Here is a 141,711-nt window from a genome sequence, read left to right as displayed (position 1 = left end):
GTAGTCTCCTGGCTACGCCAAGTGGACCCTGGAATGGCCAGGTGAGTTTGGCCATTACAGTTGCCTGCCTCTCACACACTAGAGGGGGGAGCCTGGATGCTGGGCACCTGCTAAGCTAATAAATCCCAAACACATTAGACTATGAGAGATTATTATTATTATTATTTTTACTAGAACATGAACCAACATTTCTAGAGAATACTGCTATAGAGTGAGGCGACCCTCACTCTCTAGAGGAAATCAGGATGACTAACTTCCTGTGAGGGTTTGTTCTATGTAGCCTGGGCTAGTCTTGAACTTGTCACCTTCTTGCCTCTGTCTCCTGAGTGCCCTGGGTTTTGCAGTTTTTGACCTTTCTGACTCCCTGAGGAAGCTTCCAGGAGGCAGGGTCGGGCACAGACAAGTCAATGTGAACCTCACTGAAACGCACACTGTATGGAGTGAGTGCTTTGGATGCTGGGATTAGGACACAAATGATTTTATCTTTATTTAAAAACCAGGCATCCCATGGGGGTGGGAAGAGCGTACGGATGCCGATGTCCTGCACGTATGAGAGTTTCTACTTCCTCTCCCTCATCCTGGGTTTGGTATCCCCCACCCTACTCCGCATCCCCTATATAACCGAAAATGATTGTAAAATAAATTTTTATGGGAATTTTTAAAACTATCCAAGAAGACTTTTGGAGCATTGTAAAGTCCCATACCTGAAACGCACAGCAGGCTGAATATTTCAGTTTTCATAATGATGTTGTCAATCAATTTTTTTCTTGTCTCCTAGTAAGTCTTTTTTTTAAAACTCTGTACCTATGTAACGAAGAGTTGCTTTTTAAGATATCCAAAGGGCTGTGAGCAACCCCGTGGTGTCTACAAAGTAGCACAGTGAAGAATTGTTAAGGTTTGTGTTTTGTGTCCTCATTTAACTCACCTCTCTGGCCTTGTACTTCCCGGTCCTTCCTTTCCCTCATGAAACGACCCTTCCTGACTGATGCCCCCCTGAAGTCAGCTGATGTTCTTATCATAGTCCACCCATGATGAAAACAGGCAAATTCCTCATTTGCTCGGACGGCCAGAGGCTTTACTCTGAGTTACCTAATTCTGTAACCACCTGCTGATTGCTGTTTCTTGTGGCGCTAGGGACACTTGGATTAGAAGCTTCACCTGTGAATGTAACTAAGTAAGCTCTTGCCTTGCTCCTCTCCACGGCAGTTTCTGATGAATCTCTGGAGATCCACCCCTGGGGCCTAAGCCTGCCTTCTGGTGTTTTTCACAGCTGGCCTAAGGAGGGCGCTGTGGTGAGGTTGCACTGTCTGAACAGAATTGTTTCTCTGCCACTTCTGATGGGCTAGCCTCCTACTTCCAAATGTACTGTATTTGTTTACGGACTGTAGGTGGATGCGTAGTGCAAAGGCTCGGCGTAATAAACACAACCTCTCAAACCTGTGCTGTGGAGCTGAGTTTTCTTTTCCTTTCATATGTTTACATAAATTATCATTTTATGTTGGGGTATGCTGTGTGAAGTTGGGTCTCTGTTCTTACCTAAGGCATTCTTTGATTGGCTTTAATAAAAAAAAAATCGGGTGGCCAATTAGCTGGGCAGGAAGTGGGAAGTGGGACTTCCTGGGAGTGAGAAAGGAACTCTGGGAAGAAGGAGGCATGAAAGGACACATGTGACTGTGGTAGCCACGTGGCTGTTGTGTTAACTTAGATGAGTTGAGAGTCTGCCCAGCTTAGGCCTAAAGCTTTGAAATAATAAAAGGTCTCTGTGTGGTTATTTGGAGAAAATTAGATAAGGAATAATTGCTGTCATATTACAGCATTATTAATAAAAACAATTTAAAGTATTTTACACTACAACTTTATTATATTTTATGTGTATGGATGTGTTTGGCCCACATGTACACTGTGAGTGTGCCTGGTGCCCACAGAGGCTAGAAGAGGGCACTGGATTCCTTGGAACTGGTGTTATGGGTGCTTTCAAACCTAGGTCTTCTGGAAGAACAGTCAGTACCAAGCCATCTCTCTGACCGCTCTTTGGTTTTATGAGTTAAGATTTCATGTAACTCAGGCTAGTCTCAGACTTGCTACATAGTTGCAGGTGGCTTCCACCTCCTGTCCTCTATGGTGAGCACCAACCATGCCCAGCTCTCTTTGTTTTCTTCTTTCTCTTCCTTCTTTTCAGTGTGTTTATAATGAGGGGGAGGTAAGGGGGGGACGGGACATGGGCCACAGTGAATATGGAGCTCAGAGGCGGACCTGTAGCAATAGTTTTTTTCCTTCCCCTGTGAGCTCTAAAGAGTGAACGCAGATTGTCAGGACTGTATAGCAAGTATACACTTTAATCCACTGAGCCCTCTCCATAGCCCCGTTTTCCTTCCTCTCTCCCCAACCCTCCTCATATAAAGCCTATGTAGATCAGGCTAGCCTCAAACAGAAATATGTTCCCTCTGGTTCCTGAACACTCAAGTTGGATACTTGGTTATTTACTTATTTTTAATCCATTTAGGTCAGCCTTTCTTTTAAAAAGCTGAATCGTGTTGCATGTCTAAAACTTAAAGACACTTTTTTAAAGAGAAATATTTCAGCCAAGCCTGACGGCTGATTCCTATAACCCCCAAACTCAGGAGGCTGAGGAAGTCAGCCTGGGAGTTCTCCTTCCACCATGTGTGTTAGGAATCAAACTGAAGTCTCTCACCCAATTTAATAATAAATCTTTTTTAAAAAATGGGGCATGTCTAAGGGATTTCTAGACTGGGTTAAGGGAGGAAGACTGACCCTGAGTGGGCAGCAGCACCATTCCATGGCTGGGGTTTGGACTGAGGATGTCATGTGACCAGCTGCCTGCCACCAAGCCTCCCCTGCCTTGCTGGACTGCATCCCTTGGACTAGGAGCTGAACATAAACCCTTACTCCCCAAACTTGCTTTTCATGGAGTCGGTCAGAAAGGTAACCGCTTCAGGGAGTTGAGTGCGCAGGAGAAAGGCGCTTTGCAAGGAACGAAGACAATGCGTGGCCAGGCTTGCAAGGGCAGAGTCCAGACGGCCAGGAAAGAAGGAGGGACATAGTATGAGGGGAGATGGGGACCAGGACCCTGTTCCTAGTCTCTTTTGACTTCAGCAAGGTCATACCCATCTCCTTCCCAGAACTAATCAGCAGATCTCACCTCTCCTCCAGCGGGTAGGCGGAGTCTCTTTCTGCTTATTTTGCCTGCACGTGTCCTGGCCTCCCAGATGGAGTGGGTCTCTCAGAACAGAGGCTCGGCCTGTCCCTCACTGTGTCCTTTGTATCCACCCAAAGATGACAACCAAAGGCAGGCTGTGCCAGCCCAGAAAGAGCCACAAAGACAGTGAGACAGCGGGTCTCTGTCACAGCCCCAGTTCTTCACTCTTCCCCAATCTGTGTATGAGACTTTACAGAGTCTCTCCCAGTCATGCAGATCGACACCCGGCCCTGTGACTTGCTCAGCCAATACGGTATGACAGTGACGCTGGCAGGAATGAACAGTAACTGCCTTGTGTTTATGGGGCTGGCTCTCCCACCCATCCCACCCTACTAAGGACTCATGAAGCCCAGGCTGGCCTCAAACTCAACTTCTGATCCTCTTGCCTCTACGTCTCAAGTGTTGAGATTATAGGAGTTGACCCCACGCCTAGTTTATGTGCTGCCGGGTGCAACCTAGGGCTTTGTGCCTGCCAAGGAAGCTCTCTAGGAACCGAGCTACAACCCCACCCTGTCCTTCACTCTCTTTAATGTGTCATTTCTAGGAAACAAAACATGGCTCATACTTTAAGGGTTTTTTTTTTTTTTTTTGTTCTTTTTTTTTTTCGGAGCTGGGGACCGAACCCAGGGCCTTGTGCTTCCTAGGCAAGCGCTCTACCACTGAGCTAAATCCCCAGCCCCACTTTAAGGGTTTTTAATGCATATGATAGTCTGCCTATGTATGTGACAGTCCTGGGCATTGAAACCATGACCTTGTGTGTTCCAGGTAAACGGTCTATCAACTGATCTATGTCCTCAGCCCGAGCTCAGTTTTTTCTGTTATCTAAATTTCCATTGTACCAATAAACTCCAATAATTCACTACACCGTTGCTGAGATTTAAATTGTCTATTGTCTTGCACTGATACACAAACACACACACACACACACACACACACACATACACACTCACACGCGCACACGTGCACAAAATCATTTCTATGCCTGCCTGCCTCCCACGTCCATGGGCAAAACTTCTCTCAACTTCAAATTTACCAAAAAACTGACAAAAACAAACACCCCTCCCCCACACACACAAAGCTTTCTTTAGTCCGCTGTGCGGTCCTAAGCTGTGAGAACTGTCCCTTCTGGGCCTGGCTGTCACCTTGCATTCTCCAGTTCTGTAGCCTTTTGTCAGCCCAGGCTGACCTCAAATTCATGATCTGTGGGGAGCTGAGGAAGCCCTGAATAGGTCCTCCTGAGTGAATGTATGCTATTGAAAGGAGCTAGCTACGTCCAGGACCCCAGCCTCATGGGAAAAGAGCAAAGCCTTCCTTCCCTTCTGGTCCACGTGTGGATGTTGATGGTGTGTGTAGAAAATGTCTACCATAGTTGTCTAACTGATGTTTACAGCCCACACCGCTCCCCTACAGAGATCGCTGCAACTGAGTTTAGTTAAGCCTGTCTCCCTGTTCAACGGTATATAATACATAATGCTACTCCCTTGTTTATCTGTGTGTGATAACCTGATTCCTTATCCAGACATATGCAATGACCTCGACTCTGTCCAATTCTATATAATAAACACGCTGAGCTGGGATACAGAGGTTTCCTATCACAGAGCACAGTTCAGACCATTCCCAGATATTTGTGTCCTTCTAACTGCCTGTCTTTTCTTCATTCCTTTGCTGCCCAGTCAAGACTGTCCCTGGGACCAAGCTGGGTGTGTCAAGGATTCCCCTGCCTCAGTCTCCATAAATGCCGGTGTTACAGGCAAGCACGACAACACCTAGAAAGACGTTTCCACCCCAATGATCAAAAAACTTTGAGGTACATTCTACTGCCCAGGCCCTGGTCCAACCAGTCCCCAGAACTACAGAAGTCAACCCAAGACCCTGCCTGCTATGCTGACGTTTCCCATCTGGGTCTAAAACACGCAGTCACCAATGCTCACACCTGCTCCAGAATGGCTACTGATCTCTTAGACATCTCTGACTCAGTCCACTCGGAAGACCTGGTTTTTCACACCAGTTCTCGCACACACTGCTCCATACAGAAGTCACCTAGGAGGTGAACAGGGCCAATGGTCAATGCCTTAGTCTTTTCTGTTGCTATGATAAAATACCCTGACAAAAGCAATTTAAGGAGGACAGGATTTATTTACGTTAATAGTTCCAAGTTACAGTCCAGTACAGCAGAGACATGACAGTGGCAGAAACCGGAGAGAACTGTTACATCCACAGTCAAGAGCAGAGAGCACAGTTCAGAACCTCTGCCCAGAGAATGGGCCACCCTCAGTGGGCAGCACATCTGGCCTCAATTAGCACAACTAAAATAATCTACAGACACGCCTACAGGCCAGCCGCATCAATTCTTCACTGCAACTCTCTTCTTAGTGATTCTAGATTGTGACAAGTTGGCAATTAAAACTAAATACCATGCTGGGGTCACACTTTCAATCCCAGCACCCAGGAGGCAGAGACAGGTAAATCTCTGTGAGTTTGAGGCCAGCCTGTCCACAGAGCTCCAGGATAGCCAGGCTGTTACATAGAAAAACCTTGTCTCAAAAAACAAACAAAAAGAATATTCAGTCTCTGTGTTCATCTACTGGCTCTGGAATTTGTTTATCGAGGCTTAACTATCCAAGCAGGGAAAGCAGGGTGTGGTGTATTCCTGTGATCACAGCATTCGGGAAACTGAGGCAGAGGGATCACTGCAAATTTGAGGGCAGCCTAGGCTACGTAGCTAGGCAGTCTCAAAAATAAATAAATAAATAAACCCAAGCTGAGGACGTAGCTCATTTGGTAAGGTACTTGCTTGGCATGCCCAGAGACCCGGATTTAATCCTCAGAACCACATACCACAGGCACAGTCGAGTACGCCTAATCCCATCAAGAGGGACAGAAATTCAAGGTCAAGGTAAGGTCACATGACCGGAGTTTAATTCCCAGGACCCACCTAGTCGAAGTTGTCCTCTGACCTCCATAGACTTGCACACGATGTAGAAATAAAAGCTCCTCTGCGGTGTAGAGCAAGCTCAGGGCCAGCCTGGGCTGTGACCCTATCTCAAAACATGAAATAAAAGACCTGATTAAAGCCTCCTGGAGGAGTCACGTGTCCTTTAATAAAGAGCCAGAGATGATGGTACTTTTCTACCTTCCGACCCTGACCTCTGCTGGTGAATGGGTGCTTGAGATTCTGTTGACAAAGATGGCTGTGTTTCCAAGAAAATACAGCTGGGGCCTTGGATAAGCAGCTTGTGAAGATATGCTAGGATGTTTGCTTTTTGTTTTGGGGGTTCTGTTGTTGTTGTTGTTTTATTTTCAGTAGCTAGCTCACATACGTGCTCTGTGAGGTATGACTACTACATTTAGCAGTGTTTACCCAGAACGACTTCCCTGGCTCCTGCCAATAGATCACACACAATAGGTACAAACGTCTTAGGTAGACACCCCATTTTCTCTCTTTAAACAACCCCCAGACCGATCTTATCTCCACTACGGGAAGGATTCCAGCCACCCGCTGTCTGTCAAACTATTTCCCGGCCTTCCCATCGCTGCCAGACTTGTCTTTAGGGGTGGGAGTGGGCTGGGGTATGTGCGCCACACACTGAGCAGTGCGGTCCTCTTCCTGGGGGAACCAGTGAGTTTCTCAGGCTCACTCTCAGAACAGTGGGCGCCAGCTCTGTGCAGGAATGTGGACGACCCTAAAGCAGCCTTACCAGCAGATCTGTACCCAGAGTGGCGGTGGCTGCCCCATGGCTGTGTCAAGGAGCCCCTTCTCCTAATCTCTCCCAGCCTAGATCCCTTAGTCCCTCCTGAGACCCTGAGGCCATGCGCGATGAGGACAGAATTTCATACAACCAGTTGGGAATTGTGTCTGAATCCTCTAGCGAGAGTCCCATGACCCTCTCTGTCACTTCTGTACATGAGCGATGTGGGAGCAGGGGCCAGAAGTGGAGGGGTAAATGGGGCCGGAGTCCACAACCATACCCGGGATTCGGACTCTGGAGACCAGCATCAGGGTGCACAGCAAACTTTATTGTTTATTTACATGAGCTTAAATATAGCTTTTTAGCCAGTGAGGGTATGTTTATTATTCAAGGGCAAATCAGGGTGCAACCTGTGTTGTTTAGCAGCATCTGACTCGAGGGTCCACGAACCTATTCAGGAGCCTGTAGGGGAGGGGCCAATCCCCCGTGGAAATTTCCGTGCAGACAAGGGAAACAGCCATCGCTCTGGCCTTGGGTCCTTTGTGTTGTCTCACCCGTATGCAGGGAGCACGTCAGAGCCACTGTACACAGTGGATCAAGATTCTTCTTCAAGGAGTCGCAGGAGCCCTGTAGTGCCTCACTCTCTGTCCCACTTCCACGTCCACCAGGGTTAGCTCGGGATTCCCCACCGAGAGAAGGCAAATGCAGTTAACCCAGCTGTGATGATCATGTCTCAATGTCCTTGAGACATTACAGCAGTAGCTACCATAACTGCCTCACAGACAGGTGGATCACTGGGAGTTGAGGTCAACCTGGTCTAAAGAGGGTGATCCTGGCCAGCCAAGGCTACATAGAAAGCTCATTGGTTAAAAGCACTGGCTGCTCTTCCAGAGGACCTGAGTTCAATTCCCAGTACCCATTTGATGGTTCACTACTGTCTTGACTGAAATTCCAAGGAATCCAACACCCTCTTCAGGCTTCTGTGGGCACTGCATGCAAATGCTACATGCACGACATACATTGAGACAAAACACACATGAAATAATTTAGGAGTTAAAAAGTAACAAGTAAGGGAGCTGGAGAGATGGCTCAGTGGTTAAGAGTACTGGCTGCCCTTCCAGAGGTCCTGAGTTCAATTCCCAGCAACCACATGGTGGCTCACAACCATCTGTAATGGGATCTGATGCCCTCTCCTGGTGTGTCTGAAGATAGTGTACTCATATACATTAGGTAAATAAGGTTTTTTTTTAAAAGTAAATAAAATAAATTGGAAGGAGACGTTTTTGGTTTTTGCATACTGGTCCTTACTGGCTCAAGCCACGCTCTCTGCTGTGGTGTTCCAAGACACCTCTATAGCTGAGCTGTGTCCCCCTGACTTGGAGAACCAGTGACCACTAAGAATCAAAGGTGCAGAGGTCACTGAAATCCAGACCAGGGAGGGTGTTCTCAGGTGTCTGATAACCTCTCGGGTTCCTGTCAGCAGCACCTGGTGACTGGGCTGCCCACTTGATCTAGATCTCTCTTCTGGGGTTAAGGAGCCCAGCTTTATTTCCCAGACACCAAGTGTTAGTTCTCCTGTGTTTGTGGCACCTGCTGACTCCTCAATCTGAGGTCTGTTCTCCTCACTTCAAGCGGGTTCTCTGCAATCCAAGATAGGCCACTCCACGTAAGGGGGAAGACCCTCGGTTGCCTGGCAGCTCATGACCCTCTCCAGGGGCTGAGCTCTGACCAGTGGTGGCCAGCCAGGTCTCTCATTGGGAGGCATCGCACTCAACTGTGTGTACCTGTGTCCGTGCATATGCCTGTCTGTGTGCCTGAGGGGGCAGAGGTTAGCATCAGTGTCTTCTTCTACCTCTCTGTACCTTATTTTTCATGTAATTATTATTGTTTATTATTATTATTACTGATGATGATGATGGTGGTGATGGTGATGATGATGGTGATGATGATGGTGATGATGATGGTGATGATGATTACTGCATTGTGATGTGTTTGTGTGTGACTGAACGATGTTTAGGAGCCATTCTCTCCTTCCATGTTGGGCTGTCAGGGTTGTGTGGCATCTGCTCTTACCTGCTGAGCCATCTCCCAGGTCTTAGTTTTTAGGATCTGGCTTCTCACTGAACCTGGCGCTCACTGATGACTAGACTGGCTGGCCAGTGAGACCTGACTCTCTCTGCTAGCAATGTAGGTACAACAACCACAATGGTCTCTACACACGTGCTGGGGCTCTGACCGCAGGCCCTCATGCTTGCTCAGAAAGGACTTTACCCTGCCCCTGCTTTTAACTATTGCTGAAGGCTTGCCCGAGCCCCGGGTGTAGCTTAGTTGGTGAAGTGTACCCAGCATGCGTGAAGTCCTGGTTCCATCCCCAACGCTGCATAAACCCAGGTGTCATGGAGTGATCTCAACAGCTGAGAGGGACAGGCTACAGGAGATCCCGTCTCAAAACAAACGAACAAATAATAAACACTTTTGCGTGACGTGCTGGCCCTCTGTCTTCCGATCACATTCCAGGCCTGGACCGCGTGTGCTTGCTCATGCCTCGTACAAATGACAGACTGCGACCTCTGCCGCGGGTCCTTGCCTGCTCCTCTACCCTCCCTTTGAAACCAGGCCATTCTTCCAAATTAAAACTCTAATAATTCGGTTCCCCTGCCTGATGTCCCCGCCTCCTGGAGGTGGGAGTCCACACACCACGCACCAGGCCTGCGAGGGTTCCATAGAAGCCTTCCTTCTGCAACAAGCTCGCTTCCGGTTTAGAACAGCTGAAGTCTGCATGTTGCTGAGTGGGCTCAGCGGACGGACCGGATATGATTGGTTTTCTTCATCCGCAGCATACATGGCGCTAAAGAGTTTGTTCTTGGAGGTTTTGACGGTTCTGAGAGCTGACCGCCACGACGAGGGTTTCTACCACAGTACTTTCTTAGACAACAGACTCCGTGTGTGTGTGTGTGTGGTGGTGGGGGGCTTTTATCTTTAGTTCTAGGTTTCTGTGTCAGCCTGTCCGTCTCTCTGTCTGTCTTTCCCGTCTCTCCCATCTGCTATGCCTGCCCTTCTTACTCCTTCTTTTAAAAGCGACAACAGAAGCTTTTAAATTTGACATAGCCCAGGCTGGCCTTGAAATCTCTATATACCCAAGGATGCTGGGATTACAGGGCAAGATACCATATCCAGCTTAAAGGGGGCGTGAGGGTGCTCACATACCTGTGCGCACACACAGTTTTGATATAGTTATTTTCATTTTATGTGTATGTGTTTGCCATTGAACTTAGAGCCTCTGGAAGAGTAGCCAGTGCTTTTAATAACTGCTGATCCATCTCTCCAGTCTGATATATCTATATATAATGGGTTTTTTTTGAGCAGGGTTTCTCTGTGTAGCTCTGGCTGTCCTGAAACTTGCCCCATAGACCAGCTTGGCCTCAAACTCCCAATGAGCCCCCTGCCCCTGCCTCCTGACTGCTGCAATTAAAGACTTAAAGCTATTTTTAGGTTTATTTGTTTTATTGTTTGTGTATAAGCATTTTGCCTGTGTGTGTGCCTAGTGCTGGAGGAGGTCGCAAAGGCTGTCAATCCCTGGAACTGAAATTATAAATGGTCGAAAACCACCAGATTCCGTTACAGATGGTTGTGAACCGCCATGTGGTTGCTGGGATTTGAACTCAGGACCTCTGGAAGAGCAGTCAGTGCTCTTAACTGCAGAGCCATCTCTCCAGCCCCTATAGGTATTTTTAATTGGTCTATTTTTATGTGCATGGGTGTTTTGCTTACATCTATGTCTGTGTACCATGTGCCCAGTACTCATGTAGTCCTGAAGAGGTCACTGGATCCGCTGGAACTGGAGTTACAGACAGTTACGAGCCACCACATGGGTGCTGGGAATCAGTCTGGCTCTTCTGGAAGAACAGCCAGCGCTCCTATTCTCTGAGCCATCTCTCCAGCCCCTGCTTTTCTTTGGTTTTGGTGGGCTGGTTGCTTGGTTTTGTTGGTTTTTGTTTGTTTCTTTGGTTGTTTGGTTTTTAAGATTATATCTCACTCTGTAAACCTGTCTGGCCTAGAACTTATATACCCCAGGCTGGTCTCAAATTCTCCTGCCCCAGCTTTTTCAGTCCTGGAATTAAAGGTGTATGCTACCATGCCTAGTCCAAAAATATTTTCAAAACATGTAATTGTTAAAATATTGTAACTGGGGCTGGAGAGATGGCTCAGTGGTTAAAATCACTGACTGCTCTTCCAGAGGTCCTGAGTTCAAATCCCAGCAACCACAGGATGGCTCACAACCATCTGTAATGGGATCTGATCCCCTCTTCTGGTGTGCCTGAAGACAGCTGCAGTGTTCTCATACATTATAAATAAATAAATCTTTAAAAACCTGCTGTACATTGCTGGCAGGACATAAATGCCATGTAGCCACCATGGAAAATGTTTATCGATCCTCAAACAAAAATAAGGACACCAGGGAGGGGGCTGGCCTTAAAGGGGATGGGGAGAGTAGAACACCATGTGTAAGTAGAGCGTGGTGGTGAGGGGAGGCGAGGCTGGAGGAAAGGCAAGCAGGGATGGGGAATGGCGACAAAGAGGAGCTGGGAAGAGAATCAGCCAAAAGTGAAGGTGCACTAAAGGTTGACTGAAACCCACCACTCTGTGACGTAAGTGAGGAATATCTAATCTGGCCTGGCTTGGAGGTGCATGCCTTCAACCTTTAATCCCTGGCCATGGAAGGCAGCAACAGGCAGCCAGAGAGACCCTGCCTCAAACAAACAAACAAACAAACAAACAAACAGTATCTGTGTGTTTGTGTGTGTGCTATACATATGTGCATATAAATTTTTATATATATAAATATAAATATATATATATTACAATCTGTGTACACTTTTTTAGAGGCATTAAAGAGAGGAGCCCCGCATGGGAGGATAATGCTGTCCCCAGAAGGCATGGTGCCCTATCAGTTGTTGAAGGGAGGCACCAGAGGTCCCCCAAAATAATACAGACCATTGCCATTGCTCTCAGGTGCCTCCCCGAACCAGGTGGTAAGGCCCTGTTGCTTAAGACACCACACACACTTTGGGTGCAAGGCAGAGAGAAATCAAGGGGCATCTGTCTTGGATAGTACATCCCTGATGGTTGGCGTTCGTAGCACCAAAGATGCTATGTAGGCCACTGGGGGATGAAAAGTTATCAGAGGGTCTTACACTCTGATGTAAGACTCTGTGTGCTACAAAAGGGAGCTGTCAGGTGAGATGTGCCTACAGGTGCAATAGTGCCATGGCTGTGACAGAGGCAACTAGCTGTTTTCTTTTCTTCTGTTTGTTTATTTATTTACTGTTTTGACACAAGGTTTCTCTGTATAGCTCTGGCTGTCTTGGAACATGCTAGATACAGCAGACTAGCCATGAATTCAGAGGTTTGCCTGTCCCTGCCTCTTAAATTCTGGAATTAAAAACATCTCCCATGCCAGGCTTCTTCCTTTTATTATTTTTTTTTTGAGACAGGGTTTCTCTATGTAGTCCTGGTTGTCCTGGAACTCACTTTATAGACCAGGCTGGCCTCAAATTCATAGAGATCCACCTGCCTCAGCCTCCCGAGTGCAGGGAATAAAGGTGTGTGGCACCATACCCAGCTACTTTTTATTTTTATTAATGGAGATTTTGTTTTTTGTATGTCTGAGTGGTTTATGAATGTGTATCTTCGCATCACGTGCATGTAGTACCTGTGTAGGTCAAAAGAGAACAATGTGTCCCCTTGAACTGAATTACAGACTGTAGTGAGTGCCCATGTGGGTGTTAGGAATTGAACCTGGGTCCTCTAGAAGAGTGTCAGGCTCTGAATAGACATCTCTCTATCCCCTTTTTTCTTTAAAAATAAAATAAAATAAATAAATAGTAGTTATGGAGTCTAGCCATGGGGACACACAGCTTTAATCCCAGCACCCAAGAGGCAGAGGCAGAGGCAGATGGATCTCTGTGAGTTTGAGGTCAGCCTGATCTACACAGTTCTCAGGATGCGCAGGCAGGAAAAACAGGAGTTCCAGGTCATCCTTAGTTACTTAGATGCAAACTCAGGGCAAGTTTGAATACAGCCTGGGCTAGAAGAGACCACGTCTTAAGAACGGAACAAGATAAATACATAAATAAAAACAGGATGTGAATTAGGAAGTCTAGAATGTAAGCGGTGTAGGACAGCGGTCTGCAAACCATCTTGGCTCTCTGTTCAGTTATTACTTCACCTTTTTCTCCCTCAGTCTCTGCTCCGCCTACCCCTAGCCTGGGACACATTGTAACTTGTCAGCAGAGCCTAAGCTCCGCCCCCCTCCCCGGCTTTCTCACAATGGTCCAATCAGCCGGAAGAGGAGCGGGCACCCCACGAGCGTGGGGGGGCCGGGGAGGAGGGGGCCGGGGAGGAGGGGGGGGCGGGGAAGGGGGGGTTTGTGCCAAGTGGCAGCTCTCACTCATATCTGTGCACACATCTGGTTCACCTAGCAGGTTTCTCTTTTTAAAGTGCTCACGGCTGGGTCTCTCCACCACAGTCTCTGGTTTAGGGTTTGGGGATGCGCAGGACTTTTACTTTCCAGACAACTTGCCGTCTTCCCACTCACAGGCAAAGTCACCTGCTGCTTGCTGCCTGTGACGCCCTGGGAATGGCCAGCAGGTGTGGGCAGCCAGCTTGCTCAGGGAGTATCAGTTACCAGGCAGAGAAAGAAAAACAGGCTTTTCTTGTTCTTGGTTTTGAGTGTGCACTGTTGTTTGTCTTTTCCACAAACCTCAAAGAATCTGCGAGTTAGAAGAAGAGACCTTGGCAAGGACCTGGCGTGCCGCATTCATCAGCAAATGTGAAGGAGACAGACCATTCACCGGCTTGGCCTCAAGGTCCTGTAGTGCTCAAGGGAAATTCATTCCTTCAGACAATAGGGGGCTGGTTACCCTACAGAAACACTCTCTGTCTCTGTCTCACTGTCTCTCTCTCCTCTCTCATAGACACATACACATACACACACACACACACCACATACCACATACACACACACACACAAAACCATACTCTCACACAAACACCACATACACTAACACACATAACACATACACTCACATATACCACACATACACCACACACACATCACACCACATACACTCACACATATAACATACACACTCATATTCTCACATACACCATACACACACCATACACAGATACCACACCACACACACACACCCCACTCACACACTCACATATACATACCACACACACACTACACACTACACACTACACACACACCCCACACTCTCTTCCCCTCCCTGACCTAAGTTCTTCCACCCGACCAGAGACTTTGCAGCTATGGGTATGCATACTCTGGAGAATTCTCGTGAATGAAGTCAGACAGCACCTGTACATGCGTGTGGAGGACAGAGCAGGCATGGGGTGTCCCGCTGGATCGTATCCCTCTCCACCTAATTCCTTTGAGACAGAAGTCTGTCTTACGGAATATTCTCTGAACCTGGGGTTGGGATGGCAGAGAGCAAGCCCCAGGGGTCCTATGTCACCCCTCCCTCCAGTACCGGGGTTTAGAGATGTGCAGCCTTGCCCAGCCTTACATGGCTACCAAGCTATCCCCCTTCCCTCTTTGTTTTCTTTTGAGACAGGTTCTCTCTACAGCCCTAGCTAGGTAGATATGTAGACCAAGCTGGCCTCAAACTCAGAGATCCAGCAGCCTCTGCCTCCCAAGTGCTGAATTAAAGCCATGTGCCACCATGCCTAGATTATTGTTTCATTCGATTGGGTCAACCTCCCTCCCCCTCTTCATCTCTTTTTCTGTTTCCCTTTCCATACCTCTCCCCATCGGTTCTCACTGCAGTACAGAATTTCCTTAAATATAAACTCACCCTATGAAATTTAGAGAACTGTTTAATGTATGAACATAGGCAAGATTTAAAGTGTGTTTTCATGATGTGTCCGGATTATTACCTGCCTTTAATCCACTGCTACTGGCTGCTCCCAGTGGTCCCCTAGCACCAGGCACTAGGCACATAGGTTATTCCTGAGCCCTCTTTTGTGTAGGATGCCTGCAATCGTTTTTCTTCTCCATGTGTTCTCAAGGGTCTGGAGAGCTTCTCTGAGGCACACGTGTAGTGGGGAGTGTTGTGCTGACAGACACGCATTTGATGTCCCTCAGCATTTTCTTCTCTCCTCACCACCTCCTGTTTTGCCATCTTCTTTTTTTTTTGGTTCTTTTTTTTGGAGCTGGGGACCGAACCCAGGGCCTTGCGCTTCCTAGGCAAGCGCTCTACCACTGAGCTAAATCCCCAACCCTGCCATCTTCTTTTTAATGATAGAAACAAACAAATGAACAATCAAAGCACCTCCCATGTCTAGCTGCATCTCAAACTTGCCCTTGGCCTCTGTGGCTGTTTGAATAGCAACGGCCCTCATAGGTTCACATGTTTGAATGTGTATGTTTGAGAGTGGCACTACTTGAGAAGGATTAGGAGGTGTGGCCTTGTTGGAATGGGTGTGGCCTTGTTGGAGTGGGTGTGTCTCTGTGGAGTTACGGGCTTTGAGGTTTCAAAAGCCCAAGTCAGGGCCAGTATCATCTTTCCCTTTCTGGGGCCACTGGATCAGGATGTAACTCTCAGCTACTGTTCCAAGGACATGTGAGACACCACACTCCCGCCATGATGATTGTGGACTAAACTAAAGCAATCCCCAATTAAATTTAAATTATATATATATATATAAAAGTCAGGGTCCCATCGAGCCTTGCACATCAGAACTGGGTCTCTAAGGACACCTTCATTGAAGACAATTTTGTTCAAGGTCCATGAGGTGATTATAACTTTCATAAAAGAAATGATCTGTGACCTCTCAGCGATCTCCTTAGCCATAGCAGTGTTACTTTGCAGGACAGCAGACAATTCCGGCCACCAGAACACTGTTATGGGGTAGTCTAGGGGGCCATCCATCTCCAATGTTCTTCAAGATGGCGTTGTATCTGGAGTAGCATCCAGCCAGGATCAGCACCATTTTCCCACGCTTTGAGAACCTGCCCATTTGTCAGTAACCAGCAGACACACAGCAGAAACCCTCTCAGTATTTCCAGAGCAAATTTCTGTGAGCTTGAAGCCAACCTGGTCCACAAAGAAAGTTCCAGGACAGTCAGGACGTTATACAGAAAAGCCCTATCTTGGGATGGATGGATGGATGGATGGATGGATAGATAGATAGATAGATAGATAGATAGATAGATAGACAGACAGACAGACAGACAGACAGACAGACAGACAGACAGACAGAACATCAAGATGCATATTTGGATTCAGAATTTTACCTGGCTAACCCACTTGCTACAAACACATTGGGCAGGATGTACAGGTCAGCGAGGGTGCACAGGAATGCATAATGCTTGTTGTGATGTGTGTAACTCACACACAGTTACAGAAGCACACTCCTCAGACTCACAGTACCAGCAAGAACCAGTCTGTTCCATTCCACTCTGTTCTGCTCCATTCTGTCCTATTGCCATGGTATCTGGTTTATTCAGAGCTGAGGATGAAACCTACAGCTTTGTACATTTTGGGCAAGCACTCTACCATCTGAAGTACACGCCTGCCCAGCAAGAACCTTTGTTTGTTTGTTTGTTTGTTTGTTTGTTTGTTTGTTTGTTTCACCGGATGCTGTCCCACCCCTAAAGCACAGGCCTCTGCTGTGTTTCTGAGCTCTGTCCTGTTAGCTGCTGTCTGGAACCGGAAGTTTCCCTTGTTGAGAAGAGATTTCTGACTCCCTTCAGGCCCAAGGAGGAGTTTTGTGTCTGTGGTAGACAGCCCCATTGTCTGTTGCTATCTGATCACAGTAGGATTTGTTTTCCTGTTACCTGACTCTTTCAACAAAGGACATAAAAATAGAAATTCCTGACTATCCTAGGCTGTGAAGCTACCAGCAAAATGATTTATGTCTTTGATGACCTTGAACAAATTTGTTCTCACAGACTTTTTTTTTTTAAACATGACTAAAATTAAGTTGTGTGTTCAAAGGACCTGATTTCCCTTCCTCAAGGGGGAGAGCTCATACCTTGTGGTAGTTCAGGCAGTCTTCCTTACAAAGGATCTGGGTGGGTGTGCACAGATTGTTGTAAGAGGGGTGTGTGTGTGTGTGTATACATGTGTGAGCATGTGTGATTATGTATTAATATAACTGTAGCCAGACTAGTCCTACTGAATGTCAAGAACTGCTCGAAAAAGCCAGAGATTTATTTGGACAATAGCAAAATTTTTATGAGGTGTGGCGGTACATACCTACAACCCTAGAACTTAGGAAGAAGAAGCACATAGGTCCTTAGGGTTCACTGACCAGACAGCTTAGCCTCTGTGGTGAGTTCCACTATGAGAAAACCCATCATAATAAAGGGGATAGTGTCTGAGGAATAGCAGTCAAGGCTATCTCCAGCCTCCACACATGTATATGTTCCTTCATGCATACATACACTGTACACACACACACACACACACACACACACACGAGGAATCACTACATATCTATTGCACTTATAAACTTTTCTTTTTTCTTTTTTTCGGAGCTGGGGACCGAACCCAGGGACTTGCGCTTGCTAGGCAAGCGCTCTACCACTGAGTTAAATCCCCAACCCCATAAACTTTTTTTTAAAAAAAGTTGGACATGGCATGAGGGTTTTAATGTCGTGCTAAGGAAGACAGAGACAGGTGGGTCCCTGGGGCTCAAGCTCCAAGCAAAAGGAGAGACCTTATTTCGAAATGAGCAGAACAGCTCCTGAGGAGCTGGGCTAAGAAGATGGGTTGGCAGATAAGCATTTGACACTCAAGCATGAAGATCTGAGCTCAGTACCGGGGCTGGACACATATGGTAGAAAGAGAGAACTGACTCCTACAAGTTGGCCTCTCAACTATGCATTATGTTGTAGTACATAGCCCACTACACACACACACACACACACGCGAACACACACACACACACACACCCCATACATATGCAGAGTATACATATATGTGTGTATAAAGTATATATACTGTAATACTATATATATATACACACTATACATTCTATACATACTGTATACATGTTATATACAGCATATATTCCATATATACAGTATAATACTGTGTGTGCATATATACTGTGTGTATATATACTGTATATATGTGCATACACACACACACACACACAGTGAGTGTATGTGTTTGTGTTACATGTTTATGTAGGCAGGGCTGGGTACTTGTGAATCCAGAACATTGAACTCAGGTTACAACACCTGTCAGCTAGCACCGTTTCTCACTGAGCCACTTAGATCCCCTTCCCTCTGCTTTTTTTTTTTTAAAGACGGAGTTAAATATAGCTTGAGCTGGCCTTGAGCATACTGCGCAACTGAGGGTGTGAGGAGGGACTTGAACTTCTAATCCTCCTGCCTCCAGCTTCCATTTGCTGGTCCTGCAAGAACGCACCATGGTACCTACTTTTTCCAGCCTTTCTGAAATATGCAGTTCAGGGCTGAAGAGATGGCTCAGTAGTTAAGAGCCTGACCGCTCTTCTAGAGGACCTGGGTTCAATTCCCAGCATCTCCATGTCAACTCACAACCATGTAATTCCACTTCCAGGGGATCTGATCGTCTTCTGACCCCCACAGGCCCCAGACCGGCATCTGGTACCCCCAGGTGCACGCGGATAATGTGCCCGTGCGCATAAAGGAAATAAACTGTAAAAAGGAACGGACGGTCCGCACTGTTTTCTACACGTCAGCCACTGTGCAACAGCACAAGTTCTTGCTCATACCTCACTGACACGCCTCTTGTCCCTGCAGCCTCACTGGCCACCCAAACCTTCAGTCACCACTGTCTACCTGAATGCAGGTCTACCCAGCAGAGGGCTGGCAGGCTGGGAGTGGGCGGGTCCTGGGATGATTAAGGAAGGTGACAGACAGCTTGAGCTAAATGTGAGGGAAGACCTTAAGGTAGCCTGAGGACAGGTCACCAGAAGGGACAGAACCATGCTTCTTGGTCCAGTGCCCAGAAGGGCACACAGGGGTGAGAGGAAGGTAAGGCACTCCTCATGGGAATAGCTGTGTGGAGACGGCAGACAATGGCCCTTGTAAGTCAGGAAACGGTCTCCCATAAAGTGTTCCTGCAAACTTGATGGGGATTAGTATACCTAGCTTGACTGGTGACTTTTATGTTGCCTAAGATATTCTTTGAGGGCTTTCTCACATACAGAAAAATATTAGATTTCTTTAAAAGTGGGCGTACCACAGGAGAAAATAAAAGTAGCAAGGAGTGTCTAAGCTGTGCGTGCTAATGCGTACTGTAAGTACTGGGAAGCACTCAGGAAGCTGAGGCAGGAGGATTGAGAGTTCAAAGACAGCCAGGACTACATAGAAGAGCTTGTCAAAAACAAACAAACAAACAAAAACAGAGTTTAGGAAACTATTTCAGGCAGGTGAGATGACTTGTGGGTAAAGGCGCTTGCTACCAAACCAATCCTGACATCCTAGGTTCTGCTCCTAGGGCCAAAATGGTAGAAGGTCTGTGTCAACTGAATGAATTACTGTTTAAAACAAGCTTGGCTTTCTTCTCTTTCCTTCTTTCTTTCTCTCTCTCTTTCTTTCTTTCTTTTTTAAGATTCATTTATTATGTATAAGTACACTGTCTCTGTCTTCAGACACACCAGAAGAGGGCATCAGATCCCATTACAGATGGTTGTGAGCCACCATGTGGTTGCTGGGATTTGAACTCAGGACCTCTGGAAGAGCAGTCAGTGCTCTTAACCACTGAGCCATTTCTCCAGCCCTTACTGGTTTTTTTTTTTATTTTTAGATTTTATGTGCATGAGTATTTTGCCGGCACACACATATGCATGTATATACATGTATGTATGTATATATGTATGTATGTATGTATGTATGTATGTATGCATGTATATATGTATACAAGTCATGTTCATGCCTAGTGATCATGGGGGTCAGAAGAGGTCATCAGATCTCCTGGGACTGCAGTTACGGGCAGTTTTAAGCCTCTATACACGCACTGGGATCTGAACTCAGGTCCTCTGCAAGAACAGCAAGGGCTTTTAACTGCTGAGCCATCTCTCCAGCCTCTGTGATTTTGTTTCATTTTCTAACATTTTGTGTGTGTGTGTGTGTGTGTGTGTGTGTGTGTATGTGTGTGTATGTGTCCGTGTGTGTGTGTGTGTATGTGTCTGTGTGTGTGTGTCCGTGTGTGTGTGTAGGTATGTGTCCATGTGCGTGTGTGTATGTGTCTGTGTGTGTGTCCATGTGTGTGTGTCTGTGTGTGTGTGTATGTATGTGTCCGTGTGTGTGTGTATGTGTCTATGTGTGTGTCCATGTGTGTGTGTCCGTGTGTGTGTGTATGTATGTGTCTGTGTGTGTGTCCGTGTGTGTGTGTATGTGTCTGTGTGTGTGTCCATGTGTGTATGTCTGTGTGTGTGTATGTGTATGTGTGTGTATGTGTCTGTGTGTGTGTATGTGTGTGTGTGTATGTGTGTGTGTGTTTCTAAGTCACACGTGTAAAAGTCAGAAGACAACTAAAAGGAGCCCTCTCTCCCGTGGGCCTCAGGGATCCAACTCAGAATTAGCAGCATGCGTCTTTACCGTCTGAGCCATCTTGCAAGGCTGATTGTTTTAAATCCCATTTCTTGCAGCTTATGCTGACCAGGGCAAGGATGGCTACAACTGTCATCTGCTCTAGACAATGGAGGGTCTTGAATACATACATGATCTGCGAACCTTCATTTTGTTCAGGTGCTCTCAAGTGGTTTTAAGGTGAGTGCTGCCGTTTGAAACCAGAAAGCAGTGTTGGACGGAGTTGTTCTAAGAAGCAAACAAGGCTGGTAGCAGCCATTGAGCACCGTCTAGCTGGCCACTGAATGCCTTCCCAGAGCAGACTCCACAGAGAAACGGATCCTAGTTACCGCTAAACCTGCTGGGCTTTTTTCTTAATACAAATCCCTACCACTTCCACCTCTCCTGGCTAGCTGTATCGTCCAGTCAGATCTACAAAGTAGAAAAAGATCTTCCTTCCTCAGGGAGCAGGTGGGCAGCTCCTTTAGCAGGCAGCAGCTGAGTATAGGAAGAGCAGGCTGGCCTCTGGAGCATGCTGCCATGACAGCCTGTGAGAATGCCAGGCTCCTTCCTAAGGCAGAGAGCAGCATTCTTGCCAGCTCCCTGGACTCTCCTCACTCTGCTCAGTTCTCAGTTCTACCCCGAAGCTCTTCTCTATTTCACACTTCTTTGTTTTGAAGGTGTATGTTCATGTGTGTGCGGGTGCACATGACTACACCTGTATATGTGGAAGCCAGAGGTCAACTTGAGCGCTGTCCCACTTCTTTTTAGAGACAAGGTTTCTCACTGGCCCGGAACGCCTCAAGCCCGCGAGCGCACCGACCAGAAGGCTCTAGGGATCTATTGAACCGTGACTTCCCAGTACTTGGATTCCAGGACACCTGGGTGTTTCTGGGGATGGAACCTGGGTCTTTGTGCTTACAAAGCAAGCATGGTATCCACTGAGCTGCCTCCTCACTCCCAACCTCTTTAAAATCTCATCTCAGAAGCAATTTTCTAGCCTTTGGTTTCCAGCTCACAGGATGTGGAGCAGGGATGAAGGCTGCCCGTGTCTCCTAACCCTGCCCAAACTGCAGAGCCAGGAACATTCTAAGGAATGGCTGTGCTTTGAGCTCCATGTTGCATACACTCTCTAGTGTTTGCTCCCTCTCTTTGAAGCTGAGGAAGGGGTTTCCCTTCCATCTCTCATCTGTCATTTGCTATCTACTCACACTGGCAGTCACTGTATTAATCAGGGTTCTCTCGGGGAACAGGGCTGATGGAATCAATCTGATGCTGTAAAATTATATTTAAAAAATGCTGTCTTTCACTCCACTCTAGGTCCAGCACCACAGTGCCCCAAGACATCTGGTAGATATTTCATCTCAGTCAGCAAAGCCTCTCACCTGCTTTGCTCCATCCCATACCACACTGCCGATGGCTTCTCTCTGAGCCTGGCAGCAATCTCTCTACCCATCTAGTTCCCAAGGCAGGTCGCCACCATGCCAGACATATACATCCCAATTCCGTGGCGGCCTAGCGTCTCCAGCCACCACATACTCTCTTGAACATAAATCGCCACATGAAAGAACAAACAACACAACAACCTCTGATCCTATTGATAAGATATAATTGCCCACTTAGACATACAAAGCCCTGTATACATCCATCCCTTAAGAATATTCATAACAACCTGTAAATGTGCAGGGAGGAATCTTAACATCTGCCTCCATGTTCTCTCCGCTGCCTCTCCCCCTTGCTCCAGTCTCCTCCTCCTCTAAAACTTTTCTCCTGCCCGCCCTTCCTTCTCGTCCAATGACAGGCCTCGTTCTATCTTGTACCTGCCTTCACCTGCATAATGACAACCTCCCATATCAATCTGTATATAAACAAAAGGAGACTTATTAGAATGGCTTACAGGCTATGGTCCAATCAATCCTGTCTACCAATGGACGCTCACAGTCGTTAATAAGGAGAAAGGCAGTTGGCTGACATCCTCAGGCCCTGGCACATTACACTAATGCACAAGACTGACCCCAGTTTCAAAAACTATGCAGTGACAGTCGCCATATCTAATTAAGTCTGATCAACACTTTGAAAGGCCAAGTATATCTGGGCATATTGGCAAACACTTTGATACTAGCACTTGGGAGGCAGAAACAGGCAGATTTCCATGAGTTTCAGCCAGCCTGATCTACTGTGATGAGTTACAGTCAGTGAGGGCTACATAGTCAGATCTTGTCTCAATAGATAGATAGATAGATAGATAGATAGATAGATAGATAGATAGATAGATAGACAGACTGCTCAGCATCTATTTACCCTCTGTCTTAGTCAAGAACCATGACCACAGCGACTGTTAGAAAAGAAAGCATGGGCTGGAGAGATGGCTCAGTGGTTAAGAGCACTGACTGCTCTTCCAGAGGTCCTGAGTTCAATTCCCAGCAACCACATGGTGGTTCACAACCATCTGTAATGGGATCTTTGCACCCTCTTCTGCCGTACAGGCATATATGCAGTACAGAACATTGTACATAATAAATCAATCTTTTAAAAAAAAGAAAACATTTAATTGGGGGGGGCTTGCTAATAGTTTCAGAGGTTTAGTCTATGCCTTAGTCAGGGTTTCTATTCCTGCACAAAACATCATGACCAAGATGCACTTGGGGAGGAAAGGGTTTATTCATCTCACACTTCCACATGGCTGTTCCTCACCAAAGAACAGCCTCAAGCAGGTCAGGAAGTAGAGGCTGATGCAGAGGCCATGGAGGGATGTTACTTACTGGTTTGCTTCCCCTGGCTTGCTCAGCTTGCTCTCTTATAGAACCCAGGACCATCAGCCCAGGGATGGCACCACCCATAAGGGGTTGGGCCCTCCCAACTTGATCACTAGTTGAGAGGCATTTCCTCAAGGGAGGCTCCTTTCTCTGTGATAATTCCAGCTTGTGTCAAGTTGACACACAACACCAGCCAGTACAATCTATTATCAACATGGCAGCAGGCAAAGTGCTGGAGAAGTAGCAAAGAACCACATCTGGTCCACAAGGAGAAAGAGGAAAACTTATCCTACCATGGGCTTTTGGTACCTCAAAGCCTTCTTCCTCCAACAAGGCCACACCCACTCCAACAAGGCCACACCTCCTAATCCTTCTAATCCTTTCAAACAGTTCCATTTCCTAGAGACTAACCATTCAAACATATGAACCTATAGGGGCCATTCTTATTCAAACACCACAGCCTCTAAAGGACTGCTCTGAGTTGCCACAGGGAACTTCTCCCTTTGTTTTGACCATGAGGATTGGATGGAACAGATCTCATCCTACTTGATTTATACGGCCATCTTGGCCTCTTGACTGATGTGGTCAGAGGATCATAAGACCGTCAGAGTGACCGGAAGATGTTTCCTGGGTTCTAGGGTTGCCACACGTGGGCAGAGTCCAGCACGGCTGGTGTGATGACATGAATATGGCTTGAGAAAACACCCATCGTCATCCAGGGTGACATCACTCTCTCTATTCTTGTTACATAAACCTGCAGAGTCTGTTTATTGTTTTTCCTCTTCCTCCTCCTCTCCCTTCTCCTCTCCTTTCCTCTTCTTCCCCTTCCCCCTTCCCTTCTACCTCCTCTTCCTCCTCCTCCTCTTCTTTTTGAGATAGGGTTTCTTGTAGCCCAGTTTCTCAAACTCATTATGAAACCGAGGATGGCTGTTAATTCTCGATCCTTCTATTTCTACCTGCCAAGTGCTGGGATTACAGGCAGATACCACGATGCCTGGCTTAGCGATGTCGGGGCTCAAACTCATGCGTGCTTCATAAGCACTTTACCAACTGAACTATGTAGCCAGCATCCGATGTTTCTCTTATTCCGCTTTAGGAATATTTTATTTTCTGTAAATAAAAGAAGCTCACTGTACGGTTACTGCCGCCCATTAGCCTCATGCCCCTGGGTAGGTACCAAGAAGCTAAAGGCTCATTGGTCTAGGGATGAGTCTGACTTGGGAGCTTTTGCTTAATTCCATCTAGGAAGAAAGCCCGCGTTCTGATGAGACACCCGTCTCTCACGTCCCTTTTCCTGTAGAATGGTTCTGCCCGCCATTGGGGGGATCTTCTTCCCCCGGTTAATCTAACCTGGAAACTCACGCACAGAGACTTGTCTCCTTGGTGATTCTAGATCCTGTCAAGTGATAACCAACCCTGACCACCGAAATGCACATGGTGGCACACTGCTTAATCCTAGACAGGAAGATGAGAAATTTCAGGCCAGCCTCAGCTACACAGCAAGGCAGAAGCCAACATGGCCTATAGGAGACCCTCGACTAAACAAACAACAAACAAGGCCTAATCAAGCACTGCAAACTGGGTGCCCAGGACTATCCTTGACCCCTGGATGAAGTTCAGAAAATGTTTCTTGAATACAATGTCTCAAAAAAAATCTTAAAGATGCTGTACGTGTGTGCAGTGTGGGATGCATGCTCCCACACAGAGACCAGAGAAGGCATCAGGGGTCCTGGTCTGTCACTCTGCAGCATTCTCTGGAGACTAGGTCTCTCACTGAACCTGGAGCTGGGCAGGTGGCCTGCACGCCCAGACAGTGCTCCTGCCCCCGCAGCTCCCCGCAGAGTGTTACAGGAGTGCACATGACCACACTCTTATTTGAGCCCTAGACTCTGAGCCTCTGGTCCTCACGCTTACATAGCGGGCACCCTTACTTATGGAGCCAACTCTCCCACCCCTCTTAATGAGTTTTGACTTTGCAAAGGTTTTGATACATGTCTCCGGTAACAGGATACTATAAAGATATACTGTGATTATGTTTCCCAAGCCCCAAAGCCCACTCTTAATAACTAGAAAAGTGTTTTTTGGGAATAGACACACTGTGATATTTATTTGCCTTGACTTTGCTACCTGTAACAAGAGAGAAGGGCAAGATGTTAAAGTGAAGATAATCCCCACGTAAATTAGAACACGGTATTTTCAGGAAAGGATGTAAATACGGCCCTGAAGGCAGACTTTCATGTTTCTGCCAGAATACTGGCACATGCACTCTTTTGATGGCTAAAGCTGCTATTGACTCCCATCGGAAGCCATGTTCTGAGACAGATGATGAACTTAAACCATACTCTGAAGAAAATCTTTTCAGTCTTATTACCACTAAGTGCATATGTGAATTGCACATCAAGGCTATGGATGCCGTTAGCTACCCTAAAGTCTAAGTCTACTAATTTAAACTGGGAAGGCACCGCACACAAACCAGCACAGGGCTTATCAAGGACTTCGCCTTAACATCTACTCAGGCTTTTGATGTGGTGTCAGGCGGGTACATGATTAGCTCATGGGCTGTGGAGCTAGGCTGCTTGATAAAGTGCTTGTCATCCAAGCGTAAGGTCCTGAGGTCGATCCCCAGGACCTAGGTGAAACGGCTGGGTGCGGTGGCACGTGTTTGTCACCCCGGAGCTAGGAAGGCAAAGACAGGTGGACCTCTGGGGCTGTACCAATAGCCAGCCTTGCTTACTCAGTGACTTCCAGGCCAGAGAGACAGCCTGTCTTAAGAAACAAGACAATGGTTCCTGAAGAATGACTGGGGCCATCCTTTGCTCTCTACACCATGTACACAGGTGCATACTCACATCCGTGTACACCCCCACATACTCAGTGTCCATAGATCCTTCTCTTGTCCTTTATAGAGTACTTTCACTTATAAATATTTATTTATTTATATTTATTATATATAAGTACACTGTAGCTGTCTTCAGACACACCAGAAAAGGGCGTCAGATCCCATTACAGATGGTTGTGAGCTACCATGTGGTTACTGGGATTTGAACTCGGGACCTCTAGAAGAGCAGTCAGTGCTCTTAACCACTGAGCCATCTCTCCAGCCCCCGTACTTTCACTTGTAAACAAAGAATTCTTAGTCATAATCATGTTTGTAGCAGGATTTCTACAAACGACACACTGCTCTAAAAGGACGTGACACTGCCCAGCGGTGGGGGTGCACACCTTTAATCTCAGCCCTTGGGAGGCAGAGGCAGGTGGATGTCTGTGAGTCCTAGGCCAGCCTGGACTACAGAGCTAGTTTCAGGACAGCCAGGGCTACACAGAGAAACCCTGTCTTGAAAATCAAACAAAGCAAAGCAAAATAAAACAGGCAAACGGAGAAAAAGAACCGAAAGCTTCAGCTTCCTGGTTCGGTTCACAGGACTCAGTTCATCAATGCAGCTGTGGGGTTCAGGGGCCCCAGACTTCACGGGGCTTTTTATAACTTCTTTTGAGACCATCATCATTTTAAAATTGAAAGTCTAAAAGAAGCTGGTGAGAAGTCCCAGGAGGAGAAGGCGCTTGCTGCCAATTGCTGACAATCTGGATTCTATCCCTGGGACCCGCATGGCAGAAGGAGAGAACGAACCCGGAAAGTTGTCCTTTGACTTACACACCGTGGGATACGTGTGCATTCACACAGACACAATGAATGGACAAACCCAATAAAAATTAAAAACAGAAAACGTAGGGGAATAAATCTTGTTGGGATTGTCTCTTGTGTACTGTGTGGAGACATCAGTTGTCAATAAAAACTGATGGCATCCATCGGGGGAGAGAGGGGAACTCTGGGAAAGAGTCAAGTGTGAGAAGATTCTCCCCAGACTTGGAGGAAGTCTGATGTATGAAACTGAGGAGAGGTAACTACCCACGTGGTTGACACAGAACAGTACAAATGGGTTAATATAAGTTATGAGCTAGTCAGGGAACAAGCCTAGCTTAACGACTGCTTCACTGCTGTGAACAGATACCTTGTCTTATGGGGACAGCATTTAATCGGGGCTGGCTTACAGGGTCAGAGGTTCAGTCCATTATCATCAAGGCGGGAGCATGGCAGCATCCAGGCAGGCATGGTGCAGGAGGAGCTGAGAGTTCTACATCTTCAGCTGATGGCTGCTAGCAGAATACTGGCTTCCACGTAACTAGGATGAGGGTCATATAGCCCACACCCACAGTGACACACCTACTCCAACAGGACCACACCTTCTAATAATGCCACTCCTGCACAGCTAGTGCTGCAGATCAAACCCAAGGCTCTGTGCATGCCTGGCAAGCACCCTACTGAGCTATGCATGCCCCGGCCATAAAGGGAATACAAAAGAGAAGAAGTTTGACGGTTTGAACACTTTTTGCTTGTTTTGGTTTGAGGCAGGGTCTCACACAGTCAAGGAAACCCTTGAATTTCAGGCTCTTCTTGCGTTGTTTACTTATAGGATGCCGTGTAACAGTTTTACCGGCTTCTATGTGTTTGAGGGCAAACGTGTTCATAGCAACATTTCCTTAAACTGTTCCAAGATGCCTATTATACAAGGAAATATTCCAGAATGTTCTTTGCTGTCGGTGAGGAGCCTTATTCTGTTGTCAGCAGATCTAAGATTTCTTTTTTTTTTTTCTTTTTTTCAGAACTGGGGACCGAACCCAGGGCCTTGCGCTTGCTAGGCAAGTGCTCTACCGCTGAGCTAAATCCCCAACCCCCTAAGATTTCTTATTTGGGAATAATTCCAGCGTGGGAATAAGTTTATAAATCCAAACCTGTTTCTACAACCATGCTCCATAGACGTGAGTGGCACCATATCAGAATGAACTATACCGCCGCCATCCGTTTTATCCCAAGGGTTTGAGGCTTTTTCATAAAAATCAGTTACCCTAATTCCACAAAGCATCACGGTTAAGTTTTAAAGATCAAGTTCATCATGCGCACGGCATATGTAATTCCCATTTCCAGCATGCGGAATCACTGTAAGACTAGGGAATCTTAGGTCTGAAGCCCCAGCTCTGTTCAGGAAAACGAGGCCAGGTCCTTGCAGACTCTGAGACACTCCTGGGCTTTGGGTCAGAACCACTTGCTCTCTGTTTTCCTGCTTACAGTAAACCTATCACTCTGCCATGCTGAGGGTGTCAGTGAAAGTCACATGCATGTATGTGTTCTAGCCCACATTCGACCCAGTTACTACCCAGCCAGTAGCTCAAAAACACTGCTGTGGCTAGCATGATATTAAGACCAGCCCTATGCAGTGAGGTGCAGGCCTGCAGTTCCAGATGAAGGGGAATCCCTGAAAGTTCGGTGTCAGCCTGGGTTACACGTGTACTCCAGACTATGTAGGGCTCTATACAGAAGCCCTGGGCTTATCCAACACATCTCAGTGGGAAGCAGTGCCATTCAGTGGTTGGCTGTGTGTGGACAAGAGGACATGGTGATGATGATGGAGAAGGAGGAGGAGGAGGAGGAGAAAGAAAGAAAGAAAGAGAGAAAGAAAGAAAGAGAGAAAGAAAGAAGAGGAAAAATAAGAGGAAGAAGAAGAGGAGGAGGAGAAAGAAAGAAAGAAAGAAAGAAAGAAAGAAAGAAAGAAAGAAAGAAAGAGATTCACAGGACTCCGTTCCCCGGGAAACAACCCACTCAGGAGGGTGACACGTAGCACCTGTGTGATTTACATAATAATTAGGCGCCCACATAATTTATCCCCAAGGCAGGAGAACTCAGACTCAGAAAGGTCTTTGTTTATTATTGACACCTCGACTACACACAGACTCAGAGCACGCCTGCCTCCAACCTGAGCTTACAGGATGTGTTACAGGGACAAACAGGGAGAGACTGGCTGAGAAATAAAGTAGCTGAAGTGAAAAGTAATTAGTTCAGATCCCTCGTGTTAAAGGCCGCACTTAAATATCTCATCCAGGGCTCATCAAGTTGGCCAAACCTGGGACCTGGATTTGATCTCCAGAACCCACTTGGTAAAGGAGAGAACTGAGTCTTACAAGTCATCCTCTGACCTCTGAAGGGGACACAAACACACACACACACACACACACACACACACACTCACACATACACACACACTCACACATACACATACAAACACTCTCACACATACACATACACATACACACATGCAAACACACACACTCACACATACACACATGCAAACACACACACACTCACACATACAGACACACACACTCACACACTCACAAACACACACACTCACACATACACACACAAACACACACACACTCACACATACACACACAAACACACACACTCACACATACACACACACAGCAACTACATTTGTAACAGGTAAAGAACAGTTGTTAAAATGACCACTACATAAAAACTCTTTGGGGGCGGGGGTTGGAGCCTCCTTAAGTACTCACGTTGACCTCAAATGGAACCCCCTGCCTCCATCTCTCAAGTGCTGGATTCCAGGCATGCCCCGCCAGGTCTGGCTTACTGAAAGGACAAGGCTGTCCAGCACAACCTCTGAAGCTTGTATTAGCACTAGGGGACACGAAGAAGGTTCAAGATAATTTGTTCTTGGAGCAAGTGTGTTAGAGATGTATTCACTTAATACCAAAAGTTAATAAGCCAGCTCTAATGGGTAATTATTGAAAAACTTCAGTCCGAATCTCTTTCTTAACCCACTGCCATTTCTAAGACTGTTAAAAACTTAATCTCCACATAGCAGATAATTATGCTTGTCTGGCCGAGGGGATAAAATAATCTTTACAGATAGTTTCCCCCCTGAAGATCCCCGTGACTGGTAAACCTAATTCTCCCCTCTCCCTGACAATAAATACCATAAAGACATGGGGAAGCACACCTTGCTGTAGCATACAACGCCAAGCCACTTTGTTCTTAGATATTTCCAGGCCAAAAAGCAAGGATTTTTCTAGAAGAACCTGCGGAATGGTTTCTATAAAAACCTTTTCTTCTCCACCTTTTGAGATAGCGTCCCTCTACATAGCCCTGACTGTCCTGGAACTCACTCTGTAGACCAGGTTGGCCTCAAACTCAGGTCTGCCTTCCTCTCTGCCTCTGAAGCACTGGGATTAAAGGTGTGCATCATCACAAGCCAACTCAAGCAGGACGTGTTTCTAACCCCCGAGTCCTATCTCTCTAGATCTTAAAAAAATTAAGCGTTCTAAAATTAAGTGTATCTGGGTGTATGTTTGTGTTCGAGCATACAAGCTACATTATTCAGAGGGACAGGAGAGAGGACAACTTGCAGAAATGGATTCTTGGGTCCCAGAGTTCAAACTCAGGTAGTTGGACTTAGCAGCAAGTAACTTTACCCATGACTGATCTTCAGGGGCCCTCTCAAAACCCCTCAAAACGCCATATCATAGAATAGCATAATTCAAGTTTAAAACAGTATAACGTGTATTCACCAACAGGATGATAAAATCATAGTCATACTGATAGGGAGAGCCAGGAACTATATAACACGACATGATCCCAGTTCTGCTTAAAATATATACATTGATGTATATGCAACGTGTTAATATAAAATGTCTGGAGACTAACCATCTGGTGGGGTGAGCAAACACTGGGTTAGCGCACTCAGGGATCTGGACGGACACTGTGCCACATGGCTGCCCCGCCTTTGCTCTGTACAGCCTGAGTTTCGTCAGGGAAAACCTGTCTGGGTGAGCCCAGATACTCCGAAGCCACAGTCACTCATATCTGAAGTTGTGCGAGATACCGTCATCTTATGGAGGCTTGCCTAGAAGGAGCGACCAGAGTGTCTGCACCTGGCCTTTACATTGTGACTGTCCCCCAAAAACTTGTGAAGGGTTTGGTCCTCAGCTCTGTGTTCATGGATGGTAACGGAAACATTTAAGAGGTTGACCTAAAGCCAGGTGCGGTAGTGTATGCTTACGTTATAGGACACTATTCCTGGGGAGACCTGAACAAATGTCTACTCACCGCAGACGAGTGGCAGACTAAAATAAGGGTACCACCAAAGTCCAACTTAGTGGACTAGGGACCTTTCTTGGAGTTCCTTAGAGAAGTATGGGTGAGGAGTTACAGGAGCAGAAATGATTCAAAGACAGCTGTTCCACCACAGCCCACCTCAGCATGGGTGACGATTTATGAAATCTGGAATACAGGAGCTTTCTGTACAATCTACAGGCAGCTCAACAGGGTGAAGACTGGCTCTTTCAGGCAGCTTGTCTGGTTTGAGTCTCCTCTAGACAGCTTATTTTCTCAGCAGTACCTACCTTTTATATATGCTTGGCGAATCCTAGCGCATCTGCTCAGTTTCAGGGACTTCCGAAGCTACTGACTTGTTTATTTCCTCAGTTTAAAGGAGCTTCCCTACCAGATAAAATGTCTTATCTCCAGCTTCTTCCCAAGGTAGAATGTTTTATCCCTCAGAAAATTGCTACCCAACAGTTTATAAGTCCAGCACTTGAGCAGCTGGGTGGTGTAAACCTTTCATGCCAGCACTTGGAAGACAGAAGCCGATAGATTTTTGTGAGTTAGAGGCCGGCTTGGTCTACATAGCCATTTACAGGAGAGCCAGGGATACACAAAGGTCCCTAGTCCACTAAGTTGGACTTCTGTGGTACCTTTATTTTAGTCTGCCACTGGTTCCCTGTCTGCAACGAGTAGACATTTGTTCTTGTTTCCAGAGAGGGGGGAGTGGGAGGAAGGAAGGAAGGAATGAAAAGGTATTGGGAAGGGGAAGGGAGGAGAGGAGAGGAGAGGAGAGGAGAGGAGAGGAGAGGAGAGGAGAGGAGAGGGAAAAAGTAGAACTCAGTCCCTGCTGTCACATCTTCAAAAGATGACTGGGGACACCAGCTCATTGTCTTTGTGCTTCCCAGCCACAATGACATGGGCAATTTTGCTCACCACCCACTCCCACAGAGGCTGTCTCACCCAGCCCTAAAGCAATGAGACCAAGCAGGCAGGGACTGACACCATGAGCCGAAGTACGCCTTTCCTCCTATTAGAGAGATTTCTTCTGGTATGCAGTCACGGTGATGGGGAGCTCACACAGCCTTGCTGTAGTTTGAGTTCTTCAGTCGGTCTAACCTGCTCCATAGCAGCATGGAGCTTCAGGCTGGAGCACTGAAGCAGGGAATGCAGGAGGTGTCCCACCTTTCCGGATAGCCGGGGTGGGGAGTGGGTGTCTCAGAGAATACATGACCATCAGAGACATGCGCAAGTTTATCCCTGAGCAGTGCCTCCGTAGACGTGCCATTTCATAGTGAATGATCTAAAAACAATGTGTAACTTGGCACACATAAGTCCTCTCTACCTCAGAGATGGGTGGCCTCACGGGTGACAACCGGACAGGTTCTCCCATCCCGCTCCCCCCCCGCCCTCCCACAGCTGAGGAAACTAAGGCAGATCAGGTGCTCCTGTAGTTTGCTCTAAGTCATATCAATAGCACTTCAGCCCTGAGCTTTCTCTAGCAGCCAAACCTGGGCTGACACAGAGACCAGTCAGACCACTTTGAAAACTGCTTCTCCCAAAATTGACATTTGATTTCCTTGGATTTAAATGTTTGGGATCCTGTGCATGTTTGATGGTAAAGTGTTACCAGAACCCCATAGGAGTGCAGACAGCACCGGGGAACATGATTATGTCTGCCCTCCCTCCTGGGGCAGGGGCCTGTACCTGTAGACACAGGTCATTCACTGCTGGAACTTGGACTGAGATGCTGGGACACTGGACTCAGTAAGAAGAGTCATCCAGCGTGGCCACCACCTTTGGATTTTGTTTGGCCCCCCAAAGGCCTGTGTGTTCAAAGCTAGCCCTCAGCTCTGCGCTACTGAAAGGTAATTAAAAAACAAAAAACAAAACATAAGAGACGGCACGAAAGAAGGCAGCTTTACTCACCTCAGATCATTCCGTGCTTTAAAGGGAATCCGTAAAGATTCCCTCAGCATTACCTGTTACCCTCTCCCCCTCCGCACTTTGATATTATCACTCCTCCACAAGGAGCTGAATTAGGATCTACAACTGGGGAGTGAGTCAGGTGTTTGCCTCACGAGCCTGAGGCCCTGAGTTCAAATCCCCAGACTCCACCTAAAGCCAGGGGTAGCCCTCCTCAACTGCAGTCCCACCTCTGCTGTAGTAAGAAGAGGGGCAGAGACGGACGGAAGAAGCCACCAAAGCTGGCCCGTGCGGCAGCAAGCAAGGCAGAAGGTGAGGGCTGATACCAAGGCTGTCCTCTGATCTCCCTGTGTGCATCCCGGCACACACAAACCCACGACCAAATCCCGACCCACGAACGCTCGCGCACAAAGATGTAAAAAGGAAGAGTTGAGATCTAGGACCAAGGACACAGCTCGGGGTTAGGGCACTGACACAGTATGTCCCCTAGTACTGCCACAGCCAGAAAGAGACTCCAGTTCCTTTCGACTCTGGCCTGACCTGATGACTCCTGTCACGTGACTTCCCAAGTTCACACAGAAAACGCTAATCTGCTTCTGCTTAGCAGTCTTAGGACGCTCCCTCTGTGGTAAGCCAGCCACTATGTATGAGCCCAGTTCCCCTGGGGGTTCCAATGGCCCAGCCAACAGTCCTAGCACAGACAGCCTTCCAGCCACCCCCACCAAGGCACCGGATGAGGGTGCCAGCCCCCTGGATCCTTCAGACCAGTCCATCTCCTGACTGAGCAACCTCAGCCCACACCCCAAGGATCAGATGAACCGCTTGGCTAAGTCCTGCTCGAGCTCCTGACCCACAAAGTCTGACACAACAGAGCTCGTTTTCAGTCACTGCATGTTGCCTAGCTTGCTGTGCGGCGTCTGTAATGTGACACACACCCGTGCGTCCCCTGATCCTAATGACAATTGTTCTTATTTCTGGGTCAGAAAACTCACCCGGCTCGGCCCAGGTGACAGCAGGCCATAGAACAGCTCTCTGCTCTTTCTCCTGACATGTGCTGCTCCTGTAGCAGAGGAAGAAACCAGGATGAAGAAGCAGAAAGCTAGGGCAGAGCCTGCCTCCCGTGTCCTGCTATCCCCATAAAGCCGCTTCCAGGATTTCTCCCCTTCTAGAGACAGACTCACGGAACACAGGCTGGCTTGAACCGACTACTGCAGCCTTAGATTTGCATCCTCCTGCCTCTACCTCCTGACCTCTGGGAAAACGAGAGTGAGTCATCACTGTCCGTTTGTGGAAGGGAGAAGACAGAGCCCAGGGCTTTGTGCACACTGGCAACCATCCCACCAGCTGAGTTACATGCCCAGCCCCAAGGTTTTTGATTATTGCTCTTCATTGGTTGGTGGTTTGATTTTGTTTTGTTTCTGAGGCAGAGTCTTTTTTTTTTTTAAAGTTACTTACTCATTTAGTTTTTATTTTTAAGATTTATTATGTATAGAGTTCTGCCTGCGTGTACACTAGTACACCAGAAGAGGGCGTCAGATCTCATTACAGTTGGTTGTGAGCCACCATGTGGCTGCTGGGACTTGAACTCAGGACCTTTGGAAGAGCAGCCAGTGCTCTTAACCACTGAGCCATCTCTCCAGCTTCTCGGAGACAGAGTCTAAACTCTGTAATTTTGTCTAGGCTGGAACTTACTACATAGACCAGGTTGGCCTCAAATTCACAGAGCTTGCCCTCCCTCTGTCTCTCTGTCTCTATGGAGGAAGGTCTTTGCTGTCCTCTGATTTTTCAGCAAACTCTGACTCCAGTTATTCCCAGTGGTTTTTATCTACTGTGCCCATTGCACACTGAATACTGTGCTGAATGCAGAGGCAAACACATACAAAATCCCTCCCACACCCAAGGATCAATAGAACCTGATCGTACCCAGGAGCAGGTGTCAAGATATAAAGGGAATAGGGAAGAAAGGTCCACAGGCATCGAGGATGGTGGGACAGGGAGACTTGGACATGTCCTCTCTGCACAGATCTGGGAGGGGACTCTATAGCTCTCTGACTCTAGTTCTGAGAGACAAATTCTGGTCAAGCATCTCTGCAAAGGCAAGGGCCCCAAAGAGAGTGTCTCGGGGTTGGAGAGGAAGCTGTGTGGCTTGGGAAGGGACTGAGGGAAAGGGACCAGAAGTTACTGAGCCCAGAGCCATAAGCTCTTCCCCTTGGTAAACGCACTGACCTTCCCCTCAGATCAAAGCTTACACGTGCATGATGACGTTCTCTGCATGATGGATCACCAGGTCTCCAGAACCCAAGCTGGGTAACACGCCTGCTTAACAAGGCCAGTATCAAAACCAGAAAAACAGTCTGGGCTGCTGCTCATTGGTCGATGGCTTGCCTGGCATGCACAAGGCCTGGGTTTGGTCCCCTGAACCACATAAACCAGATGTAGTGACACACCTGTGAGCCTGCCACTCTAGGGGTAGAGACGAGAGGAACGTGAGTTCAAGGGCTTTCCCTACACTTAGTGACTCTGAGGTTAGCCTGGGCTACATGAGACCCTGTGTGGATAAAACCCATTCAAAATAGAAGCTAGGAGGACTTGGTCAATTGGAGAGATGCTGGCACAAACCTCTCTTCGGAACTAGTTGCTATCGTGAAAGGAAATTCTTGTTAAGAACCTGTGTGTATCAAGGCTGATGGACTGATCAGTGTTCCATGAATGCCAAGTTTGGGATGTTACAGGGTCTGGCGACCTGATCGTGATTTCTCTTAGGCGATCACTAGCCTCCTCCCCCAGCCAAAGGACCTTTCCTTGCCTGTGCATGTGTCAGATCCAACATCTTGCTAAACAAATTAAGGCCATTGGAATGTACTACCCAAGCCCTCTTCTCCACCAGCAGAAGGGCCGCGAATGCTATCAGACAGCATCCGAGACCATCTGCCTCATGTCCCCTGCTTCCCTGATGTACCCGCCATGGTATCTTCAAATCGAATTAATTTATGACTTTCTTTGTTAGCAACTTTAGTAGCAACTAAAACTCTGTGAAACTCCTTTGGGGTAACCTGGTTCTGTTTTCCTGGGCCTTGGTTGCTCATATTTGGCTCCTGGATAAGCTCTCGTTTATTCTCTTTGAGATGAGAACAGTGGTTTTGGTTTGTTTTTGATGGTCACTGGTTAGAGCACTCATACACCCACTCACCCACTTGTGCCCATGTACTGCGGGCCAACTCTGTGTAAAGAAAGCCCCGTACTAGTGGTCCCCAGGGGAATGGAGGTCTCTGTCCTTAAGCACTCAGTGTTTAAACAGATCGCTACCACAGCGTAGTGACTCTGCTTTAAGCCCAGCACTTGGGAGGCAGAGGTAGGCAGATCTCTAAATTGGAGGCTGATCTGGTCTGTAGAATGAGTTCCATGACAGCCAGGGCTTCGTGGAGAGAGAGAGAGAGAGAGAGAGAGAGAGAGAGAGAGAGAGAGAGAGAGAGAGAGAGAGAGAGAGAGAGAGAGAGAACCAAATCCTAGTAAGATAATTTCAAAACTAAAGCATTGTGCCCATTTTAATGGTAGTATAAGGGATTTCAGGACTGTGTGTGGAGGTGTGTGTGTGTGTGTGTGTGTGTGTGTGTGTTGCACATGTGTGTACATGTATGGAGGCCAGAGATGTCAGGCTTCCTTTTTCAGCAGTCTCACTAAGACAGGTCTCTCACTGAACCCAGACCCTGGCCTTTCTTCCCCCAGGCCCTCCTGTCTTCAGTCACTACAGTACTGGGGTGCAGATGTCCAGACTATACCTGTGTTCTCATGGGTGACAGGGATCTGAACTCAGGTCCTTGTGCTTGCAAGCACGCACTCACACATACCCAGCCCAAGACTAACTTTTTTTTTTTTTTTGGTTCTTTTTTTCGGAGCTGGGGACCGAGCCCAGGGCCTTGCGCTTCCTAGGTAAGCGCTCTACCACTGAGCTAAATCCCCAGTCCCCCAAGACTAACTTTTATTAGGTAGGACTCACTGAGAACTGGGCTTCTATTGGGTCTGACAGCATGAGTAAGTTTTGCAAAGACCAGGGCGGAAGGGTGATCCAGGCGGCAGGTCCACAAGCATCAAGGCATCAACAAAGGAAAATGTATCAATTTAGCCTAAAACTTTTCCTTTGGCAAAAACACATGTCACTAACATTGAGGTGGGCCTCCATTCCTATCATCCAACATGGTGAGGATGTGCTTACTGCCTCGACCCCATCTGGACCCAGGTGTGGAGAAAAGACAGGTTCATCCTCCCATGGAGGCCCTCCTCAGTGGACGTTCACCTCGATGTGCACCAAACCATCTCTCTACCACCTCTGCAGGAGAGGCTGTGGATCAGAGCTGCTGAGAGTGTGAAGGAGACAGCAAGTCCTGGCTCTGGTCTGTCTCCTCTCCAAGACAGCACCACAGCTCCCCAGCCCCCCATGGCTGGGAACTGCCTGCCTCAGGCCAGAATTAGGAGATGGGATTCTTTCCCTGGAAAAGGAAAAGGAAAAGGAAAAAGAAAAGGAAAAGGAAAAGGAAAAAGAAAAGGAAAAGGAAAAGGAAAAAGAAAAGGAAAAGGAAAAGGAGGGAGTTGGGGAGGCAACTGAAAAGCCAGGCCCCATGTGAAGACAGACATGGGGCAGAGTGTTGAGCTTTTTCCTAGAAAGCTAATTTTGAAGCACTTCCTCCCCGGGCAAGGTCTGTCTATCCCAAAAGGACACTGTCTCACAGTAGCCTTCAATTGTTTCCTCGGATGCTATTCAGGGAGAGAATGGGAGTCCAGCCTCAGGATTGCTACACAGCTGGAGAGTGCCCTGAAGCTTAGTCACTCAGAAGGTGGGGTGAAGTATAACTAAGCAGCCTAGAAGTGGAGCCTTAAACAAAATCGAGAACCCCTGTGGGCTGAGACATCCAATCAATAGCAAATGGGCACCAAGGCCAGAACCACAAACCCTGGAGATTTTTTTCTTTCATCTGCCTGGAAGAGTGGTCGGGAAGAGAGAAAGTGCGTCCCCTTCTCTAGGAGCAGGGCTCTGAAGGGACTCAGAAAGAGGCATAGTTATTCCTGTAAAGAGTCCCGAAGATTCTTTAGGTTGTAATTTTGCCAGGAGCTATTTACCTTCCTTAAACATAAATCAAACTGTACAATAGTGTAATTGCTTTCTCGGAATTCACTAGCTACTAGAACTGAGATTTTCAGTATTGACTCTCCCGGTTTAGGAGAAAGGGTTGGGAGGTGGGAAATGGAGGCACTGGGTGGGAATTATGGAGAGACAGCCCTTCATGCCAGGGCGTTCAAATGCTTCTACCACATTCTATTGCAGTCTCCTTGGGAGCTCCTCAAAGGCCCACTCTCCCGATTACACCCAAGAAAGCTCATCTCTGAAAGTGGGAGCTGCCTGCTTACTGCAGAAAAGGCTCTCCTAATAAGACTTTTTTTAAAAAAAGATTTTACTTTATTTACTTTATTTGTATGAGACAGTGTAGCTGTCTTCAGACACACCAGAAGAGGGCATCGGATCCCATTATGGATGGTTGTGAGCCACCATGTGGTTGCTGGGAATTGAACCCAGGACCTTTGGAAGAGCAGTCAGTGCTCTTAACCGCTGAGCCATCTCTCCAGCCCAAGAGTATTTTTTTTTTAATTTTTACTTTATGTGTTTTGCCTGTGTGTACTTCTGTGTGCTGACGTCAGATCCCCTAGAACTAGAGTCAGCAGCACTTGTGAGGTGCCATGGGGGTGCTGAGAATTGAACCCGGATCCTGAGACAGGGTTTCTCCGTGTAGCTCTGGCTGTCCTGGAACTCCCTCTGTAGGCCAGGCTGGCCTCGAACTCAGAGATCAAACTTCCTCTGCCTCCCCAGTGCTAGGACTAAAGGTGTGTACCACTTCTGTCTGGCACAGTAATTTAAAAAACAACAACAACAACAACAATAAGAAAAACCTTCATGGGCTGGAGAGATGGCTCAGCAGTTAAAGGCTAGGCTCACAACCAAAAATATAAGAAAAACCTTCATGATAGCTCAGTTGGTAAAGCATTTGCCTTGCAAGCATGAGGATCCAAGTTTGACTTCTAGACATGGTGTCCAGAGCCTATAATCCCTGTGCCAGGGAACTCCATGGGGTTTACTGGGCTGTACTGGCCAGACAGCCCAGTCTACATGGTGAGCTCTAGGCTGGTGAGAGCAGACAAGGTAAATGGTGCCTGAGGAAAAACAGATAAGGTTGTTCTCTGGCCTCCACATGCACACACATGTGCACACACACACACATACATGTACGTGCACACACATGTACATGCACACCCAAACACAAGTGAATATTTCCAGATATCTATAATGAGATCAAAGTCCTTTTCACTATTTTTTATTATATGTGCATGAGTGTTTTGCCTGGCTGTATATATATATGTGTGTCCTGGCTGCAATAGACCAGGCTAGCCTTGATCTCACAGAGCCCTGCCTGCCTGAGCGCTGGGATTAAAAGACACAAGTCACCGGGCCAAGATAAACTGAATAAAACTTTTTCTTTTTTTCGGAGCTGGGGACCGAACCCAGGGCCTTGCGCTTGCTAGGCAAGCGCTCTACCGCTGAGCTAAATCCCCAACCCCTGAATAAAACTTTTAAAATAACAAGTTTGTGGTACTGACTTGGACTTGGGGAGCTCTGAAGCTCCTCAGGCGATGCTCACCTGCAGGTAGGGTTGAGGACTGTGGTCCTAAGACATCTGTTCTTGCCGTCTCTCTCCCCCAGCTCACGGAGCAGTGGCCATTGCTGTTACACAAGGGACAGGCAGGGGACCAATGCCGAACCACTGGGCACTCTCTCAGGAAGCTGCAGCCTAAGATGCAAGTTCTAGCTCAGTCTAGCTGTCTTCGTCAACCCAGGAAAACAGGTAGCAAAATCCTGTTGGCTACCATGTCCCCCAGAGACCAGAGAGAAAGCTGGACTCCTCTGGGAAGAGAAGACTGGGGTGCTCCAGTCTCCCCCCGTGAGGTTATGAGTGATCGGCTGAAGAGAACTCGGTGTTTGTCTCTAGATGGGGACCTACTTACAGGCTGGGGTCCTCGTGTGACTGTCACCTGCAATGTGGAATGTCTACAGACCTTTAAAAGGCCAACCCAGGAGCTAGAGACATAGCTCACTTAGAGACCCTGGGTTTGCTCCCCGGACCCCACACAAACGAGGTATCATGGTACACACTGTGATCCCAGCACTCGTGAGGTAGAGAGAGAAGGATTGGGAGTTCAAGGTCATCGCCAGCTACATAAGGAGTTCTGAGTCAAGCTGATGGGGGGGGGGGGGGCGACCTCTAAAAGCCAGCACACGCAAAGCATTCCGAGTCCCCAAGAACTCACAGCCTTCCCCGTAAAATTCCTCATAAAATTCATGTAAAGAGAAGGATTGGGTTTTGTTTTTGTTTTCCAAGTTTGAAGACGGCCACGGACTGGTTCCTCTTGCAGAGGAATCTGCAGCCTTGAGCTTCTGCAACTTCTTGGTGGAGCCTTTGGGAGCATGGGAACCTAATTACTTCTTTTCTTGTCTATGAGATGGAATGAGGAGTACCAAGCTAGCCAGATTGCTCAGGACAGCAACTAATAAAAGGGCTGTGAGTCATGACACAGATGTTGTAGAAATACCTCTCGTGAATGAATCACCCCTCATAGGAGGCATCACTGCAGAACTGTGAAAGAGAGGCCTCAGGAAAAGTGTTGAAATCCAGTCCGTCCACCTAGACAGTGACGAAATCTTAGGCGAATGAGGGAACCACTCTGCACCTCCGATTCCTCACTGCAGATGTGGTTGACCACACCCACTTGCAGAATTTCTCCGAGGGTCAGGTAAAACAATGCATAGAGATGTTTCCTTTCCCACCAATCCTATTTCAGCACTCAGGAAACAGAGGCAGGAGGATCAGAAACTTGAGGTCACCCTCTACAGCATGGTAAATTGGAAGCTGCCTGGGCTACATGAGACCCTGACTTAAAGAACACAAAACAAGGACCAGGAGAAAACTAGGCCTTTGCTGCATTCAGGAAATAAGGTAACTCAAAAGATCCTCTCTGATTAGCCTCATACAATAGACCCATGCTCCTTGTGTTCTGGAGCGAAGCCACCTCTAGAGATGGAGATAAATAAAAATCAGTCACATGTGAAGCTCGGCCTCAATAAATATCCAGCAAAGCATCCAGAGACTGCACATCCCTGCTGCTTAGCAGAAGGCACTGTTGCTCTGCACCCCAGCTTTTCCCCACATCTTGCTGAACCACCTGCCAATCCCAGTGGCACAGTCTGCACCGTCCCACCTTTTCCCCAGAGACAAGACACTAGCATAACCATAGCCTAGCTATGATCAAGGGGGTACCCTGCTCTGTGTCTGCCCCCTGACTGTGCTGGGGAATCTAACTGGTTCCTCTGATTACACATAGTCCAGGTCAAAGAAAGGGATGAACTCGAGCTGACTGTCACCTAGTAATTAACCTAATGCTATCATTTCAGCTCAGGCAACCAGGGCAGGGCCTCACAAGTCAGGTCCGAGCCTCTCCCCACCTCCCAAAGCAGCCATAAGGAGATCAGGGACTGAAGGGACAGTTGGTTGCCTTTAAGCAAAAGGAGGTTTTTAAAAGATGGGGGAGTTGGGGAGATGGCTTAGTCATTAAAGTACTGAGCCCTGTGCTCTAATGCCCAGGCTCAGGTAAAAAGCCAGATGTGGTAGCATGTACCTGTTCTCCCAAGATGGGACAGGTGGATCCTTGGGAGCTCACTGGCTAGGACCGGCTTAAGCTGAGCAAACTGAGACCCTGTCTCAAACAGAAGGCAGAAAGCATCTGAGGGGTAACACCCAAAGTTGTCCCTGTACCACACACACACACACACACACACACACACACACACACACACACGAGGAGGAGGGAGGAGGAAGGGAAGGAGGACTCTTGGCTTCACAAGCACGCAGGCAACAGGAACTGTAGAACGACCCTGTAACGCAGTTTACCTGCTACTTGCCAGGAACTCTTCAAAAACGCATACATGTACCTTCATATACCTCTGGTGTTTTGTTTGTTTCTTGCTGAATAATGACCCTAGCCACCTCTACATTCCGGGGTCTCATCGCCTCTTTGCAAACAGTTCATTGTCTACAAACATCTGAATATCTGTTGGTGCCCAAGGTGCAGCGCTCTCCAATAAATTCTTCCCAAAGTAGAAGTCCTTGGTAAGCAAAAGGCCACTCTGGAAATTGCTTGTTTTGGAAGTTCCTTTGGCCAGAGCCTTCAGGCGAGGCACTTGACGGATATAACTGCTGCTTCTAATTTCCTGTCCAACGTTTGGTGTGCTTCCGACTGCACTGTAGACACATCTCAGCCCTTCCTTGGGTGTGGCCAGCATTGCGAGGGCAGATCCTGCTCACCCGGCATTGGGAGGGCAGCACTGCTCACCCAGCACCTCAGACAGGAATTCAAACGTGGGCGCCTAATGAACGCTAATGAGCAGAAGGTGTTGGCATCAGGACTGCCAGTTGAGCTTTGTTCCAAGCCCTTCCTCCTGGCAGAACTTAAGACTTGGCAGTGCCACTAACAGGGCTTTCCAGACTGGTCCACTGGCATTCAGCAAGGTAGGCCCTAGCAACAAGCGCGTGGTATTTTAAGCAGCTGCGGCCTCCAGCTTTATTCAGTGGGGCTTATGGTTTTGTTCTGTGGCCCTTCGGGTGCAGTCTTCGGAGATCCTGTTTGGGTCTGTGCTGCTTCCTACACCTTCAGTTCTGCAAACTTGAACTTCCGGCTGCATTCTGGGGAACTTCCGGCCGCATCCCCTCGTACGCCCCGCCCTGCTCTAGGAAGCTTCTCGTGCACCTTTTACCAAGTTAACTGGCCTGTTTCTAGAAACCAGGGTCTTTCTCACTTGGACCTTATTGGGAGACATGGGTCTGTTTGTATCTGACCTGACTCCTTGTCAATACGCTTCCATTTTTATCTGGTAACCTGGCACGAGGACGTTCTAAGCCTCTGGGGTGGAAGAAACTAGCCACTTACTGGACATGTATATATTAAGTCTGTGTATATCTTGTTTCATTTTCTGCTAGCTCGTGTAAATAGCTGTAAGTTGCGAGTGTAAAGAACAAGAGAGACGTAACGCATGTTTACCCCCTAAAAAGATTATAACCCGTGGCTACGCCATGTGTTGTATGCCGAGTCTTTGTGTGTAGCCTAGGATGGCCTTCTGTCCTCCTGCCTCTGCTCCCTCCTAAATGACAGGATTACAGATATATGACATCATGACCAGGGCTAGGTATTGAACCTAGGCCTTCCACACGATAGGCCAGCGCTCCATCTTTGAATCTCATCCCAAATCCCCTTCCTTATCTCTAAAGTGAAATGTTCATCCATGGGATGTTTATTGAAGAGGAGGAGCGGGGAGGAAGGACTCTTTGAAATCCACAGAGGAGGCATTGCCCTCTAGCTGTATCAGCAAAAACACTACTAGAGCTTCCTGTCTGCCCGGCTCTGTCTCTTCTATAATTTCCTCATCTAGTCCGTCATTCTTTGCTTAGTTGAATCTGAACAGCCCTTGAAAGCAGTGTAAATATTTGCTCCCGGAAGAAACTGGGCCCTAGCTCAGTCTGGTCTTGCTACCCTCCTCCTGGACAAAGTTGTCCCTGGACCATTTGTAGCCTAGTGGGTACCATCTATCCTAGTGGGTCCCATCCATCCTTGCTCAATCTCTAGCCCATTGGAAGCCACTCATTCCTGTTGCATCCCACTCTTGATCCCACTCCTTCAGGGAAGAGACTGTGTCTTACTTTCCAAACTGTGTATTCTAGTAGCAAATGCCACACCTTATATAAATACATTTTGAGACTCTGAATGCAGATAAGGACACTAGGGAAAACTAGGCATGGTAGCCACAGCTTTAATCTTAGCCCTCAGGAGGCAGAGGCAGGTGGATCTTTCTGAGATCAAGACAAGTCTCGTCTACATAAGGAGTTCTAGGCTAGCCAAGGCTACATAGTGAGACCCTGGTTTTGGTTGGTCTGTTTGTTTGTTTTCTTAAACAAAGCAAAAACGAAAAACGAACAAACTTCGAGTTCATCTTCTTGTGACCAAGACCTTGATGAGATTTTAATAGTTTGTTTGTTTGTTTGTTTATGTTTCTTTGTTTGTTTTGTTGTGCCAGGGATTGAACCCAGGGCCTTAAGCTATATTTACAACCTCGGGAGAAATTTGAAACTATATTTCTATTTTTAACCAACACATAGTAATATAAATAATTGTTTATTGCAGTGTGACCAGCACATATCCCCTTGACTGTTGTTACTTCTTTGATTGGAAACCCCCCCCCCCAAAAAAATCCTCTCCCCTCGCTCCTTGAATATATTCAGTTATATGTAGTCTGTCACAGCTCGCATGCTCAGGCACATCAGTCATTGTCCCTCCTAGCACAGCTACCTCCTCTCCACCCCTCCCTTACTCCTTTCTCCGGCTCTGGTAGCAACTGTTACTTTCTCAACTTGCCTGAGACCCACTGTTTAGCTCCTGCATTAAGTGAGACAATGTAGCTTTTGTCTTTCTGTATCTGACTCATTTCGTGAACCTCTAGCACCGCAGTGTGACTGCGAATGATAGAATGTCTCTTCCCCTTCTGTGGAACCATTCCGCTGTGTACGTAGAGCATCTTCCAGTTATCTGGTATCGGCAGTTAGATTGTTTTAGCTCTTAGCTGTTGTGAATGGTGCAGCAATAAGCATTGGGGTACAGATGTTTCTCTGACACACTGGCTCCGTTTCTTTTGCAGATATGACGTGTGTGTGTGTGTGTGTGTGTGTGTGTGTGTGTGTGTGCATATGAATATGCATGTGGAGGCCATAAAATCAACTTTGGATATTGTTCCCTATGTGCCATCCCCAACTCCCTTTCTTTTTCTTTTTTTTTTTTTTTTAGGGGCTGGGGACCGAACCCAGGGCCTTTCGCTTGCTAGGCAAGCGCTCTACCACTGAGCTAAATCCCCAACCCCGCCCAACTCCCTTTCTTAAAGACATTTATTTTTCGGGTTGCAGAGATGGCTCAGCAGTTAAGAGCACCGGCTGCTCTTCCAGAGGACCCAGGTTCAATTCCCGGAACCCACATGGCGGCTCACAACTGTAACTCCGGTTCCAGAGTATCTAACACCCTCATTCAGACGTACGAAACACCAATGCACATGAGATACAAATAAAACCAAATCATTAAAAGGGGCATTTGTTTTGTTTATGTGCATGTACGCTTGCCTGCATACATTTGTGAGCATAACCTAAATTTGAGAGTCGGTGAAGGACAGAAGGGGGAATTGGACCCACTGAGACTAGATGTACAGGTGGTTGTGAGCCTTCATGTGGGTGCTGAGAATCAAACCTGCGTCCTCTGCCAGAGCAGAAGAGCATTGTGTTCTTTTACCCACAGAGCCATCTTTCCAGCCCCAATCCACCCCAGCTCGGATCGCTGTGCATAAAACGGTGAGAAAGGTTCTCTCACCATCTGGGAACTCACCAGGTAGGCTAGACCAGTTGGCTAGCAAGCTTGAGCGTCTGCCTCTACCTCTCCAACTCTGAGACTACAAGTGCGTGCCACCACTCTCTAACATAATTAAACCCAGTACGCATTTGGATGGGAACGCCGCAGTAGAGAGTCATATTCTGTTTAGTGCATTATATCGAGAGGCACACAATGTCCCCTGAGTTTCATGGGCTTCTCTCCTGCAAAGTTATGAAATTCAAGGAGGAGCACTAGCATTTTCTGGCAGAGTCTTTGAGATGTTGTAAATGGTCTTTTAAAAATCCTACTTAAATCCATGAATCCTAACATCGACTGATGTTTCTTGCTTGAACTAGGAAGTTTAATTTAAAAGTAATGGAATAATAAAAAGATATAAATGATAGGTGGCCCTATGGAGACAACCTTATAAATGAGACTATGCCCTGGTCTTTTATTAGATAGCAGGCAGAAGCCACAAATTATCCACTGAATGGTTTAAATGACTCTTGACTTCTAGGCCGTCTGAACCCATGAGAGAGCTGAGTCTTATTTGCTTATTGGATAATATGGCCCTGCAGCCAGAACTTCACTCTGCATCCCCTGAGAGGAAATCTCCTGGGATCTCTTGGCACTTGGTTGCTCTTGACCAGCTCACCTGGCACTTGTGCCAGTGAGGATAGCTGAACACTGCTGTGATAGCTTGTCTTTTAGTTTTAGTTTTAAAATTTTTTATTTTTTAAATAGCTTTGTTTTGATTTTTAATTATGTATGTATAGGGGCTGTGATAGCTAGTCTTTTGTTTTAATTTTAGATAGATTTGTTTTAATTTTTAATTATGTATGTTGTAGGGGGCATTTGGTGCGTTGGAGGCCAGAAGCATCAACCCCACCTGGATCTGGAGTTACTGGTCATTTGTGAGCCATCCGATATGGATGTTGGCAGCCAAACTTGAGAGTTCTTTACAAGAGCAGCAAGCACTGTCTAAACACTAAGCTATCTCTCCAGCCAAAAATGAAGTTTTGTTTTGTTTGAGACAGGGACTCACTGTGTAGTTTGGGCTAGCCTGAAACTTACTGTGTAGCTATGGCAACCAGGCTACTCTGAGACTCTTTTTTTTTTTTTTTTTTTTTGGTTCTTTTTTTCGGAGCTGGGGACCAAACCCAGGGCCTTGCGCTTCCTAGGCAAGTGCTCTACCACTGAGCTAAATCCCCAACCCCTACTCTGAGACTCTTATGGGTCTGCCTGCCTCTGTTTCCTGAGTGGGACTGAGAATGTGAACCCCCCACACTTGACCATTTTAACTTTGTATTCATATTTGGGGTGGGGCTGTCCCAGAGCATGTGTTTAGAGGTCAGAGGACATCCCAAGGGTGTCAGTTCTTCCTTCTGCTACATGGGTCCCAACCTTGGTGGCAGATACCTTAACCCAGCAAGCGTCCCATCTTCCTGCTTTCTTCTTTAGTTTTGTATTCTTACAGATCTCAACTCTAAGCACTGTTCAACACAAAGTCCTCAGGGAAGCATTTCTTAAGTTCCTAGGAAAATGTAGTTGGTGGGAAATCTATCTGAGCCGGACTGGAGCTATTTATCATCTTTGTCTCAGTAGGTTAGGAAGTGGTCATTAGGAGACAGCCATAACTCTGTGGGACTCCTTCCATGCAAAGATGATGTTTGGTTTCCTGTTCAGATCTGGCTGGCCTTTGCCATTAGAGTATGTGTCTGTGTGTTTTGTTTTGTTTTGTTTTGAAGATGCTGCATATCTTGAGGGTCTATGCCTGAGGTCCCTGCTTGTGATAGTTTACCTTCAGGTTAACTTTATTGGATTTGAATCACCTAGGAGACACACTTCTGGGTGTGTCTGAGGAATAGTTTACTGGGAGGTTTAACGAAACTGAGAAGACTCTCTGTGAACATGGGTGGCACAGAAACACTGACACTTGGACAGAATGAGATGGAGAAAGTCAACTGAGCAACACACACACACACACACACACACACACACACACACACACACACACACTCCTCTCTCTGCTTCCTGCCTGTGGATACAGTGTGGCCAGCTGTGTCCCGCTCCTCACACTCCTGCCAACAGACCTCTCCTGCTATGGCTACTGTATCCTTCTCAAACTATGAACCCCAGTGAGCCCTCCCTTCTTTAAGCTTTGTCAGATACTTGAAGCAACAAGAAAAGTAACTAATGTATCGCTTTTGCCCCTCTTAGTGGCCAGCAGCTACAGAGCCCACCATGCTGCAATGGAGTCCAGCTTCATGGAAAAGCCAGCCCAGTGAGTGTAGCGTCTATGGGAGGGACACCTTTCCAATTACCCAGCCCAGCCAGTTCCCAGATGAGAGTGTGCCTCCAACTCCACAGGAACTGAAGACCTGCCTGCCAGGTCTAGCTGCAATTCATAGCCAACAGTTTCCTGGGCAAATAAAATGGGGATTTGAAGCTGCTGGTGTTCAGAATCAGTTATTCTGTGATAGATAATCCCAATACATACATACACTACAGAAAATTAGTCCCTGTGATTGGGACCTTGCACAGGGTCATCCGCTGTATGTGCATCTGTTGGAGCTGGGGAGATGGTTGGTAGAGAAGAGAACTTGCTGCAGGACCTGAGTTCATATAAAAAGCCGGTCTGGCCGCAAACTTGTCTTTAACTCCAGCACCATCAGAGGTGGATACAGGAGGATTACTGGGTTTGCTGGATTCCGGCCTACCTCCAGGATCAGTGGGAGACCCTGTCTCGAGGGAATAACACAGTGACAGAACACAACAGTGAATGTACTCCTCTGGCCTCATACACGTGCACTCACTCCCACAAACTCGCCCCCTACACACACATATGCACACACATTCATCCGCACACACACACACACACACACACACACACACACACACACATACAAAGAAAATGGCATATATACTTATTTTACTTGTTTTTAAAAAAGGTTTATTTGTTTTATGTATTTGAGCACACTGTAGCTATCTTCAGACACACCAGAAGAGGGCACCGGATCCCATTACAGATGGTTGTGAGCCACCTTGTGGTTGCTGGGAATTGAACTCAGGACCTCTGAAGCACAGTCAGTGCTCTTAACCACTGAGTCATCTCTCCAGCCCTTTCTTTTACTTTTTTAAAGATTTCTTGTACATTTCTGTGTCTTTGTGAGCGTACATGAAGTGCAGGTCCCTGAGGAATCCAGAAGAGGGCGCTGCATCCTCTGGACCTAGAGCTGCAGTTGGTTATCAGCTGCTCGACAAGGGTGCTGGGAACCCAACTCCCGTCTTCTGTCAGAACAGTCTTGTGTTTGTGCCTGGGCCAACTCTCCAGCCCCTTAGTCTACCTTCCAAAAATAAAGAAGAACCAGAATTCTGAAAGCCATCCTGCCCCACGGGTCTCAGAGAGTGTCCTTTGTATTATGAATAGAGTTGCTGAGACCACGTTTTCAGTATTGGGTGTGTGGTGTGCCTGCTGCCTCAGGTTCCTCCAGATGCCTGCGTCTCTCCCCAAGCCCCACTAGCAATTTCTCTGAGCACTCGGTTTTTGGAGGTTCATCCCCATTCAGCCTCCTGGTTCTGTCCTCAGTAGTTTGGTCTTCTGTGGAGTCTAAAAGTTGAATTCCCCGGGGCTGGGGATTTAGCTCAGTGGTAGAGCGCTTACCTAGGAAGCGCAAGGCCCTGGGTTCGGTCCCCAGCTCCGAAAAAAAGAACCAAAAAACAAAAACAAACAAAAAAAAAAAAACCAAAAAAAAAGGCTGGAGAGATGGCTCAGTGGTTAAGAGCACCGACTGTTCTTCCTGAGGTCCTGAGTTCAAATCCCAGCAACCACATGGTGGCTCACAACCATCTGTAATGAGATTCGATGCCCTCTTCTGGTGTGTCTGAAGACAGCTACAGTGTACTCATATACAATAAATAAATCTTTAAAAAAAAAAAAAAGTTGAATTCCCGAGGCTGGAGAGGTGGCTCAGTGGTTAAGAGCACTAGCTACTCTTCCAGAGGATGTGAGTTCAATTCCCAGCACCCACATGACAGTCCACAAGGTCTGTAACCCCAGTTCCAGGGGGGATCTGACACTACCGTGCACATGAAATACAAACAAATAAATAAGTGAAGGCATGGTGGTCCAAGCCTTTAATCCCAGCTCTACTTGATTCATATGGTGGCAAGTAGGTGGTGCCTTGTGGAAAAATTTTATTTCATTGGGAATGGGAAGGGAGAGCGAGTCTCACTATGTAGCCCAGCCTGGTGTCAACCACTCTGTGGAGCCCAAAATGACCTCGAACTTTATTTTGAGATAGGGTTTCTGTATCCAGGCTGAGCTCCCTATGTAGCACAGACTATTGTTTGAGACAGGGACTCACCCTATAACTTTAAGCTAGCTTTGAACGCTATCCTCCTGCCTCAGCTCCCCCACTAATGAGATTATAGGTATGAGCCATCACACTGAAATTATTGGCATATCCTTGAAACGCTTTACCCCAGAGTTTTCCTAGGGATGCTCCAGGTTTAAACTCTTCCCGCCCCCACCCCTCAAGACAGGGTTTCTCTGTGTATCTCTGGCTGTCCTGGCACTCACTCTGTAGATCAGGCTGGCCTTGAACTCAGAGATCTGCCTGCCTCTGCCTCTTGAAGGCACCACTACCATCTTCCATAACTAACTCCTATTAGCTTGCTGATTGTGCTTTCTTTTTGGATCCACCTACAGGATGCACCTTCTGACAACTTTTAAAATCTGATATGCCTTCGCTTTGAGTCAAAACTCAGCTGGTGGGCTCAGATTAATTGTCTATTGTCACTCTTCACAAAACAGGAAGGGGGACAGGCGCAGGGAAGCAGATCCTATTGGCCAGATGTCCATCGTCCATTAAAGTCTGTCTTGAAACACGGGTGATACCACTGAGGTCCAGTAGAGCAGACCCAGTAACTTCATGCTAATTACACAAGTACCCAGGGTTCAGTGCAGCCCTCACCTGACTGGCACACAGCTGCCCAATGAGATGTCTATCCATTCCTCCTTGACCCCAAGAAACACAGCTGGCTTGTCATAAACATCACTTTGCACAGACGGTTCCTTTCAAGTTTGAAATAAGTTTTCCTCCCCGCTCCAAACCTAATGAGATCCGTCATAATGATACATCTTGACCAGGAACCCCGAACATCTCCCCACCTTCCCTTCCTCTTCCGTGCTCCAGTTAATCCTCGCCAAAGCTGTGGAGAGTCCCTGGAGACGTCTCGCTCTCATTCCCGGGCGATTAAGTTGGTTCCTCAAATTGTTTCCAACAGGAGAGGCAGGAAACAGAGCCTGGCTTTGGTGGCAGCTGCAGCGGAGTGGGTGAGGGCTGTCCGAGTGGCCTCTCATCGATCCCCGGTCTAGGTCTGGTTAGGTCACAATTCTAGCCTCCCTCCCCCATCCGCCTGGTTGTCTGAGTCCGGGAGCCGCCACGTCCCTGGAGGCCTGGGTTTCCTTAAGAGGCCCTGTTGTTGCCAGTCCGGCCAGGTGGGAGGAAGCTGGTCCAAGTCTGGTGGCCCTAGGTGGGCGGAGCCTGATTGCGGCCGGAGCTTGGAGAAGTGCGACCAGGAGGTGCCGCTCACCCTTAGCGACCCGGAGAGCTCTCAGTCCGCGGGAGACAGGTGCTGTGGCCGCGCGGCGGCGCCCCCGAGGGGAGGTCCCCGAGTGCCCGCCCTCACCCGCCCTGTCTACGCCCCTCCCCTTTTCCCCTCCCCCGCTGTCCGCAGCCACGGGTCGCCAGCGATCCCGCTCCCGGGTCCTGGAGCAAACCCGGAGTGCGCGCGTCGACGTGTGGGGACACTCGCTGACCTGACCCTGGGGAATCACCCGGGTTTGCCCGCTTCCCATCAGCCGCGATTCTCTGGCCTGCGACCCTGAGCCCAGGGAACTCATTTTGTGGGGGTAGGGTCCCCGGGGACCCGGGCCAGCTCCCGGCGCGACCATGGAAGAGCAGCAGCGCGCGCGCTCGCACACGGTCACTACCACTTCCAGCTCCTTCGCGGAGAACTTCTCTACCACCAGCAGCAGCTTCGCTTACGACCGAGAGTTCCTCCGCACCCCGCCAGGGCTCCTGATCATAGCTGAGATCGTAAGTGTCGGGCCCGCCCGGGCCGGGCTGGGCCGGGTGGAGGGAAGCAGGTGGACTCGGCTAGCTCGCGCGCCTCCAGCTCCGCCCACCGAGCTGGCTCCGGTCTTCCCGCGGGCTCCGGGAACACTCTTGAGCTCAGCTTCGACTTCTTTGTAAAGTGTAAAACTCACATCCAGGTTCTTTCACCTGAGGCTATCTTGGGGACCGGGGTCGTGACCCTCAGGATGTCTGTTGTGGGAGGCATCCCAGCTTTTGCTGTTTTCGTTCGACGGTGATGACCTTTCCTGATACTTTGGTGGGCATTTATTGATCATGGGTGTCCAGAATACCTAGGGCCTACCTCACCTGATCTCCACGTGCATGGGCCCCTAAAAACAAAGCTTTTCTCAAACTGACCCTTCCAAAGTGCTGGGCTGGAACCCAGAGCTTCACGCGCCAGTCGGATGCTCGACCTCTGAGCCGCACCCCCAGTTCTTAACGTTTTCCTGAGTTATAAAGGAGAGAACTTTTTCATAATTGTCTTCCTGTAGTCAAATTGAGATGAATCAAGAACATTTCCCTGAATAAATCTGAGAATCTCGGACTCCTTGAGATCTTGAGAACCGCTGTACTGGACCCGAGTACATCCTGGTGGGGGCTGGGCACGTGCCTCGGAGGGAGGCTGGGCTTGTACATGCTGTTCCTGGGAAGCCGGGCCTTCCGCCTGGAGTTCTGTTGACTACTTGTGGCGGCCACGATCTATTGTCTTCGCCCTCTGCCAGGGTGTCAGTCCTGAAGAGGCTTCTGAGTTTGTGTGGTCCCTGAAGCGCTCTCCTGTGAAGGTAGTTGCAAGTAAGCTTATTTTACACGCGAGGAAACTGAGGTTCAGAGAGGGGAAGGAAGTTTATAGTGTTGGTGGAGCTGAGATTCAAACCCACGCCTACCTTTTTCTTGCTTTCTACTCTTATCTGCTAAGGAGTGTCGACTCCCATAGTCTAATAGGAGTCCCCCTTCTGTTGTATCTCGGACCCAAGGAAGCTTTTGTAAAACTCAAATCCAGCCCAAATGAAAGCTAGAGGGGCAGGGGGCGGGGAGGGGGTCGTGGTGTACAGTGACTGAGGCGTACATGAACCCTCTGAGAAACCTTCAGCAGTCCCTGTGTGGATGACAGGAGCTTGCTGGAGCGTGCGCAGATGCACCCCAGACCCACCCAATCAGCTTCCACAGAAAGTTGGGAAAGTGTTGGCTTAGCTCATCTCCAAAGTGGTTAGCCCAGGCAGCCCTGAGGGTATCTGCAGCCCTATACAGACACAGAGCAAGGCCTGACCTGGAGTAAAGAGCTCTACAAATATTTGCTCTATGAGTGAGGGAGTTGGCAAGCTCTCCTGCTCCAGCAAAGCAAATAGACGCTCAAGAGACTGAGCTGGGGCTTCTGCGGGGTGGCTCAGACCACCACCACTTTGCGTGCTCTCTGTGACGCACTTTCAGAAAACATGAAAGCAATAGAACTGTAAAGGACCCTTCATCTACCGTTCATGGGTTGTCATGGGTCTATAGGCTGCGGAGAGCTAGCTCCTTAGTACGGTTTTGGGTTTTGGTGTATGTGTGGGCATGCGTGGCTATGTTCATCCTGGTGTGGTGGATTCCTGAGAGAGACCTGCGAATGTCTTCATATTTCCCTTCTTTGGGAGGGGGTGTGGCCCGTGGAGGTCAGAGGACAATGGCAGTCTATTCACTCCTTCTGCCAGGTTATCCCTGGGATTCGAAGCACGTTGTCAGAATAGGTGGCAAGCATTTTTATCCATGGAGCTGTCTTACCAGCCTTCCACCTTAGTTTTTGCGATATAATCTCTCACTGAACCTGAGCGTTTAGTTGAGCCTCTGAGATCCACTTGTCTCAAACCCCGAACCCCGGCATTATAGACATGTACCAACACAGATTTCTACATGAGTGTTGGGAATCAAACATAGGAGTCAAATCATCCCTGAGCTGGCAGTGGTGGCACACGCCTTTAACCCCAGCACTTGGGAGGCAGAGGCAGGTGGATCTCTGTGAGTTCAAGGCCTGTCTAGTTCACAGAGTGAGTTCTAGGATAGGCAGAGCTACACGGAAAAACCCTGTCTCAAAAAATACCAAAGTAAGTAAGTAAATAAATAGCCAAATCATGTTTCCGGCAGGAAAATGCAAATTTCTCTCTCTGTCTCTATACCTGATGGTAGCCGTGTTTAGATCTCTTGGAGATTTCTTATTTTATTCTGTTTATCTGGCAGGCATGGGTGTGGAAATCAGAGGTCAGTATGAGGGGGATCAGTTCTCAGTGCAACGTTGGTCCCTGGGATTGAAGGGTCTTCCCCATCAGTACCTCACTGCTGAGCCACCTCGCTGTCTCTGAATAAGTTGTTCGTGGTACTGCTTCTTGTTTGTTTGTTTGTTGCTGATCTTAGAAACTGTGCTCTGAAAAGGATGAAGCCTTGGTGTCTTAGACCATGATGGTTTGAGTAAGACGTCCCCTGTTGTCTCAGATATTTGAAAATTTGATTCCCAACTTGGAGTCTTAGAAGGTGTAGCCTTGCTGCAGGATGCACCTGAGGTGAGTTTTAGCCTGGGGCCATTCCCAATGCCCGTTTTCTGTTTCTGCTTGAGGTTGAAGATGTGAGACCTCAAACTTCCTGCCTCTGTCACCATACCTTAGCTCTGCCATTATGGGGCCTAACCAAATCAACTCTTCTATAAGTTGCCATGGTCATGTGCTTTATCACAGCAAGAGAAAAACAATACATGCACCACTGAAGTTCAGCCCTGCCTGTTTTCCATGATAGCCATCAGGTGGCTTGGGCTAGACCAGTACCAGTTGACCTATGACTTGGCAAACACCTCACGACTGACTGACCCATAGGGTAACTTAGATGTAAGTAGAGGTCAGGAGTTCAAGGTCATCCTTGGTTATATAAGTTCCAGGGTAGCCTGTGCTGAATGAGAACCTTTCTCAAAAGAAAAGGTTAATTCCAACTCATCTCCCCATCCCATTAGAATGTTCTTTTTCTGTATAACCGTCATAGTGACAAGGCTTTGTGTGAAGATCTTTTCTTCCTGTACACGGAGTACCTGGTATGTTCTCTCAAATAAGGAAAATATAATTTTAAAAATTGGTTTATTGTTCTAGTCCTTCCACTTCATAACATTTTTTAAAGATATTTGTTTGTTTTATGTATATGAGTACATTGTCACTGTGTTCAGACACAGCAGAAGAGGCATCAGATTACAGATGACTGTGAGCCACCATGTGGTTGCTAGGATTTGAACTCAGGACCTCTGGAAGAGCAGCCAGTGCTCTTAACCACTTAGACATCTCTCCAGTCTGTCTTTCCATTTAAAAAATAAAAATAAAAAACCTCCTCTTATACTTTATCCTCATTATGTGTGGTCTGCTGTTTACACTTTTTTTAAAGTTTACTTATTGATGTGTGTGTGCATGTGTGTGGGAGGGTGGGTGGGTATATGTGCATGTGTGTGTGAATGAAGAGGCCTAGTGTGTCCTCTGTCACTTTCCCTATTTCTTTGAGGCAGGGTCTCTCCCCGAATCTAGGGGCTTGCATTTTCTCAGCTAGGCTAGAAGCCAGTGGCCCTCCTGCCTCCATGCCCTCCTGACCTGGGTTACAGGTATGTGTGCAGGGGCATTGCCAGCTTGTTACATGGTAGCCCTGGAATCCAAACTCCCAGTCCTCTTCACTGCTCAGCAAGAGCACTGAGCCATCCCTCCAGCCCTAATTTGCATGGCTGCTTTGGTGGTTTGAATATGCATGACCTGGGTAGCAGCACTATTATGAGGCGTGGCCTTGTTGGAGGAAGTGTGTAATGTGGGGTGTGGGCTTTGAGACCCTTCCTGGAAGACACTCTGCTCCTTGGCTTCCTTTGAATGAAGATATAGAACTCTCAGCTCCTCCTGCACCAGGCCTGCCTGGACGCTGCCATGCTCCTGCCTTGATGATAAAGGACTGAACCTCTGAACCTGTAAGCCAGCCCCAATTAAATGTCCTTATAAGAGTTGCCTTAGTCATGGTTTCTGTTCATGGCAGTAGAGCTATAACTAAGACAGATGCTGTGTCAGTTTTGCAGGATTTCCAGTGTTTCCTCACCCCTGCACTGGACGGTGAACATGCTTCTGGGTCTGGCTAACAGGACGAGGCACAGTAGTTGATCTCCCCGTTATCTATCCAGCTGGCTAAAGAGCATAGATTTATGTTATTTGCGAACATTCTGAGGGCACCTCCCCTCAGAGCTCTGCTGCTTCACGTTGTCATCGGTGGCGCGTGCCATTTGTGTGCAAGCAAGGAGGACCGTGCGAATTCAAAGTGCTGAGGATCACCTGAAATGATATGCCATGTGAGGGACTGAATTCAGATTCCCCAGAACCCATGACAAGCCAGACTCGGTAGGGTGTGTCTGTGACGTTGACACTCCTGCAGTGGGACAAGAGGAGGAGGCTCTCCAGAAACTCTCAGGCTGGCTCGCCCGTAGTATATGTAGCTTCAAACAACAAAGAAACCTGCCTCAAACAAACTGAATACAAGGTGCTAACCTGTGCACACGCACACTCAGGAACATGCTGACATACATCACACGCTGTAACACCTCTCCCTTCCTCTTTCTGCCCATGCATGCTTTTGATTGTGCCCCCCCTGCCGTGTGTGTGTGTGTGTGTGTGTGTGTGTGTGTGTGTGTGTGTGCGCGCGCGCGCGCGCGCAGTGGCTAGAAGAGGGCATTGGGTCCCTTGGGTCTGGTGTTTCACATACCCGTGAACCACCTGACATGGGTACCGAATTCCAGTCCCGAACAGTGAGCATCCTTAACCTCTGAACCATCTCTCTAGCCCCACATGCTTTATCCTGAGATACTTACTTGTTCACAAGTTAGCATCTGGATGGAGATGCGGCTGTTTTTTTAATATCATGAAGTATGGTGATTGTCTGCAGATGGAGGACCCTGGGTGTGTTTCTGACTCTGCCATCCCATTCCTTAAGACATACCTACTTCCCTTCGTTACAAAAAATGACTTCTGTTTGAACCTTTAAAAAATGAAATAATTGGCTGCCGGGGTCAGGGTCAGTGCCTGTAGCTCAACCTACTAGCACTCGAGGTTGTGCCATGGTAACTATGTCGAAACCAAATTATAGGGGTTTCTTTTGCAGTTTTGTTACAAGCTAGTAACAGCCCAGTGCGTGACCTGTGTGAATGGGAGGATGCCGCAATCTTGTAACTATCACCAGCACTTGAAACAGAATCAAGGAGATTGCAACAATGTCAGTCTCGGTTAATTGAATCCTTCCTGGTATTGGTGCCTTTCAAATGAAGTGGCATCCATGCAATGGTGTTAAGTCCCCTTTTATTTACTTAACCGCACGAGCAAAGTTAGCCTCGGCCACACGGATTGGGTGGACTGAAGGCTGGCATCTAAATCACCATCTTGTCAGCCCTTTGCAAAAGAGGGAGGGGTCATTTCCCTTTCACAGAGGTCTTTAGAGGAAAAAACTAAAAGAGGCCAGCCAGTGAGGAAAAAGAAGCTTTCAAGAGATGAACTGTCCACCCCCACCTCCACCCCGCCCCCCCACCTCCGCCAACACACACAGACACACGCAGGTGTGGTGCCCTTCTGCATCTAAAGTGGGGAGCGTAGTGAAGTGGTAATTGTCGTAATGCAGGGGATTCTACTGCTTGGCTAATGCCCCATGCAGGCTGGGGATTGCCAATGCCTTGAAATTAGTGGGACAATTCCAGCACAAAGAATCGCTGGGGCCCTACTGTTCTATGGTGAGCCATTATCTGCGTTTTGGGGTACACTGTCCTGGAATTTCATGAGTTATACCCTACTTATCCATAATTTTTAAAAAACATGAACAACTCTTTCTTACTGTGGCTATGGTGGAGAGTGGATTGTCCGCTGAACACAATCTAATCACCTAGGAACAAGCCGCTGGCTGTATCTTCCGAGGGACTTTTTGATTGGGTTAATTGTGATAGGAAAGCTCACCCCAAGTGGACTGGGATCCTCGACTGAATTAAAAGGAAAACACAATTGAATTTGCTCATCATCCTTGTGCAGGGACCATGCTAATCTTCGCTGTATCTGCCCAATTTTACTCTTTGTGCTCCCGAAGCAAGCACATACCCTGTTTCTTGCTGACACCGAATACCTTTTCCCATAGGTGGTTATCCCCATTTGTTTAAAGATTATTTCATTGTTAGTTGTGTGTCACCTGTGTCTGTGAACAGGATTGCACACATGGGCCCAGGTGTCCTCACTAGTCAGAGGCATCAGTTCTCCTGGAGCTGGAGTTCCAGGTAGTTGTGAGCCACCCGCAGTGGGTGCTGGGAACTGAACTCTGGTCCTTGGCAACAGCAGCAGGCGCTCTTAACCACTGAACCAGCTCCCCAACCTTCTGTGTATATTTTAAAAATTATATACTTTCATAATTTTATATGATGTACTTTGATCATATTTGCTCCCCAACCAACCCCTTTCTTTTTTTCTGTTTCTTTTCTTCATTCACTTATTTCTTATTCCTCCCACCTTTTTTTTTTTTTGGTCTGATTTTGTGAGACAGGGTCTCATCATGTAGCCCTGGCTACACCGAAACTTACTATGTAGACCAGGCTAACCTAGAAATAGAAGAGACCCACCTATGTGTGTCTGCCTTGGGAGTTTTGAGACTAAAGGAGTGCACCACCATGTGTGACGCCCTTACTCAAGGCATTAAAGCATTTTTATTATATGAATTTTAAAAATTCCACCTTTTAAAATATCCTTTATTACATGAATGTACATAATGCATAAGTATTATATATCGTATTCTCCCTGACCAATTTGCTTTTGTCTTTTAAAAAATATTTATTTTGTTATTTTCTGTGGCAGGTGTTTTGCCGGCATGCCTGTTTGGGCACCACAAGTATGTCTGCTGCCTGAGGAAGCCAAAAGGGAGCGTTAGGTGCAGTTAGAGTCAGCTGTGAGCTGCCATGTGGGTACAAGTGCCGTTACCCACTGAACCAACTCTCGGGGCCCCTTAATGGCCACACCATACCCCAGAAGCATACAGACTACAACGGTCACATGTGTGTTTGTTTTCTTCCTCGAAGACATCTTAGCAAACATCCTTTAAGCTAAATGAATCTCTCTGGCCTGGTGGTTATGGCACACGCCTTTAATCCCAGCATTTCTCAGGCAGAGGCAAGCAGATCTCTTGAGCTTGAGGCCAGCCTGGTCTGTAGAGCAAGTTCTAGGACAGCCAGGGTACACAGAGAAACCCTGTCTTGGAAAAAACAAAACAAAACAAAAAAGAAAAAGCAAACAAAAAAAGAATCTGTCTCTAGATCATTTTACTCTTAGCCTAGTTAGAATTAATTTTAAAGGATGAGGGACTGGCAGTGTGTGCCCTTTGTAAGGGGTGCCTGTGTGAGCATGGGGAAGGGGTTATTGAGCTAGGGCAACTGAGCATGGGCTACACCATTAAGGAAAAGGACACCCAACCCCAGCCACTATTAACTACCTATGGCTCCTTAAGGAGGGGTGGAGCCTTTTGAGCTGTAGTGGAATAGTTTTGGGCATTCGTTAAGCAAGTAGGCACGGCTGCTGTGGGGTTGTAGGAATAACAGCCATGTCACATTCAGGACACAGCGTTTCGAAGCTCTCTTCCCTGTCCTGTGGCCCTTCCCCCTCTCCACAGTTTCTTGTGCCTTGGAAACAGTGTTGCTGATGTCCCACTCAGGGCTGAAGTACAGTAGCAAATCCATTTAGCAAAGTAACAATAGTAGGCTCACCCCCACGGACTATGTCCACCCTAGGCATGATTTTGTGACCAAGTTTATAGTGCCAGGCACAGATTCCTGGTTTTATTGAGATATGACTCTTTTGTAAAGTTGACCTTTTGTAAGGTGTACAATTCAGAGGATCATAGATGATTATAGGTTTGGAAAAACTATCCCCATTAGCTAATTAGAACTTTACCTCATTAAAGAGACTGCACCTGCGAGCAGTCACTCCCCATTCTCCCCATTCGTCTGTTTAAGGGGAAATTGCTAACCTACTTTCCATCTCTGTGGATTTGCCTGCTCTGCGTGTTACACGCAAATGGAGTTCTCCCCATGTTCCTTACTCCTCGATGGCTGTCACTTAGCACCATGCTTCCAAGAATCATTCATGCGGTCCATGAAATGCTTGTTGCACAAGCATGAGAGTCTGGGTTCAGATCGCCAGCACCCACATAAAAAGCTGGGTGAGGTGGCGTGTACCTGGAACCCAAGAGCTATCGGGGAGAGACAAGGGGATCACTAGGCTTACTGACCCATTGATGAGCTCCAGGTCTAATGAGAGAGAGACCCTGTCTCAAAAAAAAACAGGGTGTAACACAGTAGAGGAAGACATCTGAAGTCAACCTCCGACTTCTCCATGTATACATGGCACACGCATGCACAACACATACACACACACACACACACACACACAGGACTCCAATTGAAATCAAAAGATATATTCATGCTGCATAGTGTGTATTTTACTAGTTTTGTAGTCAAGCGCTATTCCGTCTCCTCGTATACAAGGTTTTGTTTATCCATTCACCAGCTGCCAGAGTTGCTTCTGTATTTTGACCATTATGAATAAAGCTACTGTGAACCTTACTGGACCAACTTCTTCAAAAGACATGTTCTTTTTGATTCTTTTAGCTAAAGGAATGGAATCACATAAGGTGACTCAGCTTAATGTCTTGAGACTTTAATAGACTGTTCCCAAAGCAGGCGGATTACTGGGTATCCCGTGAAGGACGTGGGAGTTTCATTTCTCACCAAGATGTACTTTGAGTCTAGCAACCCTGTTGGGTATGAAGTGATTTACCATTGTGAGTTTGGCTCGCTTTGCCTTGGTGACCAAAAACACTGAACAATTTTCCTCTGTGTGTGTGTGTGTGTGTGTGTGTGTGTGTGTGTGTTTTGAGAAATGTCTATTTAAATCCTTTGCTGTTTGGAAAAATGATTTGCTTGTGTGCATATGAGTGTGCATGTGTGGCTGTGCATGTTGCTGTAGGGAGTGGACAAGTCACGACTGTGTGGACAGAGGCTACAGGACAAGTTTTTTTTTTTTTTTTTTTTTTTTGGTTCTTTTTTTCGGAGCTGGGGACCGAACCCAGGGCCTTGCGCTTCCTAGGTAAGCACTCTACCACTGAGCTAAATCCCCAGCCCCCAGGACAAGTTTTAATGTTCACCGTCCACCTTGTTTTGAGACAGGGTCTCCCTTTGGTCAGGACCTTGCACAACAAGCTAGCGTGGCTGACCACTGACCACTGGGAATCCTCCTGTCTCTGCCTTCCCAGCTCTGGAATTGCAAGCAAGTATTACCAATGGAGGCTTTTATCCCCCTCCTAAATCTAAGTCCTTCAAGCGCTTTACTGACTATTTCCCCGGGCCTGGTTTACTTTTATCTTTTCTCTCATACCCTGTGGTAAATTCCTTAACAGATCCACGCCTTGAAAACATTTTCTCCTTGGCTGAAGTGTGTGTGTTTTGTTTTTGTTTTTGTTTTCTTTTTTTCTTTTTTTCTTTTTTTTCGGAGCTGGGGACGGACGGACGGAACCCAGGGCCTTGCGCTTCCTAGGCAAGCGCTCTACCACTGAGCTAAATCCCCAACCCCGAGGTGGTTTGTTTTTCTCTCACTTTTCTCGATAACAGTTTCTGATGCACACAGGGTATTCCATGAAGTTTTGTTTTATTCTTACAGGATTATTCCTTTTTCTCTTATGTGTAAGAGTGTTTGCCTGCCTGTATGTGTGTGCACTGTGTATACCTGCAGAGGCCAGAAGAGGGTGTCCGATCCCTTGGAACTGGAAATACGGGTGGTTTGAGTGGGTACTGGGTGCTGAATCTGGGTCTCCTGAAAGAGCGGCCAGTGCTGTCCCTGGCAGCCATATCTCCAGGGCGCAGTTGTTCCTTTTGTTGTATGTGTATTTTGTCATTTCCAGGAAAGCCTAATTAAGTCACAGATGTCCACTCCTGTGTATATACCTCCCCGCCCGTTAGTTTTATACTTTTAGATCTTAAATTTACGTATGCGATTAGTTTTTTTTTTAAATATATAATATGAGGTAAAGATTTCACTTTGTTTTTTTACCTACAGCTGTCCCGTTGTCCCAACAACACTTGTGGACAAGTTGTCTCCCTCAGCCTAGATTCTGTATCTCTCATATGACTTGTGCTTAGTGGCGGGGAGTGTATATTTGTCTGCTCGTTTGTCACACACAGTGCCTCTTTTGTCCCAGGATGGCCTCAACTCACTATGTGGCCAAGGATGACCCAACTCCTGAGTGCTGGGATTCCAGGCATGTACACTCAGGTCACATGGTGCTGTGGCTAGAACCCCACATGCTAGGCAAGCAGCCTACCAACTGAGCTACACCTCCAGCCCTTCTTCGTGGTTTTGTTTGTTTGTTTAATAATTTATTTTATTTTATGTGCATTCATGCGAGGGTGTCGGATCTTCTGGAACTGGAGTTACAGACAGTTGTAAGCTGCCACGTGGGTGCTGGGAATTGAACCCTGGTCCTTTGGAAGATCAGCGGGTGTTCTTAACAACTGAGCCATCCTCTCTGGCCCCACCCCTCTTCTTTGTTTTTGAAGCCTCCCAATGTAGTGCAGGCCTCAGTTGTCCATCTTCCTCCCTCAACCTCCCAAGTGCTACTATGTAGCGCCTCCACACCTAGCAGGGTCCGGACATCAAAGAATCTTAAAGGTTAAAAGCTACACTGGGCGCCCAGCAATTGCTGTGCACTCAGGAGGCGGAGGCAGGTGGATCTCTCCAAGTCTGGTCTATAGAGTGAGTTCCAGGGCTACACGGAGAAACCCTGTCTCAAACAAACACCCAAAACAGCAGCAACAAAAACAAAATAAATAAATACATAAATAAGCAAGCAGGCCTAGAGTAAGAAACCGAGAGACCTGTGTGTTTTACCATGCTCAGTCTATTTAGACTTTGTAAACGATTAATAGGATGATTTAGCTACGGTCATGAATGGTGCAGCTTTGAAGCCACAGTGGAAAGATGACGTCAACTTCCATTACTAGAAGGCTTGAGTCAAAGAAAGCCTGAAAAGTCACCGGCTGACTGATTTTTTTTTCCCAGAGGTCTGAGCTTATGATCTGTGTCAAGAAACAGGCTAATCTCCAACCTTGTTCCTTATCTCATCTGCACTTTCCTTCCCATATCCCAGCTCTAATTATAAGAGGTTCCACCTTACGGGTGTGTGTGGTGGGGGTCGGTAAGTCAGAGGAAAAAGAGAGCTGTGTTTATTTAAAAGTCTATCTTGTTTCCAGAGACAGTTATAGGCGGCACAAATGTCTTTACATTGAAGCTGTAAATGCTACACCACTAAATTCCTGAGATCTCTGTGGAGAATAAATCTTGATTGGAAACACGAGCTTTGAGCAGCCTCGAAGGGGCCCCCAAAGGCAGACGCGTCAGAGGCAGCTCCTGGGTGGCCATCAGTGAAACCACAGCCGGGAGGGGGAAATGTTGGTCTTATCAGCTCTTGACTCCAGGTTTGCCTCCGGTCTGTGAAGCCATCCATGTCTTCTGTCTCACAAGGTGAAGCGTTCCCTTAAGAGTTAGAGATGTTGGTGGATGTCTAGGCTAGCTATACCGAATGGTCTCCTGGGTTTCGTGGCTCAGAGAGCTTGCTGTGCAAACATCAAGATCAGAGTTCAAATCCTCAGTGTCTATATAAGGAGCTGGCTTCTGGAACCCTAAGCTGTAGGTAGGGTTAAGGGGGAGAGGAAAGACAGGAAGCTTGCTGGCCACCAGCCTAGCTCCATGGTCAGTGAGAGACCCTGTCTTGGAGAATAAGGCAGAGTAGCGAAGCAGGACACTTGGACTCCTCTGGCCTTAGTGGCCATCCCTGAATGCATGTGTGTACAGATAGCATACGTGTGCCCCCTCCCAGGAACTTAGATCCAAAGGCTTTAAGTCTGATAAGACTTTCCAGTGGTTTCTTTTTTTTTTTTTTTTTTTTTCCTTCCTATTCCACATCATGAGCTAATTTCCCACTGCCTAGGAAGCTAATGCTGGATTTTTTTTTTTAAACTCTATTATGTGATTACATTGAACTCAAAGGCGGGAGACCAGGGCTAGGTTAAATGGTATTGTAAGGCTGAGTGACACAAATGGTGTCCGGGAAATGGCTCAGGTGGGAGGTACCATGTGTGTTCTCTTTGTTCCCCATTTCCAAAAGCACTGGGGCTTGGTCGCCAGGGGTAATTTTCTGGACTCGTGCAAGTGAGGAGTAGGGTAGTATCTTTTCCTGGGCTCTCAGAGCAAGGTTCCTTGAACCCTCCCAATCTTGGGTAGCATAGACTGGCCTTAAACAACTCATGTTCCCTTCCCTACCTCCCAAGTTCTGGACTTATACAATCTCTGACTCCTCCTTTTGCCTGTTTAACAACTGGCATGCCGTCAAGCATTAAGACCCATATACATTATGTGTGTGTTTGTATGTCTGTATGTCCGTATGTCTGTCTATGTGGGCCTGCGGGATGGCTCAGCAGGGAAAGGCACTTGCTGCCTGTCTTGGGGTTACTGGTGCTGTGATATAAACACCATGACCCAAGCAGCTTGGGGAGGAAAGGGTTCATTTGGTTTAAGAGCCCACATCACTGTTCATTATTGAAAGAAGTCAGGACAGGAACTCAACCAGGGCAGGAACCTTGAGGGGCTGATGCAGAGGCCATGGGGCAGTGCTGCTTACTGTCTTGCTTCACTTGGCTTGCTCAGTCTGCCTGTCAGCCCAGTGATGGCTCCGCCCACAGTGGGCGGGACCCTCCACCCATCAATCACTAATTAAGAAAATGTCCTACAGACTTGCCTACAGCCTATGTTACAGAGGCGTTTTCCTAACTGAGGATCCTCCTCTCAAATAACTATGGCTTGTGTCAAGATGATATAAAATTGACAAGCACACTGCCCGAGTCTGTTTGACCTGCTCACCTGACTCCTAGACAAAATGCAGCCCCCAGAATTGTAACTGGGATGTTATCTCAAGTTGTATGAACCCACTAACTCACAGAGGGTGTGGGCTTCAAATCCTGATCTACGAGAACCTTCCCTAAGGTTCTAGACTTCTAGAATATTCCAAATTATGGCCCCTCCCCCTCTCTCTCTCTCTCTCTCTCTCTCTCTCTCTCTCTCTCGTAAAAACAATCAAACAAGGGTCTCATTGTGTACCCCTGGCAACTCAAAATGTGGACCAGGTTGGCTTTGAACTCACAGCTCCTCCTGCCTCTGCCTCCCAAGTGCCATCATGGCCAGCTAAATGCAGCTTTATGGACTTATAGATCTGCTGAGGGACCTCAGAGATCCCTCCTCTCTAAGACCAGAGTCCCTTCCCCTCGATAAATGTGAAGTATTTCCTCTTGCATTGGTTATCAGAGCCACCTCCTCCCCTCTTATCCCACCCCCCCCAACAAGTGACCCCTGTCACTAAAGGAGAGATATCTTACCTGAGATCTTATCTCTGTTGGCCCTGAAAAAAGCCTTTATTACCTAACACATTTCTGTTTAATCCCCTTTCTTACCTCGGGGAAGCGTTTTCCTCCCTCTGTGCCCAGAAGTTGAGCAAAGTCACAGCCTACAGAGCTGTTTTCCCCCTCAGTGCTTCATGCCTCAGTCCCCTCCACTGTTTCAGTTTTCTGAAAATCTCTTCCTCATTCTTGGGAGATAACGACTCAGGTCACACAACTCTAAATGGACAGTTTACCGGTAGTGCGTGGAAGGTGTCTTTCTTCTGTCTCCGGGTTTTGTGGCTGACAGCCACGTTGGTGATTAGTTGCAAACCAGAATTTCTTTCTGGTTTAATGCCTTCGCTTTTCTTTTTTTCTTTTTCTTTTCCTTCGTCTTTGCAAACAACAGCAGCCTCGCTACAATGTGTCAAACGGGATTGTTTATTTACTCTTTGATTTGGAGTATTGTTCTGTCTATTGAAAAGACTCAGGCCCTGTTTCTCTTGAGTGTTTCTTTTTGGTCTGAGGTGTTTGTCTGACAGGGTGTCTTGGCAAGTCCAAGCTGACCTGGAGCTAAGTGTGTTGCCAATGGTGATGTTTTTTTTTTCTTTTTTTTCGGAGCTGGGGACTGAACCCAGGGCCTTGCGATTGCTAGGCAAGTGCTCTACCACTGAGCTAAATCCCCAACCCCTCCAATGGTGATTTTGAACTCCTGACTTTCCTGTCTCAGCCTCTTAACTGCTGGGATTGCAGGTATGTGTTGCCGAGCCCAGTTCTAGACAGGTTCTCTGGGCACACTGGGCATGATTTCGTTCCTGTTTACCTCATCTCCTCCTGAAGCCAGCTACTTACCAGGTCCATGTCATCATCTGACCCCCCACACACCCACACCCCACACACACACACCTACCCCTCCACCCTCCCCCTTCCTTCTTCCTTCTTAAATTTCAAAGCCCTTTATGGAGATCAGATAATTTTACCTAAGTGGTACAGGGACTGTTTTACTCAGGGTTTGTATTCCTGCACAGACATCATGACCAAGAAGCAAGCTGAGGAGGAAAGGGTTTATTCAGCTCACACTTCCACTTTGCTGTTCATCACCAAAGGAAGCCAGAACTGGAACTCAAGCAGGTCAGGAAGCAGGAGCTGAGGCAGAGGCCATGGAGGGATGTTACTTACTGGCTCGCTTCCCCTGGCTTGCTCAGCTTGCTCTCTTATAGAACCCAGACCACCAGCCCAGGGATGGCACCACCCACAATGGGCTGGGTCCTCCCCCCTTGATCAGTAGTTGAGAAAATGCCTTACAGCTGGGTCTCGTGGAGACATTTTCTCAACGAAGGCTCCTTTCTCCTTTCCAGCTTGTGTTAAGTTGACACACGAAACCAACCAGTACAGAGACCTTGCTGTCTCAATCTCAGCCACATCCCCAAGCCTCCTGCACGCCTCTGTTAGTTCCAATGACCCTGTGCTTTCTTTGTTGCCTTCTGCCTTCTCACAGCTCTTGCCCAGTTTTAATACATTCGAGTTTTATATTTGTGTGTGTGTGTGTGTGTGTGTGCGCGCGCCACACATATTTGGGTGCCCATGGAGGCCAGAAGACTGTCAAATCTTTGAAGCTGAAGTTGCGGGCAGTTGCGAACTGTCTGATGTGGGTGCCGGGAACTGCTCTTGCCCTAGAAGAGCCGAAAAATGCTGTAAATGGCGGAGCCACCTCCCCATTCCTTCAGGTCAGTTTCTGGTACCTGATACACCTCACCATTCCCACACAGTGAGCTCTGGAGGTCGAGTCTCCCATGTCCTCTCTCTCTCCCTCTCATTTGTAGGAGCTGCTGGTCTGGGTGAACTAATTTAGGGCAGCTCCCGGGAAGAACTTCCTTAAGGAACTGCAGGCGAGCTTTTCCACCTGCTGGCATTAGTTATTTATTTATTTACTCACTGAATAGGTAGCTAGCATTTCCATGGTGCCGCTTTCCAGCCCTGTGGTTAAGAGAGAATTGTTTAATCTTGAAAAGAAAGCAAGGGTGTGCTGGAGAAGTAGCCGAGTTGGCAAGAGTGCTTCCCAAGCCTGTGCAGAGCACCCATTCCTTAGACTACCATAGCCTATCGGAGTGGTGCAGCTCGGAGGCAGAGGCAGAGGGCCTCAAAGTTCAAGGTCATCCTTTGCTACATAAAAACATTCCTTCAGAATAATAATAACAATATAATAACAATATTGCGAGCTGGGGGAGGAGGTAGAAAGGCGCAGAATTCACTCTGCTGACAATTCTGGTAGCTGCCTTTTGAGGGTGATCAGAATGGGCAGATAGATACTGTGTCCTCTGTCCCAAGCACAGGACTCTGCTTCCCTTGAGTTCATTGCCACTGTGTAAAAAACCAGCTATCAAAAGGTTTAGATTTCCCTTGGAAAACTGAACAGACGCACAATGCTGAGCCTGTAGTGATAATCTTAGACACAGGAGGGACGTGCCCTCTGCACTTTTAACAGATAGTTGGGCAAGCATCGTGTGTCGAAACAGAGGCCGGGTAAGTGGCCTAGAACAGGCCGAAACCTGTTTTTCTCTTTTGACAGTCAAATCGCTGTGGCAGATGGATGGCCACTATGTCAGACCCAGGGCTTCGTGGGTGCCACCAGCGACAGCTTGACTTTTCCTCTCTTCCCTCTGTAGGCACCCCAGCTGGCACAGCACTTTGCACCTAGCACACTAGTGATCAGTACCGTGTGCTGAGTACTTGCTGGAAGGCACAAACTTCCTGACACCGTCGCCGACATTCTTTTTAACTCTCCACCGTGAGGTAGTTAAGGACGGTGGAAATTTGGCTACACTGGCTTAAATAAGATCAAAAAGGAGGCTGAGTTGCCTCAAAAGTTACTCGAGGCTGTGTTCATTGTGGCGGGGGTTCAGCATGAGGTGCGGAGTTTATCTAGGAAGGCTGGATCTCTTTTTTTTTTTTTTTTTTTTTTTGTGGTTCTTTTTTTCGGAGCTGGGGACCGAACCCAGGGCCTTGCGCTTCCTAGGTAAGCGCTCTACCACTGAGCTAAATCCCCAGCCGCGAAGGCTGGATCTCTTTAGAAAGTTACCTTTGTGGTGCAGATGCCATCTCAATACCTGTATAGTTAGAACTTGAGGGTTTGTTTGTTTGTGACAGAGACTCACTGTCTATCACTGACTGGAACTAACTCTGTGATCTAGACTGACCTCAAACTTACAACAGACTGCCTCTACCTCCCCAGTGCTGGGAATAAAGGCACACCCCATCACACCTGGCAGATGAGTTTATTTTTTCTTGGTGCTAACCAAGCACAGAAGGAAGTCCTGACCAACCTGGTTTGGTCACGTGGCTGTTTCTTCTGTTGGAGGTGGAAGACTCCCTACACCTGGGTCATCTGTTCATGGTTGTGTGGTAAACTATGTTCTCTGGAGAGAAGGAGAAACACACAAAGACCTGTGGCAACTCCTGGAGACAGGCTCCTCCGGTCTCACAGAGACCACTGTGAGGCTTAAAGAAAAGAGCTTGTGAACTTGGTGACAACCAGAAGAAGCAAGAGGGGTCTAAATCCCTGCTTTATGACCCCCAGGTGGAGTCAAGTCTTGACTCAGTGGCTTCAGCTGTTTCTGGGGGGAGGGGTTCATCATCCTGCCACCCCGACCTTTGTAAGGGGAAAGCCCTTGCTCCTGCATTTACCAGTCAGATTCTAGCGATTTCCTGCAACCTTGTCATAGCAAGACCCTGAGTTCCAGTTTGACTCTAAGCTCTGTTTTCCCTGGAACTATTCTGGTGGCCACCCTTGAAAATAGTGCCCTTAGGGGCTGGAGAGATGGGTCAGCTGCTAAGAGCACATGTTGCCCCAGGTTACATCCTAGAACCCACATGGCGCCTCACAACCATCTGTAACTCCAGTTCCAGAGGATCAAATGCCCTCTTCTGGCCTTCAAGGGCACTAGGCACACAAGTAGTGCACACATATATTGTGCAGGCAAAAAATACCTATACGCCTTAACTCTGTGTGCATGCATGCATGTGTGCATGTGTGCATGTATGCACATGCTCGAATGTGAGTGTGTTCCCTCTAAACTGGCTAGGTATGGTATTGAATAGCGTCTCATAACAGAGGGGAGAGAGGCGAGAGGGGCTGACATAGAAATCTAGAATGGGGGGCTGGGGATTTAGCTCAGTGGTAGAGCACTTACCTAGGAAGCACAAGGCCCTGGGTTCGGTCCCCAGCTCCGAAAAAAAGAACCAAAAAAAAAAAAAAAAAAAAAAAAGAAATCTAGAATGGTCAGATGAAACCAAAAGATGAAATGTTTTTCTCTCTGTCTCCATCCCTCTTCTCCTCCTTTCTCCCCTGCCCCCCCTCTTTCACACACACACACACACACACACACACACTCTCTCTCTCAAACATACCAGTTTGAGAATCAAGGTATCAGGGAGAGTGAACTGCATAACAAATACATACATATATCATACATACAACATACATACACACACACATAACAGTAGGGAACTGTGTGCCCCTCTGGATTTTTAACTGTTTCCTTTTGCTATCTCTACTCATTGGTTTGTTTGAGATAGGCTCTTCCTGTGTAGCCCAGGCTGCCCTCTATCTTGGAAACTTCTTGCCTCACCAGGAAATTGGGACCACAAGTGCACACACCGTCTGTGACTCTTACCCGTTCCTGGCCAGGAAGTATCGTTAGCTTGAGGTGGCTTCCGTGTCTCTTCTTTGTGAAACCTCGCTTACAAAGCGCAGCCCCAGCGTGTAGAACATTGTGTTTACATGTCTCCATTCTACAGGACCTGGAGGTAAAAATATTTGGTTGAATGAGTTCTCCGTGCCAAAAAGGAAAAGGCCTGTCAATTGTTTGAGGGGAAAGTTTTGTTTTTTTCCTGTCTCTATTTTGGGAGCTCTCTGGTGTCTGGGCTGTTAGAGCCGAAAGATTCCACAGTGTCTTGAGCTTGGTTTTCAAGAAAGCTAGTGATAGGTGTAGGCTTAGCCTTCTTTCTCTTTTCTTTTTTTCTCTTTCTTTTTTTGGGACAAGATCACACTGTGTCCCAGTCTGTCCTGAAACTCACTAAATAGAACAGGCTCACTTCTGACTCACAGAATCTACCTGCCTCTGCCTTCTAAGTGCTGGTCCGTGCCACCATGACTGGACCAGATGCAAATCTATGTGGCTTTTTCTTGCGAGGGAACAGTCGAAGCTGACCAGGGAGACATGCCCTCAGAGGGCGCAGCTAATCTGGTCTGACTCTTTGCCCTCTGACCCAATGGAAGAACAAACACAGATCTCGTGGGGGAGGAGAGGGAATGGTCCTTGAATCTTGCTCCCAGCGAAGCGTTGATTATATACTGGAGGTGGCTGGATTTTAGGTTGTGTACTAAAGGTAAAATGCAAGGGACTTGCTTTATACATGAAGATCTGGTGCACACAGAAATAGTAAATATACAAGTGTATGTGGTCATTTGGGCTGTAATCTCAGCACTTGGTGAGCTGAGGCAGGGGGGTTGAGAGACTGAAGCCAGCAATAACAACAATGACAACAACAACAATAATAATACATAATAATAAGTATATGCATGAATGGTGAGACCCACTTAAGCTCTGGGGATGGCTTAAGACTGTGCCCATACCTGTTCTCTGGCTTGGACCTAAAGTACCAGTTACATAAGACACTGCGTTAGGAGCTGGGTGATGGGCATAGAAGATCTCTCTCTGTACTATTTTTTGCAACTTTTTATAAGTCTATAATTAATTTTGGGGACTGGAGGAGATGGCTTAGTGGTTAAGGGCATGGATCTCTTGCAGAGGATCTGAGTTCAGTTCTGCACACCCATGAGAGGTGGTTTCGAAAGCACCTCTGACTCCAGAAGATCCGACCTACGACCTCCTCAGACACCCACACTCACGCACACCCAGACCCCGGCCCTCGTACACACAGCTAAAACTAAAATAAAAGGGGAGGCTTTCATAAGGCCGGGCACAGGGTGAGCTGCAGAGCCAGTGCCAGTCCCACGTCATCGCTGCCGAATGGTGACTTTTTTCAATGTCTCAGTACTTACCGTGACGGCAGCCGTGTGCAGACACACATCAGGTCCTGGCATGGAGTGTTTTGGGAAATACATTATGACAGGGTTTTCATCATGTCAAGAACTTCACAGATGATGCCACAGAAACCTAGATAGCATATGTGTCTATGGTGCTGCCTGATGCACCCAGGCTTGTGAGGTTGCCAAGTTCAAGGAAAACCATCCAATCAGGAGATGGGACAGAAACTAAGATATTTGATAGTTGCCAGCATAACACACAGCATTTTTTTGTTGTTTTGTTTTGTTTTAGTGTTATCATTTGTGTGGGCAGAGACCAGAAGATGACCGGTGTGTGGGCTCTTCTTCTGCACCGTTGGCTCACTTCTGCACCGTGGCTTGAAAAACAGCTATCACGGTGTGAGTCGGTTACTTACGAAAAATTGTAAAAAGTCAACGTGTAAACATTTTAAATCTCTCAAATTAAAAACGAGTCAGGCATGGTGGCAAACACACACACCTTTAATCCCAACATGTGAGAGGCAGAGGCAGGAAAATCAGGAACCCAAGGTCCTCTTCAGGTCCTGTCCAGTTTGAAACCAGCCAGTGCTACCCAGTGAGACCTTGTGTCAAAAATGAACAGATGAACACAATCCCGTTTGACAACAACGAAGACAGATGGCAGCTTGATGTGCCCTAAGGGCCACCAGTGGTTCATTGCAGCGGGCTGCACCGTTTGGCACAAGTTTGTTCTCCACACTACTGGTCACAGGTGCACTCCGGAAGCCAGGCACTCTGGTCCCCCTTGGTCCTCAGGTTTCTTTTGCGTACTTTCAGTTACATGCAGTCAACCATGGTCAGCGTAGTTCGGGACGTTCTGAGAGGTATTTGAATATCTTTTCTTAGAGTCTACCACTCTAGGTGTTTGGTTTTATTACCGGTTAGTGCAATGATTTGAATGTCAAATCTTCCTCCCTAGGCTCAAGTGTTTAAGCACATGGTCCCCAGTTGTGGGCAGTGTTTTGGGAGGTCGTGGACTCTTGCAGAGGTGAGTCTTAGCTGGCTAAAGTAGGTCAGTGGTGTGAGGTGGGCTTGAAGGATAGCCTGGCCTACTTCCGTTTAGTTTTATGCTTCTTACCCACCCAGTGATGTGCCAAGATGCTGCCCCTCGCACCCAGGCCAAAACTGCAGCCACAGACTCAACTCTATCATAAAACTGTGAGCTGTGGTAACTCCTCCCCATGAGTTGGTCTTGTCAGGCCTCTGGCCACAGAGACTTTCATAACTAACATCGTTACTGTTAATCTCTAACTGACACAATCTGTGAATTACGTCCCTTGTTGATCCATGGTTCTAGTAGATTACTATGGGGCAGGAACATATCATGAATAAGGAAGACTGTTGATCCCAGGTAGACACTGTCAGTTCTACCACACATGGATGGGCACACTGGCTTTCTCACTGGGCTGGGAAGAAGCCACCCCTGAGGGCTAAGTAAACCATGTGGGATTTTTCTTTTAAGGCCAATTTTTAATATTATAATTTTTATCAGTGTGTGTGTGTGTGTGTGTGTGTGTGTGTGTGTGTGTGTGTGTGTGTGTGTATGTGTGTAGGAGAGAGTCAGGGGACAACTTAGGATCTCAGGGATCATCCCCCAGGTATCTTTACCTACTGAGTTTGCCCCCACCCCCACCTCCATGCCTGGATTTACTGTACAAAGCCTTGCGGCTCAGGCATTGTGTCTGGTGGAGACTGTCGCTGTTGAGCCTATCAGCAACTTGATTGATTTGATTGGATGGAGAAGCTCCTGGGGGACAGAGTGTTTGGGAGGGTGTTTCCAGAGAGGATTAGCTAAGGAGGAGGGCCTACCTAGAGTGTACACAGCAGCAGCCAGGGCTCAGGTCCAGCTGGAGCAAAGGACAGGAGGGAGCTGACAAGCTTGTGCACTCTCTTGGCTTCCAGGCTCCTGTGTTACATGCCTGCTCCTCACACTCTCCATCATGGCTGAGGGAAACTTTGGAAGGCTGAGCCTAGCAAACCTTCCTTCTTTTACATTGTTTCCCTTTTCACCACAGGAATGCCTGACTAACATAAGGCTTAACAAAATAGTCTCAGCCCTGGAGTCCTTGCTGTAGAAGGTTCCCCAGATAAAACCTGTGGAATGCAGAGACCAGGTAGAATCAAGCTCTAGAGCTATGAGTCTGGCAGGACTCTTGGCCCTGGAAATGCCTAGCTTCCAACTAGAAGTGGAGTATTATGCAGCAGGGACACATTACTAATGCCCTCTGCTTTGTTGTGTGGTAGCAGGTACGGGCTACATTCCCTAAGTCATTAGTACCAACCCTCACACCTTAGGAGGTTGCTTTGAGGCGCAAGATAAAACTAGGTATAAAATTTGTATGAGCATGTCGATATGCACGTGTGTGTACATGAACACTAATTCAGCCTATGGTTAAATTAAAACATCGGGATCCTGGAAATAAGAAACTGGTAGAATACACATATTATCTCAGTGTCAACAAGATGAATAGAACTGAAATAAATCAAAATGCATACTGCTTTCCACTTCCCCAACCTTATGGACAGGAGCAGTCAAAGCCACAGTAAAGAGATGACTCAGGTAAGAGCATGCACTGCTCTTGCAGAGGATCCAGGTTTGGTTCCGAGCACCCATGTGGGGTAGCTCACAATTACCAGGAACTACAGTTCCATGGGCAGCGAGACCCACAGGCATCTGCATGAACACACACATACAACTAAAAATAACAAAAATAAATATTTTTTTTTTAAAAAATTGCAGGAGGGGCTGGGGATTTAGCTCAGTGGTAGAGCGCTTACCTAGGAAGCACAAGGCCCTGGGTTCGGTCCCCAGCTCCGAAAAAAAGAACCAAAAAAAAAAAAAAAAAAACCAAAAAAAAAAAAAAATTGCAGGAGAGATGTTGGTACCAGCTCTGGTTGTTTGTGGAGAAGATGTGGAGACCGTATGGAATGCTGGGGAGATGGTTCCGCTGGTAAAGTGCTTCCCGTGAAAGCACGGAGACCTGAGCCCAGTACCCCCAGAATTCACCTAAACAAGCGTAGCGCAGTATCGCATGTCTGTGGTCCCACCAGTGAGGAGAGGGAAGGAAGGTACACAGGGGTCCCTAGACAGCCAGTGTGACTAAATCAGGATGCTTCACATTCAGTGAGAGACCTTGTCTCAAATACATAAGGTAGAAACATACTTAAACTGACACCTGCCATTGGCCCTGGCTTCCACACACACATGCACGCAACAGCGCCTGCACACACATACACACACACACAACTTGCCTGGAGACTCCTGGTAAGATTATAGATATGACCACTGGGAACCCGAGAATCATGGTTTCCCAGCTGACCCCTATCCAAAGTGGGATTTTATGCTTAACATTTGACATACAATGAATTCATTCACAATGATTCATCTACGGCTTTAAAAGAAATAATAAAATCTTAGTTCATGTGATATATACTATTTTCTTGGCGTATTTTATTGTGGGCCATAAAACAAAGGTTCCAGAAGATTGAATCACTTGACAGATGGCACATAGCTAGACTGGAGTCTAACCCCAGGTCATCTGAGTGTGCATTCCATGGTCCCCGTGTCCAGGACTCTGCAAACACGTGACCAGTGCTTGCTCCTGAGCTTACAACAGAATGAAGGAACTGACATTCATTCATGAGGGGAACTAAATGCAAACGCAGCCGGCATTTCTTAGGACACCTTAGATACCAGTGGTTTATCAAATTTGAATCAAATACTGAAATACAAATTGGCCCTGGTTCGGGATGTCTGGTCATTTTCAGGATGAAGAAAGCAAGATTCCGAGGCTCAGTGGTGATCGGAAGGTTAAGCCAGGAATGAGAAAGGCTTTAAAGTCTCTTACAGCAGCAATCATGAGATCACCCAGGGAGCATACATGACTGCAGGAGCATCGGTGAATGAGCCAGAGGCTGCAGCCTCCATATTCTAACCAGGGACCGCCTGGCGTGACCATGAGAAACCATGGCCCCAGGCAGTAGTTCTGTTTTTCATTATTCAGAGAAACACTAAATCTAAAGTTTGAACTCACAAATGTACTAAAACATCTTAACCTATTAAAATTTTCTTAGAAGACTATGTGTGCTCAACGCTGCGTGTACCATTGGACCCCAAGGTTGAGGATGAGTTCCCTCTTCTACTTGAGAGCCGTGAAGGAAAACCGACAGATTTCCCCCAGATGAGCAGCGAGTGGGAGGTTTCAGAGAGCCACAGGATTGAAAACACCCTCCTGAAAAGAGATTTAAGCTAAACCGTACGTAGAGGGACTAAAAAGCATCTCGGCACTGTCAGGAGGCTGTCCTGCGGGTCCCAACCACCTGTACCCTCTTGAGCCAAGATGCCCTCTTGGCTTCCACAGGGTCTTAGTTACTTTCTAGTGTGAAAAGACACTAATGTACGGAAGAAAACATTTCTTGGAGCTCTAGGAGTTAGAGTCTGTGGCCATCATGGCCATCATGGCAGGGAGCGGGTCAGCAGGCAGTCAGGCATGGTGCTGGAGCAGTAGATGAGAGCTTACATCTGACCACATCAGGAAGCAGAGAGAGGAGACACTGGGAGTGGCTTTGGCACTTGAAACCCCAAAGCCCGCCCCTAGTGACACATTTCCTCCAATAAGGCCACACCTCCCAATCCTTCCAAAGCAGTTCCACCAACTGCAGACCAAGCATGCTCATATATAAGCCTATGGGGACCATTCTTACAAGCTACCACACATGGCCACTGGCACAAATACACACCCACCCGTTAAAAAAATAAATCATGAGCCAGTTCCATTTCTGTACATAAGTAATAAGCAATTTCAAAATATAAATTTAGAAATCTACAGTATCCATGACGTTTATGAAACAAGACTGTGAAACGTCATTGAAATACAACATTCTAAATGAGGAGGAGGATGAATGCTGGGCCCGGATGGAGATTGCTGATAAGTCAGTTCCAATTCTGCAAAATGGCTCAGTATGTCACAGTGCTTGCCGACAAGTCTGATGATCTGAGTTCTATCCCCAAAACTATGACGTGGAAAGACAGGACAGAACCTTAGCTAGTCGCCCTCTGGACCTCCATAGGAGTAATGTCACACCCCATCCAACTAACTATCTAGCTAACTAACTAACCAACTAACCAACTAACCAAAACTATGCAAGAACAGATGTCTATTCTCTGTCAGGGAAAACCACTCAAAATAATTACAGTCCAGCTGGATGGTGGTGGCACGCACCTTTAATCACTCAGAAAACAAAACATGATGCATGTGTGTGTGTGTGTGTGTGTGTGTGTGTGTGTGTGTGTGTAGGATAGGTTGCTTTTGGTAGGTTAAATGTGAAGACCACAATGGATGACTTCAGTGCTGGAAGGCAAGCATTCAGAACCAACACACCTTGCTGGTGTTTCCCACTCAATGGTCCACGCTTGCTTTTCCAGAGATTAACAACAAATTTCTTATATTAGTTTAATGCAGTAAGCAAATTCTGGAAGTCTGAATTTGCCTGCAGCCTGCCATTTTTTTTCAGAGCAGACACCTGTGTTTGTAGTCACCTTGGTGGTGAATTGTAGTGCTTTGTCACGGGCTCGTGACATTGGGACAAAGACTGATTATCTAAGAACCCAGCTAGGCCACAGGTAGGTCAATGCCACAGACCAGAAAGGCCTGGCCGCAGCTGTGCTAGCAGTGGGAGAATGGCATGAGCCGGGTCACTGTTCCAGGAGTTGTCAGATGACATGGGTATTGTTTGGATAAACCTAAAAGAATCTGCCTGGCTGTTGTCAGCACCATCTTTGAGCTGTAAATAACGGTTTTGAGGGCTGGAGAGATGGCTCAGCAGTTAAGAGCACTGACTGCTCTTCCAGAGGTCCTGAGTTCAATTCCCAGCAACCACATGGTGGCTCACGACCATCTGTAATGAGATCTGGTGCCCTCTTCTGGCCTGTAGTCACATATGCAGGCAGAATGCTGTACATAAAATAGATAAATAAATCTTTAAAAAAAAATAATAACGGTTTTGAGTCATAAAAATAAGTAAAGTTGTTGATTTGTATTTCATTGGTTTATGGTTGAGTGTTTAGTTTGGAATTTTGATGAGATTTTTTTTTCTTTCACAAGCAATGTCCACTTAGCTGTATGTATGTGTGTGTTTGTGTGTGTGTGTGTGTGTGTGTGTTTGAGTGAGTGTGTGTGTGTGTGTCTGTGTGAGTGTGTATGTTTGAATGTATGTGTGTTTGAATGCCTGTGTGTGCCTGTGTGTTACTATATTTGTATTTGTGATTGTGTGTTCGTGTGTGTGATTGTGTATTTGTGTGTGTGAGCATGTGTTTGTGTGTGTTTAAATGTCTGTGCCTGTGAGTGTGTGTGTGTGAGTATGCATGTGTGTGAGTGTGTGTGTGTGTGTGTGTGTGTGTGTTCAGAGGTTGACACAGGGACATCTTCGTTGCTTTTCTGCCTTTCCCCAGGATTTCTGGTCTGACAGTTTCATACATTTAGTGAGTGGAGTTTGGTCATTTTTCACCCCCCTTTTCTTCCCTCTCACCCTCCTTCTCCCACTGTCACCCCTCTTCTCAGCTTTATTTTTATCTTCCTTTTGTGCATGGCCAACTGACTTACCTCATTTCTTGAGCTAGGGTCTCTTTGCTGAACAGGGAGTTTGCCATTTTGTTTCAGGGGGCTGGTCAGGGAGTTCCATTGCCAGCCATGGTCCACCTGTCTCTGCACCCTGATGCTGGGGTGCAGGCGCCTGATGCTGTACCCAACTTTTTTTTTTTTGGTTCTTTTTCGGAGCTGGGGACCGAACCCAGGACCTTGCGCTTCCTAGGTAAGCGCTCTACCACTGAGCTAAATCCTCAGCCCCTGTACCCAACGTTTTTATGTAGGTGCCAGTGATCCAACCCAGGTTCCTGTGCTCATAGAACAAGCACTTTGCCCACTGGGCCACTTTCCTGGTCCCCTACTTTTAGCCTATAACTCCCGATGCTCCAAAACTCAGCCCTACTGTGGGTTGCTTTACGAATTGTTTTGAATCAAATGTGGTGTCATATGCCTTCAACCCCAATACTCCAGAGACAGAGGCAGGGGAGTATCTGAATCTGAGGCCAGCCTTGTCTATATATCAAGTTCCAGGTCAGCCAGGACTACATTGAGAGAACCTAATTTTAAAAAATGCAAAAGAGTTGTTTTGACTTTAACTAGTCCCATGAGGTAATCGTGATTGAGCAGTAATGAAACTGGCTGTCAAGGTTTGTGCTTGATTCTAGCTCTTGGTACATGTCCATATGTGTGCAGATCAGAGAAGGGAGCTGAGAAACATGGGCTCCTGAAGTTTACTAGAGACCCTTGCCTATTTTCCACATTACCACTGTGGTGTGTGTGTGTGTGTGTGTGTGTGTGTGTGTGTGTGTGTGTGTCTTTTCCAAATTAAACTCGGTTTTCAAATAGGCCTTGACCAGTTAATGTATCACACATCAAATGACCAGAGTATGATAAAAACACTTGATAACCACTCCCCACTTCTGTTAACCCTGTGTTGTACACATGGTGTGAAAAAGGCTTGTTGATCCTTCTATACGCTGGGCTGGATAAACTCCGGAGGGGGCTTTCTTATATACATGGTGGGGTACCCAACAGTATTCCTAGGCTCTACCTATCAGATATCAGTAGCACACCCCCAACTTGAGTCATGACAGTAAGAGGCATGTCCAGGCATTGCCAAAGGCCCCAGTGGGGGCAAAGTCACCACCAGTTGAGAAATCCTTTATGCAAATAGAAACACATATGGCCTTTAGGTTTCATTTTCAACCTTTCCTATAATGGAAAAGCGGCGGCCTATACACACGTCCTTTTCACTTATATCATATGCAGAGGATATATATATATGTATATATTTCACAAACTAATATATGAAAATGACGTGTCAGAACATATGTTTTATGTGGTTGGGTCTTCTGCTCTCTCTGGACCACGTACCCTTCTGTGCTTCAGAGAACATACAGCAAATCCCCCCATCTGACTTCTCCAGCAGTCCGTCACACTGGCCAGTTTGACTTCCCTGAGTTATGCTGGTAACTCAGCCCTTCTAAGAGTAGACTCGTCTCTCTGACCCAGTGGTGCCTCAGTAGTGAGCATGAACACTGCCAGATTACAGATGGGTAGTCAGTGCGTGAATGAGTCACGCATACCTGCTGTGGTGATTTAGATCTTGGGTTTTTTGTTTGTTTGTTTAAATTTTATTTATTGGGCTGGAGAGATGGCTCAGAGGTTAAGAGCACTGTCTCCTCTTCCAGAGGTCCTGAGTTCAATTTCCAGCAACCACATGGTGGCTCACAACCATCTGTAATGAGATCTGGTGCCCTCTTCTGGCTTGCAGGCAGACATGCAGGTGCATCGCTGTAAACATAATAAGTACATCTTTAAAAAATGTTTTGTTTATCTTATGGTTTTCTGTGTATGGGTGTTTACCTACAGGTATGTCTGATGGCCACAGAGGTAGAAGAGAACATTGTGTCTCCTGGGACTGGAGTTGTTAGATGGTTACGAGCTGTCATGTGGGTGTTTGAAATCAAATCCAGCTCCTTTGCAAGAGCAACAAAGTATTCTTAGCTGCTAAGTCAACTCTCCAGCCCCTGCAATTTAGATTTCGAGTGTCCCGCATAGAACCATGGGATAACCACATAGCCCTCATATTGGCTCCTTTAGGGATGGTCAAACCTTTAGGAACTGGAGCCTGAAGGAAGTCTTTAAGTCATTGGTGGCCCAGTGGATTGTAGAACCCTGCCCCCTCTTCCTCTCTCTTTTGACTTCCAGCTATAAGGCCAGTGGTTTTCTTCTTGTGTGTACATCTGTCCTGATGCCTCTCCTCCCCATAATCCCATGATCTCAGGTAATTAGTTGTTACAGTACAGAAAGCTGGCTAACAAACACATCGGGTTTCTCCACTGGGACAAAATAATCTGGGACCCATTTTCCTGTCTTGGGTTTGGGCTTCTCTTTTCCAGTCCTAGGACAGTCTTCACTTCTGGTCAAAACTTGCCTGTCAGCCTCAAAGGCTGTTTGTGTGCTGACCTCTGGGATTCTCTGGTGCCTTGGAAATGGTGCCTGTATAAATGTTGGTATTCTTCCCTGAGCCAGAGGGATCAGGGGTGGGGTACCCTGCCCATGTTACTCAGATTTTGTTGGGAAGGGCAACCACAAACAAAGCCAGCTCAGGTAGGTCAGAGGATGACAATGTTTAGCCTGGCCAACAGAGGGCGCCAGAGCCATCCTCCCCAATCTCCATACTGTAATACTTTAATAAGTGGTCCTAAACACAGCCTTCCCTCCCAGCTCCTGTGTTTGTGCCTCTTCTGGAAGATTTATGAGCAAATCACTGAACAGGGAATACAAATCTTCCTAAGACAGATGAAGACAGATGATCCTTAGAAAGCTGACCCCAGATTTAAAGGAAAATCAAGCAAATCCCCTCATTTTATGCACATCCACGTGCATGCCTCTCTCTCTTTCTCCCCCCTCTCCCTCTCCCCCCTCTCTCTTTCTGTGTCTGTGTGTGTGTGTGTGTGTGTGTGTGTCTGTGTCTGTGTGTGTGTGTGTGTCTGTGTGTGTGTGTGTGTGTCCATTCATGGAGGCCAGACAGGGTGATAAGTCTCCCGCCACACCACTGTCCCCTTTATTCCTCTGAGCCTCCTCCTGTTTCTGTCCCCCTTCCCCAGCCCCACTCAGTGCTGAAGTTAGCAGAACACCCACAGCCATGGCTGGCCTTTTCTCTGAGTGCTCTGGATTTGAACCTAGTTACCACCCTTCCCCCTGAGCCTGGGTCTCCCCAGCCCCCATCCTTACTCTTTTCAGCAGGCCATTCTCATCACTGAATCAGCTTCTGTGACCGTGTAGACACAGTGAGAGCCTCCCACAGAGGGTGCATAGTGAGCATCAGCCCCTTTCACTTCTGGTGTGAGCATTCCGGAGCACAAACTTTGAAGAGGAAAAATAAAATAGCATTTCTTCTGCTGTTCCCTCGCCTTCTCAGAGGACTTGATTACTAGCTTGTGGTAGTTGATGGGGTGGAGGGGTCCTTACAACTCAGAGGCACTTGGCAGTTAAAAATGAAAGCTCGTATGTGAGATGATACAGTTTGTGTTGGGGAAGGATTTGGAAAATGCCTTGGAAATTAATTTACAGACTCAGTATGATGGTGCGCACATCCATAACTCTGGCATTTGGAAGGCAGAGACAAGAGAATCAGGAGTTCAAGGCTGACACCATCTACTTAGAGCCTCAGAGTGAGACTCATTTTAAAAAATCAAGCAGGGGTTGGGGATTTAGCTCAGTGGTAGAGCGCTTGCCTAGCAAGCGCAAGGCCCTGGGTTCGGTCCCCAGCTCTGAAAAAAAAAAAATCAGGCGAACTGACTGACAAGAAACTCCAGGGCAGAGGTGATTCAGGAGACCAGTCTCCCCCAGCAGGCTTCGAGGTCATTCACAGCTCAAACAGTTCTGTAACCTAACTGACATGGTTGTATAAGGATCTAAGGATCTAAGGTAGAGATGCTGGGATGGGAAAGAAAACAGTTAAGAGCACTGGCTACCCGTCCAGAGGACCCTGGTTCAGTTCCCAGCACCCACCTGGCAGCTCACAACTGTCTGTACCGGCAGTTGCAGGGCCGCATGGATGAGGTGCACAGACACACATGCAGATAAGACCTCCACATGTATAAAACAAGATTAACCCTTTTAAAATTACAAACAACGCATATTAAAAACACACGTGTGGCTGGAGAGATGGCTCAGTGGTTAAGAGCTCCGACTGCTCTTCCAGAGGTCCTGAGTTCAATTCCCAGCAACCACATGGTGGCTCACAACCATCTGTAATGGGATCCGATGCCCTCTTCTGGGTGTGTCTGAAGACAGCGACAGTGTACTCACATACATATAATAAATAAATCTAAAAATAAAAAAAAGGTAACTTTTTTCCTGAAGTATTTTCAGTCTTTAAAAAAATTTTTTTGAAGCCAGGCAGTGGTGGCGCATGCCTTTACTCTCAGGAGGCAGAGGCATGCAGATTTATAAGTTTGAGGTCAGCCTGGTCAACAAAGATATTTCCAGGACAGCCAGGGCTACATGGAGAAACTATCTCAAAAAAAATTTATTTTTCTTTTAGTGGTCCCTTTATAAGGAGACCTTATCTAAATATGCCCTTCCATTCAACTTCTGTTAATTAAATTAAATAAGACCTAGCCACGTGTAGGCACTCGGGGAGCTAAGGCAAGAGAAGTAAGAGCTGATGTCAACCTGGGCCTCATATCAGCATAGTGGCTCATGCTTTAATCCCAGCACTATGTAGACCAGGCTGGCCTCGAACTTGCAGACCCTCCTGCCGTCTGGTTTGGCATGGCTGGTAGTCATAGCTTTCTGGGGAGTGGAGACCTCTCCTGGGTCTCAATATTCTCTTGAGAGCATTAGTGCTAACAAGTTGCAAATTTTTATTTGATATGTGCTTAGGGATCATTTAGCCAATGCATAAACGCTTTGAGATCTGCAGTGCAGCCAGACTTTGAGATCAGCGCCTCTTATAGTAACGAAGTTGACCAGTGTCGCTTGGGCCCACCTGTTTCTGTTGTGTTCCTGGGTCAGGTTTCCAAGTACAACATAGCTAAGGGTTTAGTCTCAGACTTGAGACAGAAAGTAGCTTTTGGGTCTTATTCTTAGCTCCCGGAGGTGATACATTTCTGAACCCCCTGGTGTGGTTAGCTTTCCACAGCAGTATTCTGTATTTGGTTGTTCGCTCTCCCTCAACTTCAGTTTTGGTTGGCTGTGTTTCGGCTTTGCAGTGCACCAGTGAGTAAGCCCACTGCCACGGAGCAATGCTCCCAGGTCACCAACTTTAATTTTGAAAATCTAAGCAACCTTTGAGAAAATGGAAAGAATAATACAAAGTCCTTTATGTAATCGTTTTGTTGGAGACAGAGACTCCCTACATGCCCCAGGCTGACCTGGAACCTGCCTGATTGGTCTGGCCTGGTTACCTTCTCTGTCTCCTGAATGCTGGGGTCAACAGCATGCTACTCCATATCTGGCCTTCTTTTACATTTACAAGTTACGTGTTCTCTACCCCTTTGTGTGAGTATGTAGGTTATTTTAAAATTTTATGAATTATTTTATGCTTGTGTGTGTGTGTGTGTGTGTGTGTGTGTGTGTGTGTGTGTGTGTGTGTGTAGCCTAGGCATTGCTTTGGAAGTTGGCAGACAACATGAAGTCAGTTCTCTCCTATCATGTAAATCTCCAGGGTCAAACTCGGCTCACCAGACTTAGCCCACTGAGCCATCTCACTGACCCTTGCTTCCTTTTTCGTTTAATAATAGAGAGTTGCAGGCACATAGACCTTCTTCCCTAAGTAGCTTGGTATACATCTTCCAAGAACCAGGGACCTCTGTGAGGCGATCACAACGCTGCCTTCAGCTCACCGAGGGAGCTAGCATGACTCAGGTACCCACGGTGCAGCTTGGATTGCCCTTCACATTTTCCTTCTCGGCCTTCTGTCTGAGGCTGAATCAACTCCAATGTACTGTGTCTTGAATCATCTCGATCGCTTCAGGCAAAAGACTTTTCCAAGTAGAGATAACTCAAGATATTTTCAGAGAGACTATGGTGAGGCATATGCTATTCACCTTAGCAAAACTATAGCATGTCCTACACAGTGTGTCTGGGGGGGGGGGGGTCACATTACATGGCGTGTGATAACAGATTGTTCCAAACTAATATCGCAACCTCAGTCACATAGAGCCTTGTGACAAGGACTTGTGAAAGTCCATGGGATTTTAAGCGATCACATGGCGTGTGTTCATATGTGTGTGTGTGTGTGTGTGTGTGTGTGTGTGTGCGTGCGTGCGTGCGCGCGCGCGCACGTGGAGGCCAGAGGACAACCTTATCAAGTACTGTTCTCCTGGAGCCATTCACCTCATTTTTTCCACCAAACCCCACCACATCCGAATACTTATGTGGGTGCTGGGGATCAAACTCGGGCCTTTGGAGAGGCAAGCACTGTGCCTAACGAGCTCCACTGCACGCCTGAGCGACTTTTCTTTACAGCTTCTTTGCCGAGGACCCAGAATCCACAGATGATCTTCTAGGCTTCCTGTTGTTCTCTGGGTGGAGGAGGGCTGGGGAGAGAAACATAAAGGAAACAATGTGTCAGATCTCTGCAGACCCTCGCTGTTGCTTCTTGACAGGTTTGCAAGGAATGGGTGAGGAATACTCCTGGTTGCTAGACCGTTTGACTCACTATAGGAACAAAGGAAGCGGGTTTGCCTCTGTCTTTCTATACAAAGCCTCCAAAGCAAATATTTGTCTGGAGTCAGAAGCCAGTTTCAATTGCTGAAGGGCTACGTGGGGTTATTATTACCGTGCCTGGTGTTTGCCCAGTGGTGCACATGGGATAGGGAGGAAGGATTCCTCTGGCTTGGTTACATGTTGGATTTCATTCTGCAGTTAATAGTACAGACCAGGGGGACTCAGAGTCCGTGGCTGGCTAGATAAAGTCTCTACAGAGTAACGTCAGCAGCTCATACCATTGACTCAAGGAGACACACTGAAACTTGGTAAATAACAGGCTTCCAGGAAGCTTATGAGGAAAAGAAAATCGTTGTGCTGGCACATGAAAATTGAAGTGACTCATATGTTTAATCTTCCCCCACAAAGCAAAGTATCAATACATTGGTTTTGGGCTAGTGGATAAAAAGTACCATGCCCCAGGAGGATAAATGTTGACCATCTAAATCCCCTGTAACTGCTGGCGGGAGAGGAGGTGGAGGAGGAGGGGGAGGGGGAAGGAGATTACATAACTGCAAATGTGTTTATTTCAAGTGTATTTAATATTTCCACAAAGCTGTCTTTGAAGGGTAGCTTTGCGTAGCACAATTTTTTTATTTTGGTTCTCTATATCTATCTGTGTGTGTGTATGTATGTATGTATGTATGTATGTATCTATCTATCTATCTATCTATCTATCTATCTACCATCCATCTATCTATCCATCTATCTGAGATAGGGCCTCACTATGTAACTCTGGCCAGCTTGAAATGCAAACAGATCTGACTGCTAAAGGTGAGCACTGCAATGCTTTGTTCTAACGATTATTTTATTTTTATTTTGTGTGTATATGTGAGTGCCTGCATGTATGCATGTGTGCCCTGTACATGTGGTACCCAGGGGGGATAGAAGATGTTGGATCTCTTGAAACTGAGGTTAGAGACGTCGTGAACAGCCCAAAGTGCGCGCTGGGAAGCTAACTCAGGTCCTCTACAAGAGTGATGCCCACTCTTAACTACTGAATCATTCTTTTTTCTTTTTTTCTTTCTTTTTTTCGGAGCTGGGGACCGAACCCAGGGCTTTGCGCTTGCTAGGCAAGTGCTCTACCGCTGAGCTAAATCCCCAACCCCCTCATTCTTTCAAATAAAGAATCTGGAGGGGTTGGAGAGATGGCTCAGAGGTTAAGAGTGCCAACTGTACTTCTTGGGGTCCCAGCAACCACCTGATGACACAACCATCTATAGTGAGCTCTGGTGCCCTCTTCTGGCGTGCAGGCATATATGCAGGCAAAACACAAATAAGTCTTAAAAAAAAAAAAAAAGATGTGGGGGATTGGGGTAGAGCTCATTTGGTAGAGTAGTTGCCTAGTATGCACAGAGCCGTGGGTTAGATCCCCAGCATGGCCGTGTGCCCCTGTAATTCAATCCCAGTACCTTGGAAGCAGAGGCAGGAGGATCTAAATTTAAAGGCTATCTTTGGCTACACATTGATACTCAGACTAGCCTGAGATAACTGAGACTCAGAAAACAAGATGTTGGTGCCCCTTCTGGCCCTCAAAAGAAGTCAGCCATGACAGACATTGAATGCAGGATTGAAGCAAAGTGATCAGCTAGCTCCTGTGGCTTTGCCCCGTGAAACGTCTGGCTATAGTAAAATATCCCGACAGAAAGCGAATCCTGAAGGGCCTTCGGGCTTCAGTTTTGGAGCCCAGGGCTCCATGCGTGCTAGGTGGGCACTGTACCCACTGATCGCCTGTATTTAATGTTTTGCTTGTGTGTATATCTATTGGGCACCATATGCATGCCTCATGCCCATGTCAGAGGAGGGATGTTGTGATGGAGTTACAGAGTTACAGATGGTTGTGAACCTCAGGGCGAATGCTAGGAATCTAATCCTGGAAGAGCAACCGCCGAGCCATCTCTCAAGCCCCTTCATTTTACTTTCTAATTTGAGACAGAGTCTCACCGACTCACTGGAACTGGCCTTGAATTTACTTTGTGGCCCAGATAAGCCCCAAGCATGAGATTCCCCTGTTTCGCCTCCTGAGTAACTGGGGTTGCAGGCCAGCACTCCCAAACCCAGCCAGACCCTGTTTACTCTCTTGAGAATCAAGATGATGATAAAGAAATGTAAACAGTGGAGCTTATCTGTGAGCAAGTCGGTAAGTTAACAGTAGCAGCTCCACCATTTAATGACAGGCACAGAGCGACGTAAATAAACGACTAAGCCTCAAACCATACTGCCAGGTGTCAGATGCTATGATGAGTTAGAGGAGGCAGAGCCAAGAGCACACATACGAAGTCAGGACTGGTCCATGGGTTACTGTGGAGAGCATCGGGGCCTGCTGACAAGCCCACTTGCCTGTTTTAGTACAGCCTACAAGCTAGCAATGGCTTTTATGGGCCCGGGGATGGAGCCCCGTTGGTAGAATGCTTGCCTAGCATGAGTGAAGCCCCAGATTCTCTCACCCAGCAGTGTGCAAACCAGATGTGGAGGTGCATGCCTGAAATCCCAGCACCAGGCAGGAAGAGGGACAGAATCAGAGCTCAAGGTCGTCATTAGCAAGAGAGCATCAAGATAGTGAGCGGAAGGCAAGCGTGAGACACGTCACGCATGACCACAGGGGCCGGCACGCACGTGCACACATCGAATAGCTCTCAATGTTTAAATGTGTTTAGGGAATGAGATCTATTTTAGGAAACTCTTAAGTTTCCTTGAAACAACCTGATATCCTCTGGGAAATTGTAAAAAGACAGGTGGTAGCTGCTTCCTCCGAGCTTGGAAGGTGGTCAGAAGCATGCAGGAATCAGACCCTGAACTACCCAGATGGGAGCAGAGAAAACTCAATGGGATGCTTTCTCAGAAGGCTGAGGTGAAAGGATCGATGACAGTCTAGGCGACATAGTCTGTCTAGAAGAAGTAAATGAAAGCAGTCATAGATGATGGTTGATAATCCAAAATAAAGTGTGTGTATGTGTCTGTGTGTATGTGTGTCTGTGTGTGTGTGTCTGTGTGTTTGTGTGAGTGTGAGTGAGTGTGTGAGAGTGTGTGTGTATGTGTGTGTTTGTGTATGTGTGTGTGTAAGTGAGTGTGTGTGAGTGTGTGTATGTGTGTGAGTGTGTGTTTTTGTGAGTGTGTGTATAAGTGTGTGAGTGTGTGTAAGTGAGTGTGTGTGGTGTGAGTGTGTGTGTGTGTGTGTGTGTGTGAGTGTGTGTACTCCATAACACTTGTGGATACCAGGGGACAATCTCAAGTATCATTCCTTGCCTGTCTTTATCCATAACAAGGTCTCTCTTGTTCACCACTTGGTATACCAAGCCAGCTGACCTGTGAGCTTTGGAAGACCCTCCTCTTGACCTCCCTCCTTTTACACAAGCTTGGGGGATTCGAACTGAGTTCATCGGGCTTGTGTGATAAGCACTTTACCAAAAGAACTATCTCCTCGAGACTTCAAGTTGCTTCCTGTCAGGTAATCACTCACATCAACCAGGAACATAGAATACTTGTCACTTCTGTCCCCCAAGGAGAACCTGAATACAGACAAGGGGGCTTAGCCATGCATGGTAGCATTTGGCAGGACCGTTTCCAGTAGCTGGAGAAGGGATCGCCAACAGAAACCAGGAGAGAAACGATGGCCCATCAGGAATGCTCCAAAGAAGTCAGAAGGATATAAGGGGGCTTTCCGTGTCCTGAGAAAGGGTATCCATACTGGGCTGGTGAGATGGGGCAGCAGGAAAGACCACTGCCACTGAGCCTGACAACCTCCCACCCCTCCACTCCTCTTCTCTTTCCTCCCACTTCCTCAGAGGACGTCGCTGTGCTTTCCCTCTTGAACGGTGAAGTGTCTCCACTCCCTTCATCTTTCTCGCCCCAAAGCCCGAGTCTGTTAACTGAAAAGTCAAGTGACTTTGTCCTGTGAATTTGTAGCTAACGATTTTATCTCTCGCTTCCAAGATCCATGTTATATTTAAAAGGCTAATGAGGTTAAAAAAAAAAAAAAAAGGCAATGAATTAGCTCGTTTTGCCATCGAGTGCTGCTGTGAAGGGGGCCTGTCAGATCTGTCAAAACAGCTCTTGTTTGGTTGTCCGCAGACACCAGGGTACTTAGCATAAAAAGCACCGGAGGGTTATGACCAGTAAAAATTAACCTTGAGAGCAAGTCCTTGTAGGGCTTATAGGAGAGGGAACACCAGAAAAGCTTCTACCCTATGAGACGGGAAGGGAGGGAGTGGATCCTGGAAGCTTGCTTACCAGCCAACCAAGCTAAATGGTCAGATTCAGAGAGAGACCCTGACTCAAAGGAATAAGTTGAAGAGGGGTGGAGAAAAAACCCCAGTTGGCCTGTACATTGTGTGCACGTATGTGTACACCTAGGTGTGCACAAAAATGAATCAACATGGCTAAACCACAACATGCCTAAACCTTGGTGACAAAGATCCAAATACAAAAGGCCACACATTGCCTGGTTCTGTTTATATGAAATGTTGTAATTACATTGTATTGGTGTTTCAGATTACTGAAAAGCTGGCCCAGGGAAGTGCTGTTGCCCCACCACCCTGTTTTAGACTCAATCGTGTTTGTCTTTAATGTGTCTACCAAGGTCTGGAGAGATGCCCTTCTCCCAACTCTGTAACAGGAAAAGAATAGCAAAGCAGTCCAAGAGTAAAAACATCATATACTTTAGGACAGAAGAAAAGAAAAGCATTTCTAACAGAAGTTACTGTGTTTATCCCATGATGCAAAAGTGCCTGGTTCTAGGATACAAAATAGAAGCTGGGAAGGTCAGCCAGGGGACAGTCAGCCACAGAGAGGAGGCTCAGTCCGGAACTCCAACCAGTTTCTGCTGGATACTGTGAGCCTCTGAATTAATGATGCCATCTCTCTGCTGCTGTTCTATTAGCCTGAAACCCCAGAGGGACCCTCTGCTCTGCTCAGGCTTCTAACAGGTACACCAGTTGACTTTTTAAAACATATTTTTATCTTAGTACGTGTGTGTGTGTGTGTGTGTGTGTGTGTGTGTGTGTGTGTGTGTAATGTATGTGCACCGCACATATGCTTGGGCCCTCAGAGATCAGAAAAGGTGTCAGAGTTATTGATGGTTGTGAGCCAACATGGGAATGCTAAACCATCTCTCCAGCTGGCTGTCTTTTTTTTTTTTTTTTTTTTTCTTTTCTTTTTTTCGGAGCTGGGGACCGAACCCAGGGCCTTGCGCTTGCTAGGCAAGCGCTCTACCACTGAGCTAAATCCCCAACCCCTCCAGCTGGCTGTCTTAAAGGTGTTTTGTCAGTCCATTTCTGATGGATATTTGTAAGTCCCTGATTTGATGATGTTACCTTCCTGTCCGTCCGTCTGCCCATTCATTCATCTATCAGTATTTATTCTTTTATTTTGACTTCCTATATGCACAATCAGTTCAGTCATTCAAACACAAAACACGCATGTCTATCACAGACCGTTCCCCAGATCACACAGCACAGCGGGACAATAAAGACTATTAAAGACAGTAGGTCAGTAGGTCAGTGGTTACCCAGGCTGAGGATAGTTGAGGTGGGAGACCATGAGTAGCAAATGTTTATTTAAAAAAAGTCCTGTGTGTATGGGGAGGGGTGTGGAGTGATGTGGGTGTCAGGAGCACCACTGTGGGAGCACAGAGCGAAGAAGGTTTCATGGAGCACCACTGTGGGAGCACAGAGCGAAGAAGGTTTTGTGGAAAGTCTTCCCTCCTTTCCATCTTCACTTAGGATCCCAGGAATTGAACTCAGGTTGTCGGGCTATTCACATGGCAAGCGCTTTACCGCCGAGCCCTCTGTGGCCTGGGTTAAAGGCTTCCCCATAGAATAATGGCGACGTTCTACAGGTGACTGTCGTGACACAACTCCACGAATACGCTAAGATCTATTAATTTCTTAATGGCGGATTTATGGTATGGGATTATATCTCCATAAAGCTGTCATTTGAGAAATGTAAGGTTTGCGCTGGGGACAATGGACACAGCTATGTCCCCAGATATTTAGAACACTGACACAGGATTGTTTCAGCCTAGGAGTTCAAGGCTAGTTAAAAGAGTAATGCCTCACCCCAAAGAAACAGGGAGTCAAGGAGGGAAGAGAGGAAGAAAGGAAAGAAAAGGAGGGAGGGAGGAAGAAAAACTTCTTTAAACACGGAGTCTCTTTACATAGCCCTGACTATCCTGGAACTCACTCTGTAGACCGGGCTGGCCTTGAACTCACATAGATCTGCCTGCCTCTCCCTCCTGAGTGCTGGGATTAAAGGCATGCTTCACCACAGCTATCACAGAAAGAAACTTTTTTTAAAGGATTTTAATGTCTTTCTTTCTTTCTTTCTTTTTTCTTTTCTTTTTTTTTTTTTTTTTTTGCCTGCACAAGGGTTTTGACTGGATGTATGTCTGCGTACCACATGTGTACAGTGCCTCTGGAAGCCAGAGGAGAGCATCAGATCCCTTAGCCAGAATTTCAGATGGTTATTAGCTGCCTGTGTAGGCGCTAAAAATGGAGCCGAGGCCCCCGGAAGGAGGAACAAGCGCTCTTAATGGCGGAAGCCTCTCTCCAGCCCCAAAGAGTGCTTTTGAGTAGGGTTTGATTTGCCTCATCGTACATGAAGCCTTTTGTCTTCATCGACGTGTGCTTTTATTTTTATCCCCAGTGGCCTCACGTGATGATGTCTCTCCAGTGCTCCCACGGCCCGGTCGTGACCATCCCTGACCCTGTGACCCCCTTCCCGCCCCTCATTTGGCATGACAGCTGTTCTGTGGCAGATAATATCCGCCCCGCTCCACCCCTTGTTTGGCATGTAAAACGTGTTGGTGTACATCTTGGTCCGACGCCAAGGGCTTCCCTTCCCGACTTTTCCCATGTGGGTGATTGCTTCGCTCCTCACACATGGTGCTGGTATTAGCTAATGACAGGCCCTCCTATTGACACAACTCAACGAGCGGCAGAGTTTAAAAATAACACTCAGAGGTAGGGGTTATTTCGCACTGCTGAAACAGCTGGACCAGCACAGTTCCCAGGGAAACCAGAGGCACTGTTCAAACAACCTCGGGACCTGGAAGAGGGTCACATGCCAGCTTGTGTGAATAGAGAGGACCTTCCCACACAGTGGCAAGACTTCGTGGGAAGGAAGTGAGAACACAGAGCCAGCGGAGAATGCATGTGTGTGTACACGTGCACACCGCATACATGTATGATGGTGTGTGCACACACATGGCGGTTGAGTTAGTGGGAATAACTCCTTAGAGCCTTGTGTGTGGGAGGAAGGTGACCCCAGAGGCATGTTCTGCTAAAGAAGCAATGCTCCCTCCCTGGTGGACAGTCCCCATCACATTATCCCCAAGTCCCATCTGGGTCTGGTTTCAAAGGAAACCTGACCTGCTTTCTGCTATGCTGCTTTGCACGTGGGCTAATTTCAACCCTCGATGGCAGAGGAGTGTTCATGACACCGTCTGTCCTGTTTACTGTGGGTCCTAGCTTCAGTTCTGCTACAGATGGCTTTTGTGAGCATTTACCTGTATCCTGAAGGCTTGGTCCCAAGGCGGTGCAGGCAGGAAGGCGTAGGAGGAGGCGGGGACTGCTGGGACCTGAGGCCAATGCAGGTGTGCTTCTTTTATTTTAATTACACGTGTTTATTTGTTTATTGATTGTGTGGGGGCACACATTTGAAGATTAGAGGACAACTCTGGGTTGGATCCCTCCTTCCACCCTGAGAACCTGGGTCCCATTCCCCTGGGATAGAAGGAAAATGACTCCTGTAAGCTGTCTTCTGATCTCCACAGACATGTGCACACACATACACACATGTGTGCACAGGCACATATACACATGTATGTACGCACATTAAATAAATAAGCAAATCATTTTTAAAAGTTAGAGAGTGGGGGGGGAGGATGGGGAGGGGAACACCCATAGAGAAGGGAAGGGGGAGGGGCTAGGGGGATGTTGGCCCGGAAACTGGGAAAGGGAATAACACTCAAAATGTAAATAAGAAATACTCAAGTTAATAAAAAAAAAAAGTTAGAGAGTGGAAGAGATCTTTTCTTTCTTTCTTTTTTTAAAGATTTATTTATTTTATGTATGAGTACACTGTCATTGTCTTCAGACGCACCAGAAGAGGGCATGGGATCTCATTACAGATGGTCATGAGTCACCATGTGGTTGCTGGGATTTGAACTCAGGACCTCTGGAAGAGCAGCCAGTGCTCTTAACCACTGAGCCATCTCTGCAGCCCGGGAAGAAATCTTTTAATAAGTTTCCCTTGTGCAGACTCTAGGCCTCAATTCTCTTGCTCTGGCCCTAAAAATGTTACTGTCCTTGCAACTGAGGGAGGGAATCTTCCAGAAAGAACGTCTCCACCTGTTTTCAGGAAGAAAAGGCAGCGTTGAGGTGTTCTTTCTTCCGTCTGCTATTCTTCAGGCGTGTTCTTTAAACTTAGAATAATCCATACACCAAGGCGGCATGTTGGGGGGTTGCACAACTGTCTACATGCTTAGCTCATATGACAGCAGGGTCTTCTCCCAGCATTCATAAGGACACAGATCTGTGACCACCCTGGTGGCTCATTACAGGCAGATTTAAAAATAGACCAAAGAGTGCCTTGGAAACTTGGGAGCTGAATAATAGATGAATTGTTATTGGCTTTGAAATCCAGCCCAATCCTCTGTTCCTCTGACAAAAGCCACCTCACCTATTTCTAGAATAGAAGAGTGGACTTAAAAAAAAGGAAAGGAATTAAAAAAAAAAAAAAACACTTAAGGAAGGCAAATGTCACAGTGGGTATCCAAATGAACAAGGCGGTTTCTGCACTAGGCTACAGAGCTTTTCATCCATCACATCACAGATTTCATCACAGCCCTCCTAGTGAGCTCATTGTCTCCCAACGGGTGAGAGCCGGAAGCCAGAGGCTGCTCAGGTTAAAAAGGGTTTTGAAGTTTATTTTTTATGTCCCTATGAACTAGCTCCTCCCCTACAGTATTTCCGAATTTGACTTTTTTTCTTTTCTTTTCTTTTTCTCTTTTCCTTTTTAGAGACAGGATCTCATTGTGTTTGTACGTATGGGTTTGGTTTTTTTCCCCCTGGAAGTACTGAATTATTTCCCCACAGTAGTACTTAACTTCGTCCCTAACTCACCACCCCAGACATACTCTTGTCACTGAGGGAGTCATGAGGAGTCAGTGTCTGACTGAAATGCCTGGCTGACCATTTAAGGGACTGCCTTTGTTACAGTTACTCTTCCTGTGAAGAGGAGAGGTGTGTTTGGTTTGGTTTGGTTTGGTTGACATATCCTGAGTCACAGTCCACTGAGTGAAACCACGACAGGAACTCAATCCAGGTTGTTACCTGGAGGCAGGAGCTGATGATGCCGAGGTTAGGGAGGGATGCTGCTCGCTGGCTTGCTCCTTATGGCTTGCTCAGACTGTTATCTTGTAGCATCTAGGACCACCAGCCCCACCCATCATCCGCTGGGTACTTTCACAGCAATCACTAATTAAGAAAATGGCTTACAGACTTGCCTACCTCCTCTTTGTATGAAGTCATTTTCTCAATTGAAGGTCCCTCCAGAGATGGCACCAGCTTGGGTCAAGTTGATGTAAAGGGAGCCAGCACAGCCACCAAGCAGACACAAATGTGTGCCCTCTCCTTGTAGCTGAGGCAGTCAGTGATTCCAATCCACATGGGTTCCCTGACAAGACTGTGGCACACAGCCAGCTCAGAATGACTGGCTTGGAACCAGCTCTCAGGAGCACAGGCAAACCAGCTAGGACCCCTGTGGAAGCCGGGCTCTCAGGGTCTCTTCTCTGGCCTCTGAGGCCATGTCATATGGAAATGCATCCTTCCAGGGACCACAGCTATTTGATTCCATGAATGAATGTTCCTCCCTACCCAGACATTGCCAAGAAATGGGTTTTGTTTTGGTTTTTTGTTTGTATGTTTGTTTGTTCTTAGTTTGGGGGGGGTTGTTGTTATTTTATTTTTATGGGCAGTTTTTGTTTGTTTTGATTTTGGTTGATTGGTGTTTTGATAGTTTGTTTTTGAGGCAGGGTCTGACTATGTAGCCCTGGCTGGCATGGAATTCACTGTGTGGACCAGGCTAGCCTTAAACTGTCAGAGTTCTGCCTGCCTCTGTCTCCCAAGTGCTGAGATAAGAAGGTGGGCACCACTATGCCTGACCTGCCCAGAGATTTTAAAGATGTGCCCATTCTGTCACACTGCCCCCAGGATACATTTCCAAAAATACCTCTAAACCCATGTCTGTCTGCTCAGTGAATAAACCTGGAATCCCTTCACAGAGCTGCCCCCAGCTACTCTCTTCTGCTTCGTCTCCCTCTGCCAGCCCAACTGTTGCCAACGTCCTCAACGAGGGTGCCTGGAATGCAGACACTCCGCACAGAATCATCCGTGGCTTCCCTGCATGAATATCAGCATGTCTTGCCGTGAACCTGCTTCCTTGACCCCTTGCAGGCTGTGCGCCTGCTTTAGTTTTCTGCTTGCCGCATCTCCCAGGCGACACGGTCAGGGAAAAGAGACTGCATTGTCTTGCATGTGTGCTTTGGCCTGGTGCAAGGTCACTGGTTGTCTTGGTGTCTGCTAACCTTCCTGACCCACACCCTCGGTAGCCAGAAGAATGGACAGACACAGCTTTTCACAGATGTGCTGACTAGGGAAGGATGTTAAAGCTCGCTCGGAGACAAGATCATAAAGTCATTAGACACCCAGGCAGATTCTCTGTATTCTCTTGTGGACCCCTCACTTTCCTATGGTCTTGCAAGTTTGTTTTAATTAGAAGCAGTCTTCTAGGGAGGAAGAAAAGGCTTTCTTCAAATGGCGAGCTTCACCTAGATTTAGAAGCTACATTGTTTATGGGTTTTAAAACATATCATTTTAGAAGGAAAATGTCTGCATGTTCAGTGCAGTCCAGTCTCTCCATAGTTTCAATGCCACATTTTTGCAGAAATAGACAATTAAAAAAAAAACCTTTGAAATTCATGTGGGATCTAGAAACTCCCTATACATGGGAGATGAGGACCTGTGGATCCTGCCAGAAGTTTCTGGGGCAGAAAGATCTTCAAACCTATGCTTGGAGGCCAGCCCTCTCTGGAGTTCTTCTTCCTTTCTTCCTTAATGAGTCTACCTTCCTCTGCTCCCTCCCTGTCCTGCTTTCCTTGATGTTCTTGGGCATGAGACAATGAACTTAGACGCCGATGACTCCTGGTGGCTTTGGAGACCACTGATTATCGGGCACTCCAGTCAAGGTTCTCCCCTCCCTTCCCCAGTTAGCCTCCCCCACAGCCCAGAAAGACTGTGGGAAAAGACCTCCATCCTGTCTCAAAGAACCCAGATTAATGGGAGAGCAACATCTCACGCAGAGGCTAATGGAGCAGGGACTGAGCACAGCTGTGGGAGCCAGTGTCTCTCCATAGGAGGGGAGACACTGGTCTGTATTATTTTACCTGAGTTTCTTTCTTCCTTAAAATTATGTGTCTATGTGTGTGGATAGATGATAGATAGATAGATAGATAGATAGATAGATAGATAGATAGATAGATAGATAGATAGATAAATAGATAGATAGATGTGTGTCTATGTGTGGGTATATGTACGTGTGTGTATGTGTGTGTGTGTGTGTGTGTGTGTGTGTGTGTGTGTGTGTGTGTGTGTATGAGTATAGGTTCCTTTGAAGGCCAGAGGTATCAAATTCTCTTGGAGCTACAGGCTGTTGTGAGCCTGTCAATGTGGACACTGGGAATTAAACTTGGGTCCTCCAAAAGCTCATTGCATACTCTTAACCACCGAGGAATTTCTTCAGCTCCAAACTGAGGGCTTCTTACCCTCCTGCCTCCACTCCCTATGTACTAGAGTTACAGCCGAGCCCACCATATTTGTTTTATGTGGAGTGAGGCACCAAACCTTGGGCTTCACACCTTGGCTAGAGGTGCACTCTACCAGCTGAGCTAAGTCCTCAGCCCTCTCTGTCCTTCCATGAGCCTGTATCTCTCTTTTTCCCTTTAAGCCTTTCCTTTTCCCTCACCTTCTCTGTTGTCGTTGTTGTTGAAACACTTTATTCAGAGGCTTGGGAAATGTCGGAGAAGAAAACACCACTCACAGAGGGAAAATGCTGAATCAGCTAGAGCCGAAAGTCAAGTTGGCACCAGAATGCTTCACCCAAGTCTAACACTCAGTGCCAGCCTTGGAGCATCAGGGAATCAGGACAGAGTCGTCACCACAGGATCCTTTGTTCTTGAAGACTTTCTGGTTTGCCCGATGCCTTTCCCTTTGGTGACTGGATGGGAGCATAGCATTCCTCACTGATTGACCACACTCATTGTGATGATGCGTGCTCTTTGGGAGGTCTGAGAGCTTAGAGCTGGCTCATTGGTGTCTGTGCTGGACAGTTCTATGTCAGCCTGACACAAGCTAAAGTCATCTGAGAGGGGCAAACCCTTGAGAACATGCCTCCATAAGATTGGGATGTATGGAAGCGTGCGATCAGGGTGTGAACAAACCTGTAGGGAATTTTCTTAATTAGTGATTAGTGGGGGAGGGCTCAGCCCATTGTGGGTGGGGCCATCCCTGAGCTGGTGGTCCTGGGTTCTACAAGAGAACAGGCTGAGCAAGCCGGAAAGCAGCACCCCTCCATGGCTTCTGTATCGGCTCCTGCGTCGAGGTTCTTGCCTTGTTTTAATTCCTGTCCTGACTTCCTTCAGTGATGGACTACAATGTGTATGCCCAATAAATCCTTTCCCCTTCAGCTTGCTTTCTGGTCCTGGTGTTTCATTGCAGCAATGGTAACCCTAACTGAGTCAGTGTCTAAGACCCTGATGCATGGGGCACTCTATGGGAAAGGAGAAGAGGGGGAGGAAACAAGGGAGAGAAGAAGAAAGGGGAGGCATGGGGGAATGAGGGACGGGGTAGTCCCTGGACCTACCTGAGCACAGGACGGTGACGCCCCCTTGCCCTGCCTCTTCCTGTCACTGCTGAATGACAGGTCTAGATGGAGCCTGCGTGTCTGTGTCCTTAACTGGTGCTGGACCTCCCTGTCTGGGACCACACACTTGGAGAGCCTGGCTGATTGCAGCAAAATGAATGGCTGGGACAGAGACTGTATGGGACTCAAAGCCCACGACGTTCATCACGCAGCCGTGACGAGAAGGAGTGCGCCAACTTTACCGCAGCATTTCATTCTCCTGAGCACCACGGTTCTAATTACAGTTCCTGGCCCTCCATTTTACTGCCAGGGACTCTGAGAGCCCTTACTGCCAGCGTGCGGGTTTGTGCAAAGCATTTGGTTATGTTTGGTGAAGGGATTAGACGTGAGACCGGTGCCCTCTGCAGAGTTCCATGGAACTTGGTACACTGGTAACGTTATTCTCTCCAGTGTCACCACTCACCAGAGATCGGGCGCAGGCCTCCGGCCGCATGCAAATCTGCTTCAGTGAGCCAGCCAGTCTATCCTGGTTCCTTACGGGCGCTCGGAGAGTTCAAAGGCAGCTGCGTCCATGGTGACAGGTCATAGGGGCTGCCCAATGCTGCCTACATTCAGCCTTTAGACAAATTGTAGCCCTCATCTCATATGCACATTCCTGTTCCACTGCCTGCTGGGAATAACAGAGTCCTGTGGTACGGCCTCCACATAGGACTTTTTGATCATGAACTGTCAGAATAATCTAAGTCCCAAGTTCTTAGCACCACCATGGCTAAGACCCCACAGCGGTACTGAGGAAAAGCTGGAGTGTGTGACACCCTTCAGAGTTAAGAACAAAATTCATATGGTTTGAAACCTGCTCTCCTGAGGCAACCTGGGTCCACCCAGGAGCCAGACCCCTAAATCCCATACCTCTAGTCCCTCATTTCCAAGACTGGACACAGAGAGCCTATGCGCCCTGTTAGAGATGCCACCAAGGCCCGAGGCCCTGGGTGCATTCTCCCGCGGATGTGTCCCAAGGCTCTGCTGTAGCTCTTGAAGATTTTACCTCAGTAAAATCTCTGCAAGAGCATCACATGGAGTAAAAGAATCTGGGATTACGTCGGCCTTCTGGGTCCTTTTCTCCGGCGAGATGGAGCAAGGTCGATGCTAACAGCGGAAGTCAAGTCCTTCCACCACCTGCTTCATACCAGTCAGACAGCCCACTCTGGTCTGTCGGGGTTCCGCTAGCCTGGTCATCCATCAGCAATGTGAAGGTGCCCCCTAGTGGATAAACAGAGGTGGTCACCGTGCATGCTGACAGACCCTGAGAGACGGAAGCGATGAAGGGCTGGCTGAGAGTCCCTGACTCTGAAAGGTAAACTGAGCAGATGTGGGGAGGCAGCAGGTGGGAGTCAATGTGGGTTCCAGAAGGAAATGCACCTTTCTTTCTCTTACAGTCTCCAGCATCCTGTATTAATAACCTGATTTGTTTGTGGGGGGAAAAAATGTCGGACAAAACCCTGTGTGGGCGCGTGCATGTGTGCACGTGTGCACATGCATGTATTTTCTGAAGCAGAGCGTGTGGAGTGTGAATCAGGAGCTGGCAGGCATTTTCTGTGAAGGTGGCCATGTTAGGCTTCGTGCAGGAGGCTGTCTTTTAGGCACGAAATCACAGGCAACAGGCGAGGGAACGAGCAGGGCTGTGTCCGTCGGCAGCACGAAACGGGTTGTGTGAGCTGAGGTCATAGCTCCATTAGTAAAGCACCTGTCTCGAAAGCATGAGGACCTGAGTTCCATCCCCAGCATTCACCGGTAAGAAAATAGGCATGGCGGTGCGTGTAGGTATGGGAAGTCAGAGACAGGAGGTCAGGAGTGACGAACCCCAGGTTCCAGGGAGAGACCCTGAGTGGCTCCTGAGGAACAAAACCTAGAATTCACACACACACACACACACACACACACACACACACACACACACACACAGAGAGAGAGAGAGAGAGAGAGAGAGAGAGAGAGAGAGACAACAGACACACACCACCACCGCCACCACCACCACCACCACCACCATCAATTGATTTATGCTATGAGCTATCTGTAGTCACAGTCATCATTGGTCAACTGTGTTAAATCAGACCTGAATAGTGTGTCATTAAGGACGCTGTGCCTCTCTCCTATCTGTGACCTAAATACCCGGCACCATGCACAATTGAGAGTCAGTGCCCAGGGAGCACGTTGCTAACCCAGATGGCTCTGATTGACCTCTGTAACTTAGCGACTTCACCACAGAATTTCCCAGAATTCTCTGAGTGATAAAAAATGTGCTCTCTGAATCGGCCATTTAAAGCGTCACAGTGGATAGGGAGTAGCTGCCGTCCCTGCTTTCTTTTCCAATCTGTCTCTGACTACAATGAACCGGGCTGTAATGTGAGAGGCCAGTGGGCCAAACTGCTTTGTTTAGCACGAAGAAAGCCACCACAGAAGTGGGAGGCTGGCCTGGGTGACACGGACTCGGGCACTTATGACGCCGACTGCTGCACAGCTTAGAGATGTATTATAAGGGATTTGTTTTTAAAATTTATTTTTATTATGTGTAAGTGGGGATATGTCAACGTGAGTGTGCATTTGTGGGTGTGTGCATGTGTACAACACCTTGCTAATGGCTGTCTCCGTGTTCCACTCTTCTCCTTCCCCCTCTCTTCGCTCCACCTCTGCTACTCTGCAGGTCCTGGGACTGTTGGTGTGGACGCTGATCGCTGGCACCGAGTATTTCCGAGTCCCTGCTTTTGGCTGGGTAATGTTTGTAGCTGTCTTTTACTGGGTCCTCACCGTCTTCTTCCTCATTGTCTACATCACCATGACTTACACCAGGATTCCCCAGGTGCCCTGGACCACAGTGGTAAGGATACCTCAGGGGCTGCCCCTGCCCAGGTGGGACAGCAAGTGTCTTCTTGTGGATTTGGGGACCCCTCTGCTCACGTGGGGCAGGCCAGTGCTGGAGACGCCAGCAGCAGTATATGGTTCCTGCTTGCCCAACGGCCCGAGGACGAAGCCAGCACACCTAGGAACGAACAGGCTCCCAAACAAACTGAGTCGAGGGAAACTGTCACGGTACACAGTGTCACCAGCAAAGAGGTGTGTCAGGGCCACCTTGTCCCCTGATCATCCTTCCTTCTAACTCTGTACATCACGGTTCTATGTGCATGACTAAAGAAAAAGGAACCTGACAGGGGCTGTTAAAACCAACACATGGCGTCTGGGTGAAACCAGAGTGTGGGAAGCCTTGATCTCTATGCCCTGTATAGCAAAGAAAACACAGTGTGGTAGATGGGTCCCGGAGTGTAGCTGTGGCGGGAGACCTACCTGGCATGTTCGTGGTCTCGTATTTAAACCGCAGTACCACAGACACACAGATAAAATTACGTGAGTGTCTTCCCACTTAGAAACAAGAATAGTTAAGGGTTTTGGATTTTTTTGGCCCCGCTCCAGGCAGCATGCGATATACAGGTTAGACAACGGTGATCACGCAGTCTTCTGATAAGAGCCTGCAGTCTGGATAGGGAATTGGATAGGTCATACCAGTCAGGAGAGGGCTTGCCTGGCACACGCAAAGCCCTGGGTTCAATACTTGGCACCACATAAAGAGGCACCGTGGCTTAGATCTATAATGTCAGCATCTGGGAAGTAGAGTCAGGAGGATCAGAAAGTCAAGATCATCGTTTTCGGCTGCATACAGAGTTGGAGACCAGCCTGCACTGCAGGAGGCCTTTTTTTTTTCTTTTTTTCTTTTTTTTCTTTTTTTCGGAGCTGGGGACCGAACCCAGGGCCTTGCGCTTGCTAGGCAACGCTCTACCACTGAGCTAAATCCCCAACCCCGCAGGAGGCCTTGTTTCAGACACACAGACATACGGACGCACAGATAGATATGGTGGCACATGCCTATAATTCTAGCAATTTCAGAACTTGGGAAACTAAGGCAAGACGATCTCAAGTTTGAATCCTAGCTGGCCAAATAGTGGGTTCAAGGTCATCATTTAAAATGATAATAAATTTCTTTTATAGTGGTACCACATGTACACGTGTATAAAACAATGCAAAAGACATACTATGTTTGTTTCCAACTAATGCACACACATGCACACGCGCACACACACACACACACACACACACACACACACACGCACGCACACACTCACTCCCGTGCACCACCACTCTGGCTCAGTGCCTTGAAAGCCATCCTCCTCCGGAGCTGCGGCCGATGGCCTTCACACACTGCTGTCATTGTTCAAAGTGTACCTGCCCCTCTCCTTTCTGAGCTGCCTCTAGAGTTCAAGTAAACCCAGCCAGAAACAAGTCTCCTTTTACTTTTCAAAACAGGTTAACTTGCAATTGTTTTCCCACACCCCAGAGCAAAGATTCTCCGTTGGCGTTTTCAGGCGCCTGTATCTGGGTCTGAAAGCCATCCCAAGTGAGGTGCCTGTGCCCATCTAGGAGCACGCAGGTGGCCCTGGGGATCAGTGACCTGATTCCCCTAGGACACTGGGAAGGGCAGACTCAGTAGGATGTTGGATTCAAAAAATAGCCAATTCTTTGGTATAATAGTGGCTGTGACAACCCAATAGGAGAGGACAATAAAGGGCGTGAGATGGGGCTGGGCGTGTAGCTCAGTGGGTGGGATCTTTGCCTAGTGTGCATGAAGCCTGGGTCCCGGCCCCAACACCCTATAAACTGCGTGTGGTGTATACGCCTGTAATCCCGGCCCTCAGGAGATGAGGCTAAAAGATTCTCAGATAAATGAGTCGGAGGCCAGCCTGGGCTACGTTGAGACGTAATGTCAAAATTAAAATGAATGAATTGCCCCTTCTGGTAGCTGAGACTCCGTTAGCCCTTGCCGGCCAGAGCTGGAGATGTAGGAGAGGAAGGGAATGCTAGCTCTGTCTTCCACATCCTTCCTCCTCCCTCTCAGCTGCCACCAGGGCTGGGGCCTGCTCCTTCCCAGCCACCTGCCCAGGTGAGCCTTACGCCTGACTGACTACTGGTGTAGAAGAGGGTGTGATGTGTCTGGCCCCTGTGTCATTGACACTGGGAGAGGTCTTGATCCTCTTAGCTGGGGTGCACCTGTGCCCAGGAACACCTCCTAACCCCATAGAGAACAGAAAGACCTGGAGGTGACCAGAGTTCCTGTGGGGCTGGAAGGAGGCAGCCAGACAGGCTCTGACTGCTTCCACTCTTCCCATGATGGAGGAAAGAACTCTCGAGTTACTAATTTTGGGTCACGTGTCTCAAGGAGAATAGTTGGCCATCTCAGGGGTTTACTGTCTGCAGACCTGTTGTTCCTGCTGATATCTAGAGGACTTGTCTGAGGTGGCCTCTAAGGGACCTTTTTGTCTTCACAAGGGGAAAGGAAGTGGAGAATCAGTCCATACCCATGATGATCCTCACATCCAGGAGGCTGAGACAGGATGGCCTGTTCCAGGCTAGCCTGGGCTACAGAGGGAGGCTCAAATACCCAAACCCAAGACTGACTACATGGATGAGCAGGGAGAGGTGCTTGCCTCCAAGAGTGATGCCCAGGGTTTGATCCCTGGGACCCACATGGTGGGACGGGGATACCAAGTCCCAAAAATTCTCTGACCTTTACTCACACACACACACACACACACAGAGAGAGAGAGAGAGAGAGAGAGAGAGAGAGAGAGAGAGCGAGCGCCTGGTACAAGCACATGCATATGCACAAAATGAATAAATGCAACTAAGGATTTTTGATCCTAGGAAGTCCTGCGCATAACCAAGTGTCAGCAAGACAGTTTAAAGCTTAAATCTAGGGGCTCGGTGGTTAAAAGCATATGCTGCTCTTCGCAGAGGGCCAACACTCAATTCCTAGCACCCACAGACAGCTCAAAACTGTCTCTAACTCCAGGTTTAGGTGATCCGATGTCCTCTTCTGGCCCCCAAGGGCACACTGCACATACATAATACCCAGACATATTATATTCAGGCAAACACGTATATTACAAGTAAAAGAAGAGGGGGAGGAGGAGGAGGAAGAGGAAGAGGAGGAGGAGGAGGAGGAAAAGCTTGCTTAAGTTGGCGCTCAGATGGTTCAGGTGACAAAGTGTTTCCCATACAAGCCTGCGTCAGATCTCTAGGAGCCATGGAAAAGTGAGTGGCAAGGTGGCTCAGCAGCAGGTGAAGGTATTTGTCACCAAAGCTGGCAGCCTGAGGTAACTCCCTGGGTTGCACATGGAAAGAACAAACTCCTGAATGTTGTTCTCCAACCACACACACACACACACACACACACACACACACACACACACACACACACACACACAGAGGGAGGGGGAGGGAGGGGGAGAGAGGGGGGGAGAGAGGAGGGAGGGAGGGAGGGAGGGAGGGAGGGAGGGAGGGAGGGAGGGAGGGAGGAGACTGGCTGACTATCACTTGATCTTGTTGATTTAGTGCCCTCCGCTACAAGGAACTTCTTTTTAAAAATATATACTTATTTTTTTATGTGTGTGTGCAGGAGCTCAGGGTCATCAGAAGAGGCGTCAAATCCTCCAAGAATAGAGTTACAAGTGGTTGTGTGCTGTCATGTGGGAGCTGGGAACCCAACCCCTCTCCAGCCCCTGACACGGGACTTCCTAAAACACTTCCAGCAGTTAGTGTCTAGTTTTGGCCCATAGCAACCTGCCAGGACACTGAAGGGACACTCTCCTGTCAGAAATAGGCATCTTTAAACTGAGGGGCCCCCATCACAGAAGCTGGAGGCTGAACAAAGAGAGGTAGGCCAGCCAAGCTTTCATCTGTGTGCACCTCCATCCCGGAGAATACAAAGTGCTTTCAGAGCGAAGCAGGATGGAATTTCAGGAGGGCACTCTGGCCTCCCTCTCCTTCCCTCCACAGAGAGCAGCTGGCCGCCTTTGTTAAGATTCTGTGTTCTCTGAAGCTCAGATCTATAGCACAGGGATGTTTGAGATCCAACAGGAGCTGGAAGGTCTAGCCTGGCTGAGCTGCACTGGGTCCCAGGCATTCATTTACAGCAGCAGTGGGGCCCCATGCTCCTTCCTCCGGTTTCACCTCAGTAGCCTTTTGGTTCAACCTCTGGAGCCATCTGAGGAGCTAGTTTCTTTGTTTTGTTGTTTGGAGTTTGTTTGAGACTGGGTCTCTTGGCCCAGGCTGGTCTCTAACTATGACCTTGAACTTCTCCCTACCCCCACCTCCAGCCTGCTGGGATTACAGGCATGCACCCATGATACCTGGGATATCCAGCACTAGGGAAGGAAGCCATGACTGCTCGCATGCCCGGCAAGCATCCTCCCACTGGCTACATCCTAGCTAGGACATTCTCTTTTTTCCTTAACCTTGTTCTGTCCAAATTGGAATCTGTTACCATTTGAATAGATTTGACTTTCTTTTAATGTTTTAGGCGATTTTTTTTTTTTTGTTTTGTCTTGTGTTGTTTGAGACAGGGTCTCCCTATGTAGCCCTGGCTGTCCTAGAACCCACTGTGTAGATGAGGGTTACCTCAAACTCACAGAGATCCACCTGCCTCTGCCTCCCAGGTGCTGAGATTGAAGGCATGCATCACCGTGCTTGGTCCCCCAACCGTTTTTTGAAAGGTGGGAAATATGTTATCTAATAAATGATGAGGGTATATGACCCTTTCTAAGTCCCTGGACATGAAACCAACAGTCGCAGGAACCATCCAGGGAAATGGGACCTACTCCGCTACCCTTTTTTCTTTCTTTCTCTCCTTCTTTCTTCCTTCCTTCCTTCCTTTCTGTCTGTCTGTCTGTCTGTCTTTCTAGGCTTAAATGACTAAAGGCAATTTATCAAGCAGTATACTAAATACATAGTGTCCATTTTTGTTCTCAACTTATAAAACTGAGCTATGGGGCTGGAGAGATGGCTCAGCGGTTAAGAGCGCTGACTGCTCTTCCAGAGGTCCCGAGTTCAATTCCCAGCAACCACATGGTGGCTCACAGCCATCTGGAATGGGATCCGACGCCCTCCTCTGGTGCGTCTGAAATGTACTCGTATGAAACTGAGCTATTTCTGCTGGATGTAAATTTTCAGTGACTCACTTGAGAACCGTTCCATCTCTGGTGGCATCGTGGGCTGGGGCTGCAGTGACACGCTCTCCTCTTGCTGCTGCCTCCTCTTGGTCTTCCCTAGCCGTCCACTTGGTTCCCTCATACGCCAGGGTACAGCTCCTGCCTGCCGTGAGCTCCCCTTCCCTCAACAGTCTGCCCCTCTTCACAGGGCCTGTGCTTTAACGGCAGTGCCTGCGCCTTATACTTCTCAGCTGCCATAGTGGACGCGTCGTCTGTCTCCCCAGAGAAGGAAGGTCACAACTTCAACAGCTGGGCGGCCTCCTCGGTGAGTGAGTCCTCCCAAACGCCACCCATATCCTCCTGGAACCTCTTCCCAAGGTCAGCCTGTTCGGGATCAGGGAGGGGGTCGTGTTATCTGCAAGAGACGAAGACCGCTTGCAGTAGCAGCAGAACAGCAGTTGACTGGTCGATAGCCAACAAGGCATTAAAACTTGTAGGCTGGGCTTGGGTTAACATACAGCAAGAATGAGCACGAATATGCCGTCTGCGGAGAGTGACGGCTGAAGCTATGGCGTACAATTGGGACCCTTGTAGGCCAGAATGAATCTTTAAAATAACAGTGGCAACCTCCCTTCCTGCAGCTGAGCCCCGCCTAGCTCCTCCTAACAGAGATGTGCAAATTGAGATTTGAGATCTGTAGACACAAGCATGGGCTAGGTGCACGCTGCAGCGGCTGGGGCTGGCTCACCTGGCGAGCTAGTGGCAGACATCCGAGGCCGATCCCTGTCTAAGGTTACCTGAACTAGATTAGGCGCCCACAGCTCCCATCATGACCCCTCAGTGAACTCCCTGAGGAGTCCTCAGACCTGTCCCAGGAACTCAGAGCAGCGAGGCCAGAACACACCAGGAAAGGAAACAGGGAGGGATGACCCAGTTGGTACTGGCGTGGGCCGCCACACCCAATGACCTGAGTTTGGTCCTGGCAACCCATATGGTAAAAAGAATAAGCAGATTTCCACAGTTGTTCTGACAGACACCTACATCAAGATGATGATGGCGGTGGTAATGATGTCGGGAAGTTTAAAGAAAAAGGCTTTCGAAGCAACAAAGTAGGTTTAGAGAAGGAACCCTAGATAGAATCCAGGGTACTTTGAGCACCAGACACAGTGGAGGGAAATGATCTTTTGCTAGTCAGGTCACGTGCTAAAGGTCTGAATCTACCACACTTCATTCTCCACAGTTCTTTGCCTTCCTGGTCACCATCTGCTATGCTGGAAACACATACTTCAGTTTCATAGCCTGGAGATCCAGGACCGCGCAGTGACGCTCCCTCCTCAGATAACGGAGAAGAAGACACACACCAGGATGAATCCCACTGTTAAAACAAAACAAAAGACAGTTGTAGCTATAATGTATATTGCCCCAGAATTGTATTTAACTAAAGTTTTTATATCTTAGTTAAATTAGCTCTCAGTGTCTCGTTACAGTTAAGCTGGATATTTACTTGGGGAGTGTTGTGGCTTCTAATGAATCCTGAGGTCTCCTGATGTCCTCCTAGGCTTTATTTTCTTATACAATGTAAAAATAAATTGCTGAATGTTAAGAAGGTGGAGTTTGTAAAGCTAACGCTTGAGATTACACTGGTTTCATGCATGTGTCCCTGGATGTGTGCTATGTATGGCTATGGGGGGCAGTGTGCAACTGAGGTCAGGAGTGAGTTCTCTCCTTCCGCCCTACATGTCCCAGGGATAAGATTCAGGGCTTCAAGCTTGGCTTCAGGGTCCTCTGCCCACCAATCCATCTTACTGGCCCAAAGATAACTTTTCATTATGAAAATATATTTTGATTTTTAATTGTGTGTGTGTGTGTGTGTGTGCGCGCGCGCGCGTGCGCTCACATGCACATGTCTGTCTGTCTGTCCATCAGTCTGTGCAGGACGTCAAATCGATGTAGCTGGTGTTTAGGCAGCTTTGAGCTTGGGTCCCCTGCAAAAAGCAGTGTGCGGCTCTTACCTGCTGAGCTATCTCCCCAAATCTAAGGTTGAAGAGAGCAGATTAAATGGTGCAATGCCTCAGCTAAGGTTGAGTGTGGCTGATAAGGGACACTGGTACTAGGAAAGCTTTCAGGGCTGCTCAAGCAGCCATATTTGTCAGAAAACACTTGTCCTTAGTCAGCAGGGCAGGGTGGCAAGAGGGACCCATTTCTTCTGAGAACCACAGGTGCCCATGACTCTCACACGCTAGCTCGTACCCTAGCGGCATCAAATGAGACATGGCCTTGGGCTCAGCAATGAGCTCTTGCAAAGAGGTACTGCCAGGGCAGGGGCTAGTTTGTTCTAGAACATGTTCAAATGAGTAGCCATTGAAAGGATCAGTAGGTACAGGCACCTTTAAATCATTTAGCTGAGGGCTGAGGAGATCGCACAGTCGTCATGCCAGCAGAGGACCTGGTTTTGTTTTCCGGAACCCACATCAAAAACAGAAACACTTAGAATGAGTACCCAAGTGCCCCAAGTTCAATGCCTGGAAAAATGGTGCGCAGGTATGAGCCCTGCTAAGAAGTGGAGCATCAGGAGTTCAAGGTTAGCCTGAGGCTACGTCAACCCACCCCCCATCCCCATAAAAATGTCAGGCTTGGTAGTTCTATTATATTTTGGTTGTGAGCCCAGCCTTTAACAGCTGAGCCGTCCTGGTGGTGCGTTATAAGCCCAGCACTAGTAAGGTGAAGACTGGCGGACTCCTGGGAGTTCCAGTCTGCCGTCGAGACCTACTTGTGGAGCTCCGGGCTGTCAGACCCTGTCTAGCAAGAATGAGGAACTCTGTCTAAGGCTGTGCCTGTAAGTACACACACACACACACACACACACACACACACACACACACACACACAATTATCCTCTTGCTGACACCAGAGATGTGTGTACCAAAATGTCTCCACCCCTCAAATCATTATCATGACTCCAAGGTGACATCTTCTGAAGCTCCTATCAGATGGTGGAAGAACTCAGAGGAACCAGGCAGATGCACCGAGAGGAAGTGTTTTTAGGCAGGACAGTTCCTGCTGCTACAGGGGTAACGTTTCAACTCAGGTGTTTGGGTTTGGTTTTTTTTTTTTTTTTTTAAATAAAAGATAAACCACAGAAACGTCAGTGGGCAGGGCTGAAGGCGTGCCTGCGCCCTTTCAGTATGACATTCCACCGGCTTCTGGGGCTCTTCTTGGTGCTGATTCTTTCACAGTGCACTTGGGTTTGTCCTCCTGCTTATCTGGTTCTCCATGGCATCCCCGGACAGCCTGCCACTTGGAATAACAGAATAAAGCTTCCAGCGGTTCCCGTGGTTACCGCCCAGACTGTCGCTCCTTGCGATGTACCCAATCAATGTTGCTTGCTAGGCTGGTCTCAACGGGGAATGCACTCGCTGCCCACATGATCTAAAGCAGCCGTTCTCAACCTGTAGGTCAAGACCCCTTTGGAGGTCAAATGACCCTTTCACGTGGGTCACCTAAGACCATCAGAAAACACAATCCCACAACAGTTGCCAAATTACAGTTATGAAATATCAACGAAATGGTTTTATGATTGGGAGTCACCACAACATGAGGAACTGTATTAAAGGGCCACAGCAGCATAAAGAAGGCTGAGAAATGCTGGTCTAAAGGGTGAATATATTCACCACCCACAGTTCCTTCCTCTCTACTCTGACACCTAGTCAACTACAAGACTGTGTCCCCCCCAGAAAAGAAGTGAGGTCTGGTGGTCTGAGTAGGAATGGCCCCTATAAACTCATATGTTTGAATGCTTAGTTTTCCAGAGAATGGCACTGCTTGGGAGGGATTAGGAGGTGTGGCCTAGGGGATAGAGAGATGGTTCAGTGGTTAAGACTGCTCTTCCAGACGTCCTGAGTTCAAATCCCAGCAACCACATGGTGGCTCACAACCATCTGTAATGGGATCTGATGCCCTCTTCTGATGTGTCTCAAAACAGGTAAGTACAGTGTACTTATACAAAATAAATAAATAAATCTATTTTTAAAAGGAGGTGTGTCCTCATTAAGGAATTATGTCATGGGGAGCTTTGAGGTTTCAAAAGCTCAAGCCAGGGCCAGTGGTTCTCTTCCTGCCGCCTGGAGTTCCAGATGCAGAACTCTCAGCTTCTCCAGCATCACGTCTGCCGCTGTTCTCCCCACCATGATGACACTGCACTGCCCTCTGAAACGCTAAGCTGGCCCCAATTAAATGTTTCTCCTAGGAAAGCTGCTGTGGTGACAGCCATGGTGATACAAGATTTTAAGCCCAGAGGCAGGTGGCTCTCTCTCTCAGTTCAAGGCTACCTGGTCTACCTAAGAGTTCCTGGTCTACCAGGCCCTTTTTCAAAATAACAAGAAAAAAAAAGGTTGGGTAATCTCACTGTATTTATTTCCCCCAGTCATCAAAAACAAAAATTAATTAATTAAGACAGTCTTGTGCGTTTTCTCTGTCCTCTCACTCACTAAAGCAAGGACACCTCCCACATACCAGTTGGGTTTTGTTAGGCATTAATACTGCAGTCAGGGCTCCAGGAAAGGTCAAAGAAATAGAGGCCTAAAGAGGTGTTTTAGAGGCGCTTCAGAGAGAAGCCCTTTTAACCGTGAGGGAGATGGAATCACAAGTTCAGGAGAAGTTCATGGGGTGAGCAGTGCCACTCGGCCTTGGGCTGACCTTGGCTGGGAATCCCAAACACCACTGTAAACAGCTCCTTACCTTCTGCCTTTATCTGTAGCTTCTCAGAAGCTCCCCTGACAGCTGAGCAAAACAAACATTTTTAACCAAAACAAAATTTTCTTAAAAAAAAAAAGAAACATGGAGACCTTTTTGATGAATCATCTCCAAATTTGCATTTTTGGACGACCAAATGCGTCCAGACAGCCGGCGTCCACAAGAATTCCTGGGAAGAAGCTTGAGGCTGCAACAGCTGATTGACAGATCAGGGCTGCAGCAGGGTGGGGCGGTTGGAACATCTCTGGAACATCTCGGGTCCTGTGCTGATGGTCTTATCTCAGGCTATCCTGCTCCCACCCCCTCCCATGGAATTCCTCTATGCCGGGTTAGCAACTTAACAAGCTTTGAGTAATAAACTGGAAATCTCTGGAATCTACTAACTTAGCAGGTCACAGGCGTCCACGACCCAAAAGCTAAGAGTGTCATCAGACAGACAGAACGGGAGGCTGCAGAAAATTCCATCACCCTGCTTGAGCTGCCTCTCCCTCAGGCACCCACTGAGGTGCTTTAAGCTTCCCCTAATTTTTGACTCTTTGTTCTGTAAAACTATAGAGCTACTTCCAAAGGAAACGTGGAATTTGGGTTAATCTAAACTGCTTCAGGGCCATCCACAGTCACACTCAAAGTTGGCTCCAGAATGAAAGGACTCTAGCCAGCCTGAGCATGGCAGTCTTGGCTGTGGCAACCCTCGTCCTTCTCCCACTCCCCCTTCCTGGGTTAAAAAAAAAAAAAAAGTTAGATTACATTCCTAAAGCTAGTCTACTATCCCTTATTTGACTTCTTCCTCCCGGAGGCTGACTACCAAGGCCTACCCAGAGGCCATTTTTTTTTACACCTCCCCCACACACACCTGGGACACATACCCTTCCCCTCTCCCTTCTTCCTGGTCTCTGTCTCCTGTCTTTGTCTCTCTGGAATAAATCTGGCAGCGAGCCAGAACTATCTAGTAAGACCTGTTTCAAAGAAAGAAAAGAAAATAGGAGAGGAAGCAGGCAAACAAAAGTATAATGGCAGTTATTCATGAAGATTCCATGGTAGGCGGGCAAGATGGCTCTACCAGTAAAGATGCTTGCCCCCAAATCTAATGACCTGAGTTTGATTACTCTGGACTGGTGAAGATGAGAGACCACACACACACACACACACACACACACACACACACACACACACACACAAACACTAAGTAATACAACTGTTTGTAAGATACCAGGATGAAACCCGTTACTTTGTTACTTTGTATGCTTACCTAAAAATCGGCTCTCCCACAATTCGTGCTAACATCTGAGTCCACCTCAGACAGACTTTTCTGGCCTCTGAGACTGAACTGGGGGAGTCTCTAATTTAATGTGTTTACCTACTCCAAGCAAATCAATAAAATGCTTGGGGCATTTCATCTCTCGCCGTTGCTATTTCCAGTCCATCCTCCTAATGATAAATATTTGGCTAGTATTTGAAAAGTGTAAGGAAGTCGAGAGATGAAATGTTCAATAGTAATAATTCATGTTCAGGTTTTTAAATTGCTCTGTTCACAGGAAAAACCCCTTTGGGGTATTAGCACAGGAAAGGATTCTAAATGCACCTCTGTCTGAAGCACTGAAAATCCATTCAGGTGAAAAACCCGTTCGAAGTCAGTCTCTCTATCCCCAAGGCAATTAGTTTCATTTTAATGGAGAAGATGGCGGGTTGTTTTTTGCTTTGTTGGTTTTGGGTTTTGTTGTTGTTGTTCGGGGGTTTTTGTTTGTTTGTTTGTTTTGTTTTGTTTTTGGTGGGAAAACGGGCTTTTTTGAAATGTAGTGGGAAAAGTCAAAGAAAAGAACAGATAATGCTAGGATGTAGGATGTAAATACATGAGTGCACAATGCACATGCATGTGCGCTCAGGAAGTGCTAACCTAGCGAGAACTCATGCTGAGGAGACGGCTCAGCGGGTAAACACGCTTGCTGCACAAGCCCGAGGACCTGAGTTCTGATCCTTGCACCCACACAGAAAGCTGGGTGAGGCAGCAGTGCCTGCATTCCCAGCACCTTGGGGGCAGGGACAAGAGAGTCCCTGACACTTGCTACCCAGTCTAGCCTGCTTGGACTGATACTTTCTTGCCGAGCCCTGTCAGAAATAAAATCTAACAGTTCATTTTCAAAGGTTCCTGGAGCCAGCTTAGGTCCTGCTACCAAAAATTAATTAATTAATTGAAAATGAATAAATACTTTTTAAAAATCAGGACCCTGCTAACGCCTGCTGGTCTAACTATCACCTCCAACCCAACCCAAACTGCTGAGTTACCTGCCCACCCTCTCCTGCCCAAACTAGATTTTTAGATGGGAAATTGCTCACACCCAAGCTTGCCCACACAGCCGTGAGTCTGATAACTTTAAAATAAACAACATACAGACGGGGCACGCCTTTAACCCCAGCACTCGGGAGACAGAGGCATGCGGATCTCTATGAGTTCAAGGCCAGAGTGGACAGCCAGGGATACTTCGTGAGACCCTGTCTCAAACCAAGTACACAAAAAATAAACCAGAAGTGACGGGTAAGCAGGAAGCTGTAACAGGCAAGGAAGGCTTGATGCATATGAAATGCATGATGCTGTGAGTTGGGACATATGTGAAGGTAGGTGCTCGGAATATATGAGAGAAAAGGAGATTGCGGGCTTCTGGCATTATAGGGGTAACCGTTTTGGCTGAGTGCATTCACAAAAACGTGTCGTCTGATCTCCAGCCATTTCAACCTTTAATGAGGCTTCAACCTTGTTGAGCATTAAAAAAAAAAAGTCTCCCTTGGGTTGCAGAGATGGCTCAGTGGTTAAGAACACCAGCTGCTCTTGCAGAGGCCCTGAGTTCAATTCCCAGCAACCACATGGCAGCTCACAACTGTCTGTAACACCAGTTCCAGGGGATCTAGTCATTTCTTTCTGGCCTGGCACATGCATGGCACACAGACATAGATGTGGGCAGAACACCCACACACAGAAAATAAATTAATTAAATAATCCAAAAGTCTATTTTTAAGAATGTCTCAGTCAGGTGGTGATGGGGCACGCCTTTAATCCCGGCATTTAGGAGAGGCACACAGATCTCTGAGATCAAGGCCAGCCTGGTTTACAGAGTGAGTTCCAGGACAGCCAGGGCTACACAGAGAAACCCTGTGTGTGGGCAGAGAGCATGAATTAGGACTAAGTGTGTGTTGTTTGACGTCTAACACTGAGACATGAACAAACTTCCACTCACCCCAGGTCCAATTACAGATCAGAAAAAAAAAAGGGAGGGGGGAAATATTCCAAATATTTGGTTCGTGCCAAATAATCTCTTCTTTCCTTGGGTTGTTTTTACCAGACATTTTTTTCAGTCCTGAGAAAAATGAGTTACTGCATCACAGAGTACAGCAGAGAGTGACAGAGCAGGACATTGGACATTCTCCTCTAGCCTCTGAAAACACACACACACACGCGCACGCGCGCGCGCGCGCGCGCGCGCGCGCGCACAAATTAAAAAGATGTCATGATGCTGAGGGTAGTGTCCTGGTTAGCTTTAACTGTCGACTTGACACGGCCTAGAGTCATCTAAAAGGAATGGTATGGTACACACCTTTCATTCCAGCACTGGGGAAGCAGGAGCAGGAGGATGCCCATGAGTTTGAGGCTAGCTGGGTTTAGACAGTGATACACAGTGAGACCCTGGCTTATTTTTGTTTGTTTTCGAGACAGGGGTCTCTCTGGGTAGTCCTGGCTATCCTGGAGCTCACTATGTAGACCAGGTTGACCTCGAACTCATAGAGATCCTTCTGTCTTTGCCTCCCTACTACTGGGATTAAAAATATGTGCGACCACTCTGGCAAAAGAGAGTATGCTAAAAACAAACAAACAAACAAACAGGAAAGAAAGAACAGAGGGAGGGTGGGGGAGAAAGAGGAAGGTTTTTGTTGTTTTGTTTTTTGCTGTAGTGATGGTGGCACAGGTGCATGTGCCTGTGCATGCGCAGGTGCGCGCAAACACACACACACACACACACACACACACACACACACACACACACACACACACACACACACGCAGAAATGAACAGCACAGCACCGGTACGCTCCGGGCATTTCCCCCTACTAATGTCAGTACCCAGCAACAGCTGCACCCACACAAAAAAATCCCTGGAGGCTCGTCACCAGCTGTGACCTGGGCGGCGCGCTCCTGGGAGAGGCCAGTGCCCCAGGCGTCCGGTTTCCTGCCCACGCCAGTCCAACTTCCGCGTGTCTGGGGGGCAGGGGCTCGCCGGGCTCTGCTCCGGTCTCCTCTCCCGGTCCCGCCACAGCTGGGAAGTGGGATCCGGGCGCCCCGCCTCTGAGGCTCCGCCCCGTCCCGTCCCAGCTTTACCGGCCAGAGGTCCCCGGGCCTCCGAGGCTGCCGGCCGGGGCTGGGCCGCGCGATGTCGCATGGATCGGGGCTCGTCCGGACCACGTGCAGCAGCGGCGGCGCTCCGGGGCCAAGCCAGCCCTCGGAGGGACTGCTGGACCCGGTGTACCCGCGCACCCAGGGCGCCCTGCTCAAAGTGGCGCAGATGGTAAGAAGAGTGGAGTGGCCTGGGGACGGGTACACAGGGTTGCACCTGGCCGGGATACTGGGGGCATCGCGCACCCCTTTGCTGTTCCTGGTGTCCCCTAGAAAGTTCCTGGAACAGCCCGCAGGATCCCTGGCCCCCTCGCTTCCCCAGCCGCCGCCCTACGGGGCCCAACTCGCGTCCCCACCGAAACCTGGGGTGCGAGTTCCTCCTCGTCCTCCTTCCTCTTCTCCAGGCCGCGCGTCTCGCACCCGGGCAGGGGAGGGAGAGTCTCCCGCCATCCCCTCCGGTCCCCAGGCCGTCTCGCCCTAGAGCGGAGGGCTCGGGTTGGCTTTTGAATCTCTGCTCGGGACAGGGAGACGCGCTGCCTTTAAGATCATCGCCAGGTCCCCTGCGCTCCCTCAGGCTTCCGAGGCTCCTCAGAAGGCAGCCGGTTAACTAGGCAGGCCTGTGGCTAGAGGGCTTCTGGTGCTCACTTGGAGCAAGGCAGAGTGAGGGGCCGGTTGTTGGTATGACCAGAACTGCACAAAAGCTTCCGACCCGACCAGAAGTTGCCAGGCCTGATCTGTTTGCTTTTTACCCACCCTTCTTTTATCCCCCCTCCTGTTTTTGTTTTTCAACTTCTCTGAAAATGTCTAGTCTTCAACACCTTTTCTGTTTGTGTGGTGTGTTTTGAGACTGGGTTCCCTACTCATCAAGGGTGGGGAGGGGAGCTGGCGCGTAGGGACCCCGGTGCAAGGTCACAGACCCGGAAGCTGGAACTTCCAGCTAAACTGGAGCAGCCCCCAGGGGCTGGTTCAGGGCCAGAGCTTTGTGCCTTCCATGACCGTTACTTTGGATGACTAGTGTGTAGAAAGGTGGCTGGCATTCCCTGCCAAATGGGAGAAAGAGGTTCCTGCCTCTCTTAAGAAGGGTGCCTAAAGGGACACAGGCAGTTTTAATAAGGGACTAAAAAGGCCCGGTGCTAAGCTGACTTGGGTTTGAGTGGATGGTGTGTGGGATCCAGGCTAAGGGCTTTGATCAGTCAAAAAAAAAAAAAACCCAAGAGGCCACCGGGGCGGAGCTGAGATCTGCATCGGAGATTTGGATCAGAAGTGAAGCCGATGGAAAATGCTTTTCTTTGCTGGTCTGTGGTTTGGGTGCACAAACTTAGTGGAGATAAAGAAGCATTAATGCTGGTCCGGGAGTCTGAGGAACAGGGATATTGCGTGCTTTGGATGGCAAAATCAGTGAGCATAGATTTTAACCATGACTTTGTCTGCCTGCTGCCTCTCAACACCCTCCTCTTAAAGCCCTGGCTGGGAGTCGCCTGCCTTCCGTGCAGCTGGATGACCACGTCCTGGGAGTAAGACTGCCTTCTTGGTCCTGGCTGGCTCCTGCCTCTGTCCTGCAGTTCTGACTGGGATCTTCACTGTTAGAATCCTCTGCTTATCCTCCGAGGGTGATCGGAAACAGATGCGCTGTGGCTGGGGGCCACAGTCTCAATTTGCCCATGGCTCAGTGGCATACAGACCCCTGGTTCTGTGAAGTGTTTTTAGCGTGCTCTGACCAAGAGATTTTTTTTTTAACATGTTACCTTAAGAACCAGAAAGGTTGAAAGGTGGGAAAATGGCTCAGTGGTTAAGACCTTATTCCAGAGGACCCAAATTTAATTCGTGGCACCCACTTCAGGTGACTATAATTCCAGGGAGATCTGATGCCTCGCCCCACCCCCATCCCCCGCCACACACACTCCTGCACTCACATGCACCTACCCAGGCACAGATATAGGTACATAATTTAAAACGGCAAAGGCCAAGGCTTGGGGCTGTGGCTCAATTGGCAGAGTGCTTGATTAGAACTCATGGAGCCCTGTGCTCCAGTGCCAGCACCCATAAGACTGGGTACGGTGGTGGCTCCTGCCTTTAACCTCAGACCTTAGGTGGTAGAGGCAGGAGACTCAGGTTCAAAATCATTCTTATCTGCTTAGTTCCAGGCCAGCCTGGGCTACATGGGACCTGGGAGTGGGAGTAGGGGGACTTGCCTTGGGCTCCTCTGGGCTTGTCACTTCTAGAAAATGAAGAGACTAGAGGTCAAGAAGAAACCCAGTCTGGTGCTGAGTCCTTGTGCTTCATGGGTCTTTTCTCCAGGCATGATTCCTGCAGCTCTGTGCTCACTCCCCACCTTCCTCAATAGGCAGTCCCCTGATCACTGCTCTTGACTTTGAGGCAGATCTTTTTGTTTGTTTTCCTTTTATCCAGACAGGGTTTCTCTGTTCTGAACACCTCCATAGACCAGGCTGGCCTTGAACTCAGAAATCTGCATGCCTCTGCCTTCTGAGTGCTGGGATTAAAGGCCACGCCTGGTTTGTTTGTTTTTAAGCCATGTATTGTTCTCATCACTGTGCAGGGAACTGCACACTCAGCCCCAGGACTGACTGTGTCATCCCACTAAATGTTTTTAAGGAATGGAGTCATGTCTTTGTCTAGTAAGGAAACTGCCTAAGACAATATGAGTGCCTAAAAGCGACCCAGTGGGTGGCAGCAGCCCAAGGCTGGTTTTTCATGGGTATCCGAAACTTGCATCCCTAGAACACACAATTCTGGCAAAGTCTGAACTTGCTAATGATCCAGAGAAATCAAAACCATGGTGAGGCAAGGTCACACATGTGATGCTGATGATAATAAAAAGGACAGATGACAAGTGGCTTGGGTGCAGAAGTAACGAGGCTGGAACTCTGGGATGCTAAGGATAGGAGTCTGAAACAATGCAGCCACTGTAGGGACAGCGCACAGTAGCTCAGAAGTTATGCCAAGCAAGCATGGAGACCTGAGTGCACCACACACGCAGGCGTGTGCAAACACACGGGCACACACATCACACACGCAGGCACACACGTAAAACAGGAGCTACACGACCAGCACTCCTGCTAGCCTAGGAGAAGCAAAAACTGTACCGACACATATATAGTCATTTTCATTATCACAATAGCCAGAAACTGGAAACCACAGACAACCTGCCAAATGGTGAATGAATTAATAACAGAAACAGAAAGGGCTACATTTGATGAGTTATTATACAGGAAAAAATGGGGAAGAATACTGAGTTATGACGCTATATGTGAGCTTTGGAAACATCGTGCTAAGTGGGAGGGGGAAAGCCACTCACCAAAAGATCATGTTCTATGATTCTGGTCAGATGAGTATTGAAAGTAGGTAAATTCATAGACACAGACAAAAATCGGTGGCCGCTCAGGGCTGGGCCGGGGCACTGGCGGAAGGAAGTTGGAAGTGACTGTTGATGGGTGCAAGGTTTTGGGTGGTGAGTGAAACGGTTAAAAGTTGTGGTTGATGGTTAGACAACCGTTGAGACTATCCTAAAAGCTGCTGGACTTCACACTTGAGATAGGAGTTAAGGCTCAGTTAGCCATTAAAAAAAGAAAGAAAAGGGGCTGGGGATTTAGCTCAGTGGTAGAGCACTTACCTAGGAAGCGCAAGGCCCTGGGTTCGGTCCCCGAAAAAAAGAACCAAAAAAAAAAAAAAGAAAGAAAGAAAGAAAGAAAGAAAAGAAACCTTAGAGAGGCAGTTTGTGAGGGGAGGAGAGCAAAGAACACTTTGGGCAGCGTCCAGGGACGGGACACAAGCTGTATTTCAGGGACACCCACAGCCTGCCCAGCGTAGGCTGATGGGCCAGTCTTCTGGTATCACCTGGGTGTCCTCCATGGGGCCAGAGCTGGAAGGGAGCAAATGGGTGTATGCATCAGAGGACAGCTTTGTGGTCCTCTGAGCTAGGTGTGGTGTGCAGATCTAGCTCATGGTGTCCTAGCTACGCAGAAGGTGGCGGCAGGAAGACCAGAAGTTCGAGATCATGCATGGCTACACAGAGTTCAAGACTAGTGTGCACTGAAACAGGCCCTGCCCAAAGGGAGGGAGGCATGGTGTTACACACAATGAACTTCAGTAGTTCCAGCGTGTGGATCTCAGAATCCAAGGCCAGCCTGGTCTACCTAGCAAGCTCCAAGCCAGCTGATGCTATGTAGTGAGACTGTCTCAAAAAGAGCAAAATAAGTAACTATAGGGTAGCATCCCTTGAATCTTTTTTATAATAATTAAAAGCCTCCTTAGACCCCATCCAAGTGGGACCTCGTTTTCCACCTCCAGAAATACAGAGACTAAAAGACAGCAAAGAAACACATTGCTGACGTTCTGCTCGCTCCTAACCCACCCCTGACCTGTGGACAGGAAGCTACTTTCTGCTGAAGGCTAAAGAAAATTTTAAAACTCGGTAATAAAGCCGGAGGGATGGCTTGGTGGTTAAGAGCACTGGCTGCTCTTCCTGAGGTCTCAAGTTCGACTCCCAGCACCCACATCTGGCAGCTCACGACTGTCTGTTGTGTGTTTTATTCTTCCTAATAAAGGTGATTTGTTCGTTGTACATACCATCCATCCAAAGCATTAGTAATGAGGAAATTCTTAGGATTTTGTAGAAGGTACATATAGTTTGGGTGTTTTACAACAAAATTAGAAGCTGCTGGCTTCTTTCCAGGTTACCGAATGAAACTTGCTATGTGGCTTTTAAATCTTTGTGAGTATTTGTTTCTGTGCGTGTTTGTTCCCAGGTGTTTATATGTGCAGGAACATGCTCGTGTACATGTGCATGCGTGTGTGTGTGTGTGTGTGTGTGTGTGTGTGTGTGTCCGTGTCCCTGTCATTAGGAGCTGTCCTTAGCTGTCCGACCTTGTTTCCTGAGCCAGAGTCCCACATTTGGGACCTATAGACTAGAGGACTGCCCCACCACCCCAGTGCTGGGATTACACTTGGTTGTCACTGTGCCTGGCTTTTTACATGAGTGATGGGGGTTTAAATCAAGTCCCTGAAGGAGTGAGAAGCAAGTCCTCCACCAACTCCACCCCTCGGCCCCTCCCCCCTTTGAGGCAGCATCTCAAGCACCTAGACTATCCCAGACTCAAACTCAGTACATAGCTGACGATGACCTTGAACTCATGATCCTCCTGCATCCACCTCCAGAGTGCTGAGATGACAGGATGCCCCCGTGAGCCCAGCTGCAGTTTGTTTCTTCCTAGTGAGGTTTGCAGCCAGGCATGGAGGCACTGTGATTCACCGTACAGCTTCTCTCCCTCCCCCGACTCACCCTCAAGTCCGATGGCCTCCAGGCCGGTGTGTGGAACACAGGGTCCTTCCTTGTAGAGAAATCTTGTTGAACAAATGTGCCAATAGTTCATCAGGATTCATGCCGCCTGCCTCCTGAAGAGAGAGAAACTGAGAGCTTTGTGCTCTTCTGGGCTGGCTGGCGTTGAACAACTTTCTAGACTGGTCTCAAACTCAACAGAGATCTGCCTGCCCCTGCCTCCTGAGTGCTGAGTGCTTTACCAGACTTTTAAAATATTATTTCATTTATTTCTTGCATGTGTGTGTGTGTGTGTGTGTGTCCACATGAACTCATGTGTGCACATGCATACATCCAAACCTGATTTGCACTTCTCTCCCAGAGACTTTCAGTGTCTACAAATTAATGGCTGTCCCTTTATTGTCCAAAGATATTTCAAGGTGCCAAGAAGACGAGCTATCACAATTTTAACCGTGGATTTGGTGCCTGGCATTTTGGAAAAGGGACAGCGACTGGTTAGTCAGTCGTGCTTTGAGATGTTCCTGTATTTAATTCATGTTGGCTATGATTGTAGGCAGTTCTAGAAGGCAAAGCCCCACAAGTGGGAAACTTTACGTATCCCCCCACCCCCGGAAAATCAGATGGTGCTGTGCTGAAAACCACTGCCAGAGGTAAGAGATAACACTACCTGGAAACCAAGAGAAGGGTGCACCAGGCTACAGGGCTGCATAGAGGAAAGGGTGTGGGGTACCAGTGATTGGTCCCCTAGGGTGCCAACAGACCCACAGGCTTTTGTTTTGCTTTGTTTTGTTCATATGCAATCTAGTGGGTCTCAGAGACCTCCAGGGCCCTGCTGGCTATGCTCAGAGTGGTACCCGGGGAACAGTGTAGTTCTGGTTGTTGGAGAAGGCCTCTCTCCGTCTTCCCCTGCCCTGGTTTCCTGCCTGGCAGTGCATCTGTTTCCTCCCTGACATATGCCTACCGCCTGTGCTGCTGGCCAGCCTCCACCCTGGCTGGCCCCTCTGACCTGCCAGCCGCTGCTGGCTCTGTCACCAGACTGGCTCCTCACTCGCTGGCTACACTCCCTGCATCTCTCACAGGCCAGGGGAGGCATTCTCTTCAGAGCCTGGACCCAGTTGAGAGAGCCTGAGGGACTCCCAGAAGTGACGAACACGCCTGCTCCCCCCCACTCCACTCCTTGTGGGGTATCTGTAACTGCAGAGGCCCAGTCTCTGTCAGACAGCAGGTTCCCTGGCTCCGGACTGGCAGTTAGCAAGGCTGAGAGACCGGCCCTCCCCCACGTTTAGGACAAATGGCCACATGGTTCAAATGAGAACTTTCTTGGGTAAGCACTTTCTGGTGCTCTGAAAGGACAGCCATGAGACTGGGGAGGAGCCCTTTCTTACTAAGAAGACAGGAAGCAGGGGAGATGAGAGCCTGCAGCAGGACCTCAGGGCTTTCACACCCACCTCTCTGAGCAGCTGGCTGCAACTCTCCATCTTGCTTATGAAAAAGCAAAAACAAACAAGACGAACGAAAGTCTTCCCCACTTTACCGTGGAAACATGGCCGTTAACTAATGGTTGTCTGGGTAAGATGCTGAACTGGGTCTCACTGCCTCAGGGGCTTGTAGTGAGGCCGGGGAGCTACATCAACCAAGGCCTGAAAGCTATGACTGAGACACTTGGATTCCAGCCAAGTCAGAAGTCCAGAACCTAAGCTTTTTTTTTTTTTTTTTTTTTTCTTTCTTTCTTGAGACAGGGTTTCATGTATCCCAGCCTCAGGCTTTCTATGTGTGCCTAAATATAAACTTGACCTTTTGACCCTCCTTCCTCCACCTCCAGAGTGAGAGATTACAAGCATAAGAGAGCTGTGGGCGCTGTTAGCCTAGCGGGCAGGCATTTTACCGACTGAGCCGTCATGCCCGGGCCCTCGCTGTGTGAGTCTTTTTTAGACTTTTATTATTTTGTTGTTGTTTTTTTTTTTTTTTTTTTCCGGAGCTGGGGACCGAACCCAGGGCCTTGCGCTTCCTAGGCAAGCGCTCTACCACTGAGCTAAATCCCCAACGACTTTTATTATTTTTATGTATGTGTGTGACCACCTGCAAGGGTTTATGTGCACCACCACAGGACCTAAGATGCCCTGGAACTGGAGTTACAGGATACAGGCGGTTGTGAGCTGTTATGTGGATGCTTGGATCTGAACTCAAGACCTCTGGAAGAGCAGTGGGTGTTTTAAAGATTTATTTATTTTATGTATATGCATTCATTGTCCCTGTCTTCAGACACCAGAAGAGGGCATCAGATCTCATTACAGATGGTTGTGAGCCACCATGTGGTTGCTGGGAATCGAACTCAGGACCTCTGGAAGAGCAGTCAGTGCTCTTAACCGCTGAGCCATCTCTCCAGCCCCCCAGCAGTGGGTGTTCTTAACACTGAGGTATCTATCTCTCCATCTCCCTGGCTGATTAGGTTTCCTTTCCCCGCTTCTTTTGGATAAGCAAGCACTGAGATAATTATGATTTTCCCCACGCTAGAAACAAAAACAAAACCTACTGAATTCTGCCCCTGCACTTGAACCTGGCCAGAGCCAACCAAGGCACTTTTTCTCACCAAGCCTGCAGCTTTTGTGTATGGTGAGCAGGCTCTCCCAGGCCTGCCCATGATAGACACATCCTTGGGGTACTCTCCCCCCCCCCCCAAGAGACACATTCTTATGTAAGTGCATTCTAGTGAGGGTGGACTTCTGGTGCTGGTGTGTGGCTTAGGACAAGGGGATGGGGCATCATTCCCACAAGTACATCCTGCCATCGTTGTCTCAGAGGTGAGCGGCTGCTGAGTGCAGCCAGAACAGAAGGGTGTGGAGGAATGGGTTCATAGCAGCGTCCCTAGCTGCCGGAGGGAGATGTCCTGCTGGATAGAGGGGATCTAGGCATTCGAACAGGAAGAAATCCAACCTGGGAGTTGCGGATTCCCTGCTGTGTTCTGTGAAAGCCACTAGAGCTGCCTCCTGTCTGTCTCATTCCCACAGAGACTGTGCCAGGTGTGTCCAGTTTTCACACTGTGGCAGACACTGCCACACACTCAGTTCACACCAGAGAATTGCACAATCGAGTTTCTCTCTCTCTCTCTCTCTCTCACACACACACACACACACACACATCATCATCATCATTATCATCATCATCATTGTGTCATCATCATCTAAATGTTTCAAGTAAGTTGATACTTTGTGTCAAGCTATCACATTCATAGCTATCCGGGGGCACATGCGACCCACTGGCCACAGGTTGAACACATCCGGGCGGAATCTGTGGGTATCCACACCTGCTGCGTGTCCCTGTCTGTGATCTTGGCTTGTCTGCCGTCTTCTCTGCTGTCCCTCTGGACCCAAAGCTCACATTGCAGACGCCCTCACAACTTCCCATGTTACATTTGTTTCATTTTGCTGTCCTCTGGAAGAGCTGCGTAGGTTTTTAAGTGTGTGTGTGTGTGTGTGTGTGTGTGTGGTTTTTTTTTCCAACTCCAATTTAAAATAAGAGCAGGAGGGGTGGGGATCAATATTTACTGAGTGAAAAATAAAATCGATGGGGAAGAAAATTATTTCAACAGCCTTTTCCTGTTTCGATAATGTCATAGTGACAGCAGTAACTGAATCTGTGTGTGCGTGCATGTGTGTGTGCGCATATGCACTTGTGTGTGCACATGTTAGCTGCATGTACCAGCAAGATACCTATGTATGCATATGCATGTCAGAAAGTCAGGGGTCAGCCTCAGGTATCCTTAGTCATTCTTCCCATTTTATTTATTTATTTATTTATTTATTTATTTATTTATTTATTTATTTATTTATTTAATTTGAGGCAGTGTTTCTCTGTGTAGCCTTGGCTGTCCTATAGCTCTGTAGACCAGGCTGGCCTTGAACTCAGACATCCTCCTGCCTCTGCCATCACTGTGCAGCCACTGTTCACCTTTAAGACAGGTTCTTTGTCTGAACCTGGAACTCACCTGCCAAGTGAGCCCCAGGGATCTGTCCCCACTGACCCAACACTGGGATGTCAGGTATGGATGGCCAGTACTGGCCTCCTTACATAGGTGCTGAGGATCAATCTTTGCTCTCATGCTTATGCAGGAAGCACTGTGCCACGGGGGCCACCTCCCTAGCCCCTTCTTGTTGAACTCCTTGTAACACTCACCATCGGCAAATGTGTCCTGGAGAACAGGGTGTGACTGCCAGAGTGGGGACTGTCCCTGTATCTCCCAATGATTCAGTTGGAAAATTAGCCAGGCCACAGACATGCTTGTCTATAGGGCAGTGCTGGTTTTGCTTTGGAAGAAAGCTGGCCTGGGGCTCACAATCCAATCCTCCTCCCTCCCCACCTTGTGCTGTCATCCCCAGGGGTGATACTGGTTTTCCAAGGCTTCTTGGTCAGGGTGTCCTGTTCACTGTATGACACTTTGGGTAGAGAAAAGAACTCTGGTTCAAGACACATGTAATAGTCTGAATAAGAACTCCCCTCCCCCCCCCAGCCCCCGTAGGTTCCGTATATTTGAAGGCGTAGGTTCCGTATATTTGAAGGCTTAGTGCCCAGTTGATAGAACTGTTGGGGAAGGATTAGGAGGTGTGGCCTTGTTGGAGGAGGCGTGTCACTAGGGGTGGCCTTTAAGGTTTCAGAAGCCCACACCATTCCAGTTGGCTCGCTCTGTAAAAACCTTGTGGTTGTTGTCTCATCATGTAAGGCCTCAGCTACTGCCCCAGCATCATACCTGCCTGCCTGCTGTCATGCCTCCAGCCAGGACACTCAGACTCACCCTCTGAAACTCCAAGTCCAGCCATGACAGTCACAGACTCATGCTCTGAAACTGCGAGCACTCACTCAGTTAAACGCTTTCTTCTATAACTTACTTTCCATCTTGGTGTCCCTTCACAGCGATAAAAAAGTAACTGGGCTGAAGGGTGGTCTCGGTGATGGAGACACTGTTGCAAAGGAGCCAAGGTCAATTCCCAGTACCCACACGGAGGCCTGACACCTCCTCAGGCACCAGGGATCCCTGTGGTGCACAGATACTCATGCAGGGAAAGCACTCACTGAATAGGATACATTTTAAAGATTATGAAAGTAACTAAGACAGCACATGTGTCCTGATGAGGTTCCACAAGGCCACCCTCAGTGGTGACAGCTGTTCTGAGAGGTGCAGTGACGTCTTTCACAGCCGGTTGTCTGTCTCACTTCAGCAGGCGGGCTACGCTGTAACTTTCCACTCTAACCTAGTTTGGATGGGGGTGGGATCATTTAGCCGAGTTTGGTGGGGAGGAATTGCTAGAGCAATCCTCATTATTAATCATTATTAATCATCATTAGCAGGGCCTGGGGTTTGCTGTTCATTTGTAGCAGGGCTTCAGCTGCTCTGAGGCGTCTGTGAAAATGAGCCATCAAATTTGATCTCTGAAAGGGGGGAAGGGGGGAGAAGAGATTTTCCTCAGTGGCGTAGCCCCTGGTAAGTCGCCCGTGCTTCGGGAAGCAGGCCTAATTAAACTCAGTGCAAGGGAAAAAGAGGAAGTGTGTGTGAGTGAGTGAGTGTGTGTGTGTGTGTGTGCGCGCGCGCGTGCACGTATAACTAGGAGCCCTGGCGCCATAAGAGCTAAAGGAGGAAAAGAGCCTTGGGCCAGAGTCCATAGAGAACAAAGTTCTGCCATCTTCATTCCTGCTTAGGGATACAGATCTCCCATTGCTGGCTTCTAGAACTGCAAGGGACTAGACATCTGTTGGGGACCATTTGTTCGAGAAGCCATGAGAGACTCATGCAGCCCATTAAAGCCTTGTAGTGCAGCCAGATTCTAAACAGCGTGGACGGACACGGTGCACTGTTGCCATCATATGTGCACTCCTTCTGGGTGGCCTTCCCTTGTTCCCAGGAGTAAGCCTGCCAAGGGCTGTGGCCAGCCTCTCAGTCCCTCTGAGTGACAGTTATCTCTCAGCCCTCTTGGAGTACATTATGGCGTTTACCAAGAAAGTAGCACCTTGAGATGGCTGCTGAGACCCCCAAGAAGACAGAAACCACCAGAGAGCAGTTTCCAGATAGCAGAGGATGAAAGATGTATCCCAAACAAGTGCTGGGCCTGGCCTTGGGTGTGGGTTGGGGGTTGGCTGGGGCTGGAGAGATGGCTCAGTGGTTAAGAGCACTGGCTGCTCTTCCAGAGGTCCTGAGTTCGAATCCCAGCAACCACATGGTGACTCTCAACCATCTGTAATGAGATCTGATGCCCTCTTCTGGTGTGTCTGAAGACAGCTACAGTGTATCATATGCATAAAATAAAAGAATTTAAAAAAAAAAAAATGATGAGCTACAGGCCTGGGGAGATGACTCGGTGGGTAAGAGCACTTCCCTGGAGACGGGAGTTCTGATCCCCAGAACCCACAGGAAACCCAGACCCAGGAGCAGGCATCTGTAACCCTAGGCTGCCTTTACAGGAGATGGGAGGCCGGGGTAGCCCGCCTCACTGTTTTCTCTTTGAGCCAGCTGAGAGTGAGTCACAGATAGTCCTGTCACCAACAGGAAGTCAAAAACACCGATGATGTTGAGTGTCTTATCTTATTCAGGCTTCACCATAACCCACTAACGACGTCCTTCTGCTCCGGGACCCCGGGGTCACATGATCACACGCGGTCTCGTTACTGAATGAGAGTGGTCAGGTCTCTCCTTCAGTGTAGAAGCTTCATGAATTAGAGGTGTGCACTTGCACACTTGGTTCGTGTGGCAGTGAAGACTGAATGCCAAGTGACCCACACTCTCCGCCCAGTCTTTCTCATTAAATTCCCTTCTATTGTAGCATTACTTACAGAGGAGGTCAATATAAACATCTTCCGTCTCTCTCCACCTGATCATTTTAAGACAGGGTCTCACTAGGTAGCCCTAGCTTGCCTGAAACTTTCTACGTAGACCAGGCTGGCCTCGGACTCAGAGAGATCTGCCTGCCTCTGCCTCCCAGCGCTGGGGTTAAAGGCACTCGACCGTCGCAGGCAGCCCGCCATATAGTTTTCCGGAGCAGGGTCTTTTGAGTGCGCTTGGATCATACTAGTTCTGCTAGACTGACTGGCTGGCTGGTCATCTCACCTCGTCAGCAACAGGATCACAGGTACGTGGGCGCTGCAGACAGATCTCGAGTCCTTGCGGCTGTGTGGCACGCACTTCTGACCGAGCCATCTCCCCCAGCCTCTCACTTTATACATCTGTCCAATCAAACATCAGTTGGCCATGGTCTCGGGGAGTCTCTTTTCTTCGGTGACCACGAATGTGTCTCTGCTTCAGCCCAATCCACACTCTCTTAGACGCCATTGTCTTCTGCAGTAAGCCTTCAAACCAGATAGTGTTCGTCTGCAAAACTGTTTGATTATCCTTTGCTTTGCCATATAAATTTTAGAATCAGTTTGTCAATATCTACCACCACCACCCCTCTCCCCAAAAGAGGCTGAATTGCCGGGTCTTGCCTCAGGCTCTGTTGAACTGGCTTCTCCGTCCTGGGGAGAGTCACTTACCAGCATCGAAGTGATGCCCAGTAAACATCTCCAGAGTTGCTGCTGTCAGAAGTGGTCCTTGGTTGTAGTGAGTAAAGTCAATGCTCGTTGCTCACTTACAGGAACACGGTAGCTCTTGTAAGTTAAACTCTGTGACCTGCACCATCAAGGAACTCATGGATTCGTTCCAGAACCTTCTTTCCGAGTTCCACTGGATTCTCTGTTGACGTGAGCATATTGTTTATAATAAACCGGTGTGTTTTCCTTTTCAGTCTTTCACGCCTCATTCCTGTTGCTCACCTTACTACAGCTTCAAACAGTTATGGGCAGGGAGGGAGGACATCTTTTCCTTGTCACCTTGACACCTTCCCCTGTCCTGAGGGAAGCCTCACCACCATAGTTGTACCACAGTTATCAAGTTAGGTTAGTGCCTTTAGATCCTAGTTTACGGAGAGGGTTTTTTGCTTTGTTTCTTTCTTTTTTTTAATATTTTATTTATTGAGTATATATGAGTACATTGTAGCTGTCTTCAGATACACCAGAATCTGTTATAGATGGTTGTGAGCCACCATGTGGTTGCTGGGAACTGAACTCAGGACCTCTGGAAGAGCAGTCGGTGCTCTTAACCGCTGAGCCATCTCTCCAGCCCCTTGCTTTGTTTCTTTAAAGGAATTCTTTTTTATTTTAAAGATTCACTTATTTATTACATATGAGTACACTGTAGCTGTCTTCAGACACACCAGAAGAGGGCATCAGATCTCATTACAGATGGTTGCGAGCCACCAGGTGGTTGCTGGGAATTGAACTCAGGACCTCTGGATGAGGAGACAGTGCTCTTAACCTCTGAGCCATCTCTCTAGCCCTTTTGCTTTGTTTCTTATTGCGACTGGATATTGAAGTTTTTGCCATCTGTTCTTTTCTTGAGTCAGTTGACCGAAACTTAGGCTGCCTGCCCCTCATGTCTGTTTCTCTGGTGTGTCGATTCAAATCATTTGAAACCCTTAAACCAACCGTGCATTCCCGAGATGCCCTGCGTTCCCATTTCCTCTGTGTTGTGGGTCTGATGTGCTCACATGCAATTGAGGGACCGGAGCTCTGTAGCTTAAGCCATTCCTTCTGAGGCATTTGCATGTGAATGGCCAGTCCACTCCCAGTTCTCCTGTTCCCCTTCAGTGCTTTGATGTTTTAAAACTTCTTTAGTTTTTAGCCTGTATCTCAGTCCCACCACGTAGGGGTGGAGGGGGTCTAGGGTGGAGGTTAGAAGGAAGCCTTTGCTCCTGGTAGCCAGGTTCATGACAACCTTGACCGGCCCTTTTATGGAACTCTCTGCCCACTGTCACCCAGAGGACTGCTGGCTCCCTCATGTCTAGTTCACCTGAGATGTGCAGTTCAAGGTGGATGTGTGCAAGCGCTATTGAGGACTGACCACCATCCCCCCCCTTCCTCCCCTGTGGAGACTGAAAAGCCTTCTTTGTCTTTTTCCCCCAGAGGCTTTGACAGCAACAGGGCAGCCTCAGAGTGACCCTGCAGTCTGTGAAGGGAGCATGTGGGGCTAGCCAGGGTCAGCCTTCCCAGGTTATTTTTAATAAAGTGGAGGCCAAGAGGAGTAGGGACCTCACTGAAGGGAGGCCTTTGTTTCCACAGGACTCACCAGTGAGAACCCAGACAAGGGCCAAGGGAGGCATCTTGCACTGTGCCTGGCACAATGCCGTGACAGATCCCAGACCCATCAGACACCAGACCCATTTGCTTTCCTGGAAGGGCTCCTTATGGCCTTCCTGCTCCTTAGCAGGCCTGTACAAGCTAGAGGCAGAGAGGAAGCTGCCCCTCAGATGAACAAGGCTGCCTGCAGGTTGAGGTGGCCAGGCCTGAGTCGATTTCATTGGTATTTGGTTTGTGGGAGGATCTGGACTCTATTTGAAACTGTTGTAAAAATTCTGAGGAATCTGAGGGGGTCGGGGTGGGGATAGGGAGGTGTTGTTGTGGCCATTCAGAGTCCCTGAAAACACCTGAAGGTCTTGAGGGGGCCCTTGCCCTCCCCACACCTGTATCTCTCGGACACACACACACACACACACACACACACACACACACTGGCAGTTACAGGAATGATTCTCTCTATGTGGGACCCCGTGATCACACTCGGGTCCCCGGGCTTGGCAGTCAGAACTTCCAGCCTCGAAAATCTCTTGTCAGGCCCCGCCCCCTTCTGCTTCACGTGTTCTTGCTGAAGGCCCGTCTTCAGGCAGCCTCAGAACCCCCTTCTCTGCTCCTCTTCTGGTCTCCACGGTGGGTGATCACAGGTGTGACAATAGTAGCGTTCCATCTGTTACCCGGGTCATAGGCCTGTCACGGTTCTGGTGTCCTCGCTTGGCCATTTTTTATCCTGGACAATTTCCTCTCCTCAGGCTTGGCTCCAGGCTGCTTCGGTTTTTAATCAAGGCATCCCGCAGCCTCATTGTGGGACTCAGCGGGCACACACTTCTGGTACTTGCTCAAGGCTGGATGCCAGGCGCCTTTTGGGGACTGACTAAGCCTCATGGATTCTCTAAGCATTTATTTCCTCCAAGATGCTGTCACAACAGCACCAGCCACTCCGCGGTGTGCTTTGTCCAAGAAACCCCGGAGAAAGCTCCCTGGCAAGCGGAGGCCAGCATGGCCTTTATGGTGTTTGGCTTTTGAAATGTTAGCGTTATCGTGTGTGTGTGTGTGTGTGTGTGTGCGTGTGTGTGTGTGTGTGTGTGTACGCATGCGTGCGCGTGGGCATGTGTCCCACAGACCACGTTTTGGAGGTCAGAAGACAAAGCATGTGGAGTCAGTTCTCTCTGTCCACTTCTTCCACAGGTTCTGGGCCGGACTTCCCTCATTGGCCTGCATGCAAGTGCATCTCATCAGCTGGTTGCTTTTGAGATGAGTCTCAGGCTGGTCTCTAACTCAATGACCTTGACCTCTCTCCTCCACCTCCCCACGGCTGGAACTAGGCTTGTACCACCCTGCCTGATTTTATGAGGTGTTGAGGATTGAACCTACGGTCTTGCGAGCATCGGCAAGCACTCTGCCAACCAAACTACACCCCAGCTCCTAGTTTTGGCTCACTCTGTAGCACTGGCTGGCCTTGAACATGAAGCAATCCTTCTGCCTCTGCCTATGCTGAGATTAAGGGCATGGGCCGCCATGCTTAGCTTCAGTGTAATCTTATGTCATAGATGACAAAGATTGGAACTGGGGATGCCATGCGTGCTCAATGAATAATTATCAGATAAATGCGTTCTTCTTCCCATCCTAAAAGCAATTGTAGACTGGCTCCGAAACTAAGCTAGTTCTGAACACCGACAATGTATCAGTCAGCTCTGCTGTGTAACAAATAGTTATAAACCCTAATGGCACCCAGTAAGTACTTACTGCTGGCTGGATAGGGCTCTCAAGGGACAGCCCTGCACGTCATGAGCCTGAGCTGCTGTGAGTCAGGGCTGGCTGACGTCCCCTGATCTGGGCAGCCTTTAGTGCGGTAATGAATATCTTTGCACTATCCCAGAGTGTCTCATCCTAGATCCTGCAGGATGGTAGCTTGGAGTGAAAAGCGTGGGGCAGCTGTGGATGGAGCTCAGTCTGTAGAATGTTTACCTAGCATGCAACAAGTGCCAGGTTCAATCCCTAGCACTGCATAAAACAGACATGGCAGTGCACGCCTGTAATCCCGGTACTCTGGAAGTGAAGGCAGGAGGATAAGGAGTTCAAGATGATCCTGGGCTACTTAGTGAGTTCCAGGACAGCCTGGGCTACACGAGACCTTTGTCTCAAGGGAAAAAATGAAAAGTGAGGTGAATTGCCGTTAGGTCAAACTCATGAACACCAGTCGTTCTCGGTGGCTCTTTATTCATTGTGTATGTATGTTGGGTGCACATTACATATGCACGTGCATGCATGTGGAGGCCAGGGGACAGAGAATGGTTCTCTCCTTCTACCATGTGGGTCCGAAGGATTGAACCCAGGTCTCCAGGCTTGGCAGCAGTCACCTTTATCCACTGAACCGTCTCACTAGCCCAAGGAGAGGTCACATTTAATGTTATGAAGTGCAAGGTGGAAGAGTATTTGGTGCTAGGTCCCACTTCTCCTGTGGAAGCATCCACGGGAGTCTAGAGGATGCTGGAGGGTGATATGTCTTCCTGAATGCCACCAGTGGCTGTCATTTGCCTGCAGCAGAGCTCAGCTCTACAGGCCTGGCCTCCAGGCAGCAGGTGGCTCGAGACTCTCATCCATCCAGGGCTGTGGCTTAGAGGAGGGGATTTACCAAGCTGTTCTCTGATGGTCCCCTACACAGGGTTGCCATGGCACCCTCAGGGCGAGGTTTTCCGTGACATCAGCTGCAGTTCAGCTAAGTTCATCCCAGCGGTGTCTCTCTGGCCAAGAGACATTTTAAGGCAGTGCAGGTGTCTCCTGGCGTGTACCCACCATTGCCCTTTGAGAGTTCAGCTTTTTTTTTTTTTTTTGGAGCTGGGGACCGAACCCAGGGCCTTGCGTTTGCTAGGCAAGCGCTCTACCACGAGAGTTCAGCTTTTTAAGCAAAGAGAAAACCCAAAACCCAGAACAACTCATGCATTACTTTCAAAACATGCCAAGTATGGGTCGTGTGTGTGTGTGTGTGTGTGTGTGTGTGTGTGTGTGTATACAATTGTTTTATTATTTATTTATTTATTTATTTATTTATTTATTTATTTATTTATTTATTTGAGAGACAAGATGTCACTATATAGCTCTGGCTGACTTGGAATTTGCTATGTAGACCCAGCTGGCCTTGAACTCATAGAGATCTCTGCCTCCCGAGTTATAAGGTTAAAGGCGTGAAGCACCCTAGACCAAGACTTGTTTTAAAAGTGCACGTTTCGAGCTGAAGAGATGGCTCAGCAGTTAAGAGCACTGACTGCTCTATCAGACAGCCCAAGTTTGGTTTTCAGCCCCACGTCAGGTAGCTGGCTCCCAATCATCAGGAACTCCAGCTCCAAGGGATCTGCCCCGGCTTCCTCAGGCACCTGCACATATATACACCCACACGTAATTAAAACCAATAAAAATAAATCATTTAAAACGCCTATTGCTGGGCTAGGGAGTTGGTTCACACTGACTACTGAGAAAGCTAGGAGCAGGCTTTTCCTGAAGAAGGGCGCACGCAGCAGAGCCAGGGCTCAGGAGATGGCTATGGCTCGTTCAGTCAGGGGCTTGCCAGGCAAGTATGAGGGCTGAGTTTGGATCTCTGGAACCCGTGTTAAAAAGCCAGCCATGTACATGTAACCCCTGGGACTTACAGTCTACATGAACTGGGAGCTTTAAGTTCAGTGTGAGATCCTGACTTGGAGGATATGGCATGTCTACCTCTGGCCTCCACACATGAGTACATACATACATACATACATACATACACTATACATACACACACACATATATATACATATACATACATATACACACATACACATATACATACATACATACATACATACACACACATACATACATATACACACATACATACACACACAAATACATACACACATATACACACATATATACATACATACTTAGTAACTGTGTGCCTCAGTTTCCCTATATGAAACAAAGGACGGCTTCTGTCTATGTGGCAGAGCTCTTCAGTGCTTCAGCAGGATCATGTATGGAACATGCCAGTCAATAATAGCTCAGTGTCTACTCTTTGAACTCTGAAGCGACGGCCACGTTTGCTGACAAATTGAGCCCTGGCTCCCCCTTCAGGTACCTTCAAGCCCGGCAACCGATTTGTGTGGGAATAACCTGGATTGTTGCAGCACCTCAACTCAGGCTTGACACCCGGTTTCCGGTTTGTCCCCTACCCTTGGGTGCCCAGGGCAGAAGTGTACTGACGTTTCCTTATCTGCCACAGGTCACCCTGCTGATTGCCTTCATCTGCGTGCGAAGCTCCTTTCCGATCGACTATGGCGCCCACAGCTTCTTCGAAGTTGTCACCATGTGCGACCTGATAATGATCCTGGTCTTTTACCTGGTCCACCTCTTCCGCCTCTACCGAGTGCTCACCTGCATCAGCTGGCCGCTGTCGGTAAGAGGGAGGCCTGGCCCCGCCGCTGGAATGCGGGAATTGGGACGTGGCCACTCGTTTCTTCGCCTGCCCGTTCCACACCTTCCAGCCGTCTCAGCTGCTTTGCCCCTGACTCTCCAGTGCTTGCTGGACACCTCTGCCTGCCTCCTGAGGGTTTCTCAAACTCCCTTGCCACTGTCAGAGGCCCTGGGCTCCTCTCAGCGTTTATCTGCTGTGAGTGGAGCATAGGAAGGCAAACCTTTTGGGCAGGAGCTGGTGACCATGGTGATGCCCCTCAGTACACTTCTGGGAGAGTTGAATGGTGACACTCGGTGGCTGAAACCCACTGGCAGAGTCCGAGAAGAGAAATCAGAAGGGCTCTGTGTCGAAGACGGTGTCTTACTATGGTAAACCAGGCTGGCCGTGAACTCAGACAGATCATGTGTGTGCTACCACACCCGGAAAATATACTTAATTTTGTGGTTTGATTTCTACCAGAGCATAAAGGTCCTCTGTCGATTCTAACAGAGATCTAGTGGATTCCTTAGAATCCACTATGTGCCAAATCATGTCTGTGTATATCAACACCTCACTTCTTCCTGGGAAATCTGTGTGCCTTCCATCTGATTGCCTTGCCTTAAACAGAATTAGCCAAACTGAGTGGTCGGAGCAGTGTCATGGCCTTTCCCGTGAGCACTGAAGGGGAGCATGGTATCTTCTACGCTGCATATGAGGCTGGGTATATACGTTTTTATAGATAGCCCTCATCAGATTGAGTGCTTTTATTTAATTTTTTAAAGATTTATTTATTTTTGTTAATTTAAGCACACTGTAGCTGTCTTCAGACACACCAGAAGAAGACATCGGATCCCATTACAGATGGTTGTGAGCTACCGTGTGGTTGCTGGAATTTGAACTCGGGACCTCTGGAAGAGCAGTCAGTGCCCTTAACCGCCGAGCCATCTCTCCAGCCCCCCTTTCTATTTTTTTTAAAGGTGTTAGACTTGGTGGTTTCTCACTTTTTGCTTTTCAGGGTATTTTGCTGTTTTCTGTTCTGTTCTGCTTTGTTTTGTAAGGGATTAAACACAGGATCAGAGGAAGCTCTGCGAACAGATCTCGGGAACCAGGCAGTTCTTAGTGAATAGCTCTGCTCATCCGAGAAGCCTTTCCCTGTCTCCTTCCGCTTTGCTCAGCATCCTGTGTCTCCAGTGTGGCTCCTCTGGCCCAGCTTTCTACATTGCTTGCCTGTGAGATACACACAGCTCCTCTGGCCCAAGAGTTCTGAGGGAGGGCAGTGTCGCTGCCTCGGTCTCGGTTTCCTGTCTGCCTGGGTCTCGCCTCTTCTCTCCGCCACTGTCTCATCCAGCAGATCAAGAGCTCGCTCCGCCCACACCTTGTCTTTTCTCGCCCCTCCTCCAGGAACTTCTACACTATTTAATCGGCACCCTGCTTCTCTTCATCGCCTCCATAGTGATAGCCTCCAAGAACTACAACCTGGTAGCCGGAGCGGTAAGATGTTTTTAGGAACCAATTCAGGTTTCAGATGGTCCTGAGGGGAGGGGAGCCAGGGAATGGGTTGGTTGGGGATCCTCTCTTCTTTGAACTCATACCCACCTCAATGCAGCCAGCTACCCTCTCCAAAGAGCCTGACACATGGGCTCACGTTAGAGAGCCCAGGAAAGTAAACCTAAAGGCTGTTGACAAACTTAAACAACTACAGTCGTCTGGGCCTGTCTCCCTTCAGCCAGTGCTCGAATCAGGGTGAAAGGTCTCAGTCCCCACGTCTACTCTGAGTGTCTACTCATGGCTGGCTTTTCACTGCAGAGACGTATTTGGGATTGGGGGATTTCTTTTGCTTCTAGAGGGAAGGGTACCATGATCAACCAGTGATGTTTACCATGAGTCCTTTGTCCCTTTTCTTTGGGGGTGTCTTACTAGGTAGCCCAGGCTGGCTTAGAATGTACTATGTAGCCCAGGCTGGCCTTACACTGTATCTGCCTCCCTTCTGCCTCTTCCTAAGTGTTTGGGTTGTAGGAATGCACAGCCCTGCTTAGATTCCTTAAAACAAACAAACAAACAAACAAACAAACAAACAAACAGACAAAAAATCAAAGAATCTTATGTAGCCCAGGCTGACCTCAAGTTCTTTGTGTAGCTGAGGATAACCTTGGACTTCTGATCCTCTAGCCTCCACCTCCCCAGTCCTGGGATTATAGGTGTGCTCCATCCATGCCCAGTTTTTTTTTTTTTTTCTTTTTTTCGGAGCTGGGAACCGAACCCAGGGCCTCGAGCTTGCTAGGCAAGCGCTCTACCACTGAGCTAAATCTCCAACCCCCCCATGCCCAGTTTTATGCAGTACTGAGAACTGATTCCTTGGTAGACAGGGACTCTACCAGCTGCTTCATCGCAGGCTCCATTTTCAGTTTTAACAACATTCAGACATGTTGTTGTAAAAATATATATTAAAGAAAAAAAACTGCTGTCTTTTATCCCCACTAGGTGTACAGTGCATTGCCCCAAGATATCTGCTAGGTATCTGGTCTGAATGAGCAAAGCCTCTCACCCGCTCTGCTCCATCCCATACCACACTGCCCAAGGCCTCTCTCTGAGCCTGGCAGCCATCTCTCTACCTACCTAGTTCCCAAGGCAGGTTTCCATACCAGAGACACACATCCCAATTCCGCGGCAACCTGGTGTCTCCAGCCGTCACACACTTTCTTGCTCCATGAAAGAACACACAACACAATAACCCCTGATCCAATTGATAAGATATAATTGCCCACCTAAACATACAAAGCCCTGTACACATCCATCCCTTAAGAACATTCATAACAACCTGTAAATACACAGAGTGGAATACTAATGTCGGCCTCCATGTTCTCTCCGCTGTGGCTATCCTCCCTCTCTCTCCATTCCCCTCTCCTCCTCTTCCTTAAAACTTTTCTCCCGCCCATCCTTCCCTCTCATCCAGTGGCAGGCCTCCTTCTATCCTGTACCTGCCCTCACCTGTATTTTACAAATTCAATGGGGAGAAGGTTCTGGTGAAGTCACCTGAGTCCTGAGTAGGAGACTAGGCAGCCATCCTAGTGGCAGTGGAATTAGCATCAAAATACAGATAACTCCAGGGCAAACCACAACGGGTACCCTTATCCCTTTCAGAGTCAAAAAGGACCCCAAGGATCCTGCCTATGACCATGGACAGCTAGCTAGGATGTGGGTATCCATGCATGCATTCTAATTATGCATATACATGTACATATGTGGACACATAGCTGAATGATTTTAAAAGGTCCATAGATTCTTGAGATTTATGGTTTATTCCCCTGGAGTTTCCCTCAGACAGACTCTCTGCTCTGATTATGATTTTGCTAATTTTATATCTACTTGGCCATTACTTCAGTACTGATTTGCTACAGACAAGATTTTTTTGTGTGTGTGTGTTTAAGGCCTGGTCTCTTGTGGTTCAGGCTGGCCTCCAACTTAGTAAGTAGCCAAGGGTGACCCTCAACTTGAGATTCTCCTGCCTGCAGCTCCCCAGTACTAGTATCTCGGGCGTACAGCACCACATCTGGTTTATGTGGTGCTGAGGATAGAACTCAGAACATGGTGGTGCAACCTGGGCAAGCGCTCTACCCACTGAGCTAAGACTTTTAAAATTAGTTTCAAGGACTATGTGAGTTTCACTTACAAATCTCACCAGAATTCTCCAGACTGTGGCCTCTCATCGGGTTTGCCCCTGGAATTTCCCTCAGACAGACTGTCTGCTCTGAAGGTCCACAGGGTGGGGACCAAGCATCACTACAGAGGGCTGACCAAGCCTGTAAGCCATGCTGGCCCAATGCCCCTTCCATAGTGCCTCTTGTGCTCCTTGTGACCTCTGAGGGGACACGTGACTGATGCCTGCAGGTTGGCACCTGCCTGCCAACGGTGCATGCTAGGAGAAGAGTCCAGAAACACACACGCGCCTGACCCACCCCTCACTGCCACAAACTGTGTGTCAGAGCACACATGAAGAGATTCCCACTGGGTTTCTTTCTTTTTTTTTTTTTTTTAAGATTTATTTATTATATATGAGTACACTGTAGCTGTCTTCAGACACACCAGAAGAGGGCATCAGATCTCATTACAGATGGTTGTGAGCCACCATGTGGTTGCTGGGATTTGAACTCCGGCCCTCTGAAAGAGCAGTCATTGCTCTTAACTGGCTGAGTCATTTCTCCAACCCCTCACTGGGTCTCATAATCAGGTCACGCGTAATGTGACACAAACTGTGTCAGCCCAAGATCCTGAGCCCCGACAACTAACATCCATCACACCACAGGGAAGCCAGGAAAATAACAGAAAGCCAGGTTCCTTGTTCACGACAGGGCCCATGTGACAATTAGCAAAACAAACAAGGCTCTGTGGTGCAGACTAGCCTTCTGTATGGGTGCAACAATAAACTGTTCAGTCATGCAGAGAGGACAGTTGGGGACTGGGCTGTAATGTGGTGCTGATTGTGCAGAAGAGACAATGGCGCGAAGCCTGGCTCTATTTGGTTCATTGTGTGGCTCAGACAGTCTGCACACAGAGAACCAAAGGCTTTGGGGTATGGATTGCCTGGGACAGCGAGAACCTGTGAACCAGTAGCTCTGTTTGAAAAGAATACCAAACTTTATTGGGAATTTCCCCTTCGTGCAGCTGCCCCAGGATCACTCCTGTCCAGTGTCAACACTAATGGTGGCATGGTGACCCGATGTGTGGGCCTGAGGACATCTGGGCCGCCATCTAGCATAGCCTGAGTCCCGGAGCCCACTGCTCTGAGTCAGGCCCTGTGCATGGCCCGTTTGTACTCTGCGATCTTAAGCAAAGGAGTAGTTACTTGACCACTATTAGATTGTCACAAGGAGGGTACACAGCCACTAGCCTCATGGGTCCCAAGACACGAGAGGCATGATTGCTCTCCCTCAACCACCTTTGAGAAGCCTGTCAGGTCAAACAAGATCAACCCTCTTCAAGCGCGTCTAGATGAACCCTGGGAAGGGTAAGAGCGTGGCCTCAACTTATTTTTACTGTTACCATTTAAATAAATGTACATAGACATAAAGTTGAACTCTGGAGCCCTCAGACTCTTACGTGACAGAGACCAGAAGACCATTACCAATGAGACCCAACCGTGCTAACCTTATAATCGGTCTTCTCAATGTTCCAAAATTTAGATCCAAATTCAAATGTACAGTACCAGCTTTCACATTTTTTTTTCTCTTTTCTCTTTTTCGGAGCTGGGGATCGAACCCAGGGCCTTGCGCTCGCTAGGCAAGCGCTCTACCGCTGAGCTAAATCCCCAACCCCCAGCTTTCACATTTTTATTGGTCCTGGGTCATCAAGACCCAGTGGCTCGGCTCCAGCTAGGTTGTAAACATAAACCCAAACCTAGGCCTTCGAGTCACCTAAAGTGATAAGGACAATGCCTGAGACCCAGAGACCTGGCTGCTGGGCCTGACCAGTGCACAGACGCTGGCTCTCTCTCCACTTCCCCTCTGCAACTAGGGGACTAGGTGGCTAGGTCACATAGCTCCCCGCTTCCTTTCTGGAACAAAGAAGAAAATCACAGAGATGGCCCTGTGAGCTTCCTTTCCTCTCCCGATGCAGATCTTTGGGTTCCTGGCCAGCTTCCTCTGCCTCGCGAGCTTGTGGCTGTCCTACAAGATCACCTGCATAACCCAGTCATCAGGTAAGCTTGGATCATCAGAATGCAGGGCCCTGTGAGCTGGGGGGCTTGTCCTTGGCTCAGCAGAAAGCTGGTGTGAAGGGAGAAGGCAGGGTACAGAAGGAGGAACAGTGGGACCTAAGAACCCTACCTTCCCGCCCACCTTGAAATGCCCGGGAAATATCCTGGGATAACTATGACCCAGCGTGACTTAGAACTCTGGCTCCTGGGGGCTGGAGAGATGGCTCAGTGGTTAAGAGCACTGACTGCTCTTCCACAGGTCCTGAGTTCAATTCCCAGCAGCCACATGGTGGCTCACAACCATCTGTAATGGGATCTGATGACGTCCTTCTGGTGTGTCTGAAGACAGCAACAGTGTACTCACGTACATAAATCTTTTTTAAAAAATTAAGAAAACCAGGGGAGGGCATGGTGGTGTATATCTTTAATCCCAGCACTTGGGAAGCAGAGGCGGGTGAAACGGGTGGAGCTCTGTGAGTCTGAGGCTAACCTGGTCTACATAGCTTGTCCCAAGCCAGGGCTACAAAGTGAAACCCTGCCTCAAAACACAGAACAACACGTGCCTCTCTTTCTCCCCTCTACTTCATCATGTGTCAGACATTAGCATTCTCTCTCTATCGTATTTTTTGGGGATGGGGCCCTACTCAGTTTTAGAGTTTTGGCTTTCCTTAATGTTTTGTTACTAAACACTGCTGTAAGGAAGGCCCTCAGGTTATAATTGTAATGCACCCTGATGCACACCCTTGATGCTTCTTCTCCCAAAGGTACCTTGGAGGAGGGGTGTGGGTTTGCCAGTGTCAACCTGTGTAGCCCAGACTGGCTTTGAACTTGTGGCAGTCCTTTTGCCTCAGCTCCTCAAGTTCTAGGTTTACAAGTGTGCACTAGCACATGTTGCCTGCTGTGTTCTTTAAAGTTGATTGCAAAAGCATGGGGCTTTGTGGTGCATGCTTGTGACCCTAATTGTGGGAGGCCGAAGCAGGCAGACCCTCAGTTCAAGACAATCGAATGTATGCTTTACGATCCGGTCAAACACACACACACACACACACACACACACACACACACACACACACGCACACACACAGGCACACACACACACACACACAGAGGCACACATACACGCACACACACACAGGCACACACACACTCACACAGCACACACACACAGGCACACAGACAGACAGACAGGCACACACACACAGGCACACATACACACACAGACAGACAGACACACAGGCACACACACACAGGCACACATACGCATGCACACACACACACACACACACACACACACACGGACAACCCCCACCCCATATGCACACAGTATCTGGAGCCCATGGCTTCTGAGTGAGTTCCATTCCTGGCCAGGTAACCTTGCTCTCCGTTTCTCTCTCAAGACATATCCGCCTGATGAGACCATAGCCTCTCCGTCCCCTCCGAAGGATCATCTGCAGGATGTAGACCTGCCTGCCCCAGGAGGACCCAGGGCATGGCTTTGGACTTCAGGTGACAAGGCCTGTGCCTTCCCTGCTTTGCCAGGACACTGGGCTCCCGGGCATCAAGCAGGTACAGCCTCCATCCACACTGCTGCAGAGAACATTCCTCCATTCTGAGCCTTTAGCACCACTCGGATACCAAGGACTATGCTGTGCACTGTGGAGAGACTTCTGGATCTGCCTGCACAGACACGTCTTTCTTCACACCCTCAGGACCGAGACCACCAAGAGTCGTCACAGAGGCAGCAGACCCTAATTTATCTGGCCTGTCAATCTGGTCTTGAAGAGTCTCTATTCTAAGGGAGGAGCCAGAGGAAACAGTATGTGGCCATCCTGCCTCTCCCACCTTTGTCACTGCAAGAGGGGTGTGATAGGCGTGGTGCATGGTTTTTAATAAAATATCAAAATGCAGCAACTTTCTTATTGAATGAGATGTTCTAACACTCGGCCTTTCTATGCTGGTTTGAGTATGGACTCCTTGCTAAATGCCAGTCTCCCTTTCTCCCTCCTAGGCTGACTTCAAAGGAAACTATGTAGCTGAGGATGACCTTGAACTCCTGATCCTCTTGCCTCTACCTCCCGAATAGACACCCAGTTTTGTGTGGTGCTGGGGGTGGAACCCAGGGTTCCATACACATTAGGCAACAGCTCTACCAACTAAGCTACATCCCCAGTCAGACACACACACACACACACACACACTTCCCGTTTTAGTAGGATCTTAAGTAATCTGGGTTGGCCTTGAACTTGCTTTGTAAGCAAAAGTGACCTCTGAACTCCTGACCCTCCAACCTCCACCTCCCAAGTTCTGGGATTCTAGCTGTGTGTCACCACATCAGCTTCCCTTTTTTATGTCCTGGACCTTAAATTCCCTTCCAGTTAGGACATGGCATCTGGGGTAATTTTCAGGAG

At 48.0% G+C, this 141,711-nt stretch overlaps 2 protein-coding genes, 1 long non-coding RNA gene and 1 other non-coding gene across 7 annotated transcripts; 2 read left to right on the top strand and 2 right to left on the bottom strand.

Moving 5' to 3' along the window:
* The first annotated feature begins 42,533 nt into the window (after positions 1-42,533).
* Positions 42,534-107,206, top strand: Cmtm8 (CKLF-like MARVEL transmembrane domain containing 8). 3 transcript variants are annotated; one of them, XM_087561557.1, is made up of 4 exons: positions 42,534-42,750; positions 100,272-100,445; positions 105,812-105,928; positions 106,844-107,206. In XM_087561557.1, exons 1-4 carry the CDS (start codon positions 42,622-42,624, stop codon positions 106,925-106,927), a joined length of 504 nt encoding a protein of 167 aa, XP_087417683.1. In that variant the 5' UTR covers positions 42,534-42,621; the 3' UTR covers positions 106,928-107,206. The 3 variants fall into 3 exon arrangements, with proteins under 3 accessions (XP_087417683.1, NP_942049.1, XP_087417684.1); NM_198754.2 differs by lacking the exon at positions 42,534-42,750 and adding an exon at positions 51,253-51,747; XM_087561558.1 differs by lacking the exon at positions 42,534-42,750 and adding an exon at positions 97,631-98,924.
* Positions 57,783-57,889, bottom strand: LOC120094408 (U6 spliceosomal RNA). The gene has a single exon (XR_015628356.1). It is a non-coding gene; the product is annotated as a U6 spliceosomal RNA (small nuclear RNA).
* Positions 63,052-64,858, bottom strand: LOC148004366 (uncharacterized). Its single transcript, XR_015628086.1, has 2 exons — positions 64,746-64,858; positions 63,052-63,442 (listed from the first exon to the last, which is right to left on the bottom strand). It is a non-coding gene; the product is annotated as an uncharacterized LOC148004366 (long non-coding RNA).
* Positions 107,207-114,251: 7,045 nt separating the features above from the next.
* Positions 114,252-141,218, top strand: Cmtm7 (CKLF-like MARVEL transmembrane domain containing 7). Of its 2 annotated transcripts, none has more exon segments than NM_001109300.1 (5): positions 114,252-114,908; positions 133,441-133,614; positions 135,013-135,102; positions 139,225-139,306; positions 140,701-141,218. In NM_001109300.1, coding segments are annotated over 5 exon segments (495 nt in total). In that variant the 5' UTR covers positions 114,252-114,773; the 3' UTR covers positions 140,715-141,218.
* Positions 141,219-141,711: the final 493 nt, after the last annotated feature.

The sequence above is a fragment of the Rattus norvegicus genome, chromosome 8 (genome assembly GCF_021556685.1).
Source record: "Rattus norvegicus strain SHRSP/BbbUtx chromosome 8, alternate assembly SHRSP_T2T, whole genome shotgun sequence".
Taxonomy (NCBI): Eukaryota; Metazoa; Chordata; class Mammalia; order Rodentia; family Muridae; genus Rattus; species Rattus norvegicus.
This window is presented reverse-complemented; position numbering and strand designations above follow the sequence as displayed.

Excerpts from the sequence above, each read along its gene's own strand:
- Cmtm8 (NM_198754.2), top strand. The coding sequence starts at position 51,601 with ATGGAAGAGCAGCAGCGCGCGCGCTCGCACACGGTCACTACCACTTCC. Across the intron at positions 51,748-100,271 it reads TCCTGATCATAGCTGAGATC|GTCCTGGGACTGTTGGTGTG; the intron begins GTAAGTGTCGGG and ends GCTACTCTGCAG. Across the intron at positions 100,446-105,811 it reads AGGTGCCCTGGACCACAGTG|GGCCTGTGCTTTAACGGCAG; the intron begins GTAAGGATACCT and ends CCCTCTTCACAG.
- Cmtm7 (XM_087563415.1), top strand. The coding sequence starts at position 114,774 with ATGTCGCATGGATCGGGGCTCGTCCGGACCACGTGCAGCAGCGGCGGC. Across the intron at positions 114,909-133,440 it reads TGCTCAAAGTGGCGCAGATG|GTCACCCTGCTGATTGCCTT; the intron begins GTAAGAAGAGTG and ends TATCTGCCACAG. Across the intron at positions 135,103-139,224 it reads ACAACCTGGTAGCCGGAGCG|ATCTTTGGGTTCCTGGCCAG; the intron begins GTAAGATGTTTT and ends CTCCCGATGCAG.